At 39.3% G+C, this 112,221-nt stretch overlaps 3 protein-coding genes across 3 annotated transcripts; 2 read left to right on the forward strand and 1 right to left on the reverse strand.

The window, feature by feature from the left end:
• The first annotated feature begins 19,923 nt into the window (after window positions 1-19,923).
• LOC141365248 (cytosolic phospholipase A2 zeta-like) lies at window positions 19,924-65,368 on the forward strand. The gene is made up of 21 exons (XM_073869347.1): window positions 19,924-20,022; window positions 29,709-29,749; window positions 29,900-29,972; window positions 40,659-40,795; window positions 40,990-41,121; window positions 41,220-41,260; window positions 41,392-41,434; window positions 46,742-46,799; window positions 46,984-47,123; window positions 47,747-47,857; window positions 47,951-47,985; window positions 48,093-48,231; window positions 50,015-50,151; window positions 50,724-50,946; window positions 51,160-51,280; window positions 52,509-52,646; window positions 52,801-52,908; window positions 53,700-53,879; window positions 63,413-63,582; window positions 63,699-63,885; window positions 63,996-65,368. Exons 2-21 carry the CDS (start codon window positions 29,741-29,743, stop codon window positions 64,202-64,204), a joined length of 2,391 nt encoding a protein of 796 aa, XP_073725448.1. The 5' UTR covers window positions 19,924-20,022; window positions 29,709-29,740; the 3' UTR covers window positions 64,205-65,368.
• Window positions 65,369-73,791: 8,423 nt separating this feature from the next.
• Window positions 73,792-83,689, forward strand: LOC141365420 (cytosolic phospholipase A2 zeta-like). Its single transcript, XM_073870036.1, has 11 exons — window positions 73,792-73,836; window positions 76,838-76,907; window positions 77,065-77,201; window positions 77,561-77,695; window positions 77,996-78,036; window positions 78,590-78,632; window positions 80,140-80,191; window positions 80,633-80,751; window positions 83,109-83,222; window positions 83,330-83,364; window positions 83,491-83,689. Exons 1-11 carry the CDS (start codon window positions 73,828-73,830, stop codon window positions 83,687-83,689), a joined length of 954 nt encoding a protein of 317 aa, XP_073726137.1. The 5' UTR covers window positions 73,792-73,827.
• A 5,147-nt stretch (window positions 83,690-88,836) lies between these two features.
• Window positions 88,837-91,102, reverse strand: LOC141365421 (uncharacterized). The gene is made up of 4 exons (XM_073870038.1): window positions 90,916-91,102; window positions 89,679-90,472; window positions 89,360-89,509; window positions 88,837-89,055 (listed from the first exon to the last, which is right to left on the reverse strand). The coding sequence occupies exons 1-4, from the start codon at window positions 91,100-91,102 to the stop codon at window positions 88,837-88,839; spliced, it is 1,350 nt and encodes a 449-aa protein (XP_073726139.1).
• Between the last annotated feature and the right edge of the window lie 21,119 nt (window positions 91,103-112,221).

A 112,221-nucleotide genomic window follows, 5' to 3' on the forward strand; every position in this document is an offset into this window, starting at 1 on the left:
AACCGCGCACAGCGTATAATAGATGATGTTCCTTGCGACCGTCAGGCTCTCCGTCTCTTCCTCAGTAAAATGGATGATGCGGGGTACGTCTGACAAGACACACAGCACTTGCACAGCAACCCACAGCAAATACACAGCACCACTTCAACGTGAAAGGTTTTCAAATTACATGGACTCACCCACCACACTACAGGTGTACACAAGAGACACCCGACGTCCTCCACTTCGCTGAGGTCGGATGGGGGCGATGACAATACGGCCGGGATGTTTAATTCTGCTGCTGCGGCTGCTGAGTCCAAATATTCCTGCGGCTCACCTACCGCACTGGATCAGGGGTAGGGCCGCCCTCCTCTTCCTGGAGGTATTCGGTAAATGCACAGGTTAGTTGTTACACTTCATTTTAATCCAGAAGCTAATACTCACAGCGGTCCTCTTGGTTAATGTTTTGCAAAACTGTTACATTTCCTTCTTCCTTGGTTTCTCTAAATGTGTCACGTATACCAATGTTTCTTCTACCCACAGGGTTTTCTCTTACTCCAGCGTCCACTGCGAACTACAACAGAGTAGGGATGACTCCCACGAAACTGACGTTTCGACACTGTGTCGAGATCCCGAAGCGTAAATGTTTCGAAACACTGCTCCGAAATGTGATTCGAAACACCCATGTCACGTGATGAAGTGATTCGAAACACCAAGTGGTGCATTTCACAAGTATTTCGAAAGGTGGCGTACCTGTCGAATCTGCGTCGAATCTTAAACTGACAGGGTAGGAAACAAATCTGACAATACCTCATAGATGCGTTTTTGGCAAGATCAAATACTATACTATAATTTATAAGTCATTTTTCCTCATATGTATGTAACACTTACAAAAAAATGCATGCCAGCAAAAGTGTCCCTTGTGTGAGAATATTTTCAAAGGCTGGAGAAATTACATGTAAAAAAGAAGCTGGTTGAGTTTATCAACACAGAACAATTTATATATTTGAAAAAAGATCTTTATATGTAAACAATGTGGCATATTATGGCTTGATATATTTTATGAATCTCTTATTATTTATTTGGTATATCTCTATTCCATTTTTTTTTTAATTAAATAGACCCGAATAGCCTATAGTTATCGACAATTGTGAGCCTAAAAGCTCATGTAGTTGTCAAACAGATGTTGAAACAACAACAAAAAGCACTTTATTATGATGACGAAACGCATGCATTTCCCGGGTTCGATCCTATGATCTACGCATGAGAGTCGAGAGCACTATCCACTCTCCCATCCTATCACTTATGTGTCAATCAAACAACATGTGGGATACAATTTGTCAGCGCTCATTTAAAATCTTGTCAAGGCTGCTTCATGTAAAGACATGCAAACGACCGCTAGGTGTCACTGTGGAGGCGGTTTCGGATTGATGTTTCGAAGCCTCGAAACATACGGCACAATTGATTCAACTGTTTCAGTGTTTCACGAAGCCTCGCTCTGCCCACCACTACAATAGAGAGAGAGAGAGAGAGAGAGAAAGTATAACCAGCCTCCAATGCGTATCGGACGAGCACAGCTCCGCACCTCAACTCACACACTAAGCACACAAACTGTGATTTACACTGCTCTTAAATACTCCTCTGTGTGCTGCAATCTTCCAATCAACCGGCGCTCCTCTTAACCACGCACAGCTGCGCTTGATTTGGCTGATTACAGCCCTCGCGATGCTACCGGATGTCCGGTGTTTCCTCTTCCCGGTCTGGGCGGAAACATCCGGGCGGAACCAAAGTTTCCCAACTTTTGGTTCCGCCCAAAAAGATCGTCACCTTGTGACACTAATTTCAGAGCAATTGATTCAATAAGCTCGCGCAACTCTACACCCTTTCTAAATAAAAGAGGCGGAGCGAAGACGCTTTAGTTTTATAAAAGTCTAAAGTTTGCACGGAACCCTGGGTTTGTGTTATAAAAACGTTGTGCACAACATTAAACATAGCGTACATTAGTACATGCTCCGTCAAGCATTGTCTTCGTAACGGTGAGTGGCTAACAAATTTGTGAAGTACACAACTTACTGTAAAGCTAATAATCAATGACTTCATAAGTTTCTCTTTATAACGTTATTCTTGTCAAAACTGCAAATGATGCAAGTTTTATGTATTTTGTTCTCTTTGTGTTTTAAAGTTATTTATAATAAGTCAAGTTTACTGTTTAGTGCACTGATATCCGACTCATTTTGGATAATAAAGTTTATCGTTAACTTCTTGCCTATAGTACATATCTTTGTCACATCAATATAAGTGTTGGATCACCACATTTGTGAGTGATCACCACATTTGTGAGTGATCATTGCATTTAATTGTATTTATTCATAAACAGTATATTATGTTGAAGTATATAGTGTATTCTATGTACAGTACTGTAGTATAATATACTGCAGTACAGGGCCGCTGGAAGTCATTTTGATCAGGGGTGCTGTGATTTTTTTTTTTACAAAAACCTATGAGCCTATAGGCCCATTTAAAATACATTTTAAAAATAAATACATTGAGTTTCACACTACTTTATTGTCATATACACTTTAGTGCACACAGCAGGGTCTGAAACACACAGACATCAGATTAATATATGCGCTATTAAGCAGAAATACTTATAACAGTTCCAGGGGAAATTACTTTCGTTACATCTTCAGACATACATTACATATATATATTTACATACAACATATAATATTATAACAACATATACTATTAAATAAACTTCAATTTTCAATGTCCAGACGAACATATTTTACTTTCGTTTTTAAGTTAGGATCACACGTCGATTAACAGTGGTAAAATATTCTCACAATTACATACCTTATATAGACCTTTTTTTACTAAATAGTACTATCGCTGGCTTTTTTAACTTATAAATAATTCATACATTGAACAAAAATAATAATGGGTTTAGTTCTGATATTGTATACTTTTATACATGCTGTATAATTACATTTTTAGAATATATTAGGCTTTATATAAGGTTTGTACTCTAAAAATACTTTATTTGTTACAAACAAGAGATAAAGAATTTACAAACGTTCTCATTTCACCATATCCACAGGTAAAGAGTCATTATATACAACAAATTCGTGGGGAAGCATTTAAAAAACATTTAAAAATATATGCATTTGTTTAAAAGCAAAGCATTTATTTACTTAGCTACAGATGAAGCAGCCCTTTGCGCCTTCTAACGTCTCATAATCGGTTATCATTTATGTCCAAGACACTCAATAATAATCTTTTAAATTTTAAACCTTTAAAAAGGCGTGTTTGTGCTGCTTCGCATGCATGATAACAAACCCGCGTTGTCATCCCGTTAATATGCGCATATTATCAACGCGCTCTTTACTCTAGCAAAAGACACTCGCGTCGCGCATTGCGCCGGTTGTAACTTGTATAATAAAGTCCAAAGTCTCTCATGAGGGGACGAATGCCCATGGAGTTTAGAATTTCTGTGTGGGCATACATCAGCCAAAGGTGTGTGAGTCTTTTTTGGGTCCTGGTGAGTGCGTACCATGTCTACAAAAGACGCAATGCGGAGAAGTGCGCTCGGATGAGGCCACGGAGATGGGTAGGCACATGAAATTAAAATCCAAAATACACGTAATAACCTACGTGTGTCAAAAATAATTTCCTAAAATATTCATAAGTAATATATAGACGGGGTTGCCGGTTTACAAACATTACAGGGTGCGCGAGCATCCAGGAGGCAGAAAGCCCGATTGGTGAGCTGATCCGCTACTGCAACAACCTTAATTATTGAAGCGTTCTTTATTGTTTGTATATAAATAAAACTTGATTTTAGTTGGAACTGTTTTTCTGTCTTTATTTTTGCAGTGTTACTGTGATACATGTATGAATTATAATGTTAGGCTAGTAATGTAATAGTCGCATTTACTGGTATGTTAACATCAGGCACCCAGCACTGACTCTGTTGGTACTATTATCCACGCAACAACTCCTTTGCATTTTGACTTACAGACACAGCTAGCCTACAACACAAGGCACGTCTCTTCTTTCTGCCGCTTGCAACCAGTTAATGACGTCGCCGAGCAACCCATCTATAAATTGTGCAAAACTTTTTACTTAAAAAAAAATCTCCCTCTCGCCAACAGGGGGTGCTGCAGCACCCGCAGCACCCCCACTTCCCGCGGCCATGCTGCAGTATATGTGTGCTGAACTATAATATACACATAAAGATATCGGCCGATATATCGTTATGGGTCTTTTTTTACTCCCTAATATCGCAAAAAAAACGCATATCGGTCGGGCTCTACTCCTGCAAATTGCATGTGATTATAATGGTAAACTCATATTCATGTAGATTGGGATTAAAATAAACTTCTTCAAAAACATTTATTTATGATTATTATCAATGTTGAAAACAGTTTCTTCAAAATTCATTGATGAATAGAAAGTTCAAAAGAATAGAATTTATTTAAAATAGAATATTTTCTAACATTATAAATGTCTTTACTGTAACCTTTGATCACTTAAAGGAGTCATATTATAGGGCTAAAAAGCAGATTACTTTGTGTATTTGGTGTAATACAATGTGTTCGTGGTTAAAAAAATCATTATTTTCCACATACCATACATTTTTTTAGCACCTCTAAGTCCCGCCCATCTGAAACAGGTCGTTTGGTACAAAGCTCATCGTTGTGAGAAAGCACGGTGTCAACGGGTGTGAACTGATTGGCCAGCTATCCAGTGCATTGTGACTGGCTGAATACCTCAGTAACGTAATCGGATATACAGTACTGTTCAAAATAATAGCAGTACAATGTGACTAACCAGAATAATCAAGGTTTTTAGTATATTTTTTATTGCTACGTGGCAAACAAGTTACCTGTAGGTTCAGCAGATTCCCAGAAAACAAACAAGACCCAGCACCCATGACACGCACGCCCTCAAAGCTGTGCAATTGGGCAATTAGTTGAAAGGGGTGTGTTCAAAAAATAGCAGTGTCTACCTTTGACTGTACAAACTCAAAACTATTTTGTACAAACATTTTTTTTTCTGGGATTTAGCAATCCTGTGAATCACTAAACTAATATTTAGTTGTATGACCACAGTTTTTTAAAACTGCTTGACATCTGTGTGGCATGGAGTCAACCAACTTGTGGCACCTCTCTCAGCTGTTATTCCACTCCATGATTCTTTAACAACATTCCACAATTCATTCACATTTCTTGGTTTTGATATTTTTTATATCACCCCACAAGTTCTCAATTGGATTAAGGTCTGGAGATTGGGCTGGCCACTCCATAACATTAATTTTGTTGGTTTGGAACTGTAAGGGATCTCAGGTTTCGGAAGGAGAACAAAACTGCAATCGTTCCCCGGTTTCGGACACAATATGTCTGAGAGCATTGCTAGAGTACGAATATATTGTATTGCAATATGGAGCGTTTAAGTATTAACCTTAAATCAAAATTAAACAACAGATTTGTAAATGAAAAGGTTTAATTACAGTACTGACTTAAAGTTACAGTTGAAATGGTTACACTATAAATGCATGAAATGGTAAATAATACAAACAATTGACTGTTTCCAATGTATGTGAGATATTACCTGATAAAATAGAGAACAGAGAAAGAAAGAAAGTTTAGAAGAAAGAGATTCACACTTGAGAACTGAAATCTAGGCCTAATGGCCCGAACCCCAGAACTTAGGTGAAGAAAGAAAGGAAAGGGGAAAAGACCAATGCAAAGGCAAAAGCTAAAATGCAAAGGCCCAGAGCTCATAAAAACATTGACCTTTATCCTCTATCTCTTGACCATGTGACTAAGCCTAACTTGATACATTCAAATTGACCAATCAGAAGATCACCTTTAACCCCCACTCTACTTGACCAAACCCAACATAATACATTCAAACTGACCAATCAGAAGACCACCTTTAACCCCCACTGTAACGGCTGTGACAATAATCTTTGATCACTATCAGCACAGGAGGTTTTGACAAGTTGTAACCAAGTATTAAATTCCTATATTTTTAATCTTACAGAACCAAGACTTTGCCCGTTTACTAGTGTGTTTTGGGTCATTGTCTTGTTGAAACAACCATTTCAAGGGCATGTCCTCTTCAGCATAGGGCAACATGACCTCTTCAAGTATTTTAACATATGCAAACTGATCCATGATCCCTGGTATGCGATAAATAGGCCCAACACCATAGTAGGAGAAACATGCCCATATCATGATGCTTGCACCTCCATGCTTCACTGTCTTCACTTTGTACTGTGGCTTAAAGGCGGAGTCCACGATGTTTGAAAAACGCGTTGGAAAAGGAGACGGGCCGACTACCAAAACACACTTATAGCCAATCAAATCAAATAAAATGCCGGGTTGCGTATGTGTGGGGCGGGTCTATCAACAGAAGGTCCAGATTCTATTGGGGTAGGGGCGTGTTTGTTTAGGTGATTTCAAATATCAACATTGGCTTTCAAACATCATGGACTCCGCCTTTAAATTCAGAGTTTGGGGGTTCACAAAATGTTCCTCCATTTCTCTTTAGGCCAGTTGATGTGTTTTTTGGCAAATTGTAACCTCTTCTGCACATGCCTTTTTTTTAACAGAGGGACTTTGCGGGGGATTCTTGAAAATAGATTAGCTTCACAAAGACGTCTTCTAACTGTCACAGTACTTACAGGTAACTCCAGACTGTCTTTGATCATCCTGGAGGTGATCATTGGCTGAGCCTTTGCCATTCTGGTTAGTCTTCTATCCATTTTGATGGTTGTCTTCCGTTTTCTTCCACGTCTCTCTGGTTTTGCTCTCCATTTTAAGGCATTGGAGATCATTTTAGCTGTACAGCCTATCATTTTTTGCACCTCTTTATAGGTTTTCCCCTCTCCAATCAACTTTTTAATCAAAGTACGCTGTTCTTCTGAACAATGTCTTGAACGACCCATTTTCCTCAGCTTTCAAATGCATGTTCAACAAGTGTTGGCTTCATCCTTAAATAGGGGCCACCTGATTCACACCTGTTTCTTCACAAAATTGATGACCTCAGTGATTGAATGCCATACTGCTATTTTTTTTAACACACCCCTTTCAACTAATTCAACTAGAACGCTCTCCAACATTCCCTTTAAACGCAAGGGCGCAAGTTCCATGGCGGGTTGCTATTATTATGATGGATTTGACAGGCGCACGCCAGGAGCGGTTCACAGCCGAGGAGACCGACATTCTTGTAAGAGCAGTCAAAGACAGAGAAGTTGTTTTGTATGGGGATGGGAGAAACCCGCCCAAATCAGCGTCGGTTGAACAGGCGTGAGAGGAAATAGCCACAATTGTCTCATCAGCTGCGCCAAGCACTACAATGATGTCAGGAGACGGGGGGATCCCAAGCTTGCCAGCATAATCGGGCACGCCAAGCACACAGGAGGACATCGCTGCGTCCACCCTCACCGCTGAAAGGGTTTGGGGGCTTTGAAATCGGACACAAGAAACGCAAGCAAGGTTCAACCCCAAAGTACACTTACAAATCAAGTTCACATACATGAAGGTTTCTTATGAAAACATTTTAATTATTATTTAGATAAAATAAACGTAATACAGCCACACAACAAACTTATGAAAATATTTTAATCGTTATTTGCATGATAATTGTTTAACGCTGCCACAGAAAAATAAATAAAAACTATCACCACAATGATTTCCCTTATCTCATGTATTATTATTTTTTATTGTAACAATTTATGATTTGCAAAAATAACTGTTGCATCTGTGAAGATTAGATAAGCAATGCGCGTTGTGCACGCTATACATTATGGTCAAGCATGCGCCCTTAAAATAGCATAATGAACCACGCGCAACGCGCCACTGACTTTAGACCATTTTTTTTGGTTAGTAGCGCAATTGCTTTTTGAAACTGCAAAATAGCATAAGAGATGGTTTGCGCCGGAGCACGCTTCCTTTTTTGCGCTGAACCGCCCAGGGAGCGCAAGTTCATTCCCTAGTTTGCCGACGTGCGTCTGTGGAGGGAAAAACCCGCTGTGCGCCAGTGCAAAATACGAAATGATACATGCGTCACTGACAAAGTCAATTGCGCTGGGTGCAAGATAGGGCCCAGTGTCTGCTCGACATGGCGGAAACAACAATACAACGTGATTGAAAGTTACACCCTCTATCTTTGCGTATATATGAGGGCGGTGTTATGAAAATGTTCAAACCAGTATGACGTCAAACTGCATGGGCGTGTTAAACGAGCCGTTTTAGGTGGGCGTGGATGAGGCTTCACGTTTAAAAAGAATATCTCTTTGGATTTGAAACTTTAATTTTTGCAACTTTACAGATCTTTTATGTGCACAGACATCATTAAACACTCTAAAAACAAAGGAAAACATGCAATCAGACAATATGACTCCTTTAAACTCATCCTTGATGAATAAAAGTATTGATTTATTTCTTTCCCCCAAAAATAAAATAAAAATTCTTACTGACCCCAAACTTTTGAATGGTAGTGTTTAATGTTACAAAAGCTTTCCATTTCAGATAAATGCTGTTCTCATTATAGAATTTTGAGGGGGAAAAAATGGTACACAACTGTTTTCAACACTGATAATAATGAATGTTTTCTGAGCATCAAATCATCATATTAGAATGATTTCTGAAGGATCATGTGACACTGAAGACTGGAGTAATGATGCTGAAAACTCACCTTTGATCACAGGAATAAATTACAGTTTAAAATATATTAAAATAGAAAACAGCTGTTTTAAATTGGAATAATATTTCACAATATTACTGTTTTTGGTTGTATTTTTAATCAAATAAATGCAGCCTTGGTGAGCAGGAGATACTTCTTTTAAAAATCTGACTGACCCCAACCTTGGTGTATTTGGCCTTGACATATGGTCTATCAGAAATGGTGTTTTCTACAACAGTTTACAGTGAAAACTGGTATCGTCTCAAATAAAGCTTTATCAGCCATCTCTGACTGAACTAAAAGACTGAACTGCTAGCAAACATGTTCTAGCTAACGTTAATGGTCGCTGAAATGTGCCTTGCTTAAATGACAGTTGTTGCACATATCAAAAGGTAACGATTATTGGCTTTATCAACGCACATTCTTAATATCAAAACACGTTCACTTACCAATAGCGAATTTGTTCACGCCAACACGACTCGTCTTGTCTGACGGAAAAATTAGGCACTTGGCCGATTGAAGTTTGATTGCTGGCTGGCGCGTACATTTTTTTCGTCTCGAGGCCTGACTTCGTGGGAAGTCCCCCGCACATGCGCAAAGAGCTGTCCTCCACTCAATCTTATCAGTTTAACTCATCCTTAAAGCATAACTAAACCCCGGTCAGAGCCTGACTCCTCCCACTGGCAATATTTGAGAAATACAAGAACAGTGGGCAGATCCCAAGGAGATAGAGGGTACGAACTAAGTGTGTGGTGAGATCGTAACAAGGGCGTGGTGATCTTGAACCTGCTTACGTCACAAAAACTTACTAATATCAATAATAACAGCACTAATAAAGCCCCATTCTTACAGATCAAAAAAAAGTTGGTTTAAGGTTTAGTTACGCTTTAATGAATAAAAGTATTGATTTATTATATTTCTTTCCCCCCAAAATAAAATTAAAAATTCTTACTGACCCCAAACTTTTGAACGGTAACTTAGACCACATGTCAAGGCCAAATTTATACACTATCAGGAATAGTGTTTTCTACAACAGTTTACAGTGAAAACTGGTATCGTCTCAAATAAAGCTTTATCAACCGTCTCTGACTGAACTAAAAGACTGAACTGCTAGCAAACATGTTCTAGCTAACGTTAAAGCTCACGTAACACATGCTGTTTCTGCATTTCTGATGTTAATCTGGAGTACCTATAGAGTAGTATGACATCCTTTATATCTCTGAAGAGTCTTTAGTTTAATCAGATTTATAAAAGAAAGATTAGCTTTACCGAATCTTTCCGATAACGTACGAAAAAATGAAGAAGGAGGAGTTATAACACGGGAGGAGCGAGTACGAGTCATGCAACACTATACAACACTGTTTTAACTTATGATTCACTACATGTTTGTGTCATTTATATAATATACACGCGCCTATTTCCAACATAAGACAGAAGTCTTACTTACCACGTGTAACTCGTCATGACCTGGTTGGGAAAATCCACCGCATCAAACACACACGCAAAACTCCGCTGCACAGGGCCGCCTTAACCTAATGAGGCCCCGGGGCTAAGAGGTTTTGTAGGCCCCCCTTCCCATCGATTTATAGTCTCTTTTTTTAAGTGTAATATCTAGGTAATCTACATCACAAAATGCATTAGTTTCTTTCGAGACATACAACAGTGAGTTTTCCCTCTTTGAGCCAGAAAACACCATAATATTGTTATCACTGAGCCCACTTGAGCATAAACACAAGACACTTTATTTAACAACCACACACAGCAACTTGTGGTGATAATAAAACCAAAATGTGTGAAAGATTATATGTTTATAAGCTTTATGTTTATATAGTTTTTGGAATATAATTTGCAGAAAATTGCCACTCACTAACTAAATGCTCACCACAGTTTTAAAAATATAATAAGTTAAAGTTAGTTTTAAAGTGAAAATGCATTAATGATAACAAAAGATAAGTCTTTATAGACAGAATCTTGTTAAATGCATTAATGATAACAAAAGCTAAGTCTTTATAGACAGAATCTTGTTTTTTAATCATTTATTTATTTTGTAGGCTATTGAAGATATAGTATGCATTGTATTTAGTATTTATGCATACATAAGCATGTAAACCGACCAAGTATGAATATGCACAAGACAGACAGGGAACATACCTGTATATAACATCTTTAGATAGTGAGATCATAATGATGCTATCAGGGGATGATCATTTGAGATGGTTTTGTCGCTCTTTATTTTCTTAGACTTGCACCTTTACCGTTGCGTCTCTTTCTCGTCTTTCTACCAACAGATGTGTGTACTGTGAGCTGACGTCGCATCAAACTACATCGCTCCAGCTGCGCACGCGTCACTGATATAAACGCTAGTAAACTTAAACTTTATAACAACTAACAGCATTATGTGCGGGAACTCCTTTCTTAATTTAGCGGCACAGTTTCTTGTGCACGGGTCAGAGACTTCTGCATGCCAGAGAGCTGAACGAGCACAGAGAGCGCGAACGAGCGAGCGCGCGCACGAAAGAGAGAAAGAGCTGCACCTCACTAGTGCATTATGAAATTTCAGAAATTACTCTTTCATTTGTTGGTGGATTATTTCCCGTTTCTCTGTCACACTCAGTCTAACGTGCAGGAATGTCAAGTTAACAACGCGCACTTAATTACATTACGCAGAATAAAAAATATGTTACGTCTGACATTTTATTTCACGTTAAGTTACAACGGACCAATCAGCAGCCATGTAACGTGCAATTAGAGTGATTGACAGAAAACCCGACAAGTTACAAAACAATATGACATTTTCAGCTCGTCATGAACGCAAACTTGGGAGGCCCTTGAACTTGGGAGGCCCCTGGGCTTCAGCCCAGGTAAGCCCGTGCATTAAGGCGGCCTTGCCGCTGCAACCCGGATAATAAACTATATCCATTGTTTCCAAAAGGGTGGATGTCTTCTCCTTACATCCAAAACCACACTTCTTCTTTCGTGCCATTGTTGACTTTTGAAATTAAACAAAGCTGAGTGGCGTGATAAGCTGTTAGCAAGCTCTAGCGTCTCCCGCTGATTGACAGGTGGGCGGGGTTTTCCGGGGGAAGCCCATATAAAGAAGTGATACGTATCGAAAACCCCTGAAACGTCAGTTAGAACCATAATCGAAAAAAAAATTGCCGAAACTTGTAAGAACCCTGGCGAAGTGCATTCGGCACAGAAATACTCTGTAACACGTCCAACTGCTGTTTTGACACTTTGCCTGCGTTTAGCTAGCCTGGGTGCCAGCCCATCTTAGCCCCGCCCACAAGATTTTGTAAACGGGAAGATGGGTCTGGGGTTTCTGCGTTGAGGAGCTACTATTTTAGGACAAATGCTGGTCGAACCAATCAAATTGTCAGGGCGGGCTTTATACTATGATGGACAGATAATCAACAGTAACGTAATGAACCACGTCACCAAAGAGCGCGTGTGTTGAATGGCTGCCGCTGTAGAGTTCAGATGTGTGGATTCTGACATTGAGTCTGTACTAAAAGATATCGGCAGAGCATTGATTTTAAAAGAGGAACAGAGAAACGCGAGCAGGGCATTTGTTGATGTCCTATTCGGCAAAAGTTGGTCGCAACTGAAATGGCTAACGTTATCACGGCGATGCAACTCAGCGTGCACGACGAGATGGATATAATTAGCGGTCGTTGCCAGCTTCTTTTCGGAAGCCCGGAATCGTGGTTGCTAAATAAGTGGAGGGACATGCTAGGCTCCAATATTTTCAAGCAAACATAATGGCTATCGCCGTGGATGAAGTTCACCTAACGTACAAATGGTAAGAGATAGTCTTACTCTATGACTTAGTAAATACTTCATGTTGTGATATAAACGAAATGTTGTAAACATAATAGGTGTTGATGTACATTCGCTAACTCGGTATAATCACAATGTTAGTGTCATTGTAGCGAATAACTACCAGTTCGGTCAGGCTGCAAAGACGTAATTTCAACATACGTTACACACTCGGTTGCTCTGATTGGTCGTAGGTCTATCCAGGAGACCGACGTTCTTGTAAGAGCAGTCAAAGACAGAGAAGTTGTTTTGTATGGGGATGGGAGAAACCCGCCCAAATCAGCGTCGGTTAAACAGGCGTGAGAGGAAATAGCCGCAATTGTCTCATCAGCTGCGCCAAGCACTACAATGATGTCAGGCATTTTTCGGTTGAGACACGCCTCATAATTATAGCTCAATGGAGCGGTATCAGACTCAAATTCTGACTAGAATTGAGTATGGCAACGTCAGGCTAGCGTTTAGCATGAGGAAACAACTCTAGAACTGTGTTAATAAGTCAGAATGCTTGAAATACCATTAACCCCCCCCCCCCCTTTAACGGTCGCTGAAATGTGCCTCGCTTAAATGACATCAAAGTTTTTGCACATATCACGTTATTGGCTTTATCAACGCACATTTTTAATATCTACAAAACTCGAACACTTACCAATAGCGAACTTGTTCACGCCAACACTTGTTGTCTTGTCTTGTCTGACGGGAAAATGAGGCACTTGGCCGATTGAAGTTTGATTGCTGGCTGGCGCGTAAAGTTGTTCGTCTCGAGGCCTGGCTTAGTCCCCCGCACATGCGCAAAGAGCTGTCCTCCACTCAATCTCAACACGCCAAAGACTTGTACCCCACTCAATTTAAAATGGCAAGTTCATTCAAGCACCTGAATTTGTGATTCATTGAAGTAACTTATGAACCTAAATTGGAAGATTGAAAACTCAAACAATTGAGTTGAAATTTCATAACACATTATTTTATGTCTGAGTTAATCACATATGTAAGTTATCATGACTTTTTGATCAGATCATTTTTTACAGTGTTCTTAAGATTATCTAAGTGTACTTCACTTTGCTATTTTGAGACACTATGAATATGAACTAAAATGCACTTTTAACATACTGGGGCCTATCTTGCACCCAGCACAATTGACTTTGTCAGTGATGCATGTATCATTTCGTATTTTACACCGGCGCACAGCGTGTTTTCCCCTCCACAGACGCACGTCGGCAAACTAGGGAATGAACTTGCGCTGCCTGGGCGGTTCAGCGCAAAAAAGGAGGCGTGTTCCGGCACAAACCATCTCTTATGCTATTTTGCAGTTTCAAAAAACAATTGCGCTACTAACCAAAAAAAAAAAACTAGTCTAAAGTCAGTGGCGCGTTGCGCGTAGTTCATTATGCTATTTTAAGGGCTCATGCTTGACCATAATGTATAGCGTGCACAACGCGCATTGCTTATCTAATCTACACAGATGCAATAGTTATTTTTGCAAATCATAAATTGTTACAATAAAAAATATTCATTGTGGTGATAGTTTTTATGTATTGTGTGTCTGCGTTAAAAAATTCTCATGCAAATAACGATTCAAATATTTTCATAAGTTTGTTGTGTGGCTGTATTACGTTTATTTTATGTAAATAATAATTAAAATGTTTTCATAAGAAACCTTAATGTATATGAACTTGATTTGTAAGTGTACTTTGGGGTTGGACCTTTCTTGCGTTTCCGATTTCAAAGCCCCCAAACCCTTTTAGCGGTGAGGGTGGACGCAGCGATGTCCTCTGCTGGCGTCAGGTCATGTGTAGAGGCAGATCCACCTCCCGTTACACGGCGTGCCCGATTTATGCTGGCAATTAAGCTTGGGATTCCCCCGTCTCCTGATATCAATAGCGGATGCCAGCTGATGAGTTGTGGCTATATTTCCTCTCACGCCGGTTTAACCGACGCTGATTTGGGCAGTTCCCATCCCCATACAAAACAACTTCTCTGTCTTTGACTGCTCTTACAAGAATGTGGGTCTCCTCGGCTGTGAACCGCTCCTGGCGTGCGCCTGGTAAATCCGTCATTATAATAGCAACCCGCCATGGAACTTGCGCCCTTGCGTTTAAAGGGAATGTTGGATAGCATTCTGATTGGTGTATTTGACGTTACGCCCAAACCACACCTATGAATAATGAACCTACTTCAGACCAACCCCTTATTGATTTGCGCCTCGCGCAAGAGTCATTTCTCCCGCCGGGAAAATAGCAACAGCGCCCAAGATCCGCCCACAAAGTCGCTTGCGCTTTGCGCTTCGCACTTGCGTTTCGGATCGTTAAAATAGAGCCCACTATCTCTGTATTAAAAAAATTTATTTAGTCAACACTTGTATTAAACTTGAACTCAACTTTCATACAAAGATGGGTTCAAGTTTACTTCAAGTGGTACGTAAATACAATTTTAGCACATTTTAGTTCATATTTATGGTGTCTCAAAATAGCACAGTACAGTACACTTAGATGATCTTAAGAACATCTTAAGAAGTACTAAAGATTAAATATTAGTATATTAAGTACAAAATTAGAGTGCGAAAATAAAGCACTTTAAGTACACTATGGAAGTGTACTACTTTTTCACCTGGGTTTTTAGATATTTCTACAGAATACAAGACAAAAACTAAGTAAGAAAGTCTCTTTTTTTGCAGTGAACTGCATGACTGTCACCATTGGCCATAGCTTCCACATTTAGGGTGAATTCCAAACAGCGTTTTGCAAACTTGTAGGGGACTTCGGGAAAAGGACGCTATAAACAGACACTCCAAATAAAGAGAAAATTAAGTTTTCATTGCTCTATTTGCCAAGTGTATTAATGGCCACACTATATACAATCACGCAAATCCCTGCTAAATTTACGCATCGAGAGCTTTGATCTTTGAGGAAAATGTGGCGTATAGGGATGATCTCTTCAGATTGAAATTTGCCCCTTTTTACTGGTATTTTGGTACTGATGTGTGAATGATATCTTACTGGTAAAAAGACGAAATGTCATTGCTTTTGTGAACTACACATTTGGGTACTAATTCTTGTAATTTCATGGGAATTTACAGATATAACTACTGTATGTGAAAGAGCCGTTTTTGTAATTGGCTTTCTAAGACATGAGTCTACTCTAGGCAAATTTCAGCAATGTTCCAACGAGTCTACTCCAGGCTAATTCCAGGAATGTTCCAACTCACAAAATTCCGTGGAATAGTCACGGAGATCCATGAGAATGCCACGGGAAAATTTGCAAAAAATTCAGTGACTATTCCACGGAACTTTGTGAGATCATGTTGAATGTACAGTTGTGTTCAGAAAATAGCTGTGTACTAATAAAAGTTAAAAAAGTTGGAAATGTTATAAATAGATTTTATTTCCTAATTTAAAATTTATTTAAAACATTACACATTCCATTCTAAATGAAGCATTACCACAATGTATGTCTTGTTCTTTTAAAGGAAGCAAAGAAAGTGAATATTAAATAGCTGTGTCAAAATTTTCTTCAAAACTGAAGAAATAACTTCACTTTAAACTACTTATTTACGAATATTTAGTTGCATAACCACTATTGTTCCTAACTGCTGCGCATCGGTGTTGCATTGAGTCAACCAACTCAACAGACTTCTCTAGTGGTTGGCATAGACACAGGTATGATCAGTGGGGAACCTTCAGGGCCTTCTACGCCTTCAGAGAAGGCCTAAAAAAATTAATAAAAATATTTTTAATAATTGTAATAATACTAATAAATAATAAAGTATTCAATAAAAATATGTTTTTACATTTTTTAATTTCTATTTAATTTAATTTAATACAATACATGTAATATATTTTCTCTCATCTACGTTCTAACGTTAAGCTTACTGTCAGGTTCATATCCAATCAGAATCGTCTGTCTCTATTAAGGCCCGGTAAGCTGGCTCATTCATTGGTTAGGACTTCAAGAATCCCAAGGAAGGCCAAGCTATGTGTTTTGGTGTGGAGAGTGACGGGCAAATCGACCAATCACGCTTTGATTTCAAGTGGGCGGGTAAAAAACAAAACATTGTAAGCCTTCATGAAGTCCTAATCATGCAACAAACTGGATGCGAGCTGCCGTAAAACACCAAAGAAGAAGTCGTCCTAATCATAGACCGTCTAATGGCCCGAATTTCTGCGGTGAGAGTGGTTGAGGTAAATGGCGGAAAACGTGATTGATGTTGTGGTTAGCTTAATAGGGCTGAGGTAAAAACTAAATTACTTAAGCGGGTACTAGTGAAGAGCACAGCCGAGAGAAGCGCGTGCAGAGGAGCACTTCACACATCAGACGTGAACACGAGAAAAATAATGGGTTTAATTATACTTTCACTTCCTGACAGTTTCACTTAAGGATAGTAATGACTGACAGGTGACGCCGAAGTACATACAATATAATTACCTAACTAAATCTCAGAGAATGCAAAAACATTCACCGGGGCTCGGGCTAGGGATTTTGCGAGCCCTGGTTATATTATAACAGTTATAAGCCATAAGGAGGAGCACTGAGAACGCAGGGTGCTATATTTCCCCTTATGAAAAAAAGATTAACAAGCTATCCTACAGCTAAATATATATTTACAAAAAAACAATTAAAGAACACAATTTAGGCTTGTTGAATGCAAATTTACAGAGCAGCAGAGTCTGTATTTGTGTTTATCAGTTAAAGTAATTTTAAACTTTAAAACTGCATTTAAAGGCAAACGATGCCTATTCTGTAATTTAACTTTGCGTGCTCAGAATTTGTACACGTTCACTGTATGATTTATCGAAATACGAATAGCCAAGCATTATATTCTGAATTTTTAAATTTATGAAAAACAAACTACTCTCAATTTATTTTGGTGTTTTTTTCCCCCATGCTCACTTGTCTCCGTTTTCCTGTTTTTAAGAATTAAGGCGGTGTAGTAAGTAGAACCTATCCATTAAAATTGTGCCTTTCATTTATTGCGCCATGCGTAATTGCGCATGGAGAGGCATTTGCACTTCATTGCATATTTTGAAGGCCCAGCTGAAGTACTCACGGTTCGCCACTGGGTATGATAATAGTGAATTGTGAATGCAGTCAGCACTTTTATAGCTGATTGTGTTTAACCATGTGGTACACCAGCTTAAACTCAGCTTCTGTAACCTAGAGTATTTAAGTCTAGGATCCACAGTTACTGTGAATTTTTAGGTTTTACTTCAACTGTATTTTTAATGTCACCCCACAAGTTTTCAATGGGGTTTTCAATGCCATGTTAGCAAGGCCACCTTAATGCATGGGCTTACCTGGGCTGAAGCCCAGGGGCCTCCCATGTTCGCGTTCATGATGAGCTGAAAAGGTCAGTGGTCTAGTGGTGCCTGGAGAAGTGGGAATAGTCTTAATTCATGCCCCCGTTTTTTTAAGTAGATCGTGGGTATACCTCATGCCATCTAATAAAAAAGTGGGTATACTCCGTATACCTGCGTATACCCTGCACTACACCACTGGAAAAGGTCATATTGGTTTGTAACTTGTCAGGTTTTCTGTCAATCAATTGCACGTTACATGGCTGCTGATTGGTCCGTGGTAACTTACCATGAAATAAAATGTCAGTCAGACGTAACAGATTTTTCTATTCCGCGTAATGTAATTAAATACGCGTTGTCAACTTGGCATTCCTGACTGTGGCAGAGAAACGGGAAAATAATCCACCAACAAATGAAAGAGTAATTTTAGAAATTTCATAATAAGCACTAGCTGAGGTGTAGGTCTCTATCTCTCTTTCGCGCGGGCGCTCGCTCTCTCTGTGCTCGTGCAGGTGAGTTTCTGGCATGCAGAAGTCTCTCCAGCCGTGCACAAGAAACTGTGCCGCCAAATAAAGAAAGGAGTTCCCGCACATAATGCTGTTAGTTGTTATAAAGTTTAAGTTTACTCGCGTATATATCAGTGACGTTTCCGCAGCTGGAGCGATGTAGTTTGACGCAACATTAGCTCACAGTACACACATCTGTTGGTTTAGAAAGACGACGCAACGGTAAAAGTGCAAGTCTAGAAAGTAAAGAGCGACAAGACCATCTCTAATGATCATCCCCTGATCGCACCATTCATATTTATAATCTCCTTATCTAAAGATATAGGTATGTTCCCTGTCTGTTTTGTGCATATCATACTTGTGCGTTTTACATGCCTATGTATGCATAAATACAATGCATACTATATCTTCAATAGCCTACAAATTAAATATCTGATCAAAAAACAAGATTCTGTCTATAGAGACTTATATTTTGTTATCATTAATGCATTTTCACTTCAAAACTAACTTTAACTTCTTATACTTTTAAAATTGTGGTGAGCATTTAGTTAGTGAGTGGAAATGTTCTGCAAATTGGTAAATTCCAAAAACTATATAAACATAAAGCTTATATACTTTCACACATTTGGTTTTATTATCACCACAAGTTGCTGTGTGTGGTTGTTAAATAAAGTGTCTTGTGTTTATGCTCAAGTGGGCTCAGTGATATGTTAATAACAATATTATGGTGTTTTCTGGGTCAAAGAGGAAAAACTCACTGTTGTGTCTTGAAAGAAACTAATGCATTTTGTGATGTAGATTTCCTAGGTATTACACTTTTTTTTTAAATGAGACTATAAATCGAGGGTATGGGGGGCCTACAAAACCTCTTAGCCCCAGGGCATCACATTAGGTTAAGGCGGCCCTTCATGTTAGGGCATTTCCTCTTTAGAAAAGGCTACATATTTTCTTCAAGAATTCTGATGTGTTCAAACTAATCCCTGTTACCTTGTATATGATAAATATTCCCCACACCGTAGTATAAAAAAACATCCCCATAGCATGATTTTTGCATCACCATGCTTAACAGTATACCGTGACTTGCATTCAGTACCAAGGGGTCGCCTGATGTACTCTAGGCTAATTCCAGGAATGTTCCAACTCACAAATTTCTGTGGAATAGTTGCAGAGATCCGTGAGAATGCCACAGGAAAATTAGCAAAAAATTCTGTGACTATTCCACGGAACTTTGTGAGATCATGTTGAATGTGGGGTCGCCTGATGTACTGTAGATTTTTGATCATCCTTGTTCTTTCTAGAGATGATGAATGGCTAAATCTTTGCCATCATGACAATTCTTCCATCTGTTTTAGTTATTTCATGTTTGGTGTTTTTGTTGCCATTTTAAAGCATTTGCAATCATTTTAGCTGAGCATCCACAATCAACTTTTAATCAAATAACGTTGTTCCTTCAAGCAGTGTTTGGAACGGCCAATTTTACTTAAAAATTAAATTGTATATTTTTTGTTTAAAAAAATAGACATGTATAGGTCATTTTTTCTCATCTAGAAAATACATCTTGATTTTTTTTATATTTGTACTAAAAACAAGACAAAACACTTTGCCAATACACTCTTGTCCAATCAGATTCAAGGCTTGGAGCTAACTGTACTTGTACAGTATATAACCACATGACAGATTCGCAGAGTACACTTTTCAGTGTTTGGACTGGGACTTTCACTTTGCATCTATTGAAGGTGAGTAGCCTATTCTCTCAATCTCTGGTCAAATATATTAGAGATCCTCTAAAATTCCATTATTCCAAAATAACTAAATCAGCTACACTTAGCTATACTTTTTTCTAAAAGAAATAACACAAATGAATATAAGTAAAAATCTGTACTTTTGGTAAGTTATATTTTACTTCACTCTTAAAAATAAAGATACTTCACCTTTTTTGGTTTTTCAAAAACAATTTCTTTATACATTTTTATAATCTTAAGAACCCCTTTTCACCGTAAAGAACCTTTTGTGAATCAGAAAGGTTCTTCCGATGTTAAAGGTGCTTTAAAGAACCATTTAGAGAGAAAAGGTATGGAATCGTGAAGCACCTTTACTTTTTACCTTTATGTGTTTAAGAGCAACCTATGACTGGAATACACAACTGGTTTAAGATTGTTTTGCTCTTTAAATAGAAAGATCATTTGTTTCATTTAGTTTGTAATTGTGATATGTGTCTTGTTATATTATTACATAATGACAGCTTTGTTAATCATATTTTACTTTCATGTTCTTTTCTGTCTCTTGTTCTGCTACAATTAGCCATAGTTACTACAAAAACACATCTAATTTTCGTAAGTGAACTAACAGTAACACTGCAAAAAAATTACTTTATAAGCCTTTCTGTCTTGTTTTCAGTACAAATATTTGAAAATTCTTGAATCAAGATGCATTTTCTTGATGAGCAAAATGTCCTAAGAAAATAAGTCTAGATTTTAGACAAAAATATAAAATGTAAGTGAACTTGTGCATAACACAAGCAAAACAAAAATAAAATCTTGAAATAAGTAAACTTTTTTTCTTAAACACTTAATCCAAGAAACAGGCAAGAAAAAAATCTTAAAAATTGCTTGTTTTAAGCATAAGTTCACTTACATTTAAAAATATTTTTGTCTAAAAACTACTTATTTTCTTTTATACAACAGTTCTTTCTGGTTCTCGAAACTGATTGGCTAAGAGCTATGCGATATTGTACTGATAACGGCACAGTAACCGCTTCACCTTTCGTATCATTCCGCCACCTAGTGAATGGAGGTCCTAAACAGACTCATCTCTGAATGGAAAAACACAGACGCCCTGTTTTTAAACACTCTCCGTGTGTCTCATTAGTTCACTAGCTCGTAAATCAGTCTGTGAATCCCAATCGGAAGTTATTATTCCGTCAAAGATCAGCGCTCTTGGATGTTACGTTAAAGTTAATGGGAGTAATGCAGGGGCGGAGTGGGACCAAAAAATCTACCGGGAAATTTCGTATACCACCGGCCCTCCGTGGTAAAAAAAAAATGTCTCGTATCCTATTTGTAGTAAAACTAGGGTAATACAAATTGTAATCAATTTGCCCCAAAAAAAAAACATTTTCATAATATTAATAAAATCATTAAATCATGGCTAATTTTCCTAAATGAGTAACTATACAAAATTATACCTGTTTGAAAAACGGAGTTGCGCACGTCAATCAGCTATTACATAACAGAGCAAGACCAGAGATGAATGTGCTCATAAACGGGAGTAATATGGAATAATTTGTGCATCTTTGAATAATTGTAAGAATATTTCCTTTAAATATAATTTTTGTCATATAAAGTTTTGAGAGATAATAATGTTTTTTCCACGGTTATTGCTTATTTATTTTAACGTGTTTGGCGCATTACCTCAGAGATTATTTCAGTAATATTGCTTTTTTACCTCTAATAATAATACAATTTACATGCCAATCCTGCTTCCTTGTCTTTTTATTAATTTCATTATGCTGTAATGTTAATTTATATGTGCATATTTAATGGCATATGAGACATTCATTGCCGTTATATTATCTCGTCTAATATTCAAATCATATCCGGAATAATGTGTGCACCTAGAATACAGATTCATTTGAAAATAATTTTTGTCAAAGTTTTGAGAAATAATAATGTTGTGAGGATATTTATATATTTCAGTTGAATACTCTTGTCTATTAATATGGAAATCTAATAAAAATCTAATAGTAGGAAATATAAAAATGTGATACTGCAAAGTAACCCTTCTAAATTTTATTTATTACATATAGCCATATGGAGATAAACCTTTGCAAATGTGCTGATTTTATCCATTCAAGTACTGACCACCAGGCTAGAGATTTTAAACATCCTTAATCCACACTTTCTATTAAATAGTCTCCACTGGATGGATCAATCCGACCGCGTATGTACTGAAATAAACAGGCATTCGGCGACGCGGCTTTTCACATCAAAGGCCGACAGGCTATGCAATTTGGAAAGGGGCCGTTCAATAACCCCCTATATTTAAAAAAAATCCTAAACATGGTTGGACCTGCCGAACAGGTTGAGCACTTTTATATAGCCTACTGTGTTGAGCAAAGAGGCTGCACAGTTTGACCAGAAGGAAGCGGCCGCACATCAGGCCGCCAGACGGGGTTGCTATATAACTTGCAATGTATCAGACCGGCCCTCCCAGCCTCAAAACACTACCGGCCCACCGGGAAATGTCCCGACTCTCCCGATGGCCACTCCGCTACTGGAGTAATGTCTTGTCACATCGTGTGGACGATTAACACTTGGAAAGAGGAATATAAACACTCGTTTTTTTCTGGAGCTATATCTCTTATCAGAACGCAAAAACACTGTGGAACTGCAGGTAAGCACCGCAGCTTTTAAATGTGGACATTGATCATTTATTTAATCGCGACGTGACTATTAAAACATGTTATGAGATATCGCCACTGGTATATTTATAAGCAGCATGCAAAAACATCTCTCTGACACTTATAAAAAACAGTTTTATATAGTACTGACAAGAACGAAGTCTATTAATAACCGAGTGCTCGTATCGCGTTAAGATGAAATGGTAAACCAATAGTAACATTATAGAAGTATAGTTTTATTAACTTTTACCTCGCGCCAAAACAATAACAACACAAAAGACACTAAATATGAATAAGAAAACAAGTAATAGTTTCATCATAACTCCAAATACTGCTGATTTGATCTCATTTTTGACCATCAGGCCAACATGAGAGCCAGGGAATCCCTGTCAGAGATGTAGCCCAAAGAGAAGGCAGTGGTCAGCGGGGCGAGTGAACACTGACGTCCGCTCATGCTTTGGTTCTCATACGTACCAAATCTCACTAAGCAAACGTTCAAACAGGCGCTATCTTTACTAATCGACTGTAGATTTAAATATAATACATATATTTCTCGACTGAACTAATCTTAAAACTACACTTTGTGACCAAGAAATTGTAATATTTAAAAACGGCGAATCCGTCCATTGAGTTAATATGAGATTCAAAGCAGCCGAAAGTGTTACCTGTCATTCTGGCCGCCCTCAAATCCGTGGCGGAAGAAGTAGTTCTCAAACAAATCAATCAATCAATCAATCAATCAATCAATTTGGCTCCTGCGATAGGTAGGGAGGTGTCCCATCCCTGTGGGTTGAGCCGACCAGATGGACCAGTTGTTGCCAGTGCTGACGATCTTGTGCCAGCTGCTCTGCATCCTCTATAGCAACTCCATGTTGTTGTAGGTCGCCTGCAAGGACGTCAAGCCATCGGGTGCGAGGTTTACCTCGTGGTCGTCTCCAGCCTGCGGCCCTTGGATCAAACTGGAGAATAGCTCTCGTAGGATGGTCAGAAGGGAGGCGGAGGACATGGCCGAGCCAGCGGGTACGACGTTGTGCCGCCAGGGAGGATGCTCTGGGCTGGCATGTGCGGGCTCTAAGAATTTGATTGGAAACCCGCTGGGGCCACCTGATGTTCTCGATGGTTCTGAGAGCCCTGCTATCAAAGCCATCTATTCTTGCAGCCAGTGTCTTGTTTAGGGGCCAAGTCTCAGAGCCATAAAGCAGGATGGAGAGTACAGCTGAGTTGTAAATTCGGAGCTTCGTCTTGCGTGAGATAGTCTGGTGCCGCCAGAGTGGTTTCCAGAGGCTTTTCAAATTACTCCGTTGTTGTTTTCTAGTTTTCGTTTTTCAAACGTGTGCCGTCGAACTGTTGTATAAAAGCAATATCGCTCTCGGAGTCGTGTGATATAGCTCTATATCATCACAGCCTAATCAGGCCTTATCACACTTTTATACAATAGAGCTATATCACACTCCTACTCGAGCGATATTGCTTAAAAATCATTTATCTCATCATCAAGAAAATGCATCTTGATTTAAGAATTCCCAGTGAAAAAGTAGTACACTTCCATAGTGTACTTAAAGTGCTTTATTTTCGCACACTAATTTTGTACTTAATATACTAAAAATGAATCTTTAGTACTTCTTAAGATGTTCTTAAGATTATCTAAGTGTACTTCACTTTGCTATTTTGAGACACCATGAATATGAACTAAAATGCACTTTTAACATACTATCTCTGTATTAAAAAAATGTATTTAGTCAACACTTGTATTAAACTTGAACTCAACTTTCATACAAAGATGGGTTCAAGTTTACTTCAAGTGGTACGTAAATACAATTTTAGCACATTTTAGTTCATATTTATGGTGTCTCAAAATAGCACAGTACAGTACACTTAGATGATCTTAAGAACATCTTAAGAAGTACTAAAGATTAAATATTAGTATATTAAGTACAAAATTAGTGTGCGAAAATAAAGCACTTTAAGTACACTATGGAAGTGTACTACTTTTTCACCTGGGTTTTTAGATATTTCTACAGAATACAAGACAAAAACTAAGTAAGAAAGTCTCTTTTTTGCAGTGAACTGCATGACTGTCACCATTGGCCATAGCTTCCACATTTAGGGTGAATTCCAAACAGCGTTTTGCAAACTTGTAGGGGACTTTGGGAAAAGGACGCTATAAACAGACACTCCAAATAAAAAGAAAATTAAGTTTTCATTGCTCTATTTGCCAAGTGTATTAATGGCCACACTATATACAATCACGCAAATCCCTGCAAAATTTATGCATCAAGAGCTTTGATCTTTGAGGAAAATGTGGCGTATAGGGATGATCTCTTCAGACTGAAATTCGCCCCTTTTTACTGGTATTTTGGTACTGATGTGTGAATGATATCTTACTGGTAAAAAGACGAAATGTCATTGCTTTTGTGAACTACACATTTGTGTAGTTACTGGTAAACTAATTCTTGTAATTTCATGGTAATTTACAGATATAACTACTGTATGTGAAAGAGCCGTTTTTGTAATTGGCTTTCTAAGACCTGAGTCTACTCTAGGCTAATTCCAGGAATGTTCCAACTCACAAATTTCCGTGGGATAGTCACAGAATTTTTTGCTAATTTTCCCGTGGCATTCTCATGGATCTCCGCATTTTTCCATGGCCCTCCCACGAAGTGTCTTTTTCCGTGGCATTCTCACGGATTGGTTACTCAACTGTTTGTCCTATTTTCTTACCATTGTCGCTTCGGTTTAGGGTTAGATTTACATAAAATGACATCCTTACCCAAACCCAACTCTAACCCCAACGCCAGGCGACAATTGTTTAAAGTTTAGAAAATATAAAAGAATAAAGCAGAAAAATAGTAGAAACCAATACTTAAAGTGACATACTAACGCAAACACCAAATCTAACCCTAAACCGAAGCGACAATACTTTGAAAATAGGAAAAAGCAGTCAAGTAACCAATCCGTGAGAATGCCACGGAAAAATACAGCCCGTGGCAGGGCCACGGACAAATGCGGTAATCTGTGAGAATGCCACGGAAAAATGGGCAAAAAATTCTGTGACTATCGCACGGAACTTTGTGAGATCATGTTGAATGTACAGTTGTGTTCAAAAAATAGCTGTGTACTAATAAAAGTTAAAAAAGTTGGAAATGTTATAAATAGATTTTATTTCCTAATTTAAAATTTATTTAAAACATTACACATTCCATTCTAAACGAAGCATTACCACAATGTATCATGTCTGTCTTGTTCTTTTAAAGGAAGCAAAGAAAGTGAATATTAAATAGCTGTGTCAAAATTTTCTTCAAAACTGAAGAAATAACTTCACTTTAAACTACTTATTTACGAATATTTAGTTGCATAACCACTATTGTTCCTAACTGCTGGCATAGACACAGGTATGATAATAGTAAGCAAGTAAAAGCGCAGACGGTTTTCTTTTTGGTTGAGCTTGTGAATGCAGTCAGCACTTTTATAACTGATTGTGTTTAACCATGTGGTACACCAGCTTTAACTCAGCTTCTGTAACCTATAGTATTTAAGTCTAGGATCCACATTTACTGTGAATTTTTAGGTTTTACTTCAACTGTATTTTTATGTCACCCCACAAGTTTTCAATGGGGTTTTCAATGCCATGTTAGCAAGGCCGCCTTAATGCACGGGCTTACCAGGGCTGAAGTAGATTGTGGGTATACCTCATGCCATCTAATAAAGAAGTGGGTATACTCCGTATACCCTGCACTACACCACTGGAAAACGTCATATTGGTTTGTAACTTGTCAGGTTTTCTGTCAATCAGTTGCACGTTACATGGCTGCAGATTGGTCCGTGGTAACTTACCGTGAAATAAAATGTCAGTCAGACAGAACAGATTTTTCTATTCCGCGTAATGTAATTAAATGCGCGTTGTCAACTTGGCATTCCTGAATTTCATAATAAGCACTAGTGAGGTGCAGGTCTCTCTCTCTTTCGCACGCGCTCGCTCTCTCTGTGCTTGTGCAGGTGAGTCTCTGGCTGCGTCCGAAACCGCATACTGTATAGTAGGTACTGAATTAGATGAAGTACCTACTTACTTGGCATTAAAACAGTAGGTACTGTATAGTATGAATCCTGTTAGTATGAATGAGATTCGGACGTACTACATCCGCCATGTTGCTACATCACGTGACATACGTTGTCATCACGTCATGTCATTTCAGCGTGAAAAGAGCCGCGTGCCTCTTCTTCTCCGTTGGATAACTTCTCGTCCGGGGCATCATGGGATAGTGAAGCGTCCAGTGTATGCACACTGCAAAATCTAACCGGAAGTAGTAGGTCATCCGGGTACTTTTCGCATACTGTTTTTCGAATACTATGTATTCGGACATACTACTCGCCTCGCCTACTGCTTTTCGCGTACTATATAGTATGTAGTAGGCGGTTTCGGACGCAGCATCTGTCATGCAGAAAGATCTAGTTTGATGCGACGTTAGCTCACAGTACACACATTCTGTTGGTTTAGAAAGATGACGTAACGGTAAAGGTGCAAGTCTAGAAAGTAAAGAGCGACAAAAGATCTTATATACAGGTATGTTCCCTTACAGGTATGTTCCCTGTCTGTTTTGTGCATATTCATACTTGTTCGTTTTACTTTGCATAAATACTAAATACACTGCATACTATATCTTCAATAGCCTACAAAATAAATAACTGATTAAAAAACAAGATTCTGTCTATAAAGACTTATATTTTGTTATCATTAATGCATTTTCACTTCAAAACTAACTTTTTTAATGCGTCTCCCCCTGTTATACATGTTATGTAATGTTGTATGTTTTCTTTAATGTAATGTTTAGTGAACATGCAATAAAATAAATAAATAAATAAAAAACTTCTTACATTTTAAAACTATGGTGAGCATTTAGTTAGTGAGTGGCAATTTTCTGCAAATTTGTATATTCCAAAAACTATATTTAAGCAATATCGCTCGAGTAGGAGTGTGATATAGCTCTATATCATGATGATATAAGCTATATCACACGACTCCGAGAGCGATATTGCTTTTATACAACACTTCAACGGCACACGTTTGAAAAACGAAAACTAGAAAACAACAGCGGAGTTATTTTAAAAGCCTCTTTGTTTGAGAACTACTTCTTCCGCCACGGATTCGAGGGCGGCCAGAATGACAGGTAAAACTTTCGGCTGCTTTGAAGCTCATAACAACTCAATGGACGGAAAAGCCGTTACTTTATATTACCGTTTCTTGGTCACAAAGTGTAGTTTTAAGATTAGTTCAGTCGAGAATGTATATGTAATATATTTAAATCTGCAGTCGATTAGTAAAGATAGCGCCTGTTTGAACGTTTGCTTAGTGAGATTTGGTACGAATGAGAACCAAAGCATGAGCGGACATCAGTGTTCACTCGCCCCGCTGACCACCGCCCTCTCTGGGCTACATCTCTGACAGAGATACCCTGGCTCTCATGTTGGCCTTGTTTGTTTATGATCGTCAAAATGAGATCAAATCAGCAGTATTTGGTGTCATGGTCAAACTATTACTTTTTTTTTAATTCATATTTAGTGTCTTTTGTGTTGTTATTGTTTTGGCACATATAGCACATATAGCACATAAAAACATATAGCTTATAAACAATTTCACTCATTTTGGTTTTATCATCACCACAAGTTGCTGTGTGTGGTTGTTAAATAAAGTGTCTTGTGTTTATGCTCAAGTGGGCTCAGTGATATGTTAATAAAAATATTATGGTGTTTTCTGGGTCAAAGAGGGAAAACTCACTGTTGTATGTCTTAAAAGAAACTAATGCATTTTGTGATGTAGATTACCTAGATATTACACTTTTTTTTAAAAATTTGACTATAAATCGAGGGTATGGGGGGCCTCTTAGCCCCAGGGCCTCACATTCGGTTAAGGCATTTCCTCTTTGGAAAAAGCTACATATTTTTTTTAAGAATTCTGATGTGTTCAAACTAATCTATCAGTGATTCTTGGGAATTTGGATAAAACAGGTTTAAATTTTGAAAAAAAAGTTAGTTAAATTACAAAATCTGAAGGCATATCATTATAGTCCAAGGTCTTGGCTGTTCAGCATTTACTGGTGCAATCTCCCCATTCGTATTTTTTTCATAAAATAGGCGTTTTTCCAGTTATTACTCATACAACATTTACTTTAAGCCTAAACAGAAAAAGTAAAAAAAAATATTTAATAAACATATTTTTGTATTAATAACTCAAGAGCACTAAAGAAACATATTGTAAGCATATTCATTTAAAAAACAAATAAAACTCCGTCTGACGGTGGTGACATTGGCCCTTATTATTCCAAAATGTATACCACTCAAGTCAATGGCTGCTTGCTTAAACTTTATGTAAATATTTGGTCCAAAAAATAACAATCCTGAACACTGTGATGACCAAATATCAAATCATAACTTCCGAAAATACAAGGGGTCGCCTGATGTACTGTTGATTTTTGACCATCCTTGTTCTTTCTAGAGGTGATGAATGGCTGAATCTTTGCATCTGTTTTAGTTATTTTATGTTTGGTGTTTTTGTTGCCATTTTAAAGCATTTGCAGTCATTTTAGCTGAGCATCCCCAATCAACTTTTAATCAAATAACGTTGTTCCTTCAATCAATGTTTGGAACGGCCAATTTTACTTAGAAATTTAGAGGCAGGTATATTTTATAACAATGGGTGAAACATTTGCTTCCCCTCTTTCTTAATAAAGAACCAAAAGTTAATTTGTATTTTTCACAAAATTAAGAAATTTTCATTTAAACTTCACACTTTCAAAGAATGACTCAATTACTCAGAACAGGTAGTGTGGATATCATTACCATCAGGTCTATTGTTTTTCTATTACACTACTAAATCTGAAAAGTAAATAATTTGCAATGCAGAAATATTACTACTACTAATAACAATGTCTTATCAGGTTACTGACGTATATAGAAAACAAAAGCTTTTCAAGCCGTGAACAGACCACCTATCACTTGCAATTTAGCATTTTTATTTACATTTTACAGACTGCTGCTTCCAGAGATAACTGCACGCAACAATGCCTAAGGTATGCAAATCTTAATTTTTGTAGCAACACCATGTTTTTTTTGTGGTAAGGTATCCATACCAACTCATAATGGGTAAAAATGGGATTCAAATTGTGTAATGAAAAAGATCTCAAACCTACTAATTTCTAAACTGTGTATTTGTTCTACAGACAGAAGTCAAGCCTTACTGGGATCTCTCAGTCAAAGTTTTACGTGGGAATATCAAAAAATCATACGACTACTGTAAGACAGAAGTCCATTTTATCAGCATCCAAATTATAAAATACTAACTTCATTTTTGTACCATCAATTTCTAAAGGATTAAAAAAATATGCTAGAAAAGCAAGTTCAAACGTGTGTGTTTACAGTTTTCAGCTGTGTTGTCTTTCAGACTTGCTCTGTGTTTGTATAACATTGGCTGCTTACACAAAGCGAGAGTGAGATGAATCCATGTGCTTACACAAAGCGAGAGTGAGATAAATCCATGTGCAGGAGGTTTATTATAAAAGTAAATCCACACAGGCAGGCAAACAAATCCAACAGTGGTTCCCAAACTTTTTTCCTGTGCACCCCCTTCTATGTCCCAACCGGGTTGGCGCACCCCCAATCCCCACTTCAAAAAAAACAAAGCTTTGTTTTCTCGCCATAAAGACATCATGCGCAAATAACCAGGGGCCGGTTGCACCAGCCGGATGTAAATTCAATTAAATTTTATTTATATAGCGCTTTTCACAAGTGTTAATTGTTGCAAAGCAGCTTTACATGAGTAGATGTAAAGGAGAACACAGAAAATCAATAGATAATATAAGAAGTAGATATAGTGGCTAAGGTTAAACTGTACAAGCGAGCATATTAATAATACAACGTATACAGTAAAGTGCTATGTTAAGCCAAAGTTGGCTGACTCTCCCTGGAACGAAAAAACCGGTAGGGATAGGAGGCGGGTAAGCGGATTAAACTGGTTTGCCGGTGGTCGTTGGTCAGGCATCGGCTGGTCATCACGGTGAAGGACAGCCAGTAGATCAGTGGTGTGATGACCTTCACAGCAACAGGAACTGGGTCTGTTTGTCTCAGTGTCCTCGGGGTCAAGGACGAGACAAAAACAGAGTTCTATTAGCGTAGGGGCCGTTCGCATGTAATGCAAGTGTCATACATCATAGTGGTTTAAGTCAGCTCGGTTCCAGACAGGCTAACTATTGCGGCAATAGCATATTACCCATATGAGGTATGTGAGTGCTTTGCTCTAGACAAAATAACTACTGCGGGAAAAGTACATTTACTGGACTTTTATGTGAATGCTTTGTAAAAGAAAAATGTCTTAAGTTTAGATTTAAATTGATCGACTGTGTCTGATAATCGAACATTATTTGGTAAATCATTCCAGAGCTTAGGGGCTAAGTAGGAAAAGGATCTACCACCTTTAGACACTTTTGATATTCTAGGGATAATTAAGAGGCCAGAATTTTGTGAGCGCAGTTTACGTGATGGATTGTATTCTGATAGTAGTTCTTTAATATACGAGGGCGCTAGGCCATTTAAGGCTTTGTAGGTGATTAGTAATATTTTAAATTGTATGCGATATTTAACTGGTAGCCAGTGTAAAGATGCCAGAATTGGACTGATGTGGTCATACTTTTTAGATCGAGTAAGCACTCTTGCGGCGGCGTTTTGAACCAACTGTAGCTTGTTTACCTGATTAGCATGGCATCCCCCGAGTAACGAGTTACAATAGTCTATTCTAGAGGTCATAAAAGCATGGATAAGCTTTTCTGCATCTGATGCAGACAGCATATGGCGTATTTTTGAGATATTTCTAAGATGGAAGAATGTTGTGCGGCAGACGTTGGAGATATGACTATCGAAAGATAGATTGCTGTCGAACATCACGCCTAAATTCTTAACCGTGGAAGATGGCACCACCGTGCAGCCATCTATGGGCAACTTGTAATCTGACATATTATGTTTGTAGCAATTCGGTTCAATAATAAGTATCTCTGTCTTATTGGAGTTTAGCATAAGAAAGTTATGTGCCATCCAGTCCCTAATATCACTAATGCAGTCTGTTAGCTTAGAAAACTTGTGGGTTTCGCTAGGATGCGACGAGATGTAAAGCTGGGTATCATCCGCATAGCAGTGAAAACTTATGTTATGTTTCCTGATAATGTCTCCTAGAGGTAACATATATAACTAGAATAGGATAGGGCCTAGAACTGATCCCTGAGGTACGCCGTATTTAACGGGAGAGTGATATGACTCTTCCTCATTTACATAAACAAAATGATATCGATTGGTTAGATACGATCTGAACCAGGCTAACGCCTGACCACTGATGCCAACATAGTTTTCTAGTCTATTGAGTAAGATTGTGTGATCTATTGTGTCAAAGGCTGCACTAAGGTCTAATAATATAAGGATTGAGATTTCACCACGATCGGATGTTAATAGGAGGTCATTTGTAACTCTAAGCAGCGCTGTCTCTGTGCTATGGTGGGGCCTGAATCCTGATTGGAACTTTTCATATGTATTATTATTTTCTACGAATGTGCGTAGCTGGCTTGCCACTACTTTTTCTAATATTTTAGAAAGAAAAGGTAGATTTGAGATTGGTCTAAAGTTATTAAGATCTCCCTGGTCAAGGTTTGGTTTTTTAATGAGCGGTCTAATAACTGCTAGTTTGAAAGCTGTTGGAATGTATCCTAATTCTAGAGATGAGTTAAAGATATTTAGTACCGTGTCTGACACTACATGAAATACCTCTTTTAGTAATTTTGTGGGAACGGGGTCTAGTATACAGGACGATGATTTGGATGACGTTACTAATTTAGAGAGGTCTTCTATTGTAGTAGGTTTAAATGACTCAAAATTTTCGTTTGGTAATCTAGTGGAAAATGTATTATTGGGTAGAATGGTGGATGCTTGCGTAGTTTCTATGTTTTTCCTAATAAACATAATTTTGTTAGTAAAGAAGTTCATGAAGTCATCACTATTGTGTTGGAGTTTACTATTGGTTTCTGTTTGTTCTTTGTTTCTAGTCAGTTTCGCAACTGTGCTAAATAGGAATAGAGGGTTGTTATGATTTTCTTTAATAAGCGTACTGAGAAAGGTAGATCTGGCAGTTTTAATAGCCTGTCTGTAGTGTTGAACACTCTCTTTCCATGCTGAACGCCATACCTCTAACTTTGTGCTTCGGTAGTTTCTTTCCATTTTTCTAGCTACTTTTTTGAGGGCTGCAGTCTGATGGTCATACCATGGAGCTGGCGGTTTTTCTTTGATTCTCTTTTTTCGAATGGGAGCAACGGAATCCAACGTGCTAGAGCAGACGTTGTTCAGGTTTTCTTTTATAATATCCAGATCTTCACGGTTATCTGCTACATGTTTCATTTGAGACAGGTCTGGAAGAGTGCTAATAAAGCTATCTTTAGTGGTGGAAATTATTGTTCTGGCTAATCGGTAGCATGCTGTAGACTGAGCGGTCCTATCTAGAAGGATTGTGTATGACACAAGGCAATGGTCTGAAACGGCATCGCTCTGGGGTGATATTTCGATGTCATTAATATTGCGTCCGAGTGACAGAATTAAGTCTAATGTGTGATTACGAGTATGTGTGGGCCCTGACACGTTTTGTTTAATGCCGAGAGAGTTTAGAACATCCATAAATAACACAGTCTCACCCCATGTCGTCAATATTTGACGACACTTGACCATTCGTCAATATGTGACGCGGAGGGTATACCTTTCGCGTCATTTTTTGACGAACTGGGGACTTCAATACTATTACGTCCGTTGCATTCTCTTCTCCTATTTTCTTACCATTTTCGCGTCGGTTTAGGGTTAGATTACGCAAAATTAAACAGTGTACGCGAAATTAAACAGTGTACGCGAAATTAAACAGTTGTCACCTGGCGTTGGGGTTAGAAACAGTTGTCAGCTGGCGTTGGGGTTAGAGTTAGGTTTGGGTAGGGATGTCATTATGTAAATCTAACCCTAAACCGACGCGAAAATGGTAAGAAAATAGGAGAAGAGAATGCAACGGACGTAATAGTATTGAAGTCCCCAGTTCGTCAAAAAATGACGCGAAAGGTATACCCTCCGCGTCACATATTGACGAATGGTCAAGTGTCGTCAAATATTGACGACATGGGGTGAGACTGGGTTGCCATAAACGACGTCCTAATGCATCTTTTGGATTATCCACATGGATATTAAAATCACCAACGATAAGAGCTTTATCTACAGTGACTGTAAGCTCTGATAGGAAGTCCGCTATTTCTTTAAGAAAATCTGTGTGGTGGCCCGGAGGCCTATATATGGTAGCTAAAATGAACGAAAGCCGTTTGTTGTTGCGATCAGTTATTTCCATATTTAACAGTATTATTTCAAACAAATTAAATTTTAGGTTGGATTTATGGTTTACTTTGAATATTTTATTGTATATTGTAGCTACACCACCCCCTTTTCTTTTTAGATGAGGAACGTGTTTATAATAATAGTCTTGTGGGGTGGATTCGTTTAAACTGGTGTAATCGTCTGCTTTAAGCCAGGTCTCTGTTAAACAGAGTGCATCTAAGTTTTGGTCAGTAATTATTTAATTGATAATAGGTTCTTTATTGGTAAGCGATCTAATGTTAAGAAGGCCGAATTTTAACATCTGAGTTTCATCTGTTAATGTATTGTGTTCTAATTTTATGTTAATAAGATTTGTACGAGACGAGGTAAACGGTGCTCTGTATTTATTTGTTCGAGGAACAGACACAGTCGAGATGTGTTGTACTCTGGTAAAAAAGGCTCTATGTGCTGGGATATATGTGATCTTGACATGTCAAGGCAGCTAACAGACTGATGGGTAAGCCTTTCTGTCTGTTTCCTGACCTGGGCCCTGGATAGTCAGACAATATCAAAAGTAAGACTATTGATCAGATTTCTAGAGAGTATAGCACTTCCTTCCGGAGACGGATGGAGGCCATCTCTCTTTAGCAGGTCAGGTCTTCCCCGGAAATGCTTCCAATTGTCTATAAACCCTACGTTATGCTGAGGGCACCACTTTGACATCCAGCCATGAAGAGACACTAATCTACTGTAAGTTTCATCCCCCCAGTAGGTGGGGAGGGGACCAGAGCAAATTACATTGTCTGACATTGTTTTTGCAATTTCACACACCTCTTTAATAGTATCTTTGGTGATCTCCGACTGGCGGAGTCTGGTGTCATTCGTGCTGGCATGAATAACAATCTTAGAAAACTTACGTTTAGCATTAGCCAGCACTTTAAGTTTGGATCTAATGTCAGACGCTCTGGCTCCCGGTATACAATCGACTATGGTGGCTGGTGCCTCAATGCCAACGTTCCTGAGTATAGAATCTCCAATAACCAGGGCACCTTTAACAGATGTCTCAGCCGGTGTATTGCTGAGTGGAGAAAATCTTCTTGATATTAAAACAGGAACGTGATTTGGATGCCGAATGTGACTATGCCGCCTGACAGTCACCCAGTTAGTCAGCCACCTTGACTCTGAAGTCGGAACCGAGCCATGTGTATTACGCTTAACACTAGGCGCACCCGAAACAGTGTTTGTAACATTAACATTAGCGGTCTTACTGTCCTCAACTAGCGTTCGGATGCGCGCTTCTAGTTCTGCAACCTTCTCCGTCAGCCTTACTACTTCAATACACTTAGCACATGTAAACCCCTCTATGCTGACGGAAGAAGCTAAACTGTACATGTGGCAAGTAGTGCAGGTTACAATGACAAGCGGAGTCTTACCGTTTTCATGCTGGGCGATGGCGTCTCCGTTCGCCCGAACGCGGTCCGTGAAGCTGCATCGAGATGGGTGCTCGCTCGTTGCATGCCTCGGTCGTCTCCGGGTGCCTGGAGCCAGGGTGATGTGGGGCACGCTGTACCGCCTGGTGCGAACGCCGGGCCAAAACTCCTCCGCAGCTTCCCGCTCTGGTGAGGAAAGGTCTGAAAAACATACATCGGATGAGTCCGCCATTAGATCGAAAAGGAAGGCAGATTTACAGTAAACAGACAGTGAGCAAGTGCTAACTTCAGCCGGCACCGTTTGCTGATGCTAGCGGGCTATATGCTAACACTAGGTGTTTACTAGTGATAGATCGTTTTACTTATTAATACTGTTCAATAATCGTCACGGTAAAGTATTTCCTAAGATAAACTAGTACGTTATATTATATAGATAGGAACGAGATAGTAAGAAAATAGGATTTAGATGATGAACTCGACGGAGCTCCAATGCACGGAGCAGCGTTGCTGCGTTTGTTGATGCTAGCGGGCTATATGCTAATACTGGGTGTTTACCAGTGATAAATCGTTTTAGTTATTGATACTGTTGAATAATCGTCACGATAAAGTATTCCTAGGATGAACTAGTAAGTTATATTATATAGATAGGAACAAGATAGTAGGAAAAAAGGATTTAGATGACGTCTCTCTCTCTTGCCCAACTTCTTAAAGAAGTGTTGGGTGTAAGCATAGATATGTATAAAGGCTAGATGTCCCGCCCGGGTGAACGTGATTTCACCATGTAAGATGTGATCCTGGATCAACATTTTCATTAACCAATCAGATTGCAGGATTAGGATTAGTGTGTATGTTAGATTTAGGTTTAGGATTGGGTTAGGGGTTTTTTAGAAATACTCCTCAAACTATTATTTCACACTAATTTGAGGGTTCAAAAATGGTTAGGGTTTGAGTTAAGGGTAGGTTTGGGTATCTTTGATTAAAACGTTGATCCAGGATCAACAAAAAATTTTGATCCAGGATCACAACTTACTTGGTGAAATCACGGCGACCGTGTCGCCCGCGCTGCTGGCCAATTTAGTGGAATGTCCGCATTTTGGCGGCCATCTTACCACAGGACGCTCGCTCACTCGTACATTGAGTTTTAATGGTACATGTACTTTTAAATGACCATGACTTGCTTAATTAGGGGTCAAGCACCGAAGGTGCTGTGACACCTATTGGAATTGTTAGTATTATTATTATTCTGCTTCTTCTTCTTCTTAGCCATAGGCGTCTATGGCAGCCCTACGAACCGTACATAGGAAAATGATGAAATTTGGCACAGTTGTAGTGGTGGTCTTAAAAAGTCATGTGACTAAAAATGGGGTCTCTAGTACTAACTCTATAGCGCCACCAGCAGTGCAAAAATTCAATGTTCAAATGGTTATAACTGCTGATCCGCTTGATCTATGAAAATTCTACTTAGTACACGTGATTGCTCTCCTCACGCTTGTTGTTTTTAATACCTTACAGTAAAACTCCACCCATTACAGTAGTGGCCATTTTGAAATGTACAGTATTCCGTTTATTCGCTACTCCTCCTTCAAATTTGGTTCAATTGTTATGAAATTTGGCACAGGTGAACTTTGGAGTGAGCCGCACAGAAATGACCAAACAGAATTTTGATATTTATCTTTATTCAAAAGTAATAAATGCGGAAACCTAACGAGGTTGACGCAAAAATGGTTCTGAAGCTGTAGCTCGGTCATTCTTTGATCAATTGAAATGCAATTTGGTACACTTCATGTGGACCATGAACTTGGGGTTCATGCCAAATTTGGTGACAGCGCCACCTATGGGTCATGAGATATGAAAATAGGCTATTTTTGCCCATAACTTCTGAACTGTTTGTCAGAAAATTATGATCTTGATGTCTATGGATTGCTTACCTCATGCCGCATCTGTCGATGTGTATTATGCCGGGTTTGACCGAACCGCCTGTCCGCCATTTTGAAATTTCACATAATTTGTTATATTTTTTGAACTATTGGACATATCCGCGCAAAAATTAGTAAGGAGCTTCGACATGATGTCCTGAAGGTACCTGGGAAGTCAGAGTACAGCGCCACCTAGGGGTTATAAACTATAACAGTTCTCATGGAACTGCTTATAACTTCTGAATACTTTGTCTGATATTAATTTCTTTGTGAAATTGTATTCACTGGTTCATGCCGATTGCAACGATGCCTCGTTTGTCATTTTCCAACATTCTGTTCATGTGTTATTGTAAAGCATATGGTGTATGATTTTTTCGCTACTCCTTTTACAAATGTTGTTTATTTTATGCCAGGTACTGCTCGTATAATGTTTGGAGCAATTCGCACAGAAATGACCGAACAGATTTTTGATATTCTGTTCTCTTTCTTAGAAATACCACTCCAAAGTTGACCGTGCCTGTGACGTTGTCTATTTGTCATAGTAAATTAATGTGACTGTATATTACATTGTATAGCATTACTATACAGAATGATGTTCTTGTCTTCAATCTCATTTGAGCTTTTTGATTCTCATATACATTGTATTTCTGATAGTTCTGGTCTGCACTGTCAGTTCTGCATCTGTGTTGATTGGCACATGTCAATCCTTGAAGCACCTAAGCTGTTTTTTTGCTGCCCCTTGAGCTGTGTTAACTGAGTTGCACATCTGGTTAATCACATGCCATGAGATTCTGAGGTCATGGGTTCGAAACCCATGTGCAGTGGAATTTTTTTTTGTGATTCTCATACTATACATTGTATTTCAGTTATTTGTGCTCTCTGTTGTCATTTCTACACTTTTGGTAATTGCTGGATATCAATGTTTATAGCTGTAAAGCTGTATTCTATAGCTTGGACACACCAAATCAGTGGTTTAATCGTTTACTCAGTGGCGCATGCGGTTAGTGCCATGCTTTAGGAACCTGAGGTCATGGGTTCAAATCCCAGCTCTTACTTTCACTTATTGAGATTTCCTTTTGTGTTCCCTTAAACACGTTCTTCTCGACCTGTCTGGTTTTCCACACGTGTTATATTTTTGCCATCTTTTCTGTTGTTGCTCCGCACTGCAGTGGTTCTGCTCTGCATTTGCTTTGCTTCGGGTTCGGGCTCTGTATTGCGTGCTTTCTGCGCTTTGCGCATTTGCTGTGTCGTGTGGTTTTTGCTGTGCTTTGGGTCCTCATTGCGCTGAAGGTGCTTGACCCCGCAATTGCTGCTTGCAGCTATATTTTTTTTAATTGGTTTGTTATAAACATCAAAGATGTACCTATGACACTGCATGCTTATACTAAAAAAAAGAAAAAAATCATGAACATGTTAAAGCATCCAGAATTATAGCTACGTTAATAAAGTTTGTAAGAAACCAAACCTTTTGAAAATTGGTAGAAAATTGATCAAGTTATGGTCATTTAAAAGTACCTGCACTATTAAACTCAATGCTACGAGTGAGCGAGCAGTCTGAGGTAAGATGGCCGCCAGGTGAGGACGTTAGAGACTCCGCCGTAAGACATCTAGCCTTTATACATATCTATGGGTGTAAGTCCTACGTCGGGCTTAGCTACGTCCGACATTGTGAAAAATATTTACGCCTGTTGCTCCATCTGAAACTACGACCAGACGCAGCTACGCTCAGCGTAGATGATGCACACCCCCGTGTATGCATTTAACCACTATGATATTTAGATGCCATTCGAGTTTACTATGGTAAAAAACGTAGCCAGCTAATAGACGACATATGAGAGCTTTCCTCATGTTTACCAGTGCGCTCTCCCTCAAGATGCGTGCGTTACGTGCAGACCCATCAAACACATTTACGAAAGCCTTTACTGTTCGCACAAAAGGTATAATAGTTTGCCGATTCATTATAACAGCTCAAGTTTCAAACAAAATTAAATGAAAGCTTTTAATAAGTTCTCTACAGTGTCTTTGTAAGTATTTATGTATTTTATTATATAATCGTTGGCGTTCTCTACTATGCATGAAACCACATTGCTTGCCATCCTGTGCATTAGACACGCCCATGTCTCGTCCCATTTGATTTTTTTTATTTTTGCCATAGAAAAAGTCTCTCTCTCTTGGTCCCTCTCTTCCTTCGTGATTAACAACTTTATCATAAGAAACTAGACAGTTTCCCTGATTTCAACCAGTTAAGCATATTTATAATATTTATGGAATGAATGAAACGAATTGGCACGCATATAGAAGCTGCAGTCGACGTTTCTATCAAAACCTAATAAATTATCGTTTTTTATTTAAAATAAAAGCGATTACAAAGGAAATGTTTACTTATGTTTTTATTAATTTATTGTATGGAAAAATCCCACTTAAAGAAACAGACCGCCATTACATTTTTCCTCTCACTTTGGGAATCCCTGAAATAGGGCAATCCAAATAGCGTAATCCAAATTAACAGGCGTGGGTCAAAATCCAGAATGTCATGACACGGTAGGAGAGACAGGACGCAAACGCAAAGTTCGAAAATAAATATCATTTAATGATAAAACACGAGGAATGACACGGTGAATACAGGGAACACAGGAACATCAATACCGGGAACAGACGAGGAAGCAATGACAATAATCCACAGGCTGACAGAACAAAGGCGTATAAATACAAACACAATCAAACATACAACAGGTGTGTTGGCGTAATGAGTCCATGAGAGTCCAGGTGAAACGGATAAGTGCAAAACATCCGTGACACAGAATATCCAAAAACAAGAACAGGAATACAGAACAGGAACAGGAACAGGAACAGGAACAGGAACAGGAACAGGAACAAGACAAAAACCACGATACGCTTGGTAATGCAGCAGGAAACAGAATACTTCGCCGAGTGATATGAGTTTGAACCAGTTTTATAGTAACAAACAGGAAGTGGAATGTGAAGCATGGCATGACATGATTTCAAAATAAAAGACAGGAAACAGAACATGATATCAAAATAAAAGACCTGACAACAAAACAAACAGAACACACGACAAAACCCTTACAGTTTGTAAGAAAGTGCTTTATGTTGCTTCTTCAATTTCACTTTTAAAAATAATGTTATGCAGCTTCAACAAATTTCAGATTTTGTTTATGTACGTTGGGTCATATAAATGAAAATGTAAGCGTTTAAATCACCCTACCATTTCTAATCCTATCCAATTTTTTTCTTAGTATCTGAAGCTGACTGCTATGTTATCTTGAACTTACCCACGGCATCTGCTCGTACATATCGCACCAAGACGATTGATAATAACAACAATCCTGTATGGAATGAAACCTTCCACTTCAGGTTGCAAAGCAATGTCAAGGTAAACTTTCAGGGCAAATGTGTCTTTATATTTTCTTATGTTGAGTCTGGTGGTATGTTATATTGGTTAAAGTAAAATTTAGGCAAAAATAGTTCTTAGCATCGTGAAGCACCTTAATTTGTAAAAGTGCATTCCTCTTTAAGATGCACCTTGAGTCATTGAGTTTAATGTCACCTCTCTTTTCCACTACGCAGAATATTCTGGAGCTCCAGGTCTATGACAATGACCCGTGTATGAGAGATGATCATATTGCCACTGTCCTGTTTGACATTAATAACCTCACACCAGAAAAGATGGAGGAAAAATGTTTCATTTTAAATGATACGGTCAGTGCTATGTGGAGATATCATGGCATACAATTGAAAAGAAAACTTCAATGAAATGTAATGTGTATTATTGTGTATATGTGTCACCTTTTTTACAGACAAAAGATGAGCTGTGGGTGGAGTTTGAGATGACACAGAGGTAAGGACTGCCTGATTTTATGGTCATTTGTAAAATGAGTGATGTTTTATAGCTTGCATAGTTCATGTTAAGAGCAATGTCCTGATAAATATGAACTAAGCAGTGGTCTTGCCTGTGTCTGCACATTGCAGCTCTGAGGTGCCGAGCCCATGCGTGTCTAATGGGGTGTTGGTGGTAAGAACCCTTACTGCAATTTTATTACTAGTCCTTACAATAATATAGTGCTTTTATAAGACAATGTATATTATGTCTCATTTAATGTTAAAGCTGAAAAATGTGCTATAGTAAATGTGTCCCTTGGCTATGTTCACATGGCACCAGAATATTGTTGTCAAACATGTACAGTATTTGACTCCTTAATATGGTTGCATTCACAAGGCAGATCGTTTTTTTTGTGGGTGTGAAAAATCACATTCTACAACTGAACTCACACCTAATAATTGTCATGTCTCACAACTACATTTACAGATAAGCTCTGATGTGTGAATTGTACTGGACAAGTTGTCTGTCACATCATTGCTCTCTGTTTTGAGGCTGCTTTCACTTAGCATTAACATGCGTTTTCGTCGATCGGATCACAAGTGGACGACGTTAATGCCAGGTGTAAAAGGCGTTCAAAACGTTTTGAGCTCGTCCACTTTCGACCACTTTCAACCACATTCAGAGGTAGTCGAAACCTCTTTCGATCGTATTGCTTTTGTAGTGTAAACGCACATGTGGTTGAATGTGTTCGAACAGCCAAACACGACCGCCTTCTTTCTGCCCATTTATCTAATCTGAGGTACTGAGCACAATGTTTTATGTCTTTTCTGACTTCTGACGCGAACACACGGAGAACAGCGCTATTATTAGCCTTTCACACATTGCCAAAAATGACTTTCTTAAAATGAAGTTTTTTGTCTTGTTTTCAGTAGAAATATCTAAAAATTCTTTAATCAAGATGTATTATTTTGTGTAACAAATGACCTAAGAAAATAACTCTAGTTTTTGGACAGAACATGTCAAATTGAAGTGAATTTGTGCTTAAAACAAGAAAAAAAAATCTGCCAATGCAATAAGATTTTTTTTTCTTGAAATTACTAACACTGTGCCGTAGACGGTACACCCCCTCCCTTGCTGGTGAGGCTGCATTACGTCATTGTAACTTTGAAGCATTAAATCTTCAAAATATACGGTCATGTGGCACATCGTTGGAAAGCTTAGACTTTAGGGATTCCATTAAGCGCACACACAAAGCATAATATGATTTTTAGCAGTCATAAAACTGTAATCTAGTTGTTAGCTACCTGAACCGGCGGCGCCGATTTAGGATATTTCCTTACCTTCAAAATCTTCCCTTTATCCGCTTCGGTGAAATTGTCCAAAACAAATTGTTCATAAATCCCCAAAAGTCCAAGGAAATGGAATATCCAAGCCTTTTAATTCAAAACGATTTGTTCATCTCACAATCTTGACGTTTCTGAATGAATTACGAAATAAATGGTGTATACAATTAGTTCACATTCGTTCGGAAAATATATAATGAATATATTCAGATGTCACGTTTATTGTGCAACGTCTGAGGAACAAATACGCACCCTTGTGGAATTTCAGCTGTTCCATAAGAGGCTACTACAAGAAAAAATCAGCAAAAATGTCTTATTCCATTGGCAGATTTTTTTGCTTGTTTTAAGCACAAATTCGCTTAAATTTGCTAAGACAAATTTTCTTAGGTCATTTGCTCATCAAGAAAATACATCTTGATTTAAGAATCTTTTGATATTTCTACTGAAAACAAGACAAAAATGCTAAGTAAGAGTCATTTTTTGCAGTGCATTGATAAAATTAAAGCGGCTGATCTCCGCAGTTTCATTTTGCAAGTGTATGAAAGTTGTGCCATCTTATTTCATCAATTGCGCTGAAATATCAGAGAAAGCTCTATCATATTCATGTACAAAACACTGTGCAGCATGTTTACTTAAAACAGTGGTTCTCAAACTGGGGGCCGGGGCCCCCCAGTTTTATGACATTTTATAAAATACATTCATTTATCATGAATTCTGTGTAATTAAACCTAAAAAATAATAAGCCAACTAACCAACAGCACTACTAGGTATAATTTAATATTCAATTTTAGAACTGTTTTTGTCATAAATTTTCTTTCGGGGGGCCGCGAAAGAATGCACCGTACACAAGGGGGGGCCGCGCGCAGAAAAAGTTTGAGAACCACTGACTTAAAACACAAGCAGTGGACTCTGACATACACTGCAAAAAATGATAAAGAAAAAATTCGTAGCATTGTTGTCTTGTTTTCAGTAAAAATATCTAAATATTCCTAAATTAAGATGCTTTTTCTTGATGAGCAAAACAACCCAAGAAAACGAGTCTAGTTTTTAGACCAAAAATATCAAATTTAAGTGATTTTGTGCATAAAACAAGCAACAAAATCTGGCAATGAGGTAAGCAAATTATTTTTTTAGTGTAATAAATTTAGTGTTTAAGAAAAATGTTCAAGATTTTTTTTTTTTTTGCTTGTTTAATCCACAAATTCACTTAAATTTGATATTTTTGGTCTAAAAACTAGACTCATTTTCTTGGGTCGTTTTGCTCATCAAAAAAAAGCGACTTAATTTTGAGATATTTTTACTGAAAACAAGACAAAAATACTAATATTTTTTTTCTTGAAAATCAGTTTTTGCAGTGTAATATTTGTTCGTGTCCATATAAACTCGTCATTACTCCCACTCGCGTTTCAATGACAGCGGAGAGACTCGCCCACCGTCTCAACAGACCATCCCCACAGTATTCAGGACAGAAGCGGTCGAAAGTGGACAAAAGAGACGGATTTACATACAGGTGTAAACGTAATGTGTCTCTCCCCTCTACTTGTGATCTCATCGACGAAAACACATCTTAATACCAAGTGTAAACAGCCCCATAGACTTTGTTCAATTGGCACCACATTACGGTTTTCAAACATGGTTGCGTGCACACGCAGGTCATTAGTAATTCCCACACAGTAGATAACATATCTGGAGCGATCACTGGACATAGCTTTTCTGTCAAAAGAGAATGGAAAAATCTACTCATTGTTTGACCATAGAGACAGAGCGCAGCGTGTCATAACCTGAAAATCACGCCCACCGGGGGAAAACATTCCAACCGTCTCGATTGACTTTGTATTGCGAGAGGCCACCTCCTTGTCATTTCTGGCTTATAACAAAAACAGAATAATGGCTAAAAGCTGATGTGTGACAATATGTACAGCTAACAAGCCAAAAAACCCAGAAATACGTTTTTATGAGCTGTTGAGACGTAAAACCCAGCCTTTATGGAGACAAAAGTGGATCGCCGACTACGTTTCCCCCTAGTGGCCGCAGTTCTACTAATATGAGTACTATGAAAAGTTGCCTGTTTCCACTTTTGTGTCTTTAAACACTCGTTTTTTGGGGTCAACAGCTTATAAAAACATATTTCGGGGTTCTTTGGCTTGTTAGCTGTACATATTGTCACACAGCAGCTTTTAGGCATTATTTTGTTTTTTGTTATAAGCCAGAAATGACAAGAAGGCAGCCTCTCGCAATACAAAGTCAATAGGTGTGTTCGACATCGGCTGTGGCTGGATGTAACCGATCGGCGAGATTAGCCGCGTGCAGGCGGGGAGGAGCTGAAAACGGAGACGTGAAGTCGGACGGGCTGTGGTTCCCGTAGCTTGCTGCACGCATGGCTGATCACGTGCCGTTTGCTTGCTTAATCGCATTAAACATGATTTGTAAGATGTAAACTACATAAAAAGTGAATTATACTGTTTTAAATGTCCGTTTATGAGCATGAGTGGAACTGAAGAGGCTTACAGCATCTGTTTTTACAATAATAAAGTTCAACATAAGCATATATTATTTAAATACCAAAGTTGTGGGGTATACGTTTTTTATCCATTTTATTTGATAAAGATGACACAATATAACATCGCGACTACATGAAAATAGCTTTAACTGTTATAAAAATACAGATTTGTGAGCATTTGTGGAACTGAGGGCGTGAAAAGAAACACGAAACACACGTGATTGTTGTCATGTGGTGAATCCGACCAATCGTGAAGCAGCTGTGTCGTCATTACAGCCCGTGCAGCTCCTCTTCGCAAGCTGCGCTGGCTGACTCCGGCGGCTGATCTTGAATCGCTCTCGTGGTACTTAAAAACCACATGACACAGTCACGTGCCTGCAGCGCCAGCTTAAGTCGGACAAAATTACTAACCGGAATGCACTGCTTCAAGTCAGCCACCGATCGGTCTGCGCAGCGCCGCATGAAGTCGAACACACCTAATGGAGACGGTTGGATTGTTTTCGCCCCCGGTGGGCGTGGTTTTCACATTTGCATAACTGCGCTCTGTCTCTATGTTTCAGACGTAGCTCATTGGGACTGATATGAAACTCTATGGTTTCAAGAATAATAAAATACTGGCCATTTGAAACTCGAAATTCATTTATTTTGTCCCATTGTTTTCCATTTTGCGGGTGGTAAAACTACTGTGTACGTCGTTCAAATTAATTGAAATTTCATTCACTTGTAGTTTAGCAATTAAACTTAATGTATATTACAATTTCAAGAATGTTTTCTGCACCTCGCCTGAGGAAATCTGAAGTTGCGTCGAGGAGAACCAAACTGACAGCCGCGACAGCGGAGATTATCACGTACATACATAAGGCTTGCGTCTTGTAGTCTCTGCTCTCGGTGGGACGAATTAGGAAGCGTACATTAAGGGTCCTCTGAAAAGCCGCAGCCAAAGGATTAAATTAAATCAGTTCTGGGCGCACGGAGAGGTGGTGGTACGCTCAAGAGCTATTTTTGGAAGTGGCGGTACTGAGTACCGGGGCGTTCCGGCCCACTTAAAGCACTGGTCGTTCCCCTAGACAGACATTTATGAGAGAGTTTCAGTGCTGGGTAGCCTAATGGTGCTTTTCCATTGCATAGTACAATACGGTTTGGGTCAGCTTACTTTAGGGGGCTTTTCCACTGGATACAGTACTTAGTACTTTTTTTAGTATCACCTCAGTTGGGGTTCCAAGCGAGTTGAGCTGATACTTAAACGTGACGTGAAAACACTATAGATCACTGATTGGTCTGAGAGAATTGTCACTACCAGCCTAATGCTAAACGCAAGTCAAGATTAGCTTCATGTGTGCGCTGTCAATCAAGCCTGTTGTCATTTGTGCTTTGTTGTAAGTTCCCAAACTCCCTTTTAGCAGTAAAACACATCCACAGGTTGAGAATCAGCAATACAATACCAGTGTTTTCCAGGCTTGCGGTTTGTGGCGGCACATAAGTAAATGTGGATGTCACTACCAAAATGTTGCCATGTGAATGCAGCCTTTTTGTGACATTAGATTAAATACTTATAGTTTCACTAGGCAACAAGCTCTCACACCACCAACCTGTTCAAATAGCAAAAGAAGGTGTATTAGATCATCTTTTCAGATAAGCATTTTCTTGTGAAACCAGGCAGGTCCTTTTTGTGAGCTGACGGTGGGGGTTGACAAGCTTCTTAAGAACTCTGGAGGTAAATGAAGATATTGACTATTTGTTGGTCTAAAGAAAATGTAATAGAAAACCAATATATTCACAGCATGCATTTTCACTGGATAAAATTAAAAAAAGTGCTGAGGTTAACAGCAATTTTCACTTTAGAAATGATAAAAAATATGATCCTATTTTTACGTGAATCTTTTTTTTGTATCTTTCAGCGATACGTAATATGGTGTTGAACCTGAAAGGGGCATATAAAGAGGATCATGTCATCTCACAAGAGAACAATCAGACATTCTTAGACACATTATGTTATTACATCAACCGAAACATGGAAACTGAACTTAATCTCACCTCTGTAAGTGTAATCTTCAGTAAAAATGTGCATACAATAGGCATTGTTCACACACGTCACACTTGTGGAAGTACCCACATGTGTTTTTCATTTTTGCTGCTATAAAAACAATTTATTAACAATAAAATGTATTATTTACATTATTTTGCTTTTATACCATGGGTCTGTTGAATGCTTTATGATGATTGGATGAGAAATGTAATAATGGTGTTGATTATTTATAAAACTCACGTAACCTCTCAAATGTCTTAAAATAACCATCAGAGCAATATTTTGTGGTAACTGTCCACTTTTAGAACGGATGTGTTGATTCTGGGACAACACACTAAATGCATTGCGTTACTTTTAACAAAACTTTTATTTTAACACAAAATCAACACAAATTGACACATCATGTGTTAAAATTACAAATGTGTTAAAAGCTTAACACAAAAATATGTGTACAAAATTAACAAATACTTTCTAAGAGTGTGGTATAAGCATTAACACCTTGTGTGTGTGTATTATTTTTGAATAATTCAGTGGCCTGGAATCAGTTTGCAAGACTCAGTATGTGAACAGATTTTTAAAGTTTTTTTAAGTTCCAACTTTAATGTTTTGTTTCATTTGTTGTGTTGTTTGTCCAGTCTGAGGGATATCAAGTTGCAAATCAAAAGACTCAAGAAACTGGAGCTTCTATCCCTTTGAAACCACTACCAGCCCAACACCAAATTACAGTGTCTTTGCCCCTGGGAGAGGTGAGTACTGGCAAGATCATTGTATATATTTGTGTACATATGTATATTTGTGTGCATTGTATGTAAACAAACCTTTCTAAAATATTTTTAAAGGAAAAAGTTGACGTGGAGCTGAAAACAGATGATCGGTAACAAACCTCACATTGATCTTAATTAATAATACTGTTTAGGTGTAAAACAGTGTGTTACTAGACTCATTTAATTACGTTTATGTGTACACTTATGTGTATTTTAGTGATACCGAAGAACTCGATGTACGTTTGGCTTTTAATATGTCGAAGGAAGAAAAAAAATTTCTGGCAAAGAGGAGTAAAGTTGTATCAGAGGCACTTCAGAAATTTCTGAATCTCACCACTCCACCTGAACCCAGCAAGGTACACTCGGCACTTTTTATGTATTTTATATACTACATTTGTAATATGTGTAACTTTGTTATAAACCATTCATAGTCTCACTCTTACATTATTTGATACTATCTTACCTTCATACTATTTTTCTAAAACAGTCTGTGCCCATTTCTAGTTCAAACATGATGTTTTTCGATTACTGAAATAGCTAAATTATTTGAAATATTTTATATTATAACATAAACATATAGTTAGAGCTAAGCTAGAGCAGAGGTCCCCAACCACCGGGTCGCGACCCAGTACTGGGTCGTGGACTAGTTGCCACCGGGTCGCACGAACGTCCCGGAATTTTTTTTATAATAGCCACGTAATAGCTTAATCGGGTATTTTGTACTTTAAGAGCCGACTTCAAATAACATCAATCATTTCCACTGTTGTACAGAGTCGCGCTCTCTCTTTTTCTTGGTCTCTCTCTCTCTACCAGCGCATCAGCGATCACATTGCTGTCATAAGAGTTTTGAGCATACAGTACTTCTAAAACACAATCGATCAAAGAATTGCAGAGTTATAACTTTATGAATAATTTGCAAATGTACCTCGCAAATCATGTAAATACGCGGAGGTGTTCAATTGTGTGACATGGACATCGCAAATGACTGAAAAGTAATTATTTTATTCTTCTTTAAAACAACTTCAGAATTATCCAGCGATCGTGGCACCATGATCATAATAAACTATTAATCATATTTTAACGGCTGTGCTTTTAATGTAGGTTTGAAAGGAACCTAAACTGTCCTATGTCAATCATCATTAAAATCATATGGTAAACATGAGTCTCCGCGCCTCTGCGCCCAGCCACAATTCTTCTGGCATCTCTCCTCCTTCACTGCATTTTTTTTTGTTCTGTTACTTGGACTTGGGGCTCGAGCCCGACCAAGATTTGAGCTGCCTTCGAGAACAGCAAGCCAAGTTCATTACCATTAATTATTAGGACTAAATGGACAGGTAAACTAGTGAAACAATGAAAGTAAAAAAACAATCCGCCAAAATATGGTTTTACAGATCTATAGAAAATATACTATAAATAAAGCAATTATTCATTTTCCTAATGCAAGGTTTAAAACGTTATACATTTCAAAAAGAGAATTTTCAGCAATTTCTTTGAACAGCAACTCAGCGACCAAGACCCCCCTCCCCCAATCTCACCCCCCGGTACGCAAATATTTTTTAAAGCTGGAACCGGTCCGCGGTGTAAAAAAGGTTGGGGACCCCTGAGCTAGAGCATAGAGTAAAAAATGCCATAGAAAACTCATGGACTGATTGAAGATAAAAGTATACCCAATACTACTGTAAGCTTCTTTGAAAAAAGATTCATGTCAAATGCATTAATTTAGATGGCTATAAAGTGTGATGTAAAGTGCAGAATTTCCATGTTAACTCAATCCCATGTCATTGAAAGCTCCAATGCCCCCTGTCCCATTTACTTGGAGGGCCCAATTTTAGAGACCACGATGGCAGTATGTTTACATCGCGAGGCTCTGCATCTCCCCAGTTTGTGCAGTTTCATAGTATTTTTCCTACTCATCTCGGCTCTGTTTATATATTTATTGTACATTTGTAACATATTGAAGTTATATCTTATATATTCTATACTTACTGCTTATTGCACCTCTGGTTAGATGCTAACTGCATTTCATTGCCCTGTACCTCACATGTGCACTGACAATAAAGTTGAATTTAATCTTATCTATTGCACATTTGGTCTGATTAGTCTGATGTGATTGATTAATGTTTGTGTTTGACTCCTGAGGTTCCAGTGATAGCTGTGGTGTCTTCAGGAGGTGGGACTCGAGCAATGACGGGCACCTATGGAGCTATTAAAGGGCTGCAGGAGATCCAACTTCTTGATGCTGTCAGCTACATCACAGGGCTTTCTGGCTCCACCTGGTAAGCAAAAGAAAGGCTACAGGCACAACACTTGTGTCCGCCAGTGTAAAACCTAAAAAAAAAACATTATAAGAACCTGCTTGGTAAAACATATCTATAATAGATTATGTGCTTAATTTCAAAATAAGAGAAGCCAGTGGGTCACCCTGATATGATTCAATAATATGAATCTCATGTAAAATGTAAATGTAAACAACAATACAAGAAAACAAACCACTAAAACAAGATTTTGGCAGATCTGTTGTTAAAGATGTCAAATAAGTCTTTGGTGTCCCCAGAGTGCAAATGTGAAGTTTTAGCTCAAAATACCATATAGATAATTTATTATGACATGTTAAAATTGCCACTTTGTTGGTGTAAGCAAACATATACAGTTTTTGGTGTGTTTTTAAAATGCTATTAAAAGGATGGTATTATCTCCTTCTGACATCACAAGGGGAGTTGCTGGGTTGTTCTTTTTCACATTTTTAAGGTTGAAAGAAGCACTGTGGATCCAAATATAGCACTTCAACACTAAAAAAGTCAGATTTTCATGATATGTCCTCTTTAAGAGCCTTTTCTCTGTTTTTCAGGACTTTATCTTCTCTTTACTGCGACCCCAATTGGTCTAAAAGTGACATCAATATGTTTATAGAGTCTTCGAAGAAAGAGATCTCTAAAAGTACATTCAGTGTATTTTCCCGTAAGCAGCGGTCATACTACAAAAAGAAGATGGATGAAAGAGAAAAAGAAGGGCATACCGTCTCTTTTATTGATATGTGGGGTCTAGCTATAGAGTATCTTATTCAAGGACAGGTAATGAATACAGAAAGATTATTTTGTGTCTGTGTTGAAACAAAAGTATATGTTGTATATGATGTTGGATAGCAATGATAGTTTTTTTTAAATGAGGCATTATCTAAAATGTTAAATGTGTAAGTGGGAGTGATTTAGTAAACAACAACCTATTACATTTTAATAATGAGTAAGAGTGAAAATGACTAATTAATTAATATATTTCTTTTATAGAAACCCTTCGGTACACTGACTGAAATGCAGAAGGCAGTTTCAGAAGGCCAGAATCCTTTACCCATCTTCACAGCTGTTATTATGAAGGATCAGAATGTACAATGTACAAAAGAGGCGGCCGGTATGTACTGTACTGTATTATATACTGTACATTGTACTGTATCAGCAAGGAACAAATATACTAAATACTAGATCATTGCAGTTCTGTTTGTAGTCCGAAAAAAATTGTCAAAAAACGTTCCCAAGCTGTCACTGGTGCAGTACATTTTGAAAAATGTGGTAATATGTAGCACTAGATACAGATATGTACCCGTACCTGTGAGGTACTAATATGAACTCTTTATGTGCAAAGGTGTAAGTGACAGCTAGGGACCATATTTGTCAATTTTCCTAGTAGCCTATCACACATATAAAAGCTTTTTTATTGTAAAATTGTAAAATTATTTTCCAAAATTTTTTTAAAGGCAACTGGATAGTACTCTGTTACTCTGTTTACTCTGGATAAGTGACCTGGTAGCTTACTTCTTTTGACCAGAAAAAAAAAAATCAAAATGCCCACATATTTCGCTATACTGTATGTGAATATATTTGCTTTTTGCAGTCCCCAACAACAGGTTTACATTAATAGATTTTTTTATAATATGCATTTTATTTTTCCAAACGACTCTCAAATCAATCTTTCATCTTATCAAACCCCTTTTTTTGCCTGACGCTACTCTGCTCTGATTGGTCGCTGTTGCACATTACTCTGTGTTTTCAGTGGAAAGAAACTAGTGTATGGTCACGTTGTTATATAAATAAAGCCTCAAAAGGATGTTGCTTAACATTTAAGCAAACCAGGCCCACAGCTTGGTAGCAAACACCCAAACAATATGTTTGCATTAGCCGAATTCACACAGAGTACAGATAAAGCACTGCAGTTTGTAAACCAACGTGTTGCTCTATCTTTTCATCGTGAAATTTTGTTTTAATGAAAAACTGAAACTTATTTAGCTTATTTAACTTATTTAGCTTATATTGTTATTTAAACTTTCACTTGTTTATTTCATATATATATATACAATGCAACGTTGTGAGAAAGCACTATATATATATATAGTGCTTTCTCACAACGTTGCATTGTTTCAAAGCAGTTTCACATGAACAGAAAAAAAAACAGAAAATGGCAGAATTATTAATAAGTGGAATAGAATAGAATCATTGCAAATGTTTATTGTTTAATTATTTTCTAAAAAATTACAATCAATAAATCAATATTTATTTTCTACTTGTGGCATGGCTTCTTGTCATTTCGTTTGTCTGGTTGTAAAAAATATCTTTTAACCCAATGCCCATTTTTACACATTTAGAATGGTGTGAGTTCACCCCATATGAAGTTGGCATTCCTAAGTATGGTGGGTTTGTACCTGCTCAGAACTTTGGGAGTGAATATTATCTCGGTCACCTGGTCAAGAAACTTCCTGAAACTAGTGTGTCCTATCTGTTGGGTGAGTTTGAATGTGTTTGTGTCTTTGCTTATATACATACTTCTGTTTGTAGTTTTCACTAGTTGTTTGTCATGAATGGAATTTACCGCAATGTATATTCAGTTTATAAACATATACATACATACATTTTTGTACTGTATTTATGCTTATGTAGGAATATGGAGCAGCGTTTTTTCAGCGAATCTGACAAGTGTCTGGGGTGCCATCACTGGCGTCGCCCCCTCATGGAGCCCTGAGACTCCAAATGAAGCGAGTAATACAGGTAAGAGTTTGTTTACACCTGGTATTAAGATGCATTTTGGTCAATCAAATCACAAGTGGACGTCGCTAAAGAGGTGTGTAACACGGTGTGTGAAATGTTTTGAGCTAGTCCACTTTCGCCCACATTCAGAGATAGTTGAAAACGCATTAGACCGGATTGCTTTTGTGGTGTAGGTGCACATGTGGTCAAATGCTTTCGAAAAGCCACAAAACACTGCCTACTCTCCTCCTAATCTAATGTATAATGTATCGAGCACAATACTTTAACATAGGACATGACTTCTAGCGCTAACCATCAGTGTAAGGCGCTATATTTAGACTTTCATTGATGAAACTAAGCGTCTCTCCACCATTTTTTTTTTTACATTTTGCATTTTGTGAAAGTTATGCAACCTCATTTCATCAATTGCTCTAAAATATCTAAGAAAGCTCTTACATACATGTACAAAACTCTGTGCAGCATGTTTACTATTAATACAAGCAGAAGACTCTAAAATTAGTTTGCATCAATTTAAACCCATCATTTCCTCTGCGCGCGTTTAAACGAAAGCAGACGGAGTCGCCCACAGACCACCCGCTCTGTAATCAGGACAGAAGCAGTCGAAAGTGAACAAAAGAGACGGACGTCTCATCCACTTGTGATCAGATTGACCAAAATGCATCTAAATACAAGGTATAAACAGCCTCAAAGTAAGATTTTGCTATGGAATAGGTGTTCATGATTATACACAGTTATATGTTAATGAGTTAATGATTATGTATCAACTATCTGTCACTCTGCATCTTTTAAAGAGACTGAAAATAGGACAAAAACACTCGGCACGTCCGTGTTGAGCCCAGTGGGTGACTTTGCAAGTATGATAAGCGGTTTTATGACCAGTCGCCCAATCATTAGCCAGATGTCCAACTTCCTGAGGGGTCTGCAGCTACACAGGGATTACAACGAGAACTCTGCCTTTGTTGCATGGAAAGGTCAAGAGCATTCATATCACTGAACACAAGTGTGCATTCCTAACTATTTACAGTGTTTAAGTGCTATGGTAAAGTAGAAATGGTTTGATGAATCAAGTATTATTAATTGGAAAGTGACTTCTGCACAGTGGCGGCTGGTGCTAAAAAAATTTGGGGGGGGGGGCGCAAACACACTAAAAATCAAACTTTTACTGTAGTAATTCAGTACTCTTAATAGCCATTTATCAGGTGATGAGTATCATTAGCATTTAATGCTGAAAATGTTACAGTTGAAATCAAACGCACGAAATAAATGTAATATGAATCTGTAATTAACTAATATCAAGGTAATCATTCACACGCACGCACACACACACACAGAGAGAGAGAGAGAGAGAGGTTGCGATAGACATTTTCAATCATTTTTTTTTTTTTTGAAAAACAGCGTTGTAAAGAGTCCTTCACAGTCATTTATTATCCGTCATTTCATGTTTTAATTATTTTCATTTTCGTTCACATGTCCATTTCTAATCATAAACTTACAAGACGAGCATACAAGTCAAAATTGTTTATTCATTTGTTTAGAGAACAGATAAACGGAGACCGTGCATCACTTTACCATCACACGAAGCAGATGAATTAATGTTTTTTTTTCTCACACTGACAGCGGAGGCAATAAAACACGGAGCTTTATGCTAAACAGGCAAATATGAACAAATCAAATAACAAAATACTACTGTGATTAAAATATCAATAAACATGTAAAAATCTGAATTGAACTAAACTCATCTGAAACCATCTTATGTAATAAACGCATGAAGGCAGAATAATGCAGACTCTTGTCATTAGATTTTGTATCTTTACCTTAGACAGGCGTCTTGTGCAGCGCTCCTGTAGTGTTCAACTTCAGCAGCCATGCGCAGACCAATCAGTGTATGACATCAAAATATCGCGAGAATATCTAGAAACCAGGGCGTCATTTGAGCAACACACTGCCACCAACTGGACATACATAGGAATTACATTCTCAACTTAAGTTGTATGGGCATCTGCCAAAATGGCGCTCATATTTTTCTTTATCCTGCTTAAATTTTCTCCGTCAAAGACTTTTCGTTTAACGCGACTGAACACACACAAAAAGAGACACTAAAGTTGCCTAATCACAGGCTCGTACGTTTCTTTTTGCTTTTATAGCAATAACACAAGCACATTTTCCCCTCACAACAGACTAAGTAACGTCTCGGTTACATATGTAACCCTCGTTCTCTGAAGGAAGGGAACGGAGACGTCACGTCGTGACCGACGAATTGGGAACCGCTTCGCGGGTGACCTATCTGCTTCAAGAAACCTTTAAAACGCCAATGAACTTGGCATGCAGATAATTGCATCTGCCGGCGCCGCCCCGCCGCACAGGTATTTAATGAGCGGCAGGTGCAGTTATCAAATCAGCTATTTTTTTGCTGAGAAAGCTGGACAGAAAGAAAAATGTCCGGCCGATATCAGCAGTGGAACAGCAAACTGTGGCGACGGGACGTGATGTCTCCGTTCCCTTCCTTCAGGGAACGAGGGTTACATATGTAACCGAGACGTTCCCTTTCAGTCGGTCACTACGACGTCACGTCGTGACCGACGAATTGGGAATCCCTACCAAAGCGCCACTGAAGCTGACCCTTCCAGTGCCTGCGTAAACCCTCCGACTCTCCTCTTTAAGGGAACGGAAATGGGGTTGAAGCAGAGGCCGGTCACTACTTGTTCCTTAAAGGGCCATTTCACCGATAGGAACATTAATCTTTATGGAAAGTGAGTCATATTTGTAGTCAAAATGTAACATAAATGTAGAATTTTGTGCCTATTTGGCAGAGAAAAGACAAAATGTGACTTTAGAGCACATTTGTATGAAAAACTACAACTGCCACTATGCACCACAATGCACAGCTCTGCAAGCCACTCCCATTACTCGGAACACGGCTCAGACATGCTATTATGTACATAAATGCCACGTTAGTAAAACAAAGAAAATAGCCACCACCACTGTGTCTGACTGACACCAATCATGATTTACTTTTAAACGTGATGTTACATTGTGGTACACACAATAACACTGGTGTGTAGCAAAGTCTTATTCAAACAGTAACGTGCGGTTTCAGATCCGCAGTACAAATGTCTTTCCAAGTACTTAAAAAAAGTGTATACATTTTAAATGTTTATTTAGTTTTACCAATTTTCTTTTTGTCTCTTGTTTACTGTAATTACATTTGTGTTATTATTGGCCTCACTGCTCTCACAATATAGACATATAAAACACCGCTCAGATATGCTATTGTGTACATAAATGCCACATTAGTATAACAAAGAAAATAGAAAAACTCACTTTATAGTCAGACGTCCATTTATCCCTGCACACAAACGCGTCCCCTGCATAAATATCTCCACAGACGCGCTGCCTCAGCTCTTGCAGCTTGTGCTCGTAAACCGAAACACGTCTTTGAAATAAGCACGCGACCAGACAGAAACATTCACAAAACAAACGTTCATATCCTTATCTGATCCAGAAATGTTAAACCGAAAGCAAACGGCGCGAGTCCGTCCAAATATACTCCGCAGCGCGTCTGCTCGTAAACCGAAACATGTCCGTGAAATAAACGTTCCAAACGCGCGCAAAGTTCCTCTCTTGCATAGAAACCTTCACCAAACAAACGTCCATATCCTTATCTGATGCAGAAATGTAATAAAGCAAGCACACAGCGAGAATACAGGCAGTAGTCTGTCCAAGTTTCTCTACGCAGCAGAGGCCGATGGTTGCTGCGTCTTCACCGGGCTCCTCTACCCAGCCGACGCCCAGGCTCCGGCTTCTCCTCGGGCTTCTGTTCCTACTTCTGCCTCAGCTCTTTGCAGTATTGTGGCTCATAAAGGTGCAATGTACAGCGGATTAGAGCATCACGCTTGTAAAATCACCCTCTTCCATGTAATATTGATTAACTTCCACTGTTATTGTAACATGAATTCTGGCTCGCTCCACAACTTCTGTTTAGCTTAGCTTAGCATAAAGATGGCGGCTGGTCGTTTTTTTTCGGTCTGTGTTCGTATATTTTCGTAAGTCCCACCCACTTATCTGTAATTGGTCTGAAGCGTGAGTGGGTCCCACCCATAGCCCCCACCTTGGAAAAATGAGGAATGAGTGTCTGTAGTCTTTCACACTCAATAGAGATACAGGATTTCCTTCTTTCAATGACGCAAAATGACGATTTTTGCATCATTGAAAGAAGGAAGTGCCTCACTGAAATCAGTATTTCTCCCCTCTCAGGGGAAACTGAGGGAATGGTGCACGACCATTCAAAAACATGACTGGGGTTCTAACTGTACAAAGCTTAATGCAAATGGGTGAAGTTTCCCTTTATCCCACGACAGTGACTAGGCGAACTGGGAAGCGAACTCGTCAGGCGGAACTAAGATCGCTGCGGAAAGAAAACCCTCTAAGGGTCTACCACTAAGGTGATGGAAAAAAAGACACGAGGACTATAAAAATACACTCTCTTAGCAACACTAGAGAGGTGCGGAACGAACTCCGCTAAGGGAAACGTGGTAAATCATAAACTTTCCACGGAAATACTCACAAAGAAACCACTAGGGGGCGCAATGTGGGCGCTAGCCTCACCCAGATAGTCAAGAATACATCTAGTGAGAGGCTGGCAGCCGATGCTCTGCAACATCGGTCACCAAGCGGTGGAAAAGACAAAAAACATTTTTTGTAACGTTTTTGCCTTAATGGCCTTCCATAATGGTGCGGTTTCTGCGCAGCCAAAAAGAAAGGCTCCAAGCTGACACAGGAGCCATTCCTCGATGCTCTCACTGATCTGACGAGAGAACTCGAGAGGATACCGGCTCAACACGAACACTGTAGAATCTAGTGAACGTATTAGGTGTCGCCCAGCCAGCAGCTCTACAAATATCTGAAAGCGAGGAACCACGAGCCAAAGCCCAAGATGAAGCCACGCTTCTGGTTGAATGAGCTCTCAAACCAAAAGGGCAGGGAATGCCCTGTTTCTTATAAGCCAAGGCGATTGTGTCTACAATCCAATGAGACATCCTCTGTTTAGTGACAGCTTTCCCTTTCTGCTGACCACCGTAACAGACAAAGAGCTGTTCTGAGGTCCGAAAGCTTTGAGTGCGATCCACATACACACGTAGTGCACGTACAGGACATAACAAAGCCATAGCTGGGTCTGCCTCTTCCAAAGGCAGCGCTTGTAAGCTCACCACCTGATCTCTAAAGGGAGTGGTGGGATCTTTAGGCACGTAGCCCGGCCGGGGTCTCAGTGTAACGCTGGATTCAGCCAGCCCGAACTGAAGGCACGAATCGTTGACCGAAAATGCATGAAGATCCCCTATCCTTTTAATAGAAGCCAGTGCGAGGAGCATCAAAGTTTTCATAGTGAGAAACTTGACACTCACCGTCTGCAGAGGCTCGAACGGGCAGTCCCGGAGGGCATTCAGCACCATGGACGGGTCCCAAGGAGGAATAGAGGGAGGACGCGAAGGATTCAGCCTCCGCGCACCTCTTAAAAACCTAATGACCAGATCGTGCTGACCCACAGATCTACCGTCTATGGGTGCGTGATGCGCGGATATTGCTGCGATATCTACTTTAATAGAAGATGGTGACAGCCTCTTCTCCAAGCGGTGCTGGAGATATGAAAGCACAATACTGATCGAGCATTCTCGGGGGTCCTCTCGTTGAGAAGTACACCAAACAACAAACAGGTTCCATTTCAGCGTATACGCCTGTCTCGTAGACGGCGCTCGCGCTGCAGCGATGGTGTTAGATACCGCCTGGGGTAAATCACCTACAACCTCCGCGCCCCGTCCAGAGACCACACATGGAGGTTCCACAGATCGGGACAGGGGTTCCATAATGTGCCCCCTTCTTGAGACAGAAGGTCCCTCCTCAGGGGAATCCTCTAGGGAGGGGCTGTCGCGAGGAGAGTGAGCTCTGGAAACCAACTCCTGGTGGCCCAATATGGAGCAACTAAAAGAATGTTCTCCTCGTCCTCCCTGAATTTGCACAATGTCTGTGCAATGAGGCGCACTGGGGGAAATGCGTATTTGCGAAGACCTCTCGGCCAGCTGTGCGCCAATGCATCCACGCCGAGTGATCCCTCGTTCAGTGAATAAAATAGGTGACAGTGGGTTGTTTCTGGAGATGCAAACAGATCTATCTGCGCTCTGCCGAAACGTCTCCAAATCAGCTGGACCGACTGAGGGTGGAGTCGCCACTCGCCGGGGCGCGCTGCTTGGGAAAGCGCGTCTGCCGCTGCATTGAGCGACCCCGGGATGTGAATGGCACGAAGAGACCTCCGATTCTTCTGACTCCAAAAAAGGAGATGGCGGGCGAGATGCGACCTGTGACGAGAGCGCACTCCGCCTTGGCGATTGATATACGCAACAGTCGCAATGTTGTCTGTGCGAACTAATACATCTTTGCCTCTCAACTCGCTGCTGAAGCAGACGAGCGCAAGATATACAGCCCACAGTTCTCGGCAATTTATGTGCCAATGCAGCTGGGGTGATGTCCATACTCCTGAAGCTGCAAGCTCGCCATACGTGGCTCCCCACCCCGTGTTGGAGGCATCTGTGCATACTATTGCATGTTTGGAGACCTGTCTCAGTGGCACCCCCGCCCTGAGAAACGCTGGGTCTGACCACGGGGTGAAAGTGAGACGGCATTTCGGTGTGATCGTGACACGGTGAAAGCCGGTGAGCCACGCTCTCCTCGGGACTCGGTCGTGAAGCCAATGCTGAAGCGGTCTCATATGCAGCAAACCGAGTGGTGTTACAGCCGCGGCTGCAGCCATATGCCCCAGTAGTTTCTGAAATTGTTTCAGAGGGACCGCAGTCTTGCCCGAAAACGTATTCAAGCAAGCCAGAATCGACTGAACGCGCGCCTCAGTGAGGCGTGCTGTAAGATTGACCGAATCCAATTCCATGCCGAGAAAAGAGATCTTCTGTGTCGGGCACAGTTTGCTCTTCTCTCGGTTGACCTGAAGATCGAGACAGGCGAGGTGTTTGAGCACCCGATCTAGATGAGTGCAAAGCATTTGGCGCGACTGTGCTATAATGAGCCAATCGTCGAGATATGCCAAGATGCGAACACCGCTCTCTCTGAGAGGCTTTAAAGCGCCCTCTGCTACTTTTGTGAAGACGCGGGGAGAGAGAGAGAGCCCGAACGGTAAGACTTTGTACTGATATGCTCTTCCCTCGAACGCAAAGCGGAGAAACGGCCTATGCCGGGGAAGTATTGAGACATGAAAGTACGCGTCCTTCAGGTCGATGGCTGCAAACCAATCCTGTGGGCGAATGCATTGAAATATGGTTTTCTGCGTAAGCATTTTGAACGGCATCTTGTGAAGTGCTCGATTCAGAACGCGCAGATCCAGGATCGGTCGCAACCCGCCGCTTTTCTTGGGTACGATAAAGTAAGGGCTGTAAAACCCTGACCTCATCTCGGCTGGAGGAACCGGCTGAATCGCCAATAAGACAGCAATCTCTGCACGTAGTACGTGCGCATCGGCGGGTTTCACTATAGTGAAATGAATGCCTGTAAATTTGGGAGGTCGCCGGGCGAATTGTATCGCATAGCCAAGACGGATCGTGCGTAAAAGCCAGCGCGACGGACTGGGAAGTTGCTGCCAAGCTTCCAGATACCGGGCGAGGGGAATTAACGGCACAATCGTAGTACCCGCGGCGAGCGGAACGGCGGTGCTCGATGACGCGCTCTCTGGGGCTGCGTTGACATGTGTATTGTGAGAATGAGCACTCACCTGACTCCGCTGATGGATGGCTGCGCGGGAAGACTCTGATGAAGATATCTCTGTGCGCTTAACACATCCGCTGGCAAGAGAGGAGGGGGAGGACGTAGCGTTATGAGCCCATCCGTCACACCCGACTGCCTCTGATGACCTGGAGGAGGAAGAGGAATTCGCTCTTTTTGTGGTTTTGTGGGTGCCAGCTGAAAAGCCGGCGGAACGGAAATTAACGAAAACCAAAGATTCCCCACCTGGTCCTCCTCCGGGGGGGGGAGTGGTGCATTCACCATCTCCCGAAGAGCGATCCCCTCCACCTCCAGGTCGCCCATCTCAGGGTCGCCGGGATACCGGCATACCCTTTAGCGGCCCCCCCATCGAGGGAGGTGAGGGGTGATGGCTGATACGGACGGTTCCGGGAGGAAAACGGGGTTTTCCACGTCCGAGTCAGCTCATCATGCACCTCGGGAAAGAAAGGTACCGGTGGGGAAGACTGTGAAGCCCGTGCAGCCCCGAAGTACCAATCGTCTAGGCGGGACGGTACGGGAGGGAGAGGAGCTCTCCACTCCAACCCGACCGCCTCCGCAGTCCGAGCGAGCATGGCCGTCATCTCCGGGTCGAGATCGGGAACCGCAACCCTTCCCAAAGGAGGGAGAGGATCCGGATCCACGTCTGAAAATGACGGCCCCCCCTCCGATGTTACGACACAGAATCCTCGGGAGGTCCAACAGAGGCAGAAAGCGACGCAGAACGCGCGCTCTCCGTCTCTATCGGAACCTCAGATGGTTGCGGATCCGGTGGCTGAGAGCCGCTGGACGAACCAGCTTGCCGATTCAGCACCGTGAGGCGGAGGTCGTCTCTCCGTAGCTTCACAGCCGCCTTCTTAGCGGTGATCCCGGAGAAACGCCACACGACCCCGCAGATCCGCAAGAGTCAGGCTCTCGCAAGCGGAGCATGTCCCTCCCACGAAAGCCGCCTCAGCATGCTGGAGACCCAGACATGAGAGACAACGATCGTGTCCATCGCGAGGACCCATGTACTTGCCGCATCCAGAAGTTGAACACGGACGAAAAGACATCTTTAAAAAGACGCTTTAACGCCCGTGAGCAGTGAACGGCTGTCTTTAAAAAGACGCAAGTTCAACTGCAGCTCTTTTAGGGGAAATCACTCTTTTAGCTGTGTAGTTGATGAAGCACACAGGGAGGAGAACGCACACACTCAAATAAAAGAGAGTGAAAAGAAAGGTGGAAACACTCGCGAGCCTCGCTGTGGTGCCTTTGCCCAACCAACTGACACGCAGAGATCTATTCCTGAGATTAGAGCAGCTTCTCGTGAGCAGTGTTAGTCTGCCAGCTTTCGAAGCTAAAAAGCTGATTTGATAACTGCACCTGCCACTCATTAAATACCTGTGCGGCGGGGCGGCGCCGGCAGATGCAATTATCTGCATGCCAAGTTCATTGGCGTTTTAAAGGTTTCTCGAAGCAGATAGGTCACCCGCGAAGCGGTTCCCAATTCGTCGGTCACGACGTGACGTCGTAGTGACCGACTGAAAGGGAACTGTTACATACAGTCCATCAGCTCAATATACGCTTCGTGAAGTTTCCTTAAAAACAGTGGTTTTCTCGTGGGTGCTTTTTAAACTCTACAACAACAAAACTAACAACAAAGTTGACCAAGCCACGTAATATACAGGATTATATGAGCAGCACTCGCTCTCATTATGTCCACGCAACACAAGCTCAAACGTGCCACAAAAGTTCATGGCGTGCACGTCTATCACGCATTCAGACTTTAAAACAGCAAACAGGGAAAAAATAAAAGTCAAGAAGACTTATATGATATCCAGCTAGCCAACTCCGTTTGCCATGAGAAGTGGTGGAGAACACAGACTGCCATCAATTGACTCCGTTGGTCGATCTGGTCCAAGCTTCTTAATCCTTTATTTATTCATCAATTAAATACCTTGTATAGGGTGATTTTGTAAGGATAAAAGCATATTTTCCTTCATCTCAAGATATTTCACTTGCTTTCACCGATCTGTACTGTAGCTATCAGTTAACACAGCAATCTCCAACGCGGTTATAAGACTCTTCAAACCATCCAATCACAGGAGGTAAAAAACTTTAAAAGCAATATTGATTCGCTTTCAACATAAGTGGGAGTGTTTGGGACACACAGTCCTGCGCCCCAGGGTGGATCCGAAACCAGCCACTTAGAGCTCAGCCTTAGGTCACATGTTTTTACCCTTTTTCCTGACCTACATAGACACTCATTAGGGGTGCGCCCCAGACACACAAACATGACACACACACAACAAACTCAGTTTTGATTTTTAATTGTTTTAAATAAATTATAACATGACTAACAGTGAAATAGTACAACTAAATGAATTTATTTTGTATTAATTTGCACTATATATTTAACTTTTTGGTAACATGTTAAAGTAGCTTTCCTCTCTGGCCAGCTTTAAGGGTGCGGCACCCCAGTGCCCCCTAGTGACCAGCCGCCACTGCTTCTGCATATGTTTCGATTATGTTGGCATCCCGAAACAGCTGTCATTAAATACCTGTAATTCAGTACTCACTTACTTTAATTATTTAATAATACAGTAATGTTGCAGCAGTAAGCATGTCAATGAGATGATGTAATTTAGTGTTGTCTGTTATTACGCGAAATATAATCATGGCTTTAAATCTAATCTGATTCTGTGTTGGCATGCAGTAGTTCAATGTAATATTACGGATTTGTTTGCAGAAAAGCATCCAGATGCCTTTCCTAACACCCTGACTCCAATGGATCCTCAGCTTAGCTTAGTTGATGGTGGATTTGCCATAAATTCAGGCTATATCCCTGTGTTAGGCTCTCAAAGACATGCAGATGTCATTCTGTCTGTAAACTTCTCCTGTGACCCAGACCAGTTAATGGTAAGTGATAGCTGAAATATTGGTAAATGTTTGGTTTAAGAAGAAAAATGCATTACCAGGATTATATACAATTTGGTGTTGTTAATGTTTTTGTAATGTTTGAATGTGCCCAACAGGTCCTGAAGCAAACGTGTGATTACTGTAAGGATCGCAAGATTCCATTTCCAAAGATTGATTTCAAAAAGGTGGAGTCAGAGCCGTTGCAGGAAGTTTATGTGTTTGAGGATCAAGAAAATCCAGAAGCTCCAATAGTGATTCACTTTCCCTTGGTCAACATCACATACAAACAATTCAAGGCTCCTGGTAAGCACTGCCAACACTCTGGGCATCTCATTCTGATTTATATCCAGTTTTTGTAAGGTAGCTGCACTAAACTCCTTGCACTAAGTATAACAATGATGTGTTTGATGCAGGTGTGAAAAGAGTTGGCGAGAAGGAACTGAAGGAGGGAGATGTTAATGTTGACATCACTGATGGCTCCTCCCCTTACATTACTCGCAACCTTACATACACACCGGAGGACTACGACAAGTTGGTTAACCTCATTTCCTACAACATCGTAAACAACAAAGATGTTATTTTGGAAACTCTGAACCAAGCGGTTAAGAGGAAATCCACATAAAGAGACAAGTTCATGTCTGATAGATCCCAGTAGAAACATACATTGTGTTCTATTTCATCTATTACATTAATTCATTTAGCATTAATTCAATTAAATCTTTCATTTATTATATCATTTTATCATTTACTTTTTTCTTGTATCATTTTTTTATATTACATTAAAGGAGCATTTCACCTGTAGACACATTAATCTTTATTGAAAGTGTGTCATATTTGTAGTCAAAATGTAACATACATTTCGAATTTGGTGCCTATTTGACAGAGAAAATGGGTGTTTGTAGTCTCACCCCCTCAACAAAGATATTGGACTTCCTGCTTTCAATGATGCAAAATGATGATTTTTACATCATTAAAAGAAGGAAGTGCAACACTGAAATCTGTATTTCTCCTGTCTCAGGAGGAAATGATGCACGACCATTCAAAAACATGATTGGGGTTCTAACAATACAAAGCTTAATGCAAATGGGTGAAGTGTCCCTTTAATTGTCATTTTATGTACACCCTAAAAACAAACGGTACTAGCACTAAAAGTGGTTCTTGTGTTCAGTATGAACCCAGCAGGCACATGACCGACCTTCAACGTTGAATTTTGGTTGAAATAAGGTCAGTTGTTTGTTCAACAATGGTTCCTCTATGATTATGAGCCAAGAACAACTTTTAGTGTTATTTAGCACCGTTTGTTTTTATAGTGTAGTTATTCTATTCTACATTACTTTTTTTAATTTTGTTTAATCTTATGTTGGCACTGTATTGCCTTTTAATGCTGATATGAGTCTCCAATGGTCTTGAGAATGTTCCACTGTCTTTGTTTGTTATAATACCTAAATCTGCTCTTAGTCCGACCATTGACAAAGTTAGTCAGACCATCGAGAAAGCAAATAAGATTATTCAATAAAACCTCTCAATTTTATTATTACATCACTTCATCTCCTGCCTGTTTTCTCATTCATCTCTGCATTGTGGCTTAACTCACAACAGAGTTTCAGTTACGGACTAAGTCATTTTTCCCTGACATGAGAGAGATCTAATGAGCTAAATCATCTGTGCTATCTAACAATTTTGGACATAGCCCATAGTTGGATCAATTGTGTTGTTTAATAAAGCTTGCTAATAAAAGCACAAAAGTTGTAGGACCAGTGATCTGGACCTTTATATTTGCTTATAAATGTCCGTCCTGTCACGACCGGCTCACGCCGTGACAAATGAGGGAGGCAACGAAAACAATTTCTTTGCAAAGGGAATTTATTTAACAAAAATAAACTTCAAAACATTTCAAACAAGGATAAAACACTTAAGAGAATATAATCTTTTAAAATAAAACCATATAATTAACACAAGCACAAACGTCCAAAATAACTAAATTAATACGTACCAAAATAAACAATACGGAGACCGCAAAAATTAACCAAAAGCCAAAAGGGGTAACAGAACAAAAAGCCCCCATTACAACATCACACAGGTTTAAATAGGAGTGAACAGGTGTTCCAAATTACAATACCCATCAAGACCCATCCCACTGCCGGCTAAAGTGGGATGAACCCAAGGCACGTCACACATTCCCCCTTAAAATTGATGCATATACGCATCAAAATAATTAAACAAACTAATCCCAAAAGTGAACACCCCAACATCCTACCTAAATAGAAACTCTACCTTGGCCTCTCTAGTCTTCAGTGGCTTGCCGAGCTCGGGGCAACTTTAAACACTGAACTCAGCATCCTCAACAATCCCAAAACAAGGACTGCAGAGAGACACTGAAGTGTACCCCCACCCAGGATTACCACCCAAAACAAAAAACCCAAAACCCCCAACTAACTAAATTGGGATGTCCATAAATATTAATTAACATCAAGCCTTTACAGAAATAACTCCCAAATACAATGATGTCATGGAGTCTTCCAAATTTCAGGATTCCGTCCCCATCACACTCCTCAACCTCGGGCCCTAGGATCAGAGATAGATTGGGAAGGAGAAAGAGAAAACAGGAAAACCACAGCATAACAATTCACATTATACCCGTGACAGAGCATCCGCAATCAAGTTGTCAGTTCCCTTAATGTGTCTTATATCAAGGTGATATCCCTGCAGAAAGATACACCACCTCATGAGTCTCTGATTTGGATTCTGTAAAGAATGAAGAAATGTGAGAGGATTGTGATCGGTATATACCACCAAACGTTCTCCACAGGAACCCACATAAACATCAAAATGCTTCAATGCCCAGATCAGAGCCAAAGCTTCTTTCTCTATCACAGAGTAATTCAGTTGGTAAGAATTAAACTCTTTAGAAAAGTACCCCACAACACAATCCACACCATCATCTGAGGTTTGGAGTAGGACCGATCCCGCTCCTACATTACTTGCGTCAACCTGTAACTTAAATGGCTTATCCAACTTGGGTGCAGCCAACACTGGGGACACAGTGAGGAGAGATTTAACATCCTCAAATGCTCTCTGACACACAGTGGACCAATCAAATTTGACCTTGTGTCGAAGGAGGTTGGTAAGTGGAGCCACCACCGTAGAGAAATTTGGACAAAATCCCCTATAAAAACCCACCATCCCAAGGAATCTCATAAGCTCCTTTTTTGTGGTAGGGGTAGGGAACTGATCGATAGCAACCACTTTAGCACGGACCGGTTGGACGTGACCTTGGCCTACAACCTTTCCAAGATATGTAATAGTGGCCTTAGCAAATTCACATTTGCGCAAATTAACAGTAAGATTAGCATCAACCAACCGATCAAACAAAGCCCTAATCCTAATGAGATGTTCCGCCCAAGTATCACTACAGACGACTACATCGTCTAAGTATACAGCACACCCTTCTATGCCTCCAATAACTCTGTTCGTCGTTGGAATGTTGCGGGATCGTTCCTAAGACCAAAACTCATAACTTTATAGGAATATAATCCTGATGGAATTACAAATGCAGATATTTCTTGGGCTCTAGGTGTTAAAGGCACCTGCCAGTAGCCTTTTAGCAAATCAAATTTGCTAACATAGGTGGCAGATCCAACTTGATCGATGCAATCATCGATTCTCGGTAACGGAAACGAGTCAGGTTTAGTTAATGCATTCACCTTCCTATAATCTGTACAAAATCTATAAGAGCCATCAGCTTTATTAACCAGTATGCAAGGGGATGCCCAGCTTGAAAAAGACGGCTCTGCCAAACCATTTCTTAACAAATACTCAACCTCAGACTCTAACTTTCGCTTTTTGTCGAAGGGTACCCGGTAATATTGCTGACGCACAGGTTTGGCATCCCCCACATCAATATCATGCTGAAGGAGATTTGTCTGGGTGGGAGTATCTGGAAAAAGAGTCACATATTCATTTATTAAAGTAGTAATATCAGAACATTGGTCAACAGAGAGATGCTTTAACATCGACCCTAACTTTCCAAGGGTTTCTGTGTTATTTAAACAGCCTTGGGTCACCGACTCATCAATTTCCAGTTCCTCATCCACAAGAGGCACAGAAACAACATCAACTGAACATGCTTTTTTCTCTACTTCAGCAGAGAGTACTGGCTTCACTTGCAAACTCTTTAAGTTTTCAGAGGGTAAGACTAAATCTTTAACACCATCAGGTGCATAATAGGGTTTCAAAAGATTTACATGAGCCACACGAGTTTTCTTCCTCCTATCAGGAGTTTCAATCAAATAATTCAAATTTGAAATCTGTCGTAACACAGTATAAGGGCCTTGAAATTTTGCTTGAAAAAGGGATCCCACAACTGGAATCAAAGCCACTACCTGGTCACCTGGTTGAAAAACTCGGAGTTCTGCTCTTCGATCAAAAAGCCGTTTCATTTTATCTTGTGAACGCCCAAGGTTCACTTTAGCCTGTGCACAAGATTCATATAATCTCCTGCGAAAATCACTCACATAGTTCAACAAATTTTCTGGTGGATCAACACCCTTCAAATCCTCAGACAATAGTAACATCGGACTACGCACTGAATGCCCAAACACAAGTTCATTTGGACTAAACCCGGTGCTCTCTTGGGAAGCCTCCCTAGCAGCCATTAAAAGCCAGGGTAAACCATCTTCCCAGTCCGCCTTCATGTGTGTACAGAAAGATCTTAAAAGGGACTTCAGAGTTTGATGGAAGCGCTCGAGTGCCCCCTGACTTTGCGCATGTTAGGCGCTAGCTTTCTGATGTTTGATTTGCAGCTGCTGTAAAATTTGAGCAAATATCTTCGAAGTAAAATTTGATCCCTGATCTGTCTGAATGACTTTAGGGATTCCAAACAAAGAAATAAACTGTGTCAAAGCTTTTAACACAGTTTTTGCCGTAATGGAACGTAAAGGATAAGCAGCCGGAAACCTGGTTGTCTGACACATTACGGTAAGTAAATACTTACTACCAGCTCTAGACTTGGGCAATGGACCCACACAATCCACAACTAAATATTCAAATGGCTGATTCATCACTGGAATAGGATAGAGTGGCGCTGGTTTTAATGTCTGATTTGGTTTGCCAGTCAACTGACAAGTGTGGCAGGTTTTAATATATGCAGATATATCCCGCTTCAGCTTAGGCCAAAAAAAATTTCTCAAAATTAATTGATAAGTCTTCTTGACCCCCAAATGTCCTGAGGAATCATGAGCAGTTTTCAATACAAGAGCACGGAATTGCTGTGGAACCACAACCTGAATAATTGGGTCTCCCACAAAGTCTTTACCATGAGGCACCCACTTCCTGACTAATACCTCCCCATCTAAAAAATACCCTGAAGGAGTATCCACTAGTACATTTAGAGGGAGAACTCTGTCAAATAGGTCCGCAAGGGATACATCTGCCTTTTGCTCCTTCACAAAATCACTACGAGATATTTTCAAAACTGATGGTACCTCAGCCAATGTTTTACCTTCTCTCTTAACTTCTGTCTCAGTTCCAGATAAGGACTTACTACCTGCCCGAGTTACAACAGAAGAAACAAACACATCTGGAAAACCCTGAGCATTTTCGTCTAATGTATCTGAATTTAGCGAAGGAGACACCACCAAAGCTGGTGGTTCATCTACCCACACTTTACTCCCAGCCAAATTGTTTCCCAGAATAATATCCACACCTACCACTGGTAAACAGGGCCGTACTCCAAGTATTACCTCTCCTTGCACCAAATCAGAGACCATCATAACTTTGTGCAGAGGAACTGATACAACATTTAGTCCTATTCCCTTAATCAAAACATTAGTACCAGCGTATGAATCACTGGAAAAGGGCAGGACATTTTCAGAAATAAATGATTCTGTTGCCCCTGTGTCTCTAAGAATTTTAACTGATCTTCCTTCTTTAGAGCCAACTAATGAAACATAACCTTCTGTAACAAAAGGAGAAAAACCAGAATCCATAATTTCATCATTACCCACCTCTGTTAACTCAGAAGACGAGGAGATAGATGTTACTAATGCCACCGAATTTGCCCCTAAAGCTACATTTTTAGACTTTTTATTTGGGGTAGAATATTGAGCTTTAGTTTTAAGCACGGGACATTCATTTTTCCAATGGCCCTTAGCCTGACAGTAATTACACACATCTGATAATTCACCCTTACTAGATGGTCGTACATTTTTTCCCCTAGGAAAATTATCAGGATTATACCTATTCTTGTCATTTACGAACCAATCATGTTCCCGTCTTGTATCTCGAAACAGTTTTTGTCCAAATTGATTCTTGTGAATTAAAGTATATTCATCAGCTAGAACTGCTGCATCATAAGCAGTGCAGGCATTTCTTTCAGTCACAAAGGTAGCAATACGAGGTGGTACTGAATTTTTAAATTGTTCTAATACAACCAACTCTTTCAAATCATCAAAAGTCTTAATATCAGAGGAAGAACACCAGCGATTGAAATGAGTTTGAATTTCCTTTACAAACTCAACGTGTGTTTGTCTATCCGATTTTTGCCAATTCCTAAATCGCTGCCTATACGCCTCTGGCACTAATTCATAAACCCTTAGAACAGCTGACTTCACAGATTCATACCTTTCAGAATCCTCAGTACTCAACGAGGCAAAAACCTCCTGCGCTCTGCCAGTAAAAACGCATTGCAATAACAAAACCCGCTCTGAGTCTGCCCAACCTCTCGTATTAGCTATACGCTCAAATAAAGAGAAAAAGGTATCAACGTCTTTTTCTTCAAATTTTGGTACAAGTCTTAGATTGGTGACTACATCAAAGTCGAGACACGGATCATCCCCTTCCATAGAAAGTCTCTTAGCTGCTTTTGATAACTTACCCGCATTTATCAAATCCAACTTATAACGCTCTAGCTCTAACTTATTTTGTTCAATATCATACCTTGCTTCCATCTTCTGTTTTTCGATTTTTTCCCTAGATTGCATTTCCAACAAAAGCAGTTCTTTTTGTTGCTCAAAAGTTAGAGACATTGTACTACCTTCAAATATAGATGCGGTTTGATCCGATTTAAGGACGTTCTGTTCTACCAACGCAGATATCAAAATTGATTTTAAACTTTCCTTTAATCGTTTATCAGCAACAGAAAGACCAATATTATAATGGCTTGCTAGCGCTAACAATTGATCCTTCGAGTAATCATTTAACAAATCTTCAGACGGATTACGAATAAACTCTTCAATATTGGAAGTCATATTTACATTTCTGTTACCCCTTAAAAATTACCAAAACGAAACAATAACCACAATGTTACAAAAAATAAATGCTGATAAATGTCTATAGTATAAACATTCAATCAGGATTCAAATAATTTGTAACTTACCGTTCGTTGTAATTTAATAGCGGTATTGCGGCATAATTTCCACCAACATAGGCTAATAATAACTCAAGTCCTCAAAACTTCTAGTTATCTAGCTTTAAATTTAAGTAGTGCAAAACAATATTGTTATTCGAAGCCTCCTAAACAAACAAATCCCGCACGCATTCAAACTCCAAATTCAAAGATAATGAAAGTCCGGTGTTCTTAATTATCGGTCGACGAGCCCCCATATTTGTCACGACCGGCTCACGCCGTGACAAATGAGGGAGGCAACGAAAACAATTTCTTTGCAAAGGGAATTTATTTAACAAAAATAAACTTCAAAACATTTCAAACAAGGATAAAACACTTAAGAGAATATAATCTTTTAAAATAAAACCATATAATTAACACAAGCACAAACGTCCAAAATAACTAAATTAATACGTACCAAAATAAACAATACGGAGACCGCAAAAATTAACCAAAAGCCAAAAGAGGTAACAGAACAAAAAGCCCCCATTACAACATCACACAGGTTTAAATAGGAGTGAACAGGTGTTCCAAATTACAATACCCATCAAGACCCATCCCACTGCCGGCTAAAGTGGGATGAACCCAAGGCACGTCACAGTCCAGAAAAGTAATTTAATCCCTTGCAATGTCAGTGCTATTTAAAGGCGGGATGCATGAATTTTTAAAAACACTTTGGAGAAGAGAGTCGGGCAGAGTATTAAAACACACTTTTAGCCAATCAGCAGTAAGGTGCGTGTCTACTAACCGGGTTGCGTATGTGTGAGGCGGGCCTATCAAATGAAGGTCTAGATTCTATTGGGGTGAGGGCGTGTTTGTTTAGGTGATTTCAAATATCAACATTGGCTTTCAGAGATCATGCACCCCGCCTTTAAATGTATTAAATATATTTGCAATATGACACTGTATGCATATATATTATACTGATGTTCAATGTATGCCATTGCTTTAAGACCTTAATAAAAATGAGAAAAATTATCACTTTTTATGTTTATATTTGATAATTTTGTTGGTAATTTAGCATACAGTAGCCGAGAACTGAATGCATTTACATTGTCATGTTTTTCCATTGTTTTTCTAGCGTTGGGTGTGCCAAACATTCTTATTCATATGACATAAGTGAATAGTTTCACTTACTCTCCATCAATCCTTATCTTTGCTGAATTGTTGTAGAAACAGAATCTGCAAGCTTGTTAACCATCTCTCAACACCTCAACACACCAAAACAACATCAGCATCAACACCTAAACTCTTTTATTAGCTAAAACAGAAAAGTCTTATTATCAATTTTGGTGGATTAGTAAACATTGTTTCCCAGTGTAGTGTTGGGTAGTTCTTTTAAGGCGATTCTAGTATAAATGAGATGCATTTTTCCAATCTTTGGGAAAAGTTACTAACAAATACATTTTTCAATGAATAGATCTGTGTCTTAATGCTGATTGCTTAATGGCTCTTCATTGAGCTATTTTTAGTATCTGCAGATTAGAATTACCACATCTTTATTTTTTGTTGCATAATAATATAGTCATGTTATTTTTAATTGTATGCGCCAACAAAGGAATGACTCTGCACTGTCTCATGCCAAATAATAGTCACAGCTTATGTCATGAAAAAAAGAGAAAATGGCACTATTATTTGTTGGAAATGGCTTATAATGAAGGATTATAATGATCTCAGTTTAATTCAATGATAAAGGGCTAAACTTGAATGGGTGGACAGGGAAGGGTTATTTCAAAATATGTGTTTGTTGCATCATATTACCCATGTGCATCATGCTCTTGTCAAAATAGCTGCACACATGTCAAAAGGATTTATGATAAAAGAGACGCTCATTTTTAGTTCTGCTAAAAGTAAATAATATGTCACTGTGAAGTACGTGTTCCTGGATCATCTGCATCTTTTCTTGGCCCTAAAACAACATTTTGGTCAAGGAAACATTTACATTTATTAATTTAGCAGACACTTCTATCCAAAGCGACTTACAAATAAAAAAGCGTAACAATTTGTTTAAGAAGCCAAGAATAAGCACAATCTACAAAGCTATGTCTACAAGTAGTAGAGTTAGGAAGCTAAGAGATCAACAACATAAAAGATGAGTTAGATATGCATTTTGTTTCATGTCTTTATGAAGGTTCAGTTGCCATTGGGTGGTCCACCAGAGAAGAGCTGAATACTGTAGGTACATGTTTTGCCCATTCCTTGCCACTTAAATTCCAGAAAATAATAGCGTGATAAGAAAGTGTGTAAAAGGCCCTTATCCAGTCCAATCTTAAATCTAATACTATTATGTGATTGGTTGATAGAAAAGTTGGTTCAGGACCAACAATGATGTTGATGCAGGGACCTGTTGTCATACATGGTGAAACCGAGTTTACTGCACTGTAAAAAATTATTTGCTGCCTTAAATTTTTTGTTGAATCAACTCATATTTAGAAATCATATCAACTTCCTATTATTTGTCTTGACTAGAGATAAGTTGTTATAACTTATACAGTTAAAATATGTCAACTTCATTTTAAGTTAGTCAAGATAAATAATAGTAAGTTGATATGACTTGTAAATCTGAGTTGATTAAACAAAAACATTTAAGGTGGGAAATAATTTTTTACAGTGTGGCGATCTTTAAGGAACATTGACATGTTAGAGAAAATAGAAACTTTCATAAACGTGGCATGAGATTAAGATAAAAATGAAGACAAACCCAAAACATTATAAAACATTTTGATCAGGGCGCGTAACACTGTGAACAAACGAGTTCCACAGGTTTTCTGTATTATATTAGACTATTAGTAAGACATACCATAATGTTATTGTATATTTTGGCTTTGACACATAGCTGTAGTCGTACTCAGAAGGCAAACATGCAGAAGGTAATAAACATTTGCTTACATATATTTGACTATGATGAAACAACCTTATTATGAAGTATTAAATGTACACTTTATTATTTTATATATTTTTATATTTTAAATTTTACTCTTTATTTAAATTTTATGTGACTTGCTGTTGTTTTATGTCTGTCCTGGAAGCTTCAAGTAGCAAAGAAAATTCCTTGTGCTGGGCAATAAAACTCTTAAAATGAAATACATGTATTTTACTGGTGGAACATGTCACAACCACTTTTGACAGATATTAAATTCTCAGCCCATAAAAAATCGACATAACTGTTAATTTATGAATATGTTTAGGTGATTTTTGTTTATTATCTTCACATTACTAATTTACACCATTTTTATAGTATATTCAAAAGACCAGAAATTGCTATTTTATATGTTTAAAGAAATACCATATGCAACATATGAAATCAAATTTTTTAGATACAGTATATTAAATCTTGGCAAGTAGATATACCCATAGATATGTATATAAAGGCTAGATGGCTCAAGGCGGAGTCCCTAACGGCATCACCTGGCGGCCATCTTACGACAGGGCGCTCGCTCACTCGTAGGATTGAGTTTAATGGTGCAGGTACTTTTACATGACCATAACTTGCTAAATTTTCTACCGATTTTCAAACGGTTTGGGTTTTTACAAACGTTATTAACGTGGCTATAATTCTGGATGCTTTAACATGTTTCATGAATTTATTTTTTATTGTTAGTATAGGTATGCAGTGTCATAGGTACATCTTTGACGTTTATAACAAACCAAACCGTTTGAAAATCGGTAAAAAATTAAGCAAGTTATGGTCATTTAAAAGTACCTGCATCATTAAAACTCAATGCTACGAGTGAGCGAGCGCCCTGTCTTCGGGCTCTTAGACAGCACTGCATCACATACAGGAATGCTACTGTAATGGAAATCACAACATGGACTCAGGAATACTTCCAGAAAACATGGTCAGTGAACACAATCCACCGTGCCATTCGCTGTTGCCAGCTAAAACTCTGTAGGTCAAAAAAGAAGCCATATCTAAACATGATCCAGAAGCGCAGGTGTTTTCCCTGGGCAAGGCTCATTTAAAATGGACTTTGGCAAAGTGGAAAACTGTTCTGTGGTCCAACGAATCAAAATTTGTTCAAAAAAAAAATCAAAAAAAGTTCTTTTTGAAAAACTGGGATGCATTTCATCCGGACTAAAGAGGACAATGACAACCCAAGTTATTATTAGCGCTCAGTTCAGAAGCCTGCATCTCTGATGGTTTGGGGTTGCATGAGTACGTGTGGCATGGGCAGCTTAAACATCTGGAAAGGCACCATCAATGCTGAAAGGTTTATCCAAGTTCTAGATACATATGATCCCATTCAGACGTCGTCTCTTTCAGGGAAGACCTTGCATTTTCCAATATGACAATGCCAGACCACATACTGCATCAATTACAACATCAAGACTGCGTAGAAGAAGTATCTGAGTACTGAAATGGCCAGCCTGCAGTCCAGATCTGTCACCCACAGAAAAGATTTGGTGCATCATAAAGAGGAAGATGCGACAAAGAAGACCTAAGACAGTTGAGCAACTAGAAGTCTGTATTAGACAAGAATAGGACAACATTCCTATTCCTAAACATTGGTCCTCCTCCAGCTGTTCCTTATATGTACATTTAACTTTTCTGGCCTCTTATTACCTGTCCCAACTTTTTTTGGAATGTGTAGCTCTCATGAAATCCAAAATGAGCCAATATTTGGCATGACATTTCAAAATGTATCACTTTCAACATTTGATTTGTTATCTATATTCTACTGTGAATAAAATATAAGTTTATGAGATTTGTAAATTATTCCATTCCTTTTTTACTTACAATTTCTACTGTGTCCCAACTTTTTCTGTTTTGGGGTTGTAAAATAAAAAGCAATGATCCATGCACCTTCAACTAGCGCGTGCTAAAGCACTGTGAAGAAAGAAAGCAGTTAATAAAACAAATGTCTCTTGTCAGTTAAATGATGATGAAAAGACAAACCACCACATTAAACTGGTTTAGTAACATTAGATATTTCGGTAACACTTTATAAGGTTCATTAGTTAACATTAATTCATGTATTAACTAACATGAACAAACCATGAGCAATACATTTGTTACAGTCTTTATTAATCTTTGTTAATGTTAGTGAATAGAACAACCCAGTATCACGAAATTGCGTGACTATTTCACGCATGGACCAGCGTGACAATGTCACGCTTTGCCGCGTTTGAGCGTGAGCGTGTCGCGCTTTCTGTTTGTGTCGCTGTCACGTATTGGTTGCTCAACTTTTTTGTCCTAGTTTCTTACCATTGTCGCTTAGGTTTAGGGTTAGATTTAAATAAAATGACACCCTTACCTAAACAAACTCTAACCCCAACGTCAGGTGACAATTGGTTAAAGTTTAGAAAATATAAAAGAATAAGTATTGTATCTTTTTATTTTATAAACCAATACTTAAAGTGACAAATACTTAAAGTGACATATAACACAAGCACCAAATCTAACCCTAAACCGAAGCGACAATGGTTTGAAAATAGGACAAAAAAGTTGAGTAACCAATACGTGACAGCGACACAAACAGAAAAGCGTGACATGCTCACGCTCAAACGCGGCAAAGCGTGACATTGTCGCGCTGGTCCATGCGTGGGGTGGTCACGCAATTTCGTGATATAGGGTTGAATAGAAATAAAGCTGTTCATTGTTTGTTCATGTTAGTTCACAGTGCATTAACTAACGTTAATAAGTTTTTAATAAAGTATTAGTAATTGTTTAAAATAACATTAACAAAGATTAATAAATGATGTATAAGTGCAGCTCATTATTAGTTTTTGTTAACTAATGTAGTTAACTAATGTTAACTTATGAACCTTATTGTAATGTGTTACCGATATTTCTGTTGTTTTATCTGTGATTACAACAGAATTGTGTGTGCTTCAGATTTAAAGACTGATGCTATTTTTTCATGTTTACAGGAGTTCATGCCATACTGGAACCTCAATGTCACAGTGTTGAGAGCAAAATTCAATCAGTCACATGACCTATGTGAGCCAATCAACTTCTTTTCTTAGATACCAAAAAATCAAATATACAATTTTGTAGAGGGACTAAGCACTTAATTTAAATACTGTGTATAAACTGGACTTGAACACATGGTAGCATATTCTACAAAAAAAATAAGTTTTTTTATCTTTCTCTTAAGTGACGAATTCTGACTGCTACGTTGTCTTAAAAATACCCACGGCTTGCACCTGCTCTCATCGCACCAAGACCATCACAAACAACAATGCACCAGAATGGAATGAAACCTTCCAATTCAGAGTACACAGTGGTGTCAAGGTACATAATTCAGTTTGGCTTATCCAACAACAGTCACCCATTTCCTATCCTTTCTGTTCCTAACTTAACCAATACATATTATTTTAGTTACATATTGTTGTATGAGATATATTCTTTACACATAATGCCATTGATGTTGAAATGATCCTATAATGAACAGTAAAATCCTGAGGAAACTGTACAAACATGCAGGTTATTATTTTGGATGCCCTTGGTCTCTAACTATCACCATATAACCCCAGAGATACTTCATTGTATTTTTGCTTTGATCGCGAGACTGCGAAATATTTTACACCTAAAACTTCTGTAACTTATCCATTGACTTTACTCGATTAACATGCATGTTCTTGTTTTCTCAGAACATTCTGGAATTCTACATCTATGATGCTGACACCTTTACAAAAGATGACTGCTGTTCTACCATCCTGTTTGATATCAGTAACCTCACACTTGGACAAAAGATGACAAAATGCTTCATTTCTGATGATGATGAGGTCAGTTCTTTTTTAAAATTGTAACATGCATGCACAATAGTTTTTAGAGATTAGGTTTTACAGATTTACGGAAAACAGCATTGAAAATATTTCTCTACAGGCCCAATAATCACATTTCTTTACGATTGCATTTTATAGTATATTTTCTTCATCTAAATTCTGTATTGGAAAAATACATTTTCGTTGATTCTGACTAAACGTGTGCACTTCTTTGAATCAGTAAACATGAATTTGTAATTTAAATTAATATAGGGTGTAGTCGGTTAAATTTGCCTGATTGTTTTCATTGTTTCCTTTCAGAAAAATAATGAGTTGTGGGTGGAGTTTAAGGTGACACCAAGGTGAGTAAAAATTGTTAAACGTTTGGGAAAACAGGTAACACTTTACAATAAGGTTCATTAGTTAATATTAGTTAACTACATTAGTTAAAACGAACTAATAATGAACTGCACGTATGCAGCATTTATTAATCTTTGTTCATGTTAATTTCAGCAATTACTAATACTTTATTAAAAGCTTGTTAACGTTAGTTAATGCATCATAAACTAACAAAAACAAACAATGAACAGCTTTACTTCTATTAACTAACATTAACAAAGATTAATAAATACTGTAACAAATGTATTGCTCATGGTTTGTTCATGTTAGTTAATTCATTATCCAATGTTAACTAATAAACCTTATTGTAAAGTGTTACCGGAAAACGTTTGCAAAATAGTAATATTGTCCAGTTATGCAGTACAAACGAAGGGATTTTACTGTAATATGGAAATATATTGATTATGGTATTGTACTGTAGGTTTTTTACTCTATTACTGCTTCTACAGTGACATCTAACAGTGTGTTATTTGTTACGAATGCCATCTGTTCCTTTCCTTATGTACTATATTAAAGCCCTGAGAATCCTGTGCAGTACCTCTCTAATGGAGTGTTGATGGTAAGAACATTCATTACTGTTGTGCTACACTCAGTATAAACTTGTTAAAATGTCTGAGTTGTACTGTATATATATTTTTTTAAATGTTGATATAAAAAGGACATTTTCTTAGTAAACTCAGATATATTCTTAAAAATACATAGTCTAAAGTGCATTGCGCACGGTCTAAATGGGTGTGTCGGAACCCAATTTTGCTAATTTAAGGACGAGAAAAATGGTTTATGCGCCAAACGCACGGCCTAAAAGGGTGATTCCTATTTTCGTAATGTAAATGTTTTGATATCCTAGATATCCTACAACAATGACTGTAATCTCATAAAATAATTTGCAAATATGCAAGAAAATGTTTGTACTTTAAAAATACAAACAAGAGATAAAGATTTTTTTCCATTTTAATCCTTTAATTATTCACATTTAAATGTTTTTTTGTGTTGCTGCGGATCCATGTGCTTGATAACCAAATCCTGTTGTGGTCCCGTTTATAGGCGCATTTTTCTATCGCGCTCATTAAATAACAAAAACACGATATCGCCATTGACTCTATACTGTACACCAGGTTTTTGTTGGTCAATGGCGTAGTATATTTTAGTTGCCTCAAAATAGCAACGTGCCAACAATGCGCCTGAACACACCTCGTTTTTAGATCAGAACGCCCATGGGTGCAAAATGGGGCGCAAATGCATTTGCTATTTAAATAACGTGGCGCTAAACGTGAAAATTATCATTGCCCTGGGTTGAAACTATCAAAAGACACTTGCGCCGCGCATTGCACTGCATTGCGCCGGCTGTATGATAGAGCAAATGCAAAATGGGGTGCAAATGCATTTGCTATTTAAATAACGTGGCGCTAAACGTGAAAGTTATCATTGCGCTGGGTTGAAACTAAAAGACACTTGCGCCGCGCATTGCACTGCATTGCGCCGGCTGTATGATAGAGCAAATGCAAAATGGGGCGCAAATGCATTTGCTATTTAAACAACGTGGTGCTAAACGTGAAATTATCAGTGCGCTGGGTTGAAACTAGCAAAAGACACTTGCGTCGCCCATTGCGCTGCATTGCGCCGGGTGTATGATAGAGCACATAATGTTTGTTTTTAAAGCTTTAAGTGAATACCTGAGTGATCTTTTATGCTAAAATATATTTGCTAGACCATTGAGGTCTTCTGAGAAAAGAGTGCTGATGGTTCCTAAATCCAGACTGAAGCTGAGGGGTGACCGTGCCTTTTCAGTCGTTGGGCCAAAACTGTGGAATAGTCTCCCACTGATTAGTTCCATCAGAATCTGAATTTAAATCTAAATTAAAAATGTAACTTTTTTCCAAATATAATTTTCCTTGGAGTTTTAGGATCTTTTATCTATCAGTGATTTTATTTTCCGTCTTAGTTTTATTTTATGTCTTTTTAGCAAGGTTTGTACAGCACAGTGGTCAACTACTGTTGATTTTATTGTGCTTTATTAATACATTTTGATTTGATTTTGATTAAATTCGCTTTATATTTCATTTCAGGCAGCTCCGTTGTGTGCACTGGAAGTGAAAGCAGATAATCTAAGGACTAATGGTAAACAAAGGGGATTCCGATCAGTTTTTAGTTCAGACATTTAAAACTAACATATGCACTATCTCTGACAGTAATAATTAAATAAAGAAGAGAATTGTAAATACTAAATATACTTTACTCAGGCTAATACAACATTTTGCTTAATTTTATGACCAGTAGAAATAGATATTGGAGCATTTTCCCAGACAGGGTTTACATTAATCCAGGACTAGATAGTTTTTACACAAAAAATACTGGAGTGCATCTTGAGACAAAACAATAGCACTGACATACTGTATGTTAAGATACTGTATGTCAATGCAAGATATTTTTAAATGAGGGCAGCTCAAACATGCATTTTAGTCTGGGATTAGGACAAGGCATGTCCGGGAAACCACCATGCTTAGGTTTTCTGTATATGTATTTATATATTGCTTGTACATGTGTCTTTGTTTATTTCAGTAAACAACCTTCTATTAAAACTGGGAGGTGCGTTTAAAGAAGACTGTGTGCTGTCAGAATCTATGTCCTACTACATCAATCGAGACCTGGAAACTGAATTTAGTCTCATGCCATCAAAGGTGTGTACTGACTTACTGTAGACTGCAGGGGCGGATCTAGAAAATTATTTATGGGGTGGCAAGGGGGTGGCATGAGAACTACGAGGGGTGGCAATGAAGTAAGCATCCTTGCATGGTTGTCGTGGATACAAAAAATTATATACTGTATATACTATATGCGGTGTATACACTGGACCTCAAATTTTTATAACATAAAAACAGGCAACAACAAATGTTCCTATAATACCCAAGCAGCTACCTTTAGCATCTCTACTGTAGCACCCTTTGTCTTAATACACACATCTTACCAATATCTAAAAACACTGACTGTAACCATGATGAGCAAAGTTGAACATAATGGTATAAAGACTGTTATATAAATAAAATAGGTTTGCCTATAGTTTATATTAATGTAAAACATATATGAAAGGCACACATCTCTTTCTATCATAACCCTCTTCTTTAATCCTTTCACTCACTTCATGGTGGATTTCTGTCTTTTCACTTCTTTTAGCTATTTGCCATCCATATGTTTCATTCTTTCATGACTTCATCTACTCCTTTCCCTTCCACAACATATTTTTCTGTTTTATTTGTACCTTCCACTCCCAAAGTATTTGATATTTCTATTATTTTTGGTAAAAAATGGATATCAGCCTTCTTTTCATAGTATCATTAAGTTTTGTCTTTCAAGCTTTAAACATACACAACACTGAATAGTTTTGTCTCCTTAATGAAGACTATATTATAACGAGCGTTTTCATATGCACGTATTGAATATTTTGATTGCTGCCCACTAACAAGACATGACGGGCTAGAAAGAACTGCTTAAAAGATATTTACTGCTTACACAAACGTGCAGTTCAGTTGTTTTAACTACCAAGCAACTACCTCAGGCAATATTAAACAATCAACAGTTTAACTTTTGTATTTTTATCCTGATGCAACATTTATCTGTGAAATATGACCGTATTCAGTACTTTGATTTGCTGATGTGATGCTCAACTTAATCACTTAAGCCCGGAATACACTGCACGATTTTTGTCCTCTTATAAGATCATTACCTTATCAAACTGTGCGACATGTATCGTTTAAACTCGGGTACGAGAGGCGTGTAGACTGTACGATGATGACACGGAAGCTTCGGCGGCTGCGTCACGCGTTGCGCAACGTCACCAGCATGCGCTCGTGGTAAACAAATACCAGCGGCAGGTCGTAGCAGCAAACACACTGTGCGGTAATCATGCCGAATTTCTGACACTGCCAGAAAACTATCGTAGGCTATCTTTGGACGCAAGACCGGGAAAACGGCCGTCTTTGAACCTCTCTCACTGTACAACATAGGACCACCGATGGAGAGCCACGATCACAGAAATCGCGACGATAGTTTCACGATGGCAATCTTTCGTCTGGGACAGCCAATTATCGTGCAGTGTATCCCGGCCTTTAAAGACACTAAAGAGAAAACACTATTTTTTTGCCAGCATGTGATGATGTGAGGTGCTTTATTAGATCAGAATTACTTGCTACAGACGTGAAGAGACTCTCTCTTCATGGGCATAAGTTGCACATTCATAAACATTCTTGCCTTTCACCTCAACGATGGAAAAGTAACGTTTGTGTTTTTTATACTTTGTGCTTGCGTCCGCTACCTTTGTTTTGAGCTCGTTGTACTTTCCATCGCTGTTGTCGCGGGTTTGTGCGAATCGGATCACGGATGGACTGCAGCGCGAGAACCGGGCTGCATGGGAGTGCCTTATGGGGTGATGCATGCTTTCACGGCAGTTTCCAAAAGTTTCCAACCACGCCAGAACAGATCGCTAGATTTGTCCAAGTCGTTTTTTTAATAAAGTCGCTAAAGGGGTCTAAAAAGTTTCTTAATATAGCGACAAAGTCACCAAGTTGACAAGACTGCACGGACTTTTTTACACTGTAAAAGACTTTCTGCTCGGACTGACTGTGCGTGCTTCTCATTGACCGGGTATGAACTCTGCTGCCTCTGGTTGGCTAACGATGGAAATTAAGCCAATCACCTTCAGCTATGTGGTTGTCCCACCCCCTCTAAGACACACACACCAATCATCGTCAGATATGTGTCTCCCACCCCTACACGCAGAGAAAAACTACATTGCCTTTCTGGTTAAAAGAGCCTACTCGGGTATATATTATATATATTAGGATACCAGCGCTGGGGTGGCATATGGGGTGGCAATGCTTTTATTTAGGGTGGCAACTGCCACCCCGTGCCACCCCAGTAGATCCGCCCCTGGTAGACTGACATTTTTAATGTATATATAAGTTTATTGGTGCTATAAATGTGTGAAAATAGTGGATTAGATCAAGCTTAACAATTGTTTTATCATCTGTCCATTGTCCAGGATGTAACAGAAGTAGATGGTGTATATGTCAACCAGCTAAACCCGCTGTCCACTGTCCCTATAAAACCTGTACCAACTAAAAAAAAGATCAAACTCTCTTTGCCTGTTGGAAAGGTGAGTACTAAAAGTATTTTTTCCTCATCCCTTTATAAAAATGGTATGTTAAGTACTATCACAGTAGTGTTTAATACTTAACATAACAACCTTTTACATCTTCACAGGGTTCAGTACATCTGCAAGTAAAGACAGAACACCGGTAAACCGATTTAATCATTTATTAATATTCAATTTATGTAGATTTGTGGGTACTATGCTACAAAAATGTCTAAAACATTTTGTAATTGTCAAACAAATATGTTAATATTGTTTGTGTGTGTTGAAGCTCTAGTGAAGACATGAATGTACGCCTGGATTTTGATATCCCAAACGAAGAAAAGAATTTTAAACGCCAACAGTACAGTTCGAGGGACAGGCAAACTCGTAGTCTTAATACAGGCAGGAAATCAGGGCAGGCAGCAATCACTCGTAATAATGGGGAAACAGATCTAAGTCACAAACCAGAATATAAACAGACAGGATAAACACTCAGAAATGACAGCCGTGGCAAATCAAGACTTCGCACTGAATGAAAGTCCTAGTGGAGTATAAATAGGGTTCATGATGAGATACAGGTGGAGTGTAATCAGTCCCGGTATGTGAAATCATGGGAAATGAAGTCCGAAATGAGCATTAAAACTCAGGGGATGGCTCCCTCTGGTGGCGATCGGAGGACGAGGCGAGCGCCTCGTTCATCACAGTTTTAAGCATGTTCACTTAAATTTAAAAAATATTTTTTGTCTAAAAACTACTTATTTTCTTAAATCATTTATCTCATCATCAAGAAAATGCATCTTGATTTAAGAATTCCCACACTGTAAAAGAATTCCGTAGAAATTGCAGCTGGGTTGCCGGAGACTTACCGTAGATTTACATTTATGTTTTTAACTGGCAACATTTTGTTCAAAGTTAAATGAACATTAAACATTTACAAGTCTTTATCTTTACAGAGTAAAACTAAAAAAACAGCATCAAGCAAAACATTCTGGGAAACAAAATCTGGAGCAAAAAACAGAAAAAGGTTGATGATGATTTCTGGTTCCCAGAATGCTTTGCATGAGGCTGTTATTGTATAGTTTTATTCTGTAAAGATAAAGACTTATTAATATTTAAATAATAATAATAATAATAATATTTATTTAACTTTGAACAAACTCTTGCCAGTAAATAACATAAATTTAAATCTACGGTAAATTACCGGCAACCCAGCTGCAATAACATTGTAATTTCTACTGAATTTTTTTACAGTGCAGGTGAAAAAGTATTACACTTCCATAGTGTACTTAAAGTGCTTTATTTTCGAACACTAATTTTGTACTTAATATACTAAAAATTCATCTTTAGTACTTCTTAAGATGTTCACTGTAAAAAATATCTACTTGGTTCTACTTAAAATCATAAGTTAAGCAGCTGCCTCAAAATTTCAAGTAAAAACAAAATGGATTCATGAATTGTTTTAACTCATTATTTTGAGTCTTGTTAAGCTGTGAATTGCCTTCTGCGAGTCAACATGACTATACAATTATTGTTGTTTCAACTTTGCTATGCAAGTTCAAAATAAAGTGAACTCATTAAAGGCAGAATAGGCAGGAATTATCCAAAAAAACTTTTTTACAAATTTGCTCAAACTGACCTTATATACCAATACATAAGTAAAATGTAAGTACTCCGAAAAAGAGAGTACAAAAATCGAGCGTCTGTATACCTCTCAGCACTGTTTTAAACACAGCTAACTTTTCCATTCACTCCACCCCCTCCCTTCTGGGTTTCTTCTTAAGCCACGCCCCCAAAACACATGAACGCGCGAATTACCTCAGACAAGCGGAGAGGAAGGAGCGCGGTGCATGTAATAACATCAAGTCACAATCACATGTAATAATACACCTAACTTTATCACTAGGAATATAAACAGATGGCTTTTATAAACGGATGGCTTTTAGTACTCACTCAGCCAGTGTTTTGCATGGAAGAGTTTCTGTGATGAAAGCATTGTTGACTCTGACGAGGACTACACTCCGCAGACAATACCGCATCATGGACTCGAGGAAAAGCCACGCGATATTTCCTCTCGTTTGATTGCTTCATTTATTCATTTTTTGCCTTCGCTGACTGGATATGCAGGTACTGTAAGATGTGAATGCAGTTTCTGTGAGTTGTTAGTGCTATTTCTCTGCTGTACTATTGCTCTGCCTATTGCCTCGTGCACGTTCAAATCAATCGGGTGTGCGCATGTCTGGGCAGATCCCATAGCAACGGGTGGAGCCATGGTCACGAGAGAGAGTGATATTTGAGCAAGCTAATCATATGTTTCGTCCCGGATGGAAATAATTAACTGTGTTTAACACAGTCGTGAGAGGTCTACAGACACTCGAGTTTTATACTCTCTTTTTTAGAGTACTTACATTTTAATTATGCATTTGTATATAAAGACAGTTTAGACAAACTTGTAAAAAAGTTTTTTAGATAATTCCTGCCTACCCTGCCTTTAATGAGCATTCTGTTCACTTATCCCCATTAGTGGGTTCAACTTAGTAATTTCCATTAAGTAATGTCTTTGAATTAGGGTATCAAGTTAAGATGATCTAAAATAATATCTTTGTTTTAACTTAATTATAAACACACAAATTTGAGTACAAAACTTTTTTTATTAAAACCAATGTTAAGCCAATACAAGCTATACATAAACACTTGTAATCAAAACTTTTTTTTGTAACAAACTTCAGTTGGGTGTGGGTCACATAATGAGGCTAGATAGACCAATAGACACATACAGCAGTATAGATATCTACATTCAGCACCTCCAAAAAAAAAAAAACACAGCCTGTCATCTAAGTTGTTTATCATTGTTATTAGTGTGTGTGACCTAATGAGGTTAAGTTGACTGATGATTACTGCAGGAAACATCTCACCTTCTATATGCGCATGCACACCCCTCTGCTTGTCATATGCCTATTAGGTCACCCAAAGCTGTACTGAACACTATTCATATTCACCCAATAGAAAATACATAACTTTAAAAGCATTAGCTTTTTTTCATTACACAACACTGAAATGTTGAACAGGTTTAAAATGTAAACATTTAAAAACCTTTTAACATTAATCTCACAGATCCAGCTGACTTGTACCAAAAGCTGTGCTGAACCCCAAACACAAACTAAAACTTCAGACGGCAGCTGACTGTTTTCAAATATTTGAAACTTGAATGCAGTATACTTTGACCCCATTATTTGAACAATATTCAGCGTTAATTGTATTCAGTCCAACAAAAGTAAATGTATCAAGTTCAACAAAAAAATCAGGGATCCTCTCCTGTTTGCTTAAGTGCTTTTGCCTTCAACTTTGGTTTGCATGTCAACAGAAACACATGAAAAAAAGGAATTCCAATCCTATTCTCGGGTGGGGCATGGTTTACAAATTATACCTCAGGAGCTTGTTTCGGATGCCGTGGACTCTGGCAGAGGCTTGATCTGGTTTGATCTTCATCACTACCCTCTGAAGGAACTCAAAGGAATACGTCATGGCTCGTGGATACTCAAGGTTAACGCAGTAGATGATCCCCAAAAGCATGGCAAAGCTGGATGGCACATCCTTGAAGTTGTGAAGCACAACAGTCTCCTCAACCACAACTGCCACATTGAAGACCTCACGTGGAAAGGCATCCTGGTTGTCACCTTCATAGCCTATCAACAGGCCAAGTTGCATCCCCTCCATGGCTGCAAGCTTGTCTGGAGTTATGACAGACGCACAGTTTTATAATAAGAGAAAATGAAGAGAGAATTTATCTTGGTTTTTATTTTATGCAAAACATTTTAGTCTCGTCTTTTTTCGTCAACAAAAAAGCATGTTACAGTTTTTTCCAATTGCTAACACACAATTTTGCAAACTAGTCTGGTTTTATCAAAAAACATAACACAATTTACAAAACCACACACCCAAATAGCAAAATAGCACATATATCCTGCAAAATGAAGCACTCCAACCAAAACTACATATATCATTAGTAAAATCAAACTTTGACACAAATTGGAACACACTTCATTCATATTACCAGATTTTTGTCTAACCAACTACACACAGTTGAGCATAATGAAAAGTGCACTTTTCTTTATTATGCTTTGCCATAATACTAAAATATGTATTAGATTGTTCACATGCACAAAAATATTTGCAGATACACACACATGCTGTTGAATTTTTTTTATTTTTCACCAAACAAGTCATAACGCCTCGTCCACATCACAGGCAATATATTCCCTTGCCAGACATCGAGCGAAGAAGCACCTTGAGGGCCTTATCCATCCCTAAATTGCACCAACATCAATCTCATCATATGTCTCTTCCATAGTCTGCAAAAGAGGCATGCGCACAAAGGGCTAGTGGTCATATACCTTCCATATAACTCTTCTATGGGGTTCAAAAATGGCAAGTATGGGGGGAGGTATTGCACGATAAATGTTTGGTAGTCAGCAAACCAGTTTTGGACTGGGGCTGCACGATGAAAGCTCACGTTGTGCCATACTACAACATACCGGTTTCTTTGGTTTGCATCATTCATACACTCGGATGGTATGAGAATGTTGTGGAGTCTTTCTAGAAATGTGAGAATATGGGCTGTGTTGTATCATGGTTGGCATGACGGTGGAGGACACCATCTATATTGGAGATGGCAGCACACATTGTGATGTTCCCACCACATTAGCCAGGAACATCTATAATGGCTCTGTGGCCAATGACGTTCCTGTGGTCTTTTCTAGTGCTTACATCCTAATTGAAGTGTTAACAATTAACCATTCAGGTGTTTGGGCAGGTGGCACATATATTGGCCATTTAGCTCGTGTAGTGTCATTTTGAATGGTAGTGTTTTGAAAAGGCAAACATGTGACTTTATGTCAGATTGTTGTGTCTTGTGCAGAGATCCGTGTTCAGTGCATTTAAAAAGTGCCATTGTGAATTGCAAAATGTGTGTAAAGCAGAAAATGTGTTTAGACTTTTGGAGACTTGAGAAGAGGTGTTGCTCTCTGTGTGTCAGTTTAAATAGTTGTGCTGTTCATGTCATTTTAGTGTGTTAACAATTGGAAAAAACTGTAATTTAGTCTTAGTCAGCGTTTTTGGACATTGGTGCAGTCTCATCATCGTCTCGTCTTAGTCATGGAAAAAAAAAGGTCGTTGACTAACATATTTTGTCTTGTCTCGTCTGACGAAATTAACGCTACACCCAACCATCATCCTCCCCATCACTATTCTGCCCCTCACTCTTCCCTGCATCATCACTATTTTGCTGACACATGACTTTATCAACACCCATGAGTGCATCTAATCCAATCTCTGTGTTAAAGGGTGTGTGTGTGTGTGTGTGTGTGTGTGTGTGTGTGTGTGTGTGTGTGTGTGTGTGTGTGTGTGTGTGTGTGTGTGTGTGTGTGTGTGTGTGTGTGTGTGTGTGGTGTGCGTGTGTGTGTGTGGTGAGTGTGTGTGTTGTAGTGAGGTGAGTGGGGTGTGCGTGTGTGGTGAGTGGGGTGTGTGTGTGTGGTGAGTGGGGTGTGTGTGTGTGTGTGTGCAAGTGTATATGGGCTGTTATGCATGACAGAAAAAGGTCTTACATCACACATCCTGATGATGTCTGATGGGTCTTCTCTTAGGTAGTGTGGCAGACCTGGTGCCCAATTTTACAATTCTCAGTTCGTCTACTCACGTCTTTCTTCAGACAGTCCAAAATGGCTTTCAGTGCAGGCTTATTTGCCGACTTGGTCGCAGCTTCGTACACTTCCAGCAGTCTTGGTGCCAGATCATCAAGTCCATCGAGGAACGACTCGAGAAGGTCTATGCTTACGACTCTTTTGAACTCTGCCCGAACCTGAGGAGACAAAAAGGTTAAGAAATTAGAGAAAAGATTTTCAAAGCATAGACTCAAAATTTAGTGAGCTAAGGTTGTCTGTTGTCAAAGCCTTTCATCCACTCAGTAATACTAAACACAATCCTCTCACTTATCTGTATGCACATTCACGCCACCATTCGGACTAAAAAAAAAACATTTCTGAACGGACCACAGTACAGTATCAGACATCCCTCTAGTACTTCCTGGAGGGAAGCTCATACATTGATATCCAGTCATTGGATTAAGTGATTAATCTTAGGCTGAATGTTGTCTATTGTTATACCTGTCTCTCACAGAACATGGCCGGCCATCTAGCTATGACATCCCCAATGAGAGGTTGATCCCCTACAATCTCCTTTCTGCGCTTGGAGAACGTGGCAGACATCAGCTCATCTATCTGCTGGTGATCTTGGTCTTTTTTCAGCACTTCCACCTGAATTGGATTGCACAAGCACAAAGGACACATACTAAGACAAAATAGTAGGCTTCACAAACACAAAAGCAAAGTGTAGGTAGTTAGTATAATATAGGCAGGTATGTATGCAGTAATATTAGACAGGTATGATGTGCATGTGTGATGTGCATGTGTGTGTATGATGTACCTCCATCATCCTCCGCTTTTCTTCCATGTTTTCATCACTCAGTCCTTCAGGGGGATCTGGACAGTAGTGGACCTCGCCCTTCTTTGACTTCTTCATACGTGGTCCCTTGGCTTCTACTCCTTTTCTTTTGTTGACCCTCACCTCTGGGCATCCAGCTGCACTTAACTTCTGTCGATAGTTTCCGAGCTTAAACTTCAGGCTGTGGAACCAGCCGTACCAACCCTTTCCAGACCCTGGCTCTTTTAGACTGGGATGCTTCTCCACAAGTGCTTTGGCAACATTCTCATAGTGTTGCCTCTCAGGATAAGGGCTAATCTTTGACATGCTGTCTGCAAGTGTGTCCAGTATATCAGTTTTCATACCTTTAGAAATCACCAGCACAGATCCATCCTTTGCATATCTTCCATTTGCTTCTTGCAGCGTGAGTTCAACATCATGTGAGAACTCTGGAATCGGGAAGGGCTCAGGCCAGTGCTGGGAGTCAGATTCCCCACTACTGAGAGATGGAAGGCTGGATGTGTCCAATGTGGAATCCGAGCAGGCTGCATCAGCTGTGAACAACACTTTCAATGTTGCTCTCTCCTCAGGAAGGTCTCGGATGTCTGTCAAATTGGTCAGCTGATCCTTGAACGCAGGGTCCTCAAATTGTAAAATAAATCCACCTCTCAGGCCAAGGTTTGCACGCAACACCTGGCACAGTGCATCAACACTAGGGGGGGGTGATTTCGATGGAAAGGCGCCTGATATCCGTCTCAGAGAGGACAACTCGCAGCAGCATCGTGGATCAATTCGGCCTGAAATTGGAGAAGAAAAAAAGGTTTAATTCATTGTATACATACAAACACATGGTTACTACTGAAAAGATTTGGAAAACACTTCAGGAGGGTTAATTCTTTTGGATCAGGCTGTTTAAATATATTTTGCAGGACACCCAAGAGGGTTAATTCTTCTACATCAGGGTAGAAAAACACAAACTTACAACAGCCTTAATTCAGCAAGAATGTTCTAGGAGTGGTTAACAGGCGACCCTGGACAAGGTATGACACAAGTGGCATGTAGTCATTGAGATCCTCTGGTTTCACCAAGAGACACTCAGCAGGACTTTTCTTCACAAGATGGTAACTCCTCAAATGCTCCACATAGTAAGTCGAAAAAGGTTCAACGAAGAAACAAACATGACCAGCAGGCACAATGCATATTTCCAAAATCCTTCCGAAGTTGGGTAGTCCACTTGTACTTCCAACAGAAAGTATCATTCCCTTTGAATACTGCGTTCCATTTAAGAAGACATTAGGGGTCAGTCCAACTGTGTCAACATCACTGAATTTATTCAAGATTGCTAGTCTAAGACCACCATCTAAGACTCCCAGGCACACATCAGTCACTTTTGCTGTCTCAATCTCAGGCTTGAAAATGCTGGGCATTTCAAGATAATATGCCAGCATAAGTTGGTGTCTTGAGGCAAGGGTAAGCAGAATGTTTTTAAAGTTATTGGCATCACGCACTACCTTCTTAAAGAAAGAATGCTTAGCCTCAAACCTGATTGTCCAACACTCTATTAAGGGTCCAAATCTTTGAATAAGGCAAGGATAATGTTCAATAAAGTGATGTTTGGGGCGCAATTTGTAATCAGGGAAAACTGTCAGTAGTATCTGTCTATGATCCGATATTTTGGTCTGCAAATAACACAGTGAGTCTTCAGTGTGATATGGAGTCGCTAAGAGCTCAACCAAGTCTTTCAGCTCAAGGATTACTTCCCATGTTTGATCCCCTTCTGGAACACGGTGGCCGATGATGAGGGCAAGGAAACGCACAAGACTCCAATTCTCGTGGCCGTTACCACCTACAGCTCCACTCTTTTGAAAAGTTGCAAGAATTTTCTGAGGACAATTTGTCTTATCAGAGAATTTAAAAGGGAAACTCTGTATTTCACTATTAAGCTCTTCTAATGTGAAATACTTCTTTGAAATCAAATCTGCAAGGCACAGACTTAGTTCTACAGGCACAATCCCTTCCAGCACATCGTGTAAAAAATCAGGTGGAAAGCCTGTGCATGTGTGAAAACCTGTCAGGCTGTTGAGAGGGCAGTCTCGTTTCACACCATCAACAGATGCAAGGTCCGTCTGCTTCAAGACATTTACAGCTTCATCAAATGATTCTGGTGACCTTAAAACAAAGTTCCCAGTTCTAACATCACACGTTTGTATGTCTTGACGACTAGCTAGACAAAACCTACAAAACTTCTCAACATTGAAAGACTCTTGGAATCCACCTAAGGAATGTGCTGCCAAGTTGTCAGCAGCAACGAACAAGATGGTGCCTTTAACATTACACCCTAGTTTCTCTACAAACACACCTACTGTTTCAAGACATTTAATATCTTCAATCAGTGGCTTCAAAACACGATCATAACCATAAATCCTGACATGCTCAACCTTGCACAGTAAAGCAAGGTAGATTGATGACAATGCTGACTTGTATCTAGAGGGTAAATTGCCAATAACCCAATACACACCACAGACTTTATGTTTTTTTTTGATGTGCCCAAGGGATTGCAGATTTCAAAGTCGTCAATATACAAAGTAATAGCTACGCTTAGTTCTTGACCTGAGAGGATTCCATTCGATTTATAGAAGTCACCATCCAGAAAAGACTTGTAGTAACCAGACTGTTCAACAGGTTTGTTTTTCCCCAGTGCTTGCAGTACCTCTTCTTTTTTAAGAAGATCTGAAAGTAACTTTAGAATAGGGATATAGATAACAGTATGAAACTTTTCTTGTCTGTTCAAAAGATATTCGACAGGTTCAATGACACTAAAGTTCTTTTTGTAATATAACTGTCTTTTGTAGTCTGTGCCTAAAGATCCTTCTCTTGAAAGGAAATTAAATGGGTTAGCACTTTGAAATAGTTCAGTCAAGGATGTCAAACATTCCTCAGATGTGCAATTATGCTTCTCCAAAACATTCTCAATTGACTCCCTAGTTATTTGTCCAGCACATTTTCCAATATCAAACAAATCATCCACAATTTCTTGAATCGCAGACTTTGACACATGAAGGACGGCTTGCAGTCGAAGGAAAAGGGATGCAGTTCTGTGCTCAATTGACTTCTGTGTAGGCTGAGAGTCAGGTTCAGTCACTGAAACATCTGGTGACTCTAAATCAAAGTTATCTTGTTCATCATTGACAGAAGCTTGACTTTGACAATAAATAATAAGTTCAGGTTTGAAATTATTGAATGTAGAAGACTGATGATATCGGGTTCTGTGAGCAGTAAAAGTCGAGGCTACTATAGATGTAAAACAGCACCCCACAAATGGGCAATTCACAGTCTCTCTTTTTATCAAATGTCTCTTTAAATGAAGAAAATTATTTTTGATATTGGTTGGCGCCGAAAAATTACAAAGTTCACAACGAAGTTTAGCAACGGGACTGGTTCCTTGTTTGTGGTCCGTCAAATGTTTTAAAAGTTCCACATGGGATTGAAAGACGGTAAGACAATTCAGGTAAATGCAAGTAAAACCTGTTCTTCCACGTCCATGCTTGTCCTTGTAATGATTCACTATAGTCTTTTCAATGTATGAGGAAAAATTGCAAAACTTACAAGTCCACTTCATCAAATGAGTAGCTGAGCCTGGTAAATCATAAAACACCTGAAACACACAAAACAGAAGAAAAGTTTTAGCTGCTTAGTGATGTGAATATGAAGAGCATATTTTTAGTTAAGTCTAACTAACAAATTGGATATATGAATTGTTGGATTGCTCTTTAGCACTAGCTAACGCAACCGATGTTATGTAATAAGAAACAATAATGCTGTAATTTTCAGCATCATTACTGCAGTCTTCAGTGTCACATGATCCTTCAGAAATGAGTCTAATATGTTGATTTGCTCTTAAGAAAATGTTGTGGTTTTCCTTTTCCTCAAATGAAACAATCTTCAGTCTTAGGTTTTGATTTCAAGAGATAGACTTTTATTTTCCGGACAAAATAAGAAGCCGAGGCCGCCCTGGTGAATCCCCCCAGAACCAGAGTGAAGTCCTGGGAGGATCCTCCAAATCAGTCTGACCCTCTGAGCCAGGGCTTGGTTAATATATATATATAAACTTTATTACAGGCTCTAGGCCCAACATCATGACATACAACATAACAGAGGGAATAAATACATACACACATAAAAACATACTTTGATTCATGAGAGTCTTAACAGGCACCCATACCAATGTTTCCACAAATATAGGACAAGGACAAGGTCTTTGTTCCCTCCCCTCATGGTTAAAACAATAGCCGTTTCTCAATGTCAAGGAAGGATCCTCGGAAGCTAGAATTTCGAGGATGCTACGTCATCGACGTCCGTCGAAGGACTGTTCCAATGTCGAGGATCCTCGAAATTTCAGCCAAGGACTGAGTCCTTCGTTCGAGAAATATCCCATATACAGGAAAGGATGCAAATTTGTATCCCTCACGCTCTTCACGCGCTGAAATCACCCACAATCCTATGCGCGCAGCACCGAAAGCACACCTTTTAATCACGCAATGACGTAATGACGTGCACTTGTTAGCCTGTTCCATTTAACGTGTTCTCCGATTGCTTAAAAGGAGCCTCGACTCGCCTCTCAAGGAAGTGACTTGTAAGGACTAGTCCTGCCAAGGAAGTATCCTTGACATTGAGAAACGGCTACTATGTATCTGTTCAGGCTTGTAACTTGGCTATTCCTTATACTGAGACCCTCTGTGACCTTTGACATGAAACATGAATCCACACAGCTGGTTTGCAATAGCAATCCCATGGCAAACTCCTGACCCACACACAGCATACCACATGACACAAATAATGCATAACTTCATGGTAAACAAATTGCATGTGATTATAGAGACCCTCTGTGACCTTTGACATGAAACATGAATCCACACAGCTGGTTTGCAATAGCAATCCCATGGCAAACTCCTGACTAGAGCCCGACCGATTTATCGTTTTGCTGATTTTATCGGCCGATATGAGCATGTCGCAGATATATCTGTATCGGCGTATAAGCCGCAGATATGCGCCGATATGAACGTTTGTTACAGAACACATTAAATGCATTTGAAAGATGTAAGTACTTGTTTGTCCAGCAGAGTGCGCCCTACTGGTTGCTAATGGTGACCCAGGTCACTCACTGTAGTGACACCATCCAATCCCCCACCCCCTTCACTTCAGTTAGTCTCTCAGTTCAGGTGGCATGGAAGCAGTCACGCAGTGTCTTCTTCACAACATTGTTACACCTGGTATTAAGACGCGCTTTGGTCGATTGGATTATAAATGGACAAGAGAGACGAATTCCCGTTTACATTTGGTGTTTTTAATCCGTCTCTTTGTCGACTTGCGAGTTAAAACGCAAGCGGGAGAAATGACGCGAGACGGAGAAATGACACGTTTAAACTACGCGCAGCCGTGCACTTATATATCACTATATGAGATTACTGCTGCTTGTGTTGTTAGTTAACATGCTAATGTCACGGCTAGGGGCGGGCTGTTAATGGCTAAAGCCACGCCCCTTCTCAACTTCCACCTCGAGGAGGTCCCCAAAGCCAACCCAATGACCAGACAACACGAGAACAGGTAAGTATTAAAACAAACTTTATTTAAATATTTAAAATAACTTGGGAAATGGGGAAGGGGCAATTAAAACTAAGCTTTCTCTCGGCCTTCCAGGCAGACCACAACACAGAGAGGTGGCAAGAAGGGGAAGAGGGCAACGGGGGTTCCAGGGGGGACTGGTAACCAAAGGTAATGGGGGGGGAGACGAGAACACAGGCTCCTGCCCAACTCCGCTATCCGTGGCGCCCTCCTGTTCTTTCCTGGAGGCAAAGATAAAATAGTGTGATTTTAGGGGTTTAACTCTCTCTTCACCCGTTGTACCTGTGTCGCACTAGGCAGATGCTTCACTGCTCACTCTCCTTCCTTCCTCTTTCCACAGGCAGCGACTGGGACACAAAGACACGTTTAGTTTGGACTTGGATCGTTCTCACCTATCTGCTGCTTACAGCTCTCGGTAAGTGTGATTTTCCACAGTTCGTTCTCCTGACGTTCACTCTCGTTCTCTCTTTCTCCACAGGCAGCTTGGACACAACAACACGGTTAATTCAACTTGGATGCTTCTCACCTCTCCGCTGTTTACAGCTCTGGGTACGTATGACTGTCCGCAGTTCGTTCTCCTGACGTTCACTCTCGTTCTCTCTTTCTCCACAGGCAGCTTGGACACAACAACACAGTTAATTTACTTGGATGCTTCTCACCTCTCCGCTGTTGACAGCTCTGGGTACGTATGACTGTCCGCAGTTCGTTCTCCTGACGTTCACTCTCGTTCTCTCTTTCTCCACAGGCAGCTTGGACACAACAACACGGTTAATTCAACTTGAATGCTTCTCACCTCTCCGCTGTATACAGCTCTTAGTAAGTGCAGCTTTTCCTTAGCTCGCTGTACGCCGTTCTGATCGACAATGCACGGGGGCGGGCTTACGACGGCTGGCCTACACAGAAGGGCAAACGGGCGATGATTTCCCCAGAAGGCGCCGGGGGCAAAACCCTCTCGGCGAGTTCGCTGGTCAGCAGGGGGGGCAAAATGTCACACCGTCTCACCGGGCCGAGCGCTGCCCTATCCTCAATGCCCGTAGGGCGATCGAATACCGGACAGGGGCGCCCTTTTGTAGAGACCACGGGGCGGCGGAACTCCTTCGCCTCTCACTCTGCCACAAGGGAAAACACACAGGTAAAGTAGCAATGCAAAGGCCCGTAGTTGTACTCACACACACACCGCCAGCTTCCAAGTCTTCACCGCCACACTCCGAAACCTGTCGACATACAGATGGGGGCGGCTTCCAGAGGCCCACACCGTCACTTCTCACTCAAACCGCGCACAGCGTATAATAGATGATGTTCCTTGCGACCGTCAGGCTCTCCGTCTCTTCCTCAGTAAAATGGATGATGCGGGGTACGTCTGACAAGACACACAGCACTTGCACAGCAACCCACAGCAAATACACAGCACCACTTCAACGTGAAAGGTTTTCAAATTACATGGACTCACCCACCACACTACAGGTGTACACAAGAGACACCCGACGTCCTCCACTTCGCTGAGGTCGGATGGGGGCGATGACAATACGGCCGGGATGTTTAATTCTGCTGCTGCGGCTGCTGAGTCCAAATATTCCTGCGGCTCACCTACCGCACTGGATCAGGGGTAGGGCCGCCCTCCTCTTCCTGGAGGTATTCGGTAAATGCACAGGTTAGTTGTTACACTTCATTTTAATCCAGAAGCTAATACTCACAGCGGTCCTCTTGGTTAATGTTTTGCAAAACTGTTACATTTCCTTCTTCCTTGGTTTCTCTAAATGTGTCACGTATACCAATGTTTCTTCTACCCACAGGGTTTTCTCTTACTCCAGCGTCCACTGCGAACTACAACAGAGTAGGGATGACTCCCACGAAACTGACGTTTCGACACTGTGTCGAGATCCCGAAGCGTAAATGTTTCGAAACACTGCTCCGAAATGTGATTCGAAACACCCATGTCACGTGATGAAGTGATTCGAAACACCAAGTGGTGCATTTCACAAGTATTTCGAAAGGTGGCGTACCTGTCGAATCTGCGTCGAATCTTAAACTGACAGGGTAGGAAACAAATCTGACAATACCTCATAGATGCGTTTTTGGCAAGATCAAATACTATAATTTACTGAAAAGTCATTTTTCCTCATATGTATTTAACACTTACAAAAAAATGCATGCCAGCAAAAGTGTCCCTTGTGTGAGAATATTTTCAAAGGCTGGAGAAATTACATGTAAAAAAGAAGCTGGTTGAGTTTATCAACACAGAACAATTTATATATTTGAATAAAGATCTTTATATGTAAACAATGTGGCATATTATGGCTTGATATATTTTATGAATCTCTTATTATTTATTTGGTATATCTCTATTCTATTTTTTTATTATTAAATAGACCCGAATAGCCTATAGTTATCGACAATTGTGAGCCTAAAAGCTCATGTAGTTGTCAAACAGATGTTGAAACAACAACAAAAAGCACTTTATTATGATGACGAAACGCATGCATTTCCCGGGTTCGATCCTATGATCTACGCATGAGAGTCGAGAGCACTATCCACTCTCCCATCCTATCACTTATGTGTCAATCAAACAACATGTGGGATACAATTTGTCAGCGCTCATTTAAAATCTTGTCAAGGCTGCTTCATGTAAAGACATGCAAACGACCGCTAGGTGTCACTGTGGAGGCGGTTTCGGATTGATGTTTCGAAGCCTCGAAACATACGGCACAATTGATTCAACTGTTTCAGTGTTTCACGAAGCCTCGCTCTGCCCACCACTACAATAGAGAGAGAGAGAGAGAGAGAGAAAGTATAACCAGCCTCCAATGCGTATCGGACGAGCACAGCTCCGCACCTCAACTCACACACTAAGCACACAAACTGTGATTTACACTGCTCTTAAATACTCCTCTGTGTGCTGCAATCTTCCAATCAACCGGCGCTCCTCTTAACCACGCACAGCTGCGCTTGATTTGGCTGATTACAGCCCTCGCGATGCTACCGGATGTCCGGTGTTTCCTCTTCCCGGTCTGGGCGGAAACATCCAGGCGGAACCAAAGTTTCCCAACTTTTGGTTCCGCCCAAAAAGATCGTCACCTTGTGACACTAATTTCAGAGCAATTGATTCAATAAGCTCGCGCAACTCTACACCCTTTCTAAATAAAAGAGGCGGAGCGAAGACGCTTTAGTTTTATAAAAGTCTAAAGTTTGCACGGAACCCTGGGTTTGTGTTATAAAAACGTTGTGCACAACATTAAACATAGCGTACATTAGTACATGCTCCGTCAAGCATTGTCTTCGTAACGGTGAGTGGCTAACAAATTTGTGAAGTACACAACTTACTGTAAAGCTAATAATCAATGACTTCATAAGTTTCTCTTTATAACGTTATTCTTGTCAAAACTGCAAATGATGCAAGTTTTATGTATTTTGTTCTCTTTGTGTTTTAAAGTTATTTATAATAAGTCAAGTTTACTGTTTAGTGCACTGATATCCGACTCATTTTGGATAATAAAGTTTATCGTTAACTTCTTGCCTATAGTACATATCTTTGTCACATCAATATAAGTGTTGGATCACCACATTTGTGAGTGATCACCACATTTGTGAGTGATCATTGCATTTAATTGTATTTATTCATAAACAGTATATTATGTTGAAGTATATAGTGTATTCTATGTACAGTACTGTAGTATAATATACTGCAGTACAGGGCCGCTGGAAGTCATTTTGATCAGGGGTGCTGTGATTTTTTTTTTTTTTACAAAAACCTATGAGCCTATAGGCCCATTTAAAATACATTTTAAAAATAAATACATTGAGTTTCACACTACTTTATTGTCATATACACTTTAGTGCACACAGCAGGGTCTGAAACACACAGACATCAGATTAATATATGCGCTATTAAGCAGAAATACTTATAACAATTCCAGGGGAAATTACTTTCGTTACATCTTCAGACATACATTACATATATATATTTACATACAACATATAATATTATAACAACATATACTATTAAATAAACTTCAAAATTTTCAATGTCCAGACGAACATATTTTACTTTCGTTTTTAAGTTAGGATCACACGTCGATTAACAGTGGTAAAATATTCTCACAATTACATACCTTATATAGACCTTTTTTTACTAAATAGTACTATCGCTGGCTTTTTTAACTTATAAATAATTCATACATTGAACAAAAATAATAATGGGTTTAGTTCCGATATTGTATACTTTTATAAAGAAATACATGCTGTATAATTACATTTTTAGAATATATTAGGCTTTATATAAGGTTTGTACTCTAAAAATACTTTATTTGTTACAAACAAGAGATAAAGAATTTACAAACGTTCTCATTTCACCATATCCACAGGTAAAGAGTCATTATATACAATAAATTCGTGGGGAAGCATTTAAAAAACATTTAAAAATATATGCATTTGTTTAAAAGCAAAGCATTTATTTACTTAGCTACAGATGAAGCAGCCCTTTGCGCCTTCTAACGTCTCATAATCGGTTATCATTTATGTCCAAGACACTCAATAATAATCTTTTAAATTTTAAACCTTTAAAAAGGCGTGTTTGTGCTGCTTCGCATGCATGATAACAAACCCGCGTTGTCATCCCGTTAATATGCGCATATTATCAACGCGCTCTTTACTCTAGCAAAAGACACTCGCGTCGCGCATTGCGCCGGTTGTATAATAAAGTCCAAAGTCTCTCATGAGGGGACGAATGCCCATGGAGTTTAGAATTTCTGTGTGGGCATACATCAGCCAAAGGTGTGTGAGTCTTTTTTGGGTCCTGGTGAGTGCGTACCATGTCTACAAAAGACGCAATGCGGAGAAGTGCGCTCGGATGAGGCCACGGAGATGGGTAGGCACATGAAATTAAAATCCAAAATACACGTAATAACCTACGTGTGTCAAAAATAATTTCCTAAAATATTCATAAGTAATATATAGACGGGGTTGCCGGTTTACAAACATTACAGGGTGCGCGAGCATCCAGGAGGCAGAAAGCCCGATTGGTGAGCTGATCCGCTACTGCAACAACCTTAATTATTGAAGCGTTCTTTATTGTTTGTATATAAATAAAACTTGATTTTAGTTGGAACTGTTTTTCTGTCTTTATTTTTGCAGTGTTACTGTGATACATGTATGAATTATAATGTTAGGCTAGTAATGTAATAGTCGCATTTACTGGTATGTTAACATCAGGCACCCAGCACTGACTCTGTTGGTAATATTATCCACGCAACAACTCCTTTGCATTTTGACTTACAGACACAGCTAGCCTACAACACAAGGCACGTCTCTTCTTTCTGCCTCTTGCAACCAATTAATGACGTCGCCGAGCAACCCATCTATAAATTGTGCAAAACTTTTTACTTAAAAAAAAATCTCCCTCTCGCCAACAGGGGGTGCTGCAGCACCCGCAGCACCCCCACTTCCCGCGGCCATGCTGCAGTATATGTGTGCTGAACTATAATATACACATAAAGATATCGGCCGATATATCGTTATGGGTCTTTTTTTACTCCCTAATATCGCAAAAAAAAACGCATATCGGTCGGGCTCTACTCCTGCAAATTGCATGTGATTATAATGGTAAACTCATATTCATGTAGATTGGGATTAAAATAAACTTCTTCAAAAACATTTATTTATGATTATTATCAATGTTAAAAACAGTTTCTTCAAAATTCATTGATGAATAGAAAGTTCAAAAGAATAGAATTTATTTAAAATAGAATATTTTCTAACATTATAAATGTCTTTACTGTAACCTTTGATCACTTAAAGGAGTCATATTATAGGGCTAAAAAGCAGATTACTTTGTGTATTTGGTGTAATACAATGTGTTCGTGGTTAAAAAAATCATTATTTTCCACATACCATACATTTTTTTAGCACCTCTAAGTCCCGCCCATCTGAAACAGGTCGTTTGGTACAAAGCTCATCGTTGTGAGAAAGCACGGTGTCAACGGGTGTGAACTGATTGGCCAGCTATCCAGTGCATTGTGACTGGCTGAATACCTCAGTAACGTAATCGGATATACAGTACTGTTCAAAATAATAGCAGTACAATGTGACTAACCAGAATAATCAAGGTTTTTAGTATATTTTTTATTGCTACGTGGCAAACAAGTTACCTGTAGGTTCAGTAGATTCTCAGAAAACAAACAAGACCCAGCATTCATGATATGCACGCTCTTAAGGCTGTGCAATTGGGCAATTAGTTGAAAGGGGTGTGTTCAAAAAATAGCAGTGTCTACCTTTGACTGTACAAACTCAAAACTATTTTGTACAAACATTTTTTTTTCTGGGATTTAGCAATCCTGTGAATCACTAAACTAATATTTAGTTGTATGACCACAGTTTTTTAAAACTGCTTGACATCTGTGTGGCATGGAGTCAACCAACTTGTGGCACCTCTCTCAGCTGTTATTCCACTCCATGATTCTTTAACAACATTCCACAATTCATTCACATTTCTTGGTTTTGATATTTTTTATATCACCCCACAAGTTCTCAATTGGATTAAGGTCTGGAGATTGGGCTGGCCACTCCATAACATTAATTTTGTTGGTTTGGAACTGTAAGGGATCTCAGGTTTCGGAAGGAGAACAAAACTGCAATCGTTCCCCGGTTTCGGACACAATATGTCTGAGAGCATTGCTAGAGTACGAATATATTGTATTGCAATATGGAGCGTTTAAGTATTAACCTTAAATCAAAATTAAACAACAGATTTGTAAATGAAAAGGTTTAATTACAGTACTGACTTAAAGTTACAGTTGAAATGGTTACACTATAAATGCATGAAATGGTAAATAATACAAACAATTGACTGTTTCCAATGTATGTGAGATATTACCTGATAAAATAGAGAACAGAGAAAGAAAGAAAGTTTAGAAGAAAGAAATTCACACTTGAGAACTGAAATCTAGGCCTAATGGCCCGGACCCCAGAACTTAGGTGAAGAAAGAAAGGAAAGGGGAAAAGGCCAATGCAAGGCAAAAGCTAAAAAGCAAAGGCCCAGAGCTCATAAAAACCTTAACCTTTATCCTCTATCTCTTGACCATGTGACTAAGCCTAACTTGATACATTCAAATTGACCAATCAAAAGATCACCTTTAACCCCCACTCTACTTGACCAAACCCAACATAATACATTCAAACTGACCAATCAGAAGACCACCTTTAACCCCCACTGTAACGGCTGTGACAATAATCTTTGATCACTATCAGCACAGGAGGTTTTGACAAGTTGTAACCAAGTATTAAATTCCTATATTTTTAATCTTACAGAACCAAGACTTTGCCCGTTTACTAGTGTGTTTTGGGTCATTGTCTTGTTGAAACAACCATTTCAAGGGCATGTCCTCTTCAGCATAGGGCAACATGACCTCTTCAAGTATTTTAACATATGCAAACTGATCCATGATCCCTGGTATGCGATAAATAGGCCCAACACCATAGTAGGAGAAACATGCCCATATCATGATGCTTGCACCTCCATGCTTCACTGTCTTCACTTTGTACTGTGGCTTAAAGGCGGAGTCCACGATGTTTGAAAAACGCGTTGGAAAAGGAGACGGGCCGACTACCAAAACACACTTATAGCCAATCAAATCAAATAAAATGCCGGGTTGCGTATGTGTGGGGCGGGTCTATCAACAGAAGGTCCAGATTCTATTGGTGTAGGGGCGTGTTTGTTTAGGTGATTTCAAATATCAACATTGGCTTTCAAACATCATGGACTCCGCCTTTAAATTCAGAGTTTGGGGGTCCACAAAATGTTCCTCCATTTCTCTTTAGGCCAGTTGATGTGTTTTTTGGCAAATTGTAACCTCTTCTGCACATGCCTTTTTTTTAACAGAGGGACTTTGCGGGGGATTCTTGAAAATAGATTAGCTTCACAAAGACGTCTTCTAACTGTCACAGTACTTACAGGTAACTCCAGACTGTCTTTGATCATCCTGGAGGTGATCATTGGCTGAGCCTTTGCCATTCTGGTTAGTCTTCTATCCATTTTGATGGTTGTCTTCCGTTTTCTTCCACGTCTCTCTGGTTTTGCTCTCCATTTTAAGGCATTGGAGATCATTTTAGCTGTACAGCCTATCATTTTTTGCACCTCTTTATAGGTTTTCCCCTCTCCAATCAACTTTTTAATCAAAGTACGCTGTTCTTCTGAACAATGTCTTGAACGACCCATTTTCCTCAGCTTTCAAATGCATGTTCAACAAGTGTTGGCTTCATCCTTAAATAGGGGCCACCTGATTCACACCTGTTTCTTCACAAAATTGATGACCTCAGTGATTGAATGCCATACTGCTATTTTTTTTAACACACCCCTTTCAACTAATTCAACTAGAACGCTCTCCAACATTCCCTTTAAACGCAAGGGCGCAAGTTCCATGGCGGGTTGCTATTATTATGACGGATTTGACAGGCGCACGCCAGGAGCGGTTCACAGCCGAGGAGACCGACGTTCTTGTAAGAGCAGTCAAAGACAAAGAAGTTGTTTTGTATGGGGATGGGAGAAACCCGCCCAAATCAGCGTCGGTTAAACAGGCGTGAGAGGAAATAGCCGCAATTGTCTCATCAGCTGCGCCAAGCACTACAATGATGTCAGGAGACGGGGGGATCCCAAGCTTGCCAGCATAATCGGGCACGCCAAGCACACAGGAGGACATCGCTGCGTCCACCCTCACCGCTGAAAGGGTTTGGGGGCTTTGAAATCGGACACAAGAAACGCAAGCAAGGTTCAACCCCAAAGTACACTTACAAATCAAGTTCACATACATGAAGGTTTCTTATGAAAACATTTTAATTATTATTTAGATTAAATAAACGTAATACAGCCACACAACAAACTTATGAAAATATTTTAATCGTTATTTGCATGATAATTGTTTAACGCTGCCACAGAAAAATAAATAAAAACTATCACCACAATGATTTCCCTTATCTCATGTATTATTATTTTTTATTGTAACAATTTATGATTTGCAAAAATAACTGTTGCATCTGTGTAGATTAGATAAGCAATGCGCGTTGTGCACGCTATACATTATGGTCAAGCATGCGCCCTTAAAATAGCATAATGAACCACGCGCAACGCGCCACTGACTTTAGACCAGTTTTTTTTGGTTAGTAGCGCAATTGCTTTTTGAAACTGCAAAATAGCATAAGAGATGGTTTGCGCCGGAGCACGCTTCCTTTTTTGCGCTGAACCGCCCAGGGAGCGCAAGTTCATTCCCTAGTTTGCCGACGTGCGTCTGTGGAGGGAAAAACCCGCTGTGCGCCAGTGCAAAATACGAAATGATACATGCGTCACTGACAAAGTCAATTGCGCTGGGTGCAAGATAGGGCCCAGTGTCTGCTCGACATGGCGGAAACAACAATACAACGTGATTGAAAGTTACACCCTCTATCTTTGCGTATATATGAGGGCGGTGTTATGAAAATGTTCAAACCAGTATGACGTCAAACTGCATGGGCGTGTTAAACGAGCCGTTTTAGGTGGGCGTGGATGAGGCTTCACGTTTAAAAAGAATATCTCTTTGGATTTGAAACTTTAATTTTTGCAACTTTACAGATCTTTTATGTGCACAGACATCATTAAACACTCTAAAAACAAAGGAAAACATGCAATCAGACAATATGACTCCTTTAAACTCATCCTTGATGAATAAAAGTATTGATTTATTTCTTTCCCCCAAAAATAAAATAAAAATTCTTACTGACCCCAAACTTTTGAATGGTAGTGTTTAATGTTACAAAAGCTTTCCATTTCAGATAAATGCTGTTCTCATTATAGAATTTTGAGGGGGAAAAAATGGTACACAACTGTTTTCAACACTGATAATAATGAATGTTTTCTGAGCATCAAATCATCATATTAGAATGATTTCTGAAGGATCATGTGACACTGAAGACTGGAGTAATGATGCTGAAAACTCACCTTTGATCACAGGAATAAATTACAGTTTAAAATATATTAAAATAGAAAACAGCTGTTTTAAATTGGAATAATATTTCACAATATTACTGTTTTTGGTTGTATTTTTAATCAAATAAATGCAGCCTTGGTGAGCAGGAGATACTTCTTTTAAAAATCTGACTGACCCCAACCTTGGTGTATTTGGCCTTGACATATGGTCTATCAGAAATGGTGTTTTCTACAACAGTTTACAGTGAAAACTGGTATCGTCTCAAATAAAGCTTTATCAGCCATCTCTGACTGAACTAAAAGACTGAACTGCTAGCAAACATGTTCTAGCTAACGTTAATGGTCGCTGAAATGTGCCTTGCTTAAATGACAGTTGTTGCACATATCAAAAGGTAACGATTATTGGCTTTATCAACGCACATTCTTAATATCAAAACACGTTCACTTACCAATAGCGAATTTGTTCACGCCAACACGACTCGTCTTGTCTGACGGAAAAATTAGGCACTTGGCCGATTGAAGTTTGATTGCTGGCTGGCGCGTACATTTTTTTCGTCTCGAGGCCTGACTTCGTGGGAAGTCCGTGGGAGTGGCGTGATAAGCTGTTAGCAAGCTCTAGCGTCTCCCGCTGATTGACAGGTGGGCGGGGTTTTCCGGGGGAAGCCCATATAAAGAAGTGATACGTATCGAAAACCCCTGAAACGTCAGTTAGAACCATAATCGAAAAAAAATTGCCGAAACTTGTAAGAACCCTGGCGAAGTGCATTCGGCACAGAAATACTCTGTAACACGTCCAACTGCTGTTTTGACACTTTGCCTGCGTTTAGCTAGCCTGGGTGCCAGCCCATCTTAGCCCCGCCCACAAGATTTTGTAAACGGGAAGATGGGTCTGGGGTTTCTGCGTTGAGGAGCTACTATTTTAGGACAAATGCTGGTCGAACCAATCAAATTGTCAGGGCGGGCTTTATACTATGATGGACAGATAATCAACAGTAACGTAATGAACCACGTCACCAAAGAGCGCGTGTGTTGAATGGCTGCCGCTGTAGAGTTCAGATGTGTGGATTCTGACATTGAGTCTGTACTAAAAGATATCGACAGAGCATTGATTTTAAAAGAGGAACAGAGAAACGTGAGCAGGGCATTTGTTGATGTCCTATTCGGCAAAAGTTGGTCGCAACTGAAATGGCTAACGTTATCACGGCGATGCAACTCAGCGTGCACGACGAGATGGATATAATTAGCGGTCGTTGCCAGCTTCTTTTCGGAAGCCCGGAATCGTGGTTGCTAAATAAGTGGAGGGACATGCTAGGCTCCAATATTTTCAAGCAAACATAATGGCTATCGCCGTGGATGAAGTTCACCTAACGTACAAATGGTAAGAGATAGTCTTACTCTATGACTTAGTAAATACTTCATGTTGTGATATAAACGAAATGTTGTAAACATAATAGGTGTTGATGTACATTCGCTAACTCGGTATAATCACAATGTTAGTGTCATTGTAGCGAATAACTACCAGTTCGGTCAGGCTGCAAAGACGTAATTTCAACATACGTTACACACTCGGTTGCTCTGATTGGTCGTAGGTCTATCCAATTGAGTGCAGAGGCATTTTTCGGTTGAGACACGCCTCATAATTATAGCTCAATGGAGCGGTATCAGACTCAAATTCTGACTAGAATTGAGTATGGCAACGTCAGGCTAGCGTTTAGCATGAGGAAACAACTCTAGAACTGTGTTAATAAGTCAGAATGCTTGAAATACCATTAACCCCCCCCCCCCCCTTTAACGGTCGCTGAAATGTGCCTCGCTTAAATGACATCAAAGTTTTTGCACATATCACGTTATTGGCTTTATCAACGCACATTTTTAATATCTACAAAACTCGAACACTTACCAATAGCGAACTTGTTCACGCCAACACTTGTTGTCTTGTCTTGTCTGACGGGAAAATGAGGCACTTGGCCGATTGAAGTTTGATTGCTGGCTGGCGCGTAAAGTTGTTCGTCTCGAGGCCTGGCTTAGTCCCCCGCACATGCGCAAAGAGCTGTCCTCCACTCAATCTCAACACGCCAAAGACTTGTACCCCACTCAATTTAAAATGGCAAGTTCATTCAAGCACCTGAATTTGTGATTCATTGAAGTAACTTATGAACCTAAATTGGAAGATTGAAAACTCAAACAATTGAGTTGAAATTTCATAACACATTATTTTATGTCTGAGTTAATCACATATGTAAGTTATCATGACTTTTTGATCAGATCATTTTTTACAGTGTTCTTAAGATTATCTAAGTGTACTTCACTTTGCTATTTTGAGACACTATGAATATGAACTAAAATGCACTTTTAACATACTGGGGCCTATCTTGCACCCAGCACAATTGACTTTGTCAGTGATGCATGTATCATTTCGTATTTTACACCGGCGCACAGCGTGTTTTCCCCTCCACAGACGCACGTCGGCAAACTAGGGAATGAACTTGCGCTGCCTGGGCGGTTCAGCGCAAAAAAAGAGGCGTGTTCCGGCGCAAACCATCTCTTATGCTATTTTGCAGTTTCAAAAAACAATTGCGCTACTAACCAAAAAAAAACTAGTCTAAAGTCAGTGGCGCGTTGCGCGTAGTTCATTATGCTATTTTAAGGGCGCATGCTTGACCATAATGTATAGCGTGCACAACGCGCATTGCTTATCTAATCTACACAGATGCAATAGTTATTTTTGCAAATCATAAATTGTTACAATAAAAAATATTCATTGTGGTGATAGTTTTTATGTATTGTGTGTCTGCGTTAAAAAATTCTAATGCAAATAACGATTAAAATATTTTCATAAGTTTGTTGTGTGGCTGTATTACGTTTATTTTATGTAAATAATAATTAAAATGTTTTCATAAGAAACCTTAATGTATATGAACTTGATTTGTAAGTGTACTTTGGGGTTGGACCTTGCTTGCGTTTCCGATTTCAAAGCCCCCAAACCCTTTTAGCGGTGAGGGTGGACGCAGCGATGTCCTCTGCTGGCGTCAGGTCATGTGTAGAGGCAGATCCACCTCCCGTTACACGGCGTGCCCGATTTATGCTGGCAATTAAGCTTGGGATTCCCCCGTCTCCTGATATCAATAGCGGATGCCAGCTGATGAGTTGTGGCTATATTTCCTCTCACGCCTGTTTAACCGACGCTGATTTGGGCGGGTTTCTCCCATCCCCATACAAAACAACTTCTCTGTCTTTGACTGCTCTTACAAGAATGTGGGTCTCCTCGGCTGTGAACCGCTCCTGGCGTGCGCCTGGTAAATCCGTCATTATAATAGCAACCCGCCATGGAACTTGCGCCCTTGCGTTTAAAGGGAATGTTGGATAGCATTCTGATTGGTGTATTTGACGTTACGCCCAAACCACACCTATGAATAATGAACCTACTTCAGACCAACCCCTTATTGATTTGCGCCTCGCGCAAGAGTCATTTCTCCCGCCGGGAAAATAGCAACAGCGCCCAAGATCCGCCCACAAAGTCGCTTGCGCTTTGCGCTTCGCACTTGCGTTTCGGATCGTTAAAATAGAGCCCACTATCTCTGTATTAAAAAAATTTATTTAGTCAACACTTGTATTAAACTTGAACTCAACTTTCATACAAAGATGGGTTCAAGTTTACTTCAAGTGGTACGTAAATACAATTTTAGCACATTTTAGTTCATATTTATGGTGTCTCAAAATAGCACAGTACAGTACACTTAGATGATCTTAAGAACATCTTAAGAAGTACTAAAGATTAAATATTAGTATATTAAGTACAAAATTAGAGTGCGAAAATAAAGCACTTTAAGTACACTATGGAAGTGTACTACTTTTTCACCTGGGTTTTTAGATATTTCTACAGAATACAAGACAAAAACTAAGTAAGAAAGTCTCTTTTTTTGCAGTGAACTGCATGACTGTCACCATTGGCCATAGCTTCCACATTTAGGGTGAATTCCAAACAGCGTTTTGCAAACTTGTAGGGGACTTCGGGAAAAGGACGCTATAAACAGACACTCCAAATAAAGAGAAAATTAAGTTTTCATTGCTCTATTTGCCAAGTGTATTAATGGCCACACTATATACAATCACGCAAATCCCTGCTAAATTTACGCATCGAGAGCTTTGATCTTTGAGGAAAATGTGGCGTATAGGGATGATCTCTTCAGATTGAAATTTGCCCCTTTTTACTGGTATTTTGGTACTGATGTGTGAATGATATCTTACTGGTAAAAAGACGAAATGTCATTGCTTTTGTGAACTACACATTTGGGTACTAATTCTTGTAATTTCATGGGAATTTACAGATATAACTACTGTATGTGAAAGAGCCGTTTTTGTAATTGGCTTTCTAAGACATGAGTCTACTCTAGGCAAATTTCAGCAATGTTCCAACGAGTCTACTCCAGGCTAATTCCAGGAATGTTCCAACTCACAAAATTCCGTGGAATAGTCACGGAGATCCATGAGAATGCCACGGGAAAATTTGCAAAAAATTCAGTGACTATTCCACGGAACTTTGTGAGATCATGTTGAATGTACAGTTGTGTTCAGAAAATAGCTGTGTACTAATAAAAGTTAAAAAAGTTGGAAATGTTATAAATAGATTTTATTTCCTAATTTAAAATTTATTTAAAACATTACACATTCCATTCTAAATGAAGCATTACCACAATGTATGTCTTGTTCTTTTAAAGGAAGCAAAGAAAGTGAATATTAAATAGCTGTGTCAAAATTTTCTTCAAAACTGAAGAAATAACTTCACTTTAAACTACTTATTTACGAATATTTAGTTGCATAACCACTATTGTTCCTAACTGCTGCGCATCGGTGTTGCATTGAGTCAACCAACTCAACAGACTTCTCTAGTGGTTGGCATAGACACAGGTATGATAATAGTGAATTGTGAATGCAGTCAGCACTTTTATAGCTGATTGTGTTTAACCATGTGGTACACCAGCTTAAACTCAGCTTCTGTAACCTAGAGTATTTAAGTCTAGGATCCACAGTTACTGTGAATTTTTAGGTTTTACTTCAACTGTATTTTTAATGTCACCCCACAAGTTTTCAATGGGGTTTTCAATGCCATGTTAGCAAGGCCACCTTAATGCATGGGCTTACCTGGGCTGAAGCCCAGGGGCCTCCCATGTTCGCGTTCATGATGAGCTGAAAAGGTCAGTGGTCTAGTGGTGCCTGGAGAAGTGGGAATAGTCTTAATTCATGCCCCCGTTTTTTTAAGTAGATCGTGGGTATACCTCATGCCATCTAATAAAAAAGTGGGTATACTCCGTATACCTGCGTATACCCTGCACTACACCACTGGAAAAGGTCATATTGGTTTGTAACTTGTCAGGTTTTCTGTCAATCAATTGCACGTTACATGGCTGCTGATTGGTCCGTGGTAACTTACCGTGAAATAAAATGTCAGACGTAACAGATTTTTCTATTCCGCGTAATGTAATTAAATGCGTGTTGTCAACTTGGCATTCCTGACTGTGACAGAGAAACGGGAAAAAATCCACCAACAAATGAAAGAGTAATTTTAGAAATTTCATAATAAGCACTAGCTGAGGTGTAGGTCTCTATCTCTCTTTCGCGCGGGCGCTCGCTCTCTCTGTGCTCGTGCAGGTGAGTTTCTGGCATGCAGAAGTCTCTTCAACCGTGCTCAAGAAACTGTGCCGCCAAATAAAGAAAGGAGTTCCCGCACATAATGCTGTTAGTTGTTATAAAGTTTAAGTTTACTCGCGTATATATCAGTGACGTTTCCGCAGCTGGAGCGATGTAGTTTGACGCAACATTAGCTCACAGTACACACATCTGTTGGTTTAGAAAGACGACGCAACGGTAAAAGTGCAAGTCTAGAAAGTAAAGAGCGACAAGACCATCTCTAATGATCATCCCCTGATCGCACCATTCATATTTATAATCTCCTTATCTAAAGATATAGGTATGTTCCCTGTCTGTTTTGTGCATATCATACTTGTGCGTTTTACATGCCTATGTATGCATAAATACAATGCATACTATATCTTCAATAGCCTACAAATTAAATATCTGATCAAAAAACAAGATTCTGTCTATAGAGACTTATATTTTGTTATCATTAATGCATTTTCACTTCAAAACTAACTTTAACTTCTTATACTTTTAAAATTGTGGTGAGCATTTAGTTAGTGAGTGGAAATGTTCTGCAAATTGGTAAATTCCAAAAACTATATAAACATAAAGCTTATATACTTTCACACATTTGGTTTTATTATCACCACAAGTTGCTGTGTGTGGTTGTTAAATAAAGTGTCTTGTGTTTATGCTCAAGTGGGCTCAGTGATATGTTAATAACAATATTATGGTGTTTTCTGGGTCAAAGAGGAAAAACTCACTGTTGTGTCTTGAAAGAAACTAATGCATTTTGTGATGTAGATTTCCTAGGTATTACACTTTTTTTTTAAATGAGACTATAAATCGAGGGTATGGGGGGCCTACAAAACCTCTTAGCCCCAGGGCATCACATTAGGTTAAGGCGGCCCTTCATGTTAGGGCATTTCCTCTTTAGAAAAGGCTACATATTTTCTTCAAGAATTCTGATGTGTTCAAACTAATCCCTGTTACCTTGTATATGATAAATATTCCCCACACCGTAGTATAAAAAAACATCCCCATAGCATGATTTTTGCATCACCATGCTTAACAGTATACCGTGACTTGCATTCAGTACCAAGGGGTCGCCTGATGTACTCTAGGCTAATTCCAGGAATGTTCCAACTCACAAATTTCTGTGGAATAGTTGCAGAGATCCGTGAGAATGCCACAGGAAAATTAGCAAAAAATTCTGTGACTATTCCACGGAACTTTGTGAGATCATGTTGAATGTGGGGTCGCCTGATGTACTGTAGATTTTTGATCATCCTTGTTCTTTCTAGAGATGATGAATGGCTAAATCTTTGCCATCATGAC

This window comes from Misgurnus anguillicaudatus, chromosome 7 (genome assembly GCF_027580225.2).
Source record: "Misgurnus anguillicaudatus chromosome 7, ASM2758022v2, whole genome shotgun sequence".
NCBI lineage: Eukaryota > Metazoa > Chordata > Actinopteri > Cypriniformes > Cobitidae > Misgurnus > Misgurnus anguillicaudatus.

Excerpts from the sequence above, each read along its gene's own strand:
- LOC141365248 (XM_073869347.1), top strand. Across the intron at positions 40,796-40,989 it reads GGTTGCAAAGCAATGTCAAG|AATATTCTGGAGCTCCAGGT; the intron begins GTAAACTTTCAG and ends TCCACTACGCAG. Across the intron at positions 63,583-63,698 it reads GTGACCCAGACCAGTTAATG|GTCCTGAAGCAAACGTGTGA; the intron begins GTAAGTGATAGC and ends TGTGCCCAACAG.
- LOC141365420 (XM_073870036.1), top strand. Across the intron at positions 76,908-77,064 it reads CAATCAGTCACATGACCTAT|TGACGAATTCTGACTGCTAC; the intron begins GTGAGCCAATCA and ends CTTTCTCTTAAG. Across the intron at positions 80,192-80,632 it reads AGATAATCTAAGGACTAATG|TAAACAACCTTCTATTAAAA; the intron begins GTAAACAAAGGG and ends TGTTTATTTCAG.
- LOC141365421 (XM_073870038.1), bottom strand. The coding sequence starts at position 91,102 with ATGCCCAGCATTTTCAAGCCTGAGATTGAGACAGCAAAAGTGACTGAT. Across the intron at positions 90,473-90,915 it reads AATGATACTTTCTGTTGGAA|GCCGAATTGATCCACGATGC; the intron begins GTACAAGTGGAC and ends CTCCAATTTCAG. Across the intron at positions 89,510-89,678 it reads AAAAGCGGAGGATGATGGAG|GTGGAAGTGCTGAAAAAAGA; the intron begins GTACATCATACA and ends AATCCAATTCAG.